A 118,609-nucleotide genomic window follows, 5' to 3' on the forward strand; every position below is an offset into this window, starting at 1 on the left:
ATCTGCAAATGTCTTAAAATCAGATCATGACTACAGATGTGTTTTCCACATTTACTATATCTATCTAGGTCTCACACATGACAGATCTTCATTACATTGGCTGCTCCTTTATTATTAATGAACACTCCAGTTTTATCTCTTGTTGTATAAGAAAGGCTCATGAACTTGCAGAGGTTGCTTTTCTTCTCTGAGATAACCGAGGTCATTACTAGCACACTCGGACTAATGCAGTGCCCTGTATCCTTATTGCCTTTGCTTATGTTTAGCAGTGATGAGATTTCAGTAAAAGCATTATTGCTGCAACAGTAAACTCAGCATAGGAAAACATTATCATTAGTGTTTCTTTTCATTATGAAGTGAAAGAAAGGCTTTAGGGTAAAATATAGCTTTTCCATTAAGCTCCTTTTCCAACTATTCAAAAAAGATGCTGTAAAAAATACAGTGGCTTTTGCTAATTCAGTGACTGTTAATTTACAATCAGATCAAAAGGTAAGATTAGGTGTTTGAACTTTCCTCACTGCCATATTTTAACTAATTCCACCAAACAAAACGTCAGTCTTACTTTAATAAAACCTCATAACATGCTAAAAAGAAAAGTTGAGTAGTGTTCTATTTGGATCCAAAGTTCAATGAGGTCAGTAAAAATACTCTCATTAAGTTTAAAACAGGTTCCAGCTCAGGCATTTGTATGTTAGTAACTAGAAAAACAAGAAAGATGGATGTCTCTTATAAAGCTGGGGGCATTTTACATGAGCTTTTTGCCATTTAGCTTGTTAACATATGGGTATCAATGACTGGGAATACAAAGAAGAGGAATCACAGTATTTCACTGAAGGAACTAATAGCTATTGAAGTTCTTAATTGATTTGATGAGGGGTCTGCAATTTTTAAACTCAGAAAACCTAAACAGATAAAAATCCGGTGGTAATATCTGAATGAATATGGTCTTAAATTCAGAAAAACTGCAAACATTCAGATGCCTTTTATTTAACCTTTAACTGTACAAACCCAAATGTTCTGCTGATTGCTTCTCTCCTTCCATGTTCTCAGCTTTTCCTCTACACCAGAAGTCAAGCATTAATTCCAATAAGGGTTAATAAGCAAAAATTCATAACTGGCTTTTTTTTTTAATTAATGCCAGACAAATTCAATCTTTATTACAGTAAATTTTATAATAGAAGATCTAGCTTTATTTCTAAGCATACTTTAGCTTTGCTTTTTAATTTCTTCAAGAGAGAATTTTGTATTAATATTCAGACAAGTAAAAACTTGATGTGGTCCTTAATTTTATATCACAAAAAATGCCTTTGACTTTAATAAAATCCCACATGCAATTAAGACAATAACCTTGCATTACACACCTTAGACTGTTTGTCACAAAGTTTCATCCTAGTACTGCGTGTTCACAGTAAGCCACTTAACCATGTTGACATGTTAGGTTACAGTCGGGGATTTTTTTTTTGCTCAGGCATGCAAGTACATAATTAATATTTGAAAATTAGTGCAATCTGCAGTCATAAACACAATGTTCTACACCTATATTACAGCAAAAGAAGTTGTCAATGCAGTGTTAATGAATGCCTTCTACTGTGACCAAAATAATTTCTGAAATTATAGAATGTGCATTAATAGGCATCACTGTGATTTACATAAAAAGGCTACAGAAGCCAGCTACAGTGAGCAGAGGCTTGGACTATGATTCAGAGCATCCCTGCAGAGAAGGACTTGGGGGTGTTGGTTGATGAGAAACTGAACATAAGCCAGATTCAGTGTGCACTCTCAGCCCAGAAAGCCAGCCGTATCCTGGGCTGCATCAAAAGGAGCATGACCAGCAGGTCAAAAGAGGTCATCCTGCCCCTCTACTCTGCTCTCGTGAGACCTCACCTGGAGTATTGTGTGCAGTTCTGGTGTCCTCAACATAAAAGGGACATGGAACTGTTGGAACAAGTCCAGAGGAGGGCCACGAGGATGATCAGGGGACTGGAGCACCTCCCGTATGAAGATAGGCTGAGGAAGTTGGGGCTGTTCAGCCTGGAGAAGAGAAGGCTGCGTGGAGACCTCATAGCAGCCTTCCAGTACCTGAAGGGGGCCTATAGGGATGCTGGGGAGGGACTCTTCATCAGGGACTGTAGTGACAGGACAAGGGGTAACAGGTTCAAACTTAAACAGTAAAAGTTCAGGTTAGCTGTAAGGAAGAAGTTCTTTACTGTAAGGGTGGTGAGGCACTGGAATGGGTTGCCCAAGGAAGCTGTGAATGCTGTATCCCTGGCAGTGTTCAAGGCCAGGTTGGACTGTCTTAGGTGACATGATCTTAAGGTCCTTTCCAACCCTAACCATTCTACGATTCTATGATCTACCAGCCTTTGCTATAGACTAATTAACCCACTGCTAGCCACATACTAATAAAAGCACTAACATGGTAGCTAGACTTTCAAATCCGCAGTGCTTCTGCATAATCCCCTCTTGCACTGCCAGCAGTGTGCAAAATAAATACATAAAAAGCTTACCATGATTAACGGTAGCCAGAGGAAAAAAGATGTTAAAGAGTAGAAGGACAGAATCAAAAAGCTTTAGACTTGAGGAAGTTACCTACAGTTTGCAAAGTGAACTTTCTATTTCAATTGTGATTTAAAATTACTGGTAATCAAAAGACCGAGCTGCCAGCGTGCTCTTCTTCAAAGAGGTCCCAGAAAGCATATAAACACTTGCTCAAAAGCCTTCACTCCCTGTCATCAAGAATTCCTTTTCCCGTCACATTCATTTTATACCACTCCTCCATTTTTCAAGCCTCCCACTTTTCCTCTTTTATGGCTGTAAACCCTCAGTGTCCTGACATTTTCTTCCTAGCCATCACCATTTTCTACCGAGAGGTTTCTCATTACCTCTAAGGCTCACTTTTTGCACAGACAGATCCTACGCTGCCCTCCCTTCCACCCCCCCCCCCCCCCCCAAGCCCAGTGCCAGTCATCTGTGCTAAATCCAGACATTCCAGATGCCACAGATACTTGTCCATTACATTATCTCCCTGCAGCCCATCTGCTAAAATCAAATTTGCTGGATTGGGGACTAAACAAATGCTTCCCCTTCCCTGGCCTCTGGTAGCACTAAGCCATCTTAGGGTCAGTAACAGCAGGACTTTGAACTCTGGACTTTTGCTTTTGCCTGAAGATCACCAACTCAACAGATAAAAATTCAATGAGCAAATGAGCTCTCAAATCATAATTAATATGTACATATTAATATTTGTTTAAAAATATTTCCAAAACCTCATCTTTGCACTATAGTAGGATATAAGTTCAATGTTCAAGCCCTAGAACAGAATCAGACCTTCTTAAATAAGTAGCGGCAGTATTTGTCAATGCAGTCAACTTCATAGTCCTCAATAACCACACTACTATTTTGTATACACATGCACTGCATACCATCTGCTGATGCTTATTTTAATTCACCAGGAAAGGCCTGTGTTTAAGTTGGAATTTAAGTGACAGAATCAGAACAAAAGGAAAAGGGCAGCAGAATAAACTGAATAAATTCCAAATATGACTTGTAAAGGCAGACAATATAAAAGCTATAATCTTAGTTTAATCCCCACACTTTTTAAACATAGTAATTACTAGACATCTGCTGGTAACACAGCCTTGCTATTGGATAACCTTAATTACCCTGTAATATTTCCTGACACTCCCCAAAATATGCCCTATGGATAATAATTCATTCACGGTTCAGCCCCATTATTAGCTACTAATTCAAACAATCAAGACAAAGACAACGAACAGATGACCTTGAACAATTACCCACTCACTGAACAGAATTTATTTCATGCTTTTCAAAGACTTTACTGCTTTTCTGGTTTCATAAGGAGCAGTCAAAAATTAACAAAATACAAGCAAGAAAAGAGCTGCAGAATAAAAGGAGATTTGCTGGGGTACCCCAGTTCCCTTACACATCATTTTCTTGCATTAACAACATAATGGCTGCTGCAATAGATTTCATTTTCTAAGATTAAATAGGGACCTAGGCAGACTAGGTGCAAAACCCGATACAATTGTTTTATTATACTGGATTTGTAAGCTTTTTACTTATCTGCAAGAAAAGTCTTGGGAAACTTGGAATAAAAATAATAAAATAATTAAATGCATATAGGTAAAATGAATGGAATTCAAGCAACTGTTGCAGAAGCATATACAGCATCAGTGCTGAAGCAGATGATTGCAAATGTCTGAGGCTTCTCTGTGAGCTGCCCCGGAAATATTTCAAGCCACAGATCATACTTTTCCTCATTTGAGCTGCCATAACTTCATGCCCTTCTTTCTGATTTTATAGATAAAATCAAATGCATACAATGAACCATTATTGCCAAATAAACCTAATCCCTAATATTTTGAATGACTGTCTTATTTTGAGAAATTATTGTTTTTGTGAACATTAAATGGAAAATGGCTTTAAAAATTATAATTACCATAATCAGGTTTTAGACATTATTTCTTCAGCTTAAGATAAGGATATGGTGTGTGAAAAGTTATACTTTTCCCTGTACCTCCATTATTTTTCTCTTTGAGACTCTAGAAGGTCCCTTGCAATCCATCTGAAAGCCAAAACATTCAGGTTCAGATGGAAATAGGACTTGAATTGCTGAACTGGTAAGAAAATAAGGTTAAAGAAAAATCTAGGAAGAAAAGAAAATGTAATTGAAAAGTCTAAGTCAAAATGACATCATCATTTCTGAAGTGATTCTGAAAATGACACTGTCATTGTAGGAGCCTAGTTGAATTTCTTAAACACTTAAAGTGAATGGCAGAAAAAAGATACTAGAAATAAAATAAAAATATAGATGCTACAAAAGTTCCTCTTGTCAAAATCAAAAACATGGTAACTGCTAAAACCGATTTATTTTTTTTAATACACACAATTCATAAGTACTTTAAAGATTTTCAAAATGTAAAGTACCTAAGAATGAACAGCCTTATGAATCTTAGAGCAGCATACCTACTCCCAGTTCCAGCCAATCTGAAAGCCACAGGTAAAAGGACAGCTATAGTTCTCCTTGATCTTAAAAAGGTATGCAGTCTGTAAACATAAAGCACTCCAAGAAAGATGTAGTGGAAAAGGATTTTCTTCTCCAATGAAAAAACACGAGACTCCAATATCTTTAAAGAAAAATATTTGTGTCCACATGGCTTTATAGACTACTTGAGGCTTCTTGTTGAAGCTATGGCCCTGAGCATGTTTTACTTATCAAGAGTGCCTAATAAAACTTCTAAGATGTTTAAGTCCACCTCCCAGAAATGAGGCATAGGTGATGAAATTTCTCTTCAAGTTGCAAGCAGATTTGTTTTCACTGCACATGTGAACATCTTTTTTAAGGGCAGCATTGAAGTGTTAGCACACCTCCTTATAGTGTTTTACTTTTCTACTGTAATAAGAAATTAAACTCCCAATTCAGGATTGGACACTCTAATAAACGATTGTTTTGGAAGCATTTTTAGTAGCAATACACTGGATTATATTTGATTTAGTTTCTCCTGGCCTCTAAATTGATTAATTATATCAACATTACTCCTAAACTTTTCTTTTGGTCATTACACGATTCACATACAAGCATTTAGAATTTTCATAAGGAAGTTCATAATTAATATCTAGAACTTCTCTAGTAATGGACATTTGACATTTCCTTTCTCAGACTAAAAGTAGCCTTTCAGGTCATAATCAAGCATCTAAGAAACAAACCTGTTATCAAGCCTTTGTAAGAACAGTATGCTCTGTTTCAAAAATCACTCATGTAATGGATTGTCAACATAAAATATTTTCATGGGGATAAATCAACAAAATAATCTCTTGGCCATGGGTCAGGAATGGCATTTTCTAATGCATACATATTCAAATTATTATTTTTTTATGGTAAAGTTTGAAGTACACTTCTTATTAATTTCTATACAAACCAAATTAATGCAACTTGCCTGAAGCTCGTGTCCTTGTTCATTCAAGAACTGAAATGTCATGTACAGAAGATAATCTTTTCTTCTAATTAATGTGGTCATGAGACAAATGAAACACAATAGGCAAGTAAGAGCTATGATAATTAAATAAAACCTTGTCCCTCCAGGAACAAAACACTCAAAATAAACTAGATTCATATAGTTGATTTTGAAAGGCCCATCTGTTAAGACTGAAAGTATTTTGCTTAAATTACATCTGGTTACTAATAGGTATTGTGTTCCAATTATTTCAGGGAAGCTTAAAAGTCTCTGTTAGAGTTCAGGTCCAGAACAAACTGCACAACTGGGTTCTTGTGTGTCTAATCTTAGATGCTGGGCCAAGCTCAAAATGAAATTCACATTTCTCTTGACATCTAAGAAGCCTCCTAGCAAGTCAATATCAATCTAGATAATTCCTGTAAACAAATGTTATGCAACCAAACGACACATTAAAGAATACAGAACCTCATTTTTAAACCTTTAATCTTATGATTGCTATAAAATGGCAACACAAAACATCCAAACTTATTTTGAGTGAAAGGTCTTCAAAAAATAGGATTCTAAGAAAAATTACCATTTTGCATCAGTGATTACATCATTACTTAGCATGTTTGACCTAATATCCTGGAGCACATAATGATGAGTGTTGTCACAATTTTTTAGAAAATACCCGTTTATTAAATGAATGTTAGAAACAGGGCAGAAAAGTGACCAGATTCACCATCAGGAATTCTGATTCAAGCATTTATTTAGCCAACTACTTCAACAGGAGTTGGCGTCCCCTCAGACTGGAAAAGGTCAAGCTGGTTACTAACATCTTCATATCAGGACTTAGACCTTCCTCCATGTTATCCAATGTGAGTTTTGGCAATTGATCTACAACCAGTTTTACCTACTGAACCCTTCTGGGGTGGGACAGCACATACTTGTTCAGCAATTATCTGTTCCTCACTAAAGCCTCAAAGAAAACAGCTCCATCCTGCGACCATGGAAATTTTAGTTTTTTAAAATACTCCGTTTCAGTGATCTCTTTCAAGATAAAAACAAGACAACTCCATTTCGTCCAGAAAATCCAGAAAGCGACTCCAGTTGCCTGGCATGCAAGAAACTAACATTTCATGGAATGAACCAGGTACAATAAACACCTGGTATGCAAATTTCTCCATCATAATCATTTGTTCTTACCACCAAACTGTGCTCTTTGTTTCAATCTAGACATAGAGACCTTTTTGAATACAATCCCCATCAAAACTGTGATACTCCCTGAAGTTTTAATGTCAAGTTAATGGAATTTTTCAGTAACACATATTTCTGCTTGGTTTTTCAAATGAGAATACAAAGCCACTTAGAAAATTACAGGTACAGAAAACAGCCTTACTGCAGTGAGAAATTAATCACCATCCGTATAGGCAAAGACAATATTCTAACAAAGTACGCTTTTTAGATGCAAGAGAGATGTCCAGACCCAGGAAATGCTTTGAGAGCAGCACAGTTTCTTTTCATCTCAGCTAGACTTAAGCAATCAAGGCTTCATACCTACTAAGGCCTAATCCACACAACTCAATGAAAGAGCTGAACTTCAATTGCTACCACCTGCTTTTAATTTCTTGTTTGGTTTTTTTCTTTCCCCAGCTCCCCTTCACATGAAAGCTTATTTTTCTTTCTTAGACTCCATGTTTTTTCCTGCTTATGTTTTGGTTCTCCTTCCTGGAGTCATGACTGTCTGCTTTTATATCTAAGGTAGCCAATTCCTAGTTTATACATAAGACTTTGACTACAATATATCTTTTTTAATTGAATAAACAAACCTGTCTGCTTTTTTGCTTCTCACTGCTTCTGATATCCCCTCTGCGGTGCCCAATTCCATCCTCTTTTCTTAATTTCTACTTTTTTATCTTGAAAAATTGATTTCCTATATCATGTACACCATTATTCCTTTTTATCTTTATTATATTTTTCTCCCAACCTTTATTTTCATTCACTGTTTCCAATGTCCAAATTCCGTTTAGATTTCAAGGCTGTTTGGGTTTTTGTGTTTGTTTGGAATTGGTTTTGTTTTGGTTATGTTTGTTTTCGAAAATAATACTTTCAATTCCTTGGCTTCATATTGAAGCAAAATACGATTGGTTTTTTGAAATTAGCAAGTATCATCCCACCCTCTGAATGGCAGACACCAGCTTGAGTCGTTCAATCTTTCCTCTTTGCACTTGAGTGCTAAGATTTCTGAAGCATATTTAGAAGTTGTGTGTTTTTGTTTTGCCACTGATATATTACATCAGTCTGTTTTCTAGTTTTTGTATCTGATGTGAAATTTCCTGTACACTAAGCATTCATAATTTTAACCTATTGAAGTCTGACTTGAACATTTCTTCCTGAAGATTTTTACATTTGCTCACTGCAATATAACCTGTACCACTGCAACGGGCAGAAATTGTCAGTATCAGATTTTTATTTCATATATTTTCTATGTGAAGTAGCAATTATGACCATGCATAAGAAGCCATTGCTGGTATAAGGAGGCAGTTGTTTTAGCAAAACCAATGGTTTTTCCACTGCTTATGTTACCCTCTGAAGCTCAAATAGTGTCTGGCAACTATCCTCAAGGGCAATTGTTTGGCCAACTTAACAGTGGGCCCCCTGCCATCCTAACAGATGGGCACCAAGTGTAAGTAGCCATAAGACCATATAAGTGCATTTAGTGTGAAACTTGGGGCATAATTCTCAGCCTTGATCACCATATGGCTTTTCCATACTGGGTTTGTGATAAATGGGATGTGCAGTACTAACCTAACTTTTAACATGAACAGCATTAAGCAAATAAGAATAGCTCTCACCATGTGACACACAGGGACTGAGTTTAGAATTAGCAGGAGCAGTAGAAGAGTAGGATTATTATGCACCAACATCTTCCCCCACCCTTTTATTTCTGTTGATCCGCTAAGCTTCCCATGAGAATCTCAACTTTTGAAAAAGAAGGGAATCTGCTCCTTCACTTCCTCCATACTCCTTTTCAGGGAAAGAGAACGCAAAATTGTGAAAACCAGTGCCTTCAAGAAAAAACCTTAAATTGATTCACTTAGTCTTGCAGCTGGACTGAATCTACATCGCACGGTAACTTCAATCTTGAATTCTACAGGTCAGTTGTACAAGAGAAGCTCAGGATATCATAGACTCATTTACCACCCACATATTAATGCTTTTACCATGTATACTTATTGGATATGGAATCCCAGTCACATACCTTCAGGAAATGTTTTTTCCGATAACTGCCAAGTCTAATGATCATGTTAAAAAGAAAGCCAGTATAGCCTATGAGTATGTTTGTGCTCACCATCTTTATGCTAAGTAATTCCAAGTTGTGTAGGCCTCAGTGAGTGTGGATTTTTGTTACTGCAGCAAAATTCATTTGGGTTTCTTAGCAGGAAGGATTTAAAACAAACAGCAAATAGTGAAACAGGGAATTAGGTCCAAAAATGTGAATCTTTTAAAATTTATACATTGGCTTTGAGTATTTTTAAGCAGCACTTCTGAGTTTTATTTACTGTCAAAAAAGATGCTGTTTGTGACCTTTGAAGAATGAAAATTATATAATCTCATCAAATCTTGAGAAAAAAGTAGGAACTCGGATGAATGATTCATTCAGATTTAAGAGTTTAAATTATAGGAAATCATATAAAAAAAAATTATCTGGTTTTGTTCTTGCCTTTTCTCTCTATCATACCTTAGGGCAGAATTCATGCTTGATTTACACCAATTTAAAAACATTAAAAAGGAGAAGTCTCACTTCTCCCATCCCCAGTTACATATATCTGCTGGAAAGGGCAATGCTGCCTTTAAGTGAGGCATGACTTGAGTAGTTTCAAGTATTTGCAGAAATATTGTCTTAGATGAAAACAAAAGAAAGAGAGGCTTACTTTGGTATACATTAATATAGGTGGTGCTGGAAAGTTACAGATGTGCAGTTGGAGGTCTAACACAATCTATCACTCTATGTTCACTTCCTGGATCAGAAAGAACACCACCTTTCATGAATATTTGTCTGAATTTACTTGCTTTCCAACTATATTCAAATAGTCAACTCTCTTGGCATGAATACAGAAAGCAAATGTCAAAGTTGCTTATGTGAGCTTTTCTGGAAGAAAAAAAAAAAATAAATCTGGCCCTCCAAGAATGTTGGTTGAAACATTTATCTAATTAGGAAGAGAAAACTGACAGGCAGTATTTCATCTGAATCCTGAAGCAATCATAATAGAGAATCAGAGTCATGCTTTTGGTTGACATATATGAACCCTTTCAGAATTAACTTCCTACTTACCTGAAAAAAAGGAACTAAATTAGTGCCTATTAATGTACTAGTTACTTAGGCTACCAATATTTTTTCTCTTATACGGTTACATATGACTAGAGCTCATTATGTTAATATCCTCTTAAAAAGACTGCATCTTCTCATTTTGTTTTTAACTATTAACATATAAAGCCTGAAGCTGAATCAGGTTATGTTTTGAAAATCTGGGAATTAACTGGGCATAATTAAATAGTATATTTTTGCAGACCTATGCATCAACAAGAGGCTTCAAATGCTTATTTAATAGTTGAACAGGTGGGAGAGACAAACCTAACATACCAATAGAATATGCCCTAGTCAGCATCAGAGTACAATTAATACTGTAATATCTCCTTGGAAATACAAGCACTGGGAGATCAAGTTCACGACAAAGAGAATGTCTTTGTGCTTCAATTCTGGCTGTGTTGAGAAATGGGTCTAAAAGTGCCACCTCTTCCTGTTTATTGTCTTTCAGAAACTTCAAGGTCCAATTCACTCAGTTTATCTGAAAAATATTTTCCTCTGTTGTCAGCCCTTGGAGACTGACCTTAAATATGAGCCAAAGCATGGACTCCTCCTAATGAATGCAGCAACGAACGCAGCACTGAAACCGATAGTTGGAATTACCATTACTCCCCTTTTCTGATATGAATTACTCTATAATCTGTCCATTGTGAAGACTTAAGTATGCCAATTTTGTTACACAGAAAGAACAAAAGAAAAAGAACTTGACTAAGATAAAGCTAGGCTTGACTGAAGTAAAAATAAACACAAGAAATGCTGTAATAGGCATTTATCAGCCTATAAAAGCGCAAATACTGTACTTCCAATAAAACCCAAGTTACAGAAGTTCTCTTTTGGTTACAAAGACAGGTGCTTTTCTTACAACATAACTAACCTGCAGAACTCACTACCTAACAAGTGATTAAGCAAACCAAGAGTTGCATTTTTTTAATGGCTCAGATATTTGTCTCTATAGTAAAATTAAAGAGGGTCTTTACAACAAGAGAACAGTGCTCATCAACCCGCTGTTTCATGCCATCAATCACAAGCTTGGGTGAGGGCAGGGCTCAGCATAAATTTCCCCAGTGGGCAGCTGACGTGCAGAAGTTTCTGATGTTGGCAATTATAAGAGCAGTGAAAGCCACACACTTCTTGGCTACATTTAGAGGGTTTCAGGTTCTTCACATTCTCCACTTAGTTGTTGAGGTGTGCAGCTTCACTGCCAGCACAGGTCATGATACAAAGCAAGCCAGGAGGGACACAGTCCTTCATCTGGACTCTGCTGAGCATCTGCAAACCAGCGCAGTGTACATGCAGCTTTCCAATGCCCATATGGCCTCAGGGGTCCAAAATCAGAATTAAAGTTATGAACCTACTACAAAAGTAAATTATAAAATATTGTGTGCATCTTTAAAGGAAATAGATTCTATTTTGCAGCAGGTATATTCAGAAGATTACCCACATTTTCAGAATTAAGTAGCAACCCAATCTCTAGGAGAAAGCAATACATCTTTGAATGAAATTGCATTGTGTACAAAACTATCAGAAACACACTGACAAACTTGTGGCAATTGTAGAAGTCTCCAGACTGCCTTATTTCTGCTTGTGTTTGCTAATATGGTTTCAATCCCTGTCAGCCAAAACAGCAATGCATTGCAATTTAAGCCTTTAACTGCTGGGATCCCGTCAATGGCCTGCTAACACTGACTGGCTGCTCGTTTGCTTTCCCTCACATCACAGCTGTACCGAAGGGCTCTTGAGAGCTGCTCATCTGACCCTTGACACAGCCGGGAGCTGCAGAGCAGGGGGGCCCGAGGAGGCTGCTCTTGCCTTGCCGATGGCAGTGCTGGGCCTGGGGCTCTCCCTCCCTCTGCTGCCCCCCTTCCTGCACCAGCGGTCCACAGCAGCACAATGTCTCCTATGCATGCCAACATCCAAAAATGCTGCAGGTTGCTGCTACCCCTCACAGGTCTTTTAATACAAAACACAGTGGAACCTTCATCAGGCAGACTAGACTTGTACGGGAAAGAATGAGGGGATTCTAATTTTTGTTTCTTTGTTATGCAGTATTCATCTCAGATCATGGTTTTATGTAGACTACCGAATAACCTGGTGTCCCTAGCCATAGAAAACAGGAATTAAACTTCTTAAAGCCTTTTTGGAAAATTAGTTTCAGAAATAATACTTCCTTATTGCTCACCTTATAATGAATTGGCAACATTTTAAAATGTGTCCAGATTTCTCCCTAACAAGTTTTGGTATAAAGTGTTAAAGACACTAAAATGAGAAAAAAATGCAATAAAGGTTGTTGTTTGTTGGTTGGGTTTTTTTTATGACATTTTTCTTTTTTCCAAAATATTTTATTTTCAAAGGTATTGATCATTTGCTAAAACTTGCAAACTGGACAGTGCAGTGCCCCTTTCAGATTCCACTTTTATAATCCACAGAATCTTTGTGTTCAATCTTTTGTTGGACCCTGAAGTTCTTTGATGCATGCACATTATTTTCTAGTGATTGCCACCACATGAAAAGGGTGTTAATCCTCTGCTAATTAACAACTTGTTGAGGTCGGTGGGGGTCAGCACTTTACATTTTTGGACTTGGTGAATTTTTCGTTCATTGGAAGTTCTTGTTCTCAGCAGTTCAGCTATTCCATCATTTTTTTTCTGGGTGCATTTTGTTCCATGTCAGCGATAGCATCTGCCTGTGCTCTTTGCCCACTAAGAACATACTAAAAGCTTTTGGTTTGACAGGGGATTCAGTTTCTTGTAACATTTGAGTAGCCATAGTACCTATTCCACAATTACTCTGATTACAAAGCCTGTTGCTTCATGCAGTTTAGGTGTTTTGTCTAGTTAGGAAATGGAGTTTCCACTACTTTTGACAGTCATACTACAGATACATTTCACTGCATACAACATTCCTCAATAAAATATAATAGAATACTTCCTCAAAATCATTAACATAAAAGTATAGAAAATGTTGCTATTCATAGAAACAAAAAAATTAAAGGTCATCCCTTTTTATAGAATCAGTGGTATTTATTTACATAAAAATTTATTAACCTGAACATAGTTTAATTAACTTCAGATAATTCTTTCACCATTGCCTTCACTGAGTGCAGTGGCTTACACACAGTTGAAATGCTATTAATCAGATTTCAAGAACAGACATTTCCCTTTCCACCTGTTATCAAGAATGAAAAAAAAAAATAAAAAAAAAAATGGTGGTTTTCTTTACGAAAAAAGATACATGGCAAAAGTGTTCTTATACAAGGAACATCAACGATATCTTCCTTATTTTTTCGTAACATGTCAGTGAACTCTGTTTTCCACCACCACATGACATCATTTCAGAGACTGGTGAAATATAACTATACTGCTCTGTGTATATTCTTAAAGAGATTTTGCAGTTTGAAGCAGTGTAGTTAGCAAGACAGTAGATGTTTTGTTTTGCATTCAGTTCTCTAAAACTGGGAAAGGTACATGTGAAAAGGCATCATAGAAACAGATTAACAAAACTTGATGGGGGCGTGGGAGAGACTATGAATGGATGAAGAGCAAAATAAAAGAGCATCAAAATTGTCTGTATCCATACAGTAATTAAGAAACAGGTCTAACCTATGAATCTTCCACAATTTAATCACGTATTGTATGAAAAAGCACTTCCTTCCCTAAGAAAAGAAATTGATTTTTCTATATTCAGATTAGATTGAAGACCTCTCTCATCCCTTTGGAAAAAGACAAAGAGCACAGGTATTCCCAATCTCTGTCCTCTACAAGCTTCAGTACTTGGCAATTTTATTTTCCTCATGACTCCTTTTAACTCTCCTGCCTTCTTAAATAATCATTCATTATCTTTGCAGTCTCCTTCACCTAACTCCATCCCCCCACCCCCCGCCCTTTAATTGATTACTTTCACCATTATTTGAACACCCATATTTCTAAAATAACCTAACAAGGATGAGGAAATTCTCTTTGGAAGCTTGTTTCTTGGTCTAGCTTAAAATAAGGAGAAACTGCTCAGAAAGAAAAACAAACTACAAAACAAAAACACTAAAACAAAACTCAAGGCAGCCCTGTGGCTTTCACTCACAATGCCTTCAAAAATGCTTAAAAAAAAATACTAAAGCATCATCTAAAACTGAAGTACAGATGCAGCAATATGCCTGCCTAGACACTGTGACTAATTACATGTTATGTAAACGGTATCTCACAGACAGCACTATATAGATGATAGACCATTAAGACAGTTTACAAAGGGAAGTGAGTGATCTTAGCCTTCTGAATCTTGATTAAAGGAAAAAGAAAATTGTATAAATTGCTTGGCTTAAAATGATTTTGTTATCTGAAGCTCTGTAAGATCTTAGCACAACAGAGGTGATTCATGATCCAGAATTTGCCCTTTCTTTTGTTTTTGACAAGCAAAATACCTCCAGGGTGCTGAAGCTCTGTGACTCTTGCTCAGGCATTATGTATGATGGGAAGATGAAGGTTTCCCTGAAGTACCTCTTATGAGTGCACACCTTTGGCTCCTATTACACAAAGCACTGATTATCTCCATAATTATTTTTGAACAGTTATATTGGCTGCTGAGAAGAAGCAACTTTTGAGATTCCATTTATGCAGATGTATGTAAACATAAAAATAGCTGAAGAAAAAACCAAAACACTTGTCTTCCTTTTCAGTATTCTCTTTGCAGAACTTCAGGAATTTCCCCTTTTTATTTATCAGTATCACTTTTCATTCCTTCACCTATTCAACTGTAGTAAGAGATATTCATGCAGATAAACTAATAATTCACTTGAAAGTCAATTCTTTCCTTAGCCTGTTAACAAAGTAAGGAATTTCCGCGTAAATATTAGCATTAAAACAGTGCTATCATTTCAGCATTTTAAAAAGTTACATTACTTGAGGAACTGAAGTATTAGATAAAGTTAAATTAGGCCACAAGAAAATACATTTTTTTAAAAAAGACTATGACCTAAATGGTGAATTGTGACAGCAGCCAAGTAAATAACTTAACAAGAAAAAGCTTTGCAGAATATTGATTTAATGCATCACTTAAGCAACAGAATATCTCAAACCCGCATTATCCATGCTCTATTTCCCTGTACCTTGGACAGTTTATCTATTCACCTCTCTCAAAGGAACAAGCACATATTTCTACATGAATTGTTTGCCTATGATGTACAGTCCTTAACAGTATGATAATCTTTAGTAAAATTCTACTTTTGTGAAGGATACTCCTTTATACCAATTTTAGCATACTGGAATTAAAAAGCTACAGAAATTTAGTCAGGATACCTTATACATTAATTATCATTATCATCTTCACTCCGTTAAAATGTATCACTGCAAAATAAGGATTTTCACTATGTCAAAGGACTATAAATGGCATAGCACAGAGTTTCTAAAAAGGCATTAGAAGAATGCCGAGAATCTGATGCAAAATTACACTGATTTTAAATCATGGCTTGAAATGTTACATTCAGGACAAAGACTGTAAAGGCAGTGCTGTCTCGCAGAAGGAGGGACAAAAAGCAGGAAAAGGTACTTACTGTTTTAATTTTTTTTTTCTTTTTTTTTTCTTAAGAAATTATTAAAGATTTTTTTTCTAACAGCCTGTTTTATTACCCAAAGTAAAATCTCTTTCTGTAAAGAGTTTTTTCATCTGAAATTTGTCATTATCAATATTATGCCCTTTGAAATGCATGAATGACAGCTTGATAGCTAGAGAGGCATCCGATCTGAATTCTCTGGTTTCCTTTCTGTGGCTACGGAGCTGAAGCTACTACTGCCTGACTCCATCGCACCCAGCTGCCACATCAGGTTCTGCACGTAGACAGGACTGTTCTAACATCATACGCTAACATAGCCCTACCAAAGCCCTACATGGATGATGAATATAATGAATGAAGTCCTTTCCTACATGCCTGTCCTGAAGAAGTGTTTAAACCACCTTTTATCCAATGGTTTTGGTTTTCCCTGATTAAGCACTCAATTTTATGTGAAATGGGCTAAGATGAAGTTACTCAGCAGGTGGTACAGGAATTGCACAGTGTAACAGAAACCCAAAGGAAACTATAATTTTCATAGCATTTTGCAAAAGAATAAATGGTCAGAACATTTTCCCCAAAACAGGTTTATGAACTTCTATTTATTCATAACATCTTCAGTAATTTCCATCACTGTTACATAGTCTAAAGATTTCTTACCGGAAATCAGCAAAGAACATGGAGATAAAGTTAGTGCTGATGAAATGAACTGCAGCTGAACTCCTTTTTACCAACTCCCATTTCACCAATAGAAAAACAGGTTTAAGTTTTCAGGTCTCTTCTAACTCTTAAAGGAGGTACACACAAGATCTTACTTATTTCCCTCCCCCTTTCCCTCCAATGCTGTGGTAAAAATCTCCCAAGCTATTTGTATTCTACCCTTCGTGATATCTGCAAAGCAGATTTAAGGAATTACAGAAGTTACCTCCTGGCCAGTTTTATTTATCTTTTACAGCTAAAGGATGCTCCAAGAGTATTGTTGGAGCCTATTTGACCACCCTTAGTGATCTCACCAGCTGAGCAAGGCAGAGAATAAGACTCATCTGTTCACCTCATGTTGATTTGTCATTTGACATCTGTGTCAGAGCAACACCCTCTAAGAGCAGACACTTTGATGCCACTGCAGCTTTATCTCTGTCAGAACTAGAGCTGGGTGGACTATTTACTGTGAATAATTTATTCAGCAGATTTCACCCTTTCTTCAGTTTAAGAGTTCTCTATACGCATCCTAATTAAAAGATACAATTGGCTTAATACTCAAGCACTTCATTCTTGTTCTCTTTGTCCAGAGGTGTCCTGAATAAAGGCAGGGGTGAAATCCCGGAGCCACTTAAGACACTGAAACCCACTTTCCTCCTTGATTTCACTAAGGTCAGGATCTAGGTCAAGGTTCCTCAAGCAAGAAGCTTCCAGTTTATATTGTGATATGTAGGAGGTCCATAATAAAAACAGTGGGAAGATACAAAAGAAATGGAGCAAGGGATGCAGTAATAGGATATTTAGATATCATCATGTTGGCTATACTTAAAAAAAGAAAAAAAAAACCCAAACATAACAAACAAACAAAGAAAAAAAAAACCCCAACCAAAAAACCCAAACAAAATCCAAACCCAACACTATAGAGATTACTTAAATTAGGAGGACATTTAAGAGGGCTCAGGGTAGGATTTTATTCCCATACAAGAATCAGACAAATGTGTGAGAATACTTTGGTGACTGTAATTATTTGAACAAGTGCAATTTGAATTGACTTCCCCCTCTGCCTTCCCACTTTCATTCCTTCTGCCAACAACTTATTTTTTAACTAAGATCAAAACACTCTTGTTAAAGGAATTATGTGGTCTTTAGTGTATAATAAATTCATTAATCAATATAGAATATATAATGGAATATATTATTACAAATTAAAAGTCATTACTGGAGTAGCAGTTCTGTTCAGCTATTCTGTTCAACTAATCTATTTCTGAAAGCATCTCTACCCTGCATGCACCTAGCAAGGATCAGTGCCTGAAGGCAGTATTGAACTATATTCTCTGATATGTCTAGTGTTTTGCTAGCAACTTCAAACTCCTCTGTTCTTCAACATTCAATCACTAAGCTATTTTGCTTAAATTATTAAATCCTTTTAATTTAAATTTTCATAAGCTACTAGAGAAGAAGTGCACATCCTTAAAGTAACAGGTCTGGCTTCCTGCAGGAAAACTATGGTATTAGTAGTGCATTTATGCAGTATTAGCTCCCCTTAAAAAAAGAACAAAATAAATTATTTCCTTAAGTAGTAAAATGTGGAGGGCAGATGCTTAAAAAACCCAACCTTTTGAAACTATCTTGGTTTAGGACCACCCCAAATTGGAACAGAAATTGGACAAACTGGTTACTATCTAACCCCTAAAAGACTGAGATATCTAACAGGAATAATAAATCAAGAAGTGGCAGGTCTCTTTACATCAAAATTATTGAAAAAGAAGAAAAATAATTTCCAATGTATTATATTGGTCCCTGAGCAAAAGCTGACTTTGAAAAAAAGTTGTAATATATTTTAACTTTAATATATACCAAAGAAAATGTTACAAGTGCTAATGATGTGCTTCCTTGCAATGCTTTAATCTCACCAATAACACTAATTCTTTTGCTGACAATACTATAAGAGGTAGGACAATGGAAGGATTGCTCTATTAAATTCTGTTACATATAGTGTAAAATACATTCATCCATTTCCTCAGTGGAAAGAGAGAGATTATTTATCCCAAGGAATTAAATATTAAACAAATAAAAAAAAATCAAAACTAGACTACCCATGGCTTTTGGATCAAAAGACTTCAGCATACAAACCATGAACTGCTAAATACTATCATTCTTCACCAAATACTGAATAACACAAAATATCGATATGTTTCAGATTTTGAATCCAAGAGAATATCTTACAACAGAAGGAAATTAGAATATAAAATGCCTGTTGCAGACTTCTGTAAGGAAGTGGCAGTTTGATAGAAAAAATATAAAATACATATGTTTATTTATTATTACAGTTAAATTGGGAAAGAGCTTACTTGAAAGCAGTAAAAGCTATGTAACCTGTAAGTAGCCTAAAGAAAAAAGTCCTGTTGTGGTCACAAAGCCAGACTGCACCTGCAATGTCAATTGGCTTTGCTGTTACAAAAATTGGCCAGCTGAGTTTCAGGCCTGTGTATTTGAGGGAAATATTTATCTTGAAAGGAGCTAAGGGGAAAAGGTGACCAAAAAAAAAAAAAAAGGATAATAATAGGAGGATTCAACAAAAAAAAAAGTCACAAAGGAAAAATAGCTATATAAATAAATAAATCATTGAAAAGAAATCATTAAACTTCCTGGAATATGCAAATATGATATAAGAATTGTTTAAGTATCTTTCATTTCAATAGTACCTTAATGGTAACAAGGGATTTTATCTATTTTAAAATTCAGGTATGTCGGCTTAAAAGCATGGCTGATAACTAGCTTTACTGGTCAGATATTTATGGACATCATAATTCTATGGCACCCTAAATTTAGCCAAGCTTTCAAATGTTTGCATGACAAATTCATCTGAGCAATATTACAGTTACCAATCCACTATTCATGTAACATTCTGTTTTATCTAGAAATTTTCTCCTCAAATATAATTGTTAACAGATTATTTTAATATTCACTTGTGTAAACTTGTAAAAGTTTTAGAATCAAATAGCTGAAAATCATGTATTTTTCCTGATATTATCACTTGTCTGAATGAGATGCTGATAAGATCTGAATTCCCCACCAACACTCCTGTAACCAACATGAGGTTTGTAAATACAAAACAACTAACAGCTCACAGTATACATGAATTTTAATACATAAAGTTCAATAACCCACTGAATCTGATATGGTTTTTGTAGTAGATATATTACATCCAGATTACCTAAACTATCCACCAAAACTTGGCCCTAAACAGATCATGCAGCTAAAACAGGCATACGTTCTGACTTTCAATAGTAACTGGATATTAGTTTGCTCTCTACCTGCTGAAAATCTTCCCAGTATCTCACATGGTTTCATTCACTTTATCTACTGAAAAAGAAGAGACAGGGGTATAAAAAAGAAGTCTAGGTTGGAAAAAACCTCTACACACAAAACAAGCTCCCAAAAGCCTTATAAAATCAGTTACGATATTGACAGCTTTGCTGGTGATTTTTCTATCTGTAAATGGAAGATACTGCAACCTGGCCAGCTGATTGATGTGCAGTACAGATGACTTATCATTTCAACTAGTTTCACCCCTTTAGGTGCAGTAGCAAACCTTCCTTAACAGCCCTCCTGTACAAGATGCCCTCGAAAACCTCCTTATGTTAGTTTAGGCTTGTTATTCACTAGGGTATAAAACCATTTCCAGGACAAAGGCACACATGCACACACTGCAAGTGATGCATCTTCACAGGCTCTGGTAATTCCTCTCCTTGAAATGGCTTTTGGGTGCCTTTTGTCCACTTGCCTGCCCTCAAAGATTTTCAGTGACTTTGCTTCTTCTCTGCCTTTTCCAGTTTCTCCAGTATTTTCTGGTTTGGGTTTTGACTGATTTCTTCCTTTCTTATGCATTACCAACACTGAGGGATTTTACTAGCAGTGAAGTAAAGATTTAAACTTTAGCAGATACCACCTACTGCTGAATTATAAAAAGCAAAGGTGTATAGAACAGCAAGAATTCTCTGGCAAAGTTGCAAGCAAATCTATACACAGTAAAGTTCAATTACTTTTCACAGAAAGAAAAACAGAAAGGCTCAAAAGTGCTGGGCAACATGAAATCTACATCACACACAATAGAATTGTATTTGATTTTCTGAGGAAACAGTTAAAGTGTTTTCAGAAGAATCCATTTATATAAACACAACACATCAACATGCAAGCTGCGTAAGTGCCTTAATTCTAAGCAGCTTCTGAAATAAATTTATCTTTTTTGATTTTTTGCCTTTCTAAATGGAGCACACATTCCTAAAAAGAAGCCAAGAGGCAAATCTTCTCCTTCCCCCCAAACAGTCATTGAGCTTAGATTTACACAAGAAAAAAATCACTAGTTTTTTTGTAAAGTTGTGTGGGAATGCCCTCTGTATGAGTGAATAAAGGCCATCCTACTTTTGTCCACTCACACCATATGCTTTCTAATAATTCCAAAGAATTAAGAACCATTGTAGTGACTACCATTTATAACTTGCTCCAGTTGTCTCTTTACTATCCTAGAGCTCCTGGACAGGGGACAGCGAAAATTCTTAGGAACAGGACCCCTATTAGGCAGAAGTTAAATGTTTTTACCACTTTGCTACATCAGAGGGAAAAGCCCAAACCCATAAATAGAAGTCTATTCTGTCAACGGATGGAATCACAGAGGACCACATAGCGGTAACAGTACAGTCTCCATTCTAAGCCAACCCTGTTCTCAGAGCAACATCTTGGCTTACATCTTAAAGCACCATCATAACGGCGCTTTAATTTGCAAATTAATGATATTTTCCACACCATAGTAATTTTATGATGCTCCCATTCTTTGTCTCTTACAATCATGAATGCTTCTCTAGTAACCAATAACAGACAAAGCAATAGTTTATTTTTCAAGGAGAGCGAGCATAACTTTTTAATTTCTTTCCAATAGAGATAATATGGACAGTAAGATGTCCATTGAAATATATGAATACATGTGAATATGCACTTCTCTCTCTGCAGACAACAGCCATGCTAAGTATTAGTTTGGAGTCTTAAATGTTACAAAAGAGTTACAAAAGCATCTGCTTGTGTCACCTAAGTCTTTGATTCATGGCTCAAGTAGCGCAGGTAAATAATCATTGTTCTGGATTCCCTAAATTTTCCTGAAATTCACTGATGATTTGTTTGAAGAAAGAGCTAAACAATACTAAATGAATTCAGATGTTTATTCCGTCTGTTTAAATAGCTTTTCAGCATTTTAAAATCAGAAACTGACATTCATGACAAAGATGTATTTGAGACCATGTACTGGTCTTAAAACCAAAGAGTTTACAGCTCTCTAGAGTAAGGTTTCTTTTATTGGTATTTCTTCCCACTTACATTGAATTAAAGAAAACCAAAAAAAAAAAAAAAAGGAACCAAAATTACGAAGACCACCAGCACTGCAAAAAAAAGAAAACGTCTCCCAGGGTTTCCAGTTCTCTCCCCTCAGTGTTCTGGAGTCCAGATGTGGAAAGCCCAGTGGAGCTGAAAACATTTTTGGAGGGTGGAGAGAAAGTTTTGATGCTACTGCTGTAGCCTTATTTTATCCAAACCAGGCAATTACGTTTCTTTATTAAGATTAAAAAGCCAAACACCACCACCACCAAGCACCACCTTTCGTATATTAGTACACGAATTATCCTTAATCTTAATTACAGAAAATAAATGCTCTGCAACTTAGCACTTACAAGCAAAGAGGCCTCGCAAGGCTGCTGCCTTAACTCAGAACATATATTGTCTCTGAAATCCTCTTTGTCCAGTGTGCAAGTATATTTTTAAGATACATATTTTTCCTGCTCCCATATTGAGCAAACATATTGATTTGCTGCAGTGACACCAGGTCACAAGCTACGGAGGAACATTCCTGTATCTTATGCAGCTACACCTGGAATATGGTGTTCAGCTAAGTGATGACAAGGGTGGCCAGTGAGGTGATGATAAAAGTCTATAAATAGCTAAAGAGGGTGAGCTTTAATGAAGAATAAGTATTGTTTTAAGGTGGCCTGAGCAAGCTTGACTGGTAGAAACAAAAAGATGTCCTGACACCCAGCACCAGACACAAGTTGCTGAATAGGACCTTGCACATGGTACAAACGCCAGCAGTGCATTTGGGCTTGGCCTTGCATACACCACAGGCATATAATGAATTTACTATTCCAGAAAGATCATTATGGTAGATTTCCAAGTACAGTTAAGCCCTTCAACTGCTAAATTAGCCCCTAAATTCAACAGTCCACCAACAGGAGCCACATGTTCAGGGTATTTAGCTACACTAGACAAAGCCCTAGAAACAGAGGAGAAGAACTAAACCTGCTCAGAAAGAAGAACAGACACAAACCCTGACAAATCTGTCATACCTCCACTTTCCATGGTTCTGGAAAAACACGCACATGGGACTTGGGAAAGGTCTTTTTAATGAGGGTTAATTGGAGAAGTATGTCACACATGACTGAGTACCGTTTCAAATTACTGCTCACGCTGGCATAACTAAATCAGCAAATGACAGAACACCAAAATAGGGAATAGTCGATCTTTTTCCCTCCTATTTAATCTTTATAGTTTCATTATTCTCAAAATGTCCAAATATCTGACATTACTGACTTTTATTGAATTTATTGCTTCTTTTAAAATAATATGACCACATCAGTATATTTCCCAGCGATCCAATAGTTCTGTTAAATATATTTTCTATTGTCATTCAAATTATTAGTCTATGCTAATTGGAACTGCTGGATTTGTTTGTCTGGCTTGTGTGATGCAAAAGCTCCAGTTATGTGATCCTGTTATAGCCCTTTCTGGGCTTAAAAAAAAAAAGAAGTCTAGAAAGGAGAAAATAGCCCCACTTTAGCCAGCCAGAATAGAGTTATTCCTGTAAAAATCATTGTGCAACCTGTAGCACTGCATTACTTAAAAAGTCAGCTCCCTAGCCCTGAACCGAGTCACTTCAGTTTCTCTGTGCTGCCCAAGTTAACTGCAAGCATTTCCTGACACCCAGAGCGCAGGCAGAAAAAGGAAAAACGTCGACTTGAGAAAAGCACAGCTTCCAATCCCCACCCACCAGCTTCAGTCAAAGGGATGACTTCAGTCTCTTTCTTAACTAATCCTGTCACTGTAAAATCCTACAGTCATTCTTCCACACATAAAGGGAAAACGGACTCACTAGGAGGACTTACACTCTTTCAGCTTGAACTGTTAGCCAATGGTGGAAATGCAAGAATGCTGAAGTTGTGCCTTCGGAGCCAATAGAGTGGATTTGTGTGTCCCACATGACTGTGTTTCCCCTGTCTTTCACATGGGCAGTATTTAGTTCAATTCAGAACTGCAGATAGTATAGCGTGCAGAGCAGCAATGGGATGTCTGAGCACAAGTGGCCGACTTCCAGGCGACTTCAGGAAGCGCATTTGTAATATTTCTCCTGAATTAAACTGGGATTCTGCACTCTTGACATCCTCCGACCCTCCTTGTCTCTGCAGGAGACAGCGACCTGCACAGCACAGCAAAACTGTGAGTACAGAGTCTATTTATTTTTATTTTCACCCAGAAAAGCAAATCTCTTTAAAATTGTGAAAATGCTGTCTGCAACTAAACAGATGGTGACTTTTTCTGATGAGATGAATAAGTAGCTGAAGTGTTATTCAAATTCAGACAGAATTTTTGCATTCTTCAATTAAAAAGAAAAAAAAAAAAAAAAGAAGAAAGAAAAAGAAAGAGTTATTCTCCAGGGCTGTGCCTGCATGCACACTGCATGCCACACTGCTTCCTGACATAGCCAGCACGCTGCTTTGTTCATAAAGAAAAACAAAGACAAAAAGCCCGACACACGTATGTTGTTCACTTTTATTTGTACTCTGTGTCTAATCAGGCCTGATCTGTCCCCAAGGGGAAAAAAATAAAGGCAAACTTTAACTCCGCCAGCAAGGGCAGCCCAGACTTTCCAGACATCTGACAGTTATTATAATTAGCTATGAAAGACAGCAAAGACACTTTGGGGCAAATAGCTCTTACATTTGGAACAATGAAGTCGAGCAAGGTTCCCATCCCACCCCTTCCATGGGGGGAGGGGGAGAGGCGAGCCAACAGAGGGTAGTGTTAGGAAAGGGTTATGGCTGGACTGAAAAAACACAACTAACATAATATCTGGACTCACTCAGCACAAGGAGAGGCTTTTTGATAAGCAACTTTACCTCTTGATAGCAGCTTGCATTCATCCAGATTCCTGGCGGGGTGGGAAAGGGTGTGGGGTTCTTGGCAGCATAACGTCAGAAGGTCGGGGTGGAAGGGGCAGTGGGGGCAGAAAGAAGAGAATATCTATAGCAAGAGACACTGCAATTGCTTCCCAGAGCTTTGCTGGCCAGATCTCCTTAAGCCCAAGTTGCTTTCTGGGCAAGATTTATGAGAGTTCTCAAACAGAAGCAACAGACAAAGCAGAGCCTTTTTTTTTTCCTTCCTTCTCAGGAAAAGAAATTGAACCCAAACGGGTAACTGTGTAATAAGAAGCACTGATTTGCATTTTTGTTCATTTTCTCTGCCCCCACATGTTCATGAGACCTTTAATAAGATATTCCCCCCCCCGACTGCATGCTTCTTCCCACCCCCCCCTCCCCTACTAAAAGTTAGATTCTGAAAACTACGATCAGAAGGGAAAAAGCAAAGACAATAGAAATCTGACTCGGTCCTGGCTGGGCTGGATCTCTAATAAAGCATGAAGTAAGAACAGTTTCTAAGTGAAAGACGAGCAGACTGCTTTAAAAAAATAAAATAAAAAAAAAAAACCAAAAGAAAATAAGTGCAATAAGGAGAAATTGCTGAAAGACTCCAGACGCTACTAATTATGACTTAAATAAATCTTCCTGGACAGATGTTTGCTTGTTCCTACTGCGGGAAAAGGAACGTTAAAAGAATCTTTAAAAAAAAAAATATTTTTTTAAAGAATTTGACATGAATATTTTACTTTTTTTTTTTTAAATACACTGTTTTATTCTTTGTCTGCCCTCCTGTTATCTCCCCCTCCCCCAACCACCGCCCACTGTGAGCTGAGACACCTGAAGGCTAGACACAATGATCAACAGAGCACTGCGCTCGCCTGTCTGGATTCCAGCCAGATTTCTTTTTTTTTTCCCCTCCACAATCAAGGAGCCTGCACGCAATGCATGGCAAGCCCCTCACTCTGCTCTGTGCAGATCAGACAGAAGTCTGAACCGCGTTGCAGAAAGATTAAAGGCAAACACAAGCCTTTCTTCCTTATGTCGGCCAAGCTCGGTTTCAACTTGATTGCGATTTGCAAAAAAATATGAAATAAGAAACTTTGCAAACATAGATATGCACCTTATTGTACAAAACGTGCATGTGTGCGCACACGTTCTAACACAGCGTAAATAGGGGCATCCACTGTTCCCCATTTTATAGTGGTTTACACTCTAGCTGTACAGTCAATGCAGTATTTTATGTCAAGTTCATGCATCACTTACATAATTTGCCATGTAGCTCAAATACTATGAACAGATTTTGTATATGTACAGATTACACTAAAGGCAAATAGATGGTGTACACAGACCTACATCTAAAAGGCAGTCAAACTGAAATATTTAAATATCTTTGGGTTTAGAGAGATTAGCAAGATCTCCTAGACAGTTTTGTGCCAGTTTTAAACAAAACAGTAGTGAAATGCTTCACAAGTAGGTTGTCTTCAAGCTGCAGAAGGGGAGCGTGGCAGGAGACTAGCTAGCTGGCCTCACAAGCCTCCTCCGCCTTCCTGTTGCCACAGCCCAGAGAAATGATGACTGGCCCAGTGCCATCAAGTTGGTCTTGGGAATGCAGTACTCCCCAAAATAGTTGCTCTCCGTTTGGTGTGGCTATGGGTGGGGTTAGAAGAGGCATACAGGGAAAAGGGAGATTCAAAGCATTTATTCTATTTAATTTTTAAACGCATGGTGTGCAGACCTAATTTTCTAAAAGTTCTTTGAAACTGCATTGTCTTTTGGTCCAAAGTATGGCATGATGCACACGGCAATTATTTTCTGCTTTTCACTATGTAGTTTGGGGGGGGGGGGGGGGGGGGGAAGACTCAAAAGGAAAAACATGTTTTAAACACATGCACACGTACACAGCTTTTTATTTAGTCCCAAAAAGGCTTAAACTATATTTTAGTCACATTAACAGGTATCATAATAGAAAGATAGGCTTTTGTTTTGTTTTCATATATAAAATAAAAATATATTGCTTATAAGAAATAATCAAAAAAGGAACCCAGCATAAGAGTCCCATAAATTTAAGTCTTAAAAAAAACTTCCAAATAGCAGCAGAAACATACAAACAAAAGGTTACATGTGGTTGCAACAATATCCACAGGCAAGGTAAATATACTAGAAAAGAGATTTCAGAGAAATGGATAGAATGAATTTTGCTGCTGTCAAATTTGTATTCATGGATTATTTGGGGTTTTTTAAGCAACAGATTTATCACTTTTCTGAAGGAACATTTACATACCTTGTATGAAATATACAAGCAAACTCAGCACAGTGGTCATATGAGAAGTATATACTTGTAAGTTACTTGTATATGCATATACACATGTTCAATAGTATTAACATGCTAAATTTCTGTCTACTTTTGCTGGCATATTATGCTTGAAAAACAAAATTTGTCACTTATGTTTCACAAGTGTTTTTCAAAATAATGCCTGCAGCTACATTTTGAAGTGCTGACTCGCATTTTCTGAAAGGTAATGACAATAACCAATCATATTTTTATCCATTTCCTAATGACTGAAATTCTATGCAAATCAATTCCTCTAAACTTTAGAAGTCATGTACATACTTCCTTTTATTATAAGAGATTTTCAACTGGCAACTGATTTTTTGTTTACCAGTGCAAAAGCAACAACTAATCACATAAAAGCATTAAATCTGAGTATACGAATATAGGGCGCTTGCCTCCATGTTTAGTTCAACATTCTCTCCTTCTTCCAGTAAAGTCTCTTGGGTTTTGTGAATGCTGGGTGTTCAACAGTTTTGGCTTAAATAGATAGGAGATATAAACGCACAGTGTTTTTTGCAAATACGATATTATCCTCCAGCTGCTGTTTTCCAGGCACCCGAGATTTGGAGCTATGTGTTTTAGCTTTTTATACAAACAGTTTAAATGTGAAAAATTCTGACCTGTGTTTTTTTTGCTGACTTATTTAAACTTTCAAATAGTTGATGTTGAAACAAAGCAATCATGAAAGTTTATGCATATTTTTTACTTCATTCCTTGAGAAATTTATGCCTGTTACAGCTCATCTTAGTCTATGGCCTTCAGTTGGTTGTGCAAACTCCATGGTGCTACTTGCAGAAACCTCAAGTTCCAATTTCTGTTTTTAAACTCTCCTCTCCCCTCTTCCCCCATACTTCCTCTGTTGCATCTGCTTGTTTGAGCTTTTCCTAGTCTAAGCAGAAGTGTAACTTTTAGCCATAAGAATAAAGAGCTCAGGATTACTTCCAAAACTTTCAGAGAACTGGTTGTTTCACTTATACCTTTACACAGCAGAAGTAATTTGAGAGCCTACCAGAAACATCCTCAGTCTCAATAAGGTAACAAGGTCAAATAAGCTCATGTAATTACAGATAGGAAGAGAACTGTGCATTGCATTTTTATAGATAAAAAACACAGAGTGTTTTAATGTAAACAGATTTCTCTGCGATATTTTGCCAAACTGCTGCAAAGCTCAAACTACAGTTGAGCCAAAATGACTTTCGGCATGGTACAGTTAGACCAGATGGCCACGTGTTCTTTTCTTATTTAGATGAGACTTTTCCTTTCAATAACATCTTTCTTCCTGACCTGCTTAAAAATTCCAGCGAATGAAATCAGCACAGGATTTTCAATTCTAATTGACCATGTGCAGAGGAAGGGCCAGTAGAGAAATCAGTAGGGCCATTGTAAGGCACACTGCATCAATCTCTCCTTTGTCCTGAATCTTTTCTAGCATGAGCTAAAATAATTAAGATTATTTCATTTATATTATTTGTACAGAAGCAAATCTAGTTGTGTTCAGGCAAAAATCATTGCAAGTTCCTTTTTTACAAATACATGTAACAAGGAATACGTGTGTCTATCACACACCAGATAAACAGGTACACAGCATCATTAATAACCAAGTATTTAAAAAGAAAAACAAAAAAACTAACCAAAACTCAAGAAAAGAGTGAAGAAAAGGATAAGTGGGGGTGCATTAAAGCATGAACTGCTTTGCCTTTTCTAATGAAGTCAGAAAGTATGAAATAAAAAGAGCCTAAATATCAGAATTATTTTTTCCACTGTCCAAAATTCTCACCCTTAAAGTGTCTGTAATCTTCAATCTATTACTTTGCCTGCATAGATTTCACACAGACACACCACCCACACTATGTGGGATGGTGATCATGGTCTCACTTTTTTCTGTGTGATCTACATGCAAAGTACAGATTGTAAATACTGTATATATCACACACAAACATTATCTACAGAAATATGCACACAGATGATATCATCACAGTCTTACCTTACTATTTTATTTGGATTTAATGACATATCTGTGGAGCAAGATAACAATATTGAGATTTAACAAGTAGCATATGCTAAAGATGCACAAGGTCCTATCCACATGTTTACATAGCTCACGGATAAGGTAAGTGGGTAAAATGAATCCTTTAAAGGAAAAGGTGTGAGGGGCAGGGCGGGAATCAATTGAAAGCAATACAGAGCAAGCTGGGTTGGTTTTGGCTTGGTTTGAGTTGTTTGCTTTTTGGTTTTTTTGTCTGGGGAGGGGGGTTGGTTGGTTTTTTTTTTGGGTTTTTTTTTTTTTTTTTTTTTACACAAGGAAATAACATAGTAACAGATTTATTATTCCTGTACTATATTGAACAATTCCAGCTACGATTCACAGTTAAATTTTGGCTGGCTGATGGTTTCAGATTGTCACTAGAAGCCTGAATCAAGAAAGAACCAGACAGATCTACAAAATCATTTCTGAAATATAATTATGGAAATGCTTTCACTAAGGTAGCCTTATTCAGTTGAATCAGGTTTTTATTGAAAACAAAAAAAAAAAAATCAGTTTTTTATTAAAATCCTGATCAGCTTTGAAATGTAAGGTGAAAAACAATCCAGAAGAAAATGCAGTGGGTAGCATAGCCTTATCTGTATGTCAAGCATCCAGTCCAAGTAACATGTGCGTGAAGAAACATGCCTGAGAATATAAAACAAAGCACAGACTTTAGAACTGGCCAGGCAGACATGGTAAAAAGTCTGGTTTCAGCTCTCTAGTAAGATGTTTTGTTGCCTCGGGCAAATCATTTAACTGCCTGACTTCTCATCTACGTCATATTAATACAATTCAAGTTTTGAATTTGTGATTATTATTGTGAGTTCAGCACTGAAATACCACAGCAAAGGGAACTAGAGACACCTCAGATGCTTGAAAAGACTTTAAAATCCCAGACAGAACAATAATATTTTTGTTGCTGTTGTTGCTATTAATTAGGGTTTTTTTTCGTGTGATATTTCTATAACTTGACGAGATACAAAGACTTGCTCAAGAGGTTCATGTAACTCAATTCTAGCTCAATTTCCTCAAGTTTTTCCATGTACTTGAACACTGACTTTTTATTTCCTGATAACATGCAACAAAACAGCAGAACCAGTATAAGTGGAAGATACTACTGTCTGTAATGATGCTCTATATTCAACATTAAGGGCTAAGTCATGCAAGGCCTAACACTAAGAGGCTAACTTCTGTAGAGTAATAGCTTGTTTAACAGACTGTTGATGGTACCAGTGAGACTAATTGCAGACTGGGGTGCTGCACTGCATGACCAGGAATACCAAGCCTGAGCCCTACCTAGACATTTACTGCCTCCAGTATTTGTGCACTAAGGATCTGATCTTATTCACAGCATTGGTCATATTCTCATTTAAAAGCCTGAAGGACACTTCAATGCTCAAAGTTCAGCACATGTGTAAAGCATCATGTTGAAATAGGTTTTTAATTTCTAGAGAATCCTTTGCTACAAGAAGTAAATACATTTGCTGGGTACTGGCCATTTTGCTGGTGGTCATTATATTGCACTCCCAGTTTTACCTTTCTGTTTCTCTTGACAATTCTTCGATTCCCCCCCTTAGACAGACTGAGTTAGAAACACTTGGGCAGCAACTCTAAAAATCACAGGAACAGAGACCAGTGGGCCTGAAATGATGAGATATAACAAAAGATTGAGGCCGCCATTTTGTGACTAAATGAAGTGATTGCATCACACAGATGGACCCAAAAAACTTTTTTTCCCTCAATGAGGAAATATGGGAGGCCACTGTGCAAAAGAAGAAAAAATTTCTCTGCTGAATGTTTCTATTAAACAATGCTCATGCACAGTGAGAAATACATACTCAGGCTCTCAGCTACCCTATGTCAGTGCTGTTCAGGACTCCTGAAAATTAATTAAGGAAAAGGCAGTGTGGCAGATCTGCTGGTAATCTCTGCAGGTTTGAAGAAGTGTTGGGGTAGTGAGATGCAGGAAAAAGGGAAATATCCTCCGTGGAAGTATGGCCTCATAGTGCTGCTCAGAACAAGGAGAGGAAGTCAGCAAAAAGTGCATGGTTACATGCAATTGACGGACTGTATTTCATCAGCCTATTTTTACTGTCAAGGCTCCAGAATATATTAGGACTCTATCCAGTCTCTTTAAGCTATTGGATGTGGATGATGGGATCAGATAAAACGATTAAAATCAGCTTGGTTTTGTGATTTCAGATACTAAGAGTAATAGGTGCAAACCAAACAGTCACATGATAAATGTACAAACACATCTTTGTGTCTTACCTCTGCATTTTTCCAGTTTATAGCAATTGATAAGTTCTGTTTGTTTGGGGTTTTTATTTAGCAAACCTCCAAAATGGCAAGCAAGATTATTTTTTTGCAGCATCTCTTTGGAAACTGGTTTCACTCATCCGAAATAAAAAAGCTCAGAAGATATTGTAAAAAACAAATTTTATGCTGCATCCCATGTGATATTTTACATAAAGTCTCTGGTTAAGCAGCTTTAAAAACCCTCGATGCATTTAAGTTGTTTCCAGAGTTTGATGACTGCCTCTTTTTTAGAAATAAAAATCTGATCATTTCCCATCATGTCTTATCCATGCAATGAATTTGTGTTACTGCTTTCAAGCTTTATTTTTCAGTTGATGTGAAGGTACTTTTCTAAGAGAATAATTTGCATAAAAGAATTTTAAAAGCTGGAGCAGTGTAATGAATGACAACAGCTAAGAAAAGCAGTCCCCAGGGCAGAGAAAGGGTTAAAATTTCAGATCTTTATGTAAGAATTAAAAATGAAAGGAGAGTTAAAAATGGGACAGGGGGGTGGGGTTGGGGGGGGTGGGGTGGGTGGAGAGCTAAGCTGCTGGTGACTTGAGTGTATTTATGGATTACTATGTCTTGAAAAGAAGAAAACCAGAGTTGTAAGATGACACTGCAGGGGTTGTCTGGACTTTTCACAGAGTGTAAAGTCTGTTTAGTCAGTGTCTTAATGCCTAATGCTGACCTTTGCCCTCTTCACTCCTCCCTGCTCCAGGTGCAACATTTTTAGCAAGTGCTTTAGCATTATTGGGAAGTTTGTGCAGGTTTCACATGCTGCAAAGTGCACAGAGCATTTTATACAACGGCATCCACTACACCCACGCAATATCAAGGCTTAGCACATTTTTATTATCCTAAGTACACAATGACTTGCTTTCCCCATTTTCCCTTATTAGTTATTACTCTGTTAAAGTAATAAAATCAAAAGATTCTTCGAAAGGGTATTCGATTGGCATAATCCTATACGACAAGATACAAGATTAAGCTCATGTCACATACTCCCAAGCACCATGAATTATAGCAGCAACGTGTGCCAGCAATGCTATTGATCTCTCAGATTAATTCTCTTTGCTATGGAAATGGGAGACAAAACCAGAACCCATTGCTACAAAACAGCCAAGGAATTTCAGCTCATTTTCCTCCAAACTAAATTTATGGTTTTGTAGTTATTCATTATATTGGGACCGATTTAAATTTTAAAGCAAAACAACAGTTTTACAGACTAATATTAAAAAGAGCTAAACTACACAATGTATAATTTCTATTTTTATAAAAATAGTGTAGTAAAATGTATATTACATATGAGATGCTGTAAATTCTCCAGTTGTCAGAGATGCAGATAATATAAAAGACAGCACATGCATATTTAATATTTATTCATCCATGTCTTATATTTAGGAGATGGTTGCTAAGATTTCTGAGGGCTTGCAATTTGACTGCTGGGGAGAAAGGATACATAGGTACCATCATCTTTGAGACCATTTCAGGTTTCATGTTGTTTCTAAAAAGCTTACATGGACATTCCTTGTTGCCATGGGCAAGGAACCCATTTTCCTATTCATATTATGCTGCGGGACTGATGGCTTCTTCAGATGTGGACCGAGCATTAAAGATCCCTAAGTTTTCCACTGCACGATACAACGTACCAAAATGCACTCTGCACAACCACAGTATAAAACTTGCTGGAAATAGACTGTCCAGTACTGCACTTTTGTGATTTATTCCAGCTCAGTCTACCTTAAAGATATTTAGAAATTATGATTTAGACACTTAAAAGCTTTAAATAGCTGATGTCTCCCACATTCCTTCCTCAGTGAGCTAGGCTGCAAAATGTTCATTAAGCTGAAGGAAAAGAACAGAGGAAAAGGAATGGTTTAAGAGGTGAATAGCAGCAGGAGTAGGCACAGGTCAAAGGATCAAAATATTCTGGGAAATGCCCTGAAACAGTTCTCTTATACTACTTGATTTCATTTATAACATTTGGGCTACAAAAGAATAAAGAAAAAACAAACATATAAACTGTTGTTCATTGCATGATAAACTATTTCTAGAACTGGGTAGCTTTATCTCAGCACAAAGACAGCAGCTGCATTGTGAGCAGGAGCTAAGAACTCAACACCCCTTGTTTAAGAGTAGGGTACGTCAGAAGTCAAAACTTTAAAGCAACCTGAAATGTTAGTATTGTAGTAAGCTAAGCAACTGGATTTGATTTCTAGCCAGACTGTATCCCTTTGCTCCTGACACTGTTTACAAGACATATTTAGTGCAGGTGGTACTCTCCTTAATTTCACTGAAGGTCAAGTGTACTTGTCATAACTATTTTTTGCACAGCTGAGAATTCAACTACTGTAGACTAAAAACAGACATTGTTTTTGTGAAGGAAACACACAGTACTGAAGAGCTGGACTTGAGATAAACAGAATGAATTTTTCACACTGTTGTCTCCTACTATCTCATCAAGATCATAACTTCTGAGCTTGCTGTGTATCTGTAGAAGCAGTCATTTGGGCACTTACACTTACAAAACTTCAGAAACCTTTGCCTGGGTAAAGTGGTTTCATTTGTCTTACTTTAGATGGCTACTATGAATCTTTTTCAGGACTGAAACCTGAGATTATGTTCTTGTAATGTTTGTAAATGACCCATTTGACAATGAATTGCCAGCATAAAATCAACTGAAGTTTGAATTAGTCAAGTTTCTAACTTAAGTAGAGAAAAAATTTAGATAACCAAAAACCTAAATTCATTTATTCTCCTGCTATTTTGGAACATCAAAGTCACACCTTTCAGAGAAGACTCATGTAAAGCTTATTCTCTGTAAATTCTAAACTGATGTTACAATTGTTACACACCATACCAAATCTGCAGAAAAAATAGCATGGTAAAAGTAAAACACTATACTTGTCTTGATTCATTTACCCTTAATAATTAACAGTTCCTGTCTACATGCAGTAAGCACACCTAAAATACAGGAAATTGTCTATGGAACCTCCTTTTTCTGTTAATACATATTTCCCTTTTTTGACTTACAACTATTCCTAATGCCTTCCCTATGCGTTTTACCTGAAGAAAGGAAATTAAAGAAAACTATCTTTGAATTGTGCTTGGTTTAAAGGGTTTTTTCCATGTTAGTTGAAAAAAAGACATTAAAAAATACCCAACCAAATCCAGGTGTCTCCTGTAATACTATACTACTTCGGTCTTGCATAACACAAGTTTTCTTCCAGTAAACGACTCCTAATATATCACAGATATGGAAGAGATGAAATCCTTCCTTCCAGATCTGTGTACTGTCAGAATCTGCACCCAGGTGTGCTCCAAAGCATCAGTTCACCAAATTCTAAAACTAACGACAGATTCCCCTGTGAAATCCATTTGCTGGTGAGCTGCTACTTACCCATTCTCCTCTACCCCCATCCAATCCTTTTCAACCACTCTGCCCTGAATCACTGTATTCCTCTGCAAAGAGTAAGGTGTAAAAATATAAAAATTGGAACTGCCTGCCATAAATATGAACACTTACTCTAGATAGGAAGCCGTGTTTTTCAGTTTTGGGGTTTTTTTTCCTTTTTTTTTTTGTTTCTTTTTGTTTTTTTACTTAAAAGCATAAAGGCAAGTAAAATGAAAACAAAACACTGCCTTTTGTAGCGCAGTTAATTTTCAGAGATAAATATTGCTATTCAACTGACACAATGAAATGTAGATTTGAAGTCCTAATCTTTCTTGTTAGTGGAAACCCCAAATAACCAACTTGCAATCTGATTAGCATCATAGTTTTCCTGCTTGCAAAATGAGAGCCAAGTTTCCTCAAAACATGGAATAGTACGGTGAAGCAAGCATTGTCTCATGAAATTTCACTGAGAGAAAACATGGGGCATCATGATTTCAATTTGTGGGATTCACTGGACGTTTGTTTCTAAACCCAAGCTTTCTCTTTCCTCATTTCATCAGTGACTCATGAACTTTATTTTTTCACTTGAAATTGTCTAAGTTATGGTTACTTTATAGGTAAATCCATATTTCAATTCTGTAACTCATCATTAAGAAAAACAAAAAGGAAAAAACCTCCACTAAACATTATTCTCTGCCAGTTTTGTACTTATACTGGGGGAATAAATTTTACATAACTTCATTTAGAGAATCATTCATCATGATTATTCTACCAGTACCTGTATTCCAGCTGAATTTTTCAGGCTCAGTGGCAAAATGTTGGTAAATTAAGACCTTCTCTATAAAAAAAAAAAAAAAGAATTGAAATCTATTGGTCATGTTAATGAAGGAAATGAAACCTGAGTTACTCAAAAAGCTAATAAAGTTCATGTCCTTTTCAGAGAGGAATTCAGAAGTATTTTTCTGAAAGACTGGTTTAAATTTGTAAAAAACAAATTCCTGAACTTTAAGAAAGAAATAGTTCAAAGGAAAAAATGACTAACACTAAGGTATCAAGTTCATTAATATGCTGCATAACAGTTTAAGTTGGTTCTACAAGGGAGATAGCAACACACCTGTACCCATGCAGGTCATGTTGGAGCAACTAGCACAGGGGATTGCATTTAGAATCATCTTATCAGGCTTCAATGGCCTAGGACTCCAACATGTGTTTCCAGCACACTCCTGGTGGAAGGAGACTGATGCCTTGCATAAGCAGGTTATGAGAATATCAAGGCCACTGAAATTACTTTGCTGAATTCACAAACTATTTGTTGTACTAAGACCTAGCTCTCTACCCTGTTCTAGTCCAGTGCCTCTTTCATTACACAGTACTTACGTCCACTCCTTTTCTTCTCTTCTTTGGGATTCACACAGAACAGACAGCAATAATTTCCTGCTGGATGCTCTTAGGATTCACTGCATGTTTTGGACATTGCAAAGGGACAGCTGACAGTCAAGAAAATTTGAGACTTTTATAGGAGCGGGAGTTGTGGCCTTTGGCTACAAGATCTTAGTAAGCTTCCTACTCCTTTTTTCCTTAGCTCTCTATGACAGGAGGTGGCAAGCATAATGAAGACTAGAATTGTTCATCTCTCTCTGCCAAAGATTTGTCATCCATTATTTTTAAATTTAGAAACTTAACTTGGCTGGCATTTCTTCTAACACACGTGTAAAATAAGTGAGGTTAACATAGCATGAAGGAGAAATGTGGGGGAGACCTACTTCTCAATTGTTCTGTTTGAAAACTCATACTTCAGTTTGTGACAAGCAGCAAGATTCACTAAAAAAGACATTCTGCATTGAAAGATACTGGGCATTCTTCATTATATGAGAACATTTCTGAATGAAGACCTCCTGTATTGTTTTGCATTTCCTTAAGAAGGCCTCAGACTGTACCAGCTGTCTAAACATATTTACAGTCTCTCCAAACTGCTGCAAGCCCACTGGAGTGGAATTTGTGCAAGGGTCAAAGGTAGCATGACTGAAGAGGTTCTTGAAGTTTGTTTTTAAGACACAAGATAGCCATGCATTTTCTGCAAACATAGCTACACATACAGCTGGCTCACTACAGAAACATTTGTTAATCTAATTTAGAGATAAAACCTCTCAGAATTACTACTAACTGCTTGGAATACCTTTTTCTTTTTTTAATTCAATGCTACTTTCTGCAGCTTGCATTTGACTGATTTAGTCAAATTTTTATCTCTCAGTGTACTTGCCCAGTTACATTTACTTACTCATTTAAGTTTTGGGGAAAAGAAAAAAAATATTTTGATCCCATAATAAATGCACATCTGAAACCAGGAAAAGCAGATAAGTACTAAATAAACAATGAAGTATATTTATCACCTGAATCAGTTTCTCAAAGTTTGACAGTTAATATCTTTTCTGAAATTGCTATTTGGACAATCCCTCCCCCATCATCCAGAAAAGACATCTGGCTAGCACTGAATGGAGTTTAGTGTTTGAACATCCCATCTGGTTTCATCATGTTAACACATGATTCCAAGTCATTCAAGAAGTATGAACAATGGATATTGTATTCCATATAGTGCCATGTGGATTTAATCTTTAAAGGATGGTGGCACTGTAAAATTGAACCATTTAGTTAAAAGTCAAAACATTTCACATACTGAAAACTTACTTCTCATAGCCTCAAAAGCTTCTCACATATTATAGAATCATAGAATAGTTAGGGTTGGAAAGGACCTCAAGATCATCTAGTTCCAAACCCCCTGCCATGGACAGGGACACCTCACACTAAACCATCCCACACAAGGCTTCATCCAACCTGGCCTTGAGCACCGCCAGGGATGGAGCACTCACAACCTCCCTGGCAAACCCATTCCAGTGCCTCACCACCCTAACAGGAAAGAATTTACTCCTTATATCCAATCTAAACTTCCCCTGTTTAAGTTTTAACCTGTTACCCCTTGTCCTGTCACTACAGTCACTGACAAAGAGACCCTCCCCAGCATCCCTATAGGCCCCCTTCAGGTACAGGAAAGCTGCTATGAGGTCTCCACACAGCCTTCTCTTCTCCAGGCTGAACAGCCCCAACTTCCTCAGCCCACCTTCATACGGGAGGTGCTCCAGTCCCCTGATCATCCTCGTGGCCCTCCTCTGTACTTGTTCCAGCAGTTCCATTATCCTACCCCAAGAACAACAAGCAGACCATGTCTTCCTCGCACAGTGTCATTTCCATTCTTACTTATCATAGTACCTATCTTGATAAATCTAGAACACATTTCCTAAACATGGCAGTGAAAAGCAACATTAAGATAGACTTTTTAATTATAATACTATTTTCACCCTCAAATTACTTACAGATTGCTTGAAAACATACTCAGAAGTTTGCTATGAAGCAAATGGAAGTTGGGCACCTTTGCATTCCAGTGCTGGCAACTCTGCCTTTCACTGAGATTAACAGAATCTATAGCCACTCTTCAAAATAAATGCTAAGTAAGCATTTTCTTCAGACCATCACTAATCTGTCTTAATGATGCTGAACAAACATTTCATTTCTCTATCCTCTTGAACAAAAAATAACCAAATTTCAGTTATTAACATTTCCTATTCAAACATTTCTTTTAAATGTATATCTTCATAAGGTTTATTGACCAGTTGTGCTGTAACACTGATCTTAACATATATTTTCCATATTTAATGAATGAACCCTAGGAGGAACAAATATTCAATAAAGTAGCTTGTTAAGAAAAGTTAATGATACTGATTTCAGACTGAAAGAGAATCACAGAAACTTCAAATGTAGAGCAGGTATTTTCGAGCTGTCCTTTAAGCCACCTAATAAAATTTGTTTCATTTGAGCACTTGGGAAAGTATGGATTTTACCAGCTAGGGCAAGAAGATGGGAAAATAAAAATAAAAATAGAGGTTCGTATGCTTTTAGTGGAATGGAGCAGGGCAAGCATACTTGAAAATTTATACACATGTGATCATGTCCTTATGCTGAACCTCAGCTCACATTTCATTTTTGGAGTTAAGATTCTAAAAGATTTTATTTCTCAGAAACCACTGAAACTGAATGAGAAAGAGGGACTAGTTTATCCTCAAAATTATGAGGCCAGAATAATATCTGTGCAACAAGACATAATAGGTTTGTCTGATGAAAAAGAGAAAGAATTCTGTAAAGACTGACAAAAAAGATAGAATTAGACCATCCAACTTTTTCTGAACTCAGTTGAACTCTATCCTTTCTTTAGTGTCACCTTAATTACCAGCCAGGTCACAGGGTGAAGCTCGATAAAAATGGGCAAGAAAAGCAAAGTGGATCTCATGACATTAGTATTTTCACAGCAACATCTAAATCTAACATATTTAAGAGGCTACTGATGATGCTTAAAAGCTCACTTTGCATTGTCTGGAAAACTTGTTTACCCACTATGTTGCTTCAGTTGACAAAACCTATCTAGACTATCAGGACTACTGTATTAGGAAACGGTACAAAGGAGGAAGAGATATACGCTAGTTTATGGAAGCAAATGAGTTCTTTGTGGGAGAAACTGGATATGCTCACGGCAAAGCTGGGTTGAAGGTTAGCTGTACCAGTTGAAGATTAGCTGTACCAGTTGAAGATTTTACTTAAACTTATGGAGATCATATAGACTGGTAAATCAGTGGATTATAAGGGTTCGACAGTGCCATGTGTAGCTGATTACAGCAGGGAAAATACTGAACTCCCTAATTTGGAAAGAACTATAAAATGCAAGACTGGAATAGAGATGACCAAAGTTTGCTTTTTTTTAACAACATCCCACTGTTCCTATCATCTCTAGTGATTAAATCAGAGATAAATTAGTGACTATATTTATTCAGTACCACCTTGGATTTAGAGAACTGAGAACTGTCTATTTCATTTGGCAATACTTCTATCAATACTTTTCAAGTAATACTGGTTGAGTACTCAGCAGATTTATGCAAGCTATAGCAGACAGTCTGTGTTATAAGGTCTTGAGAGTCTGTTTGCTTAATTCAAGTACTCTGTCTAGAAAGACATTGCTTTACTCAAAACCTATTCATTCAGTTCCTTCCAGGCACAAAGCCTCCAAAATACACAGTACTTTTCTGCCTGTAATTAACATCAAAAGTATTAGCTACCTCCAGCATCTAGAACACCTGAATTACTACAAGCACTTGTCTTGCACTGAACAAAAAAGGGACTGAAAAAAGGACCTCAGGAAACTTAAGTCCTGAATTGAGTCTGCCTGAATGTACTTTTAAAAGGTCTTAATATTTCTGTAGCCTTAAGACATGAAAAGCATAATTTTGGTTGGGGGAAAAAGAAAAAAAAATTCCTGTCTTCTAGAATTTAGGCAGTTAGTTAAATCTTGCTGGATTCATACAAGCATTTTGCACAGCTTGACTTTTTATAGTGGAAATGCTTGACTTCTCAGACAAGATCTAGAGTTACAGTTGGTTCTACTGATGATCAGTTTCACTTAAGATGTAGCAAGAGAAATTTGAAGAGGTAACAAGAGTTTCCAAAGGAGATATGAATTTGAATGAATTCTGGGCTGGCCTAGGTAGTCAACACAAACTTATTAACAGTCATTTTTAGTTCTTAAATGGAGTATTTACTTTCTAGAACACTGTATTCATTAATCTTGTTCCTAGTTATGATCTTTTAACGTTATAAGAAATAGAAAGCCTTCACAATTCTATTATGCATGAGGGGGGAGCAGTATCTCAGCGGTTTAAGTTTCAGCACTGAGAGAAAAATAAATGGCTTTATTGAATGTATCTGCTCCTGCTGGATGTCAGCATAGAGCTACCACCATTAACTGAAACTAGTGGGTGGTCCTAACGTCAAGTATTGCGACAGCAGCCTGAGTTGTAACCTGGACTTTAATAATTTGTAACTCATGGCCAGCCTTACAGAGGCTTTCAGTGCGTCATGATCCAAATCACTAAATTCAAACTTAAATCTCTTTTCCCTTCATTAATATAACTAAGGTATTTGTGCACTGCAGAAATTTGATATCTCAGTCTCTCCTTCTTGCTAATACAATCTTATTTTCCACATATAAATGGCAAGCTGCCAATTAGGGAAGTACACATGCTGTAATGCAAAGAAAATTAAGTAGATATGTCTGTAGGTATTAAGTACAACTCGGAGTATTGTCTAGTGCAGCTGGATTGAAAAACACTCCAAAAAACCAAATTACAACTCCAATCTTTATATCATAAGCAAAAGTTTTTGTGAGCTTGTTACATTCCTCACTGTATCTTATTTCTTGGTTTTAAGTCTTACTTCTTTTTCCTTCCTCTGATTCAAACACTTGAAAATAAAATTGTGTCAAAGCTATTAAAATAGCACCAAAAATATTACAAGGCATTTTACTGAAGTATAGAACAAAGTACAAAATTGTCTTCATCCATTCCACTGCCTCTGTGGTTGAACCTTTCAGTTGCTTTTAGCCAGATGTAGAACAATTCTGATATAGACAGTGGAATGTCATTAAAATATCTTTTTTTAATAAACAAAGCCTATTAGTATTGATTGAAGCATTTTTAATTAAGCTTTCTTGTCACCTTCTAAGGGAAGGAAAGAGCAAGCTACTGGTGAAGCCAGTAGGAGACCAAGATTATTCTGGGCTCCTGTTCCATATTCAAAATGATATAACATGAGAAACTCCACTTAGTCCCCAGTTGTCAGGCTGTGGGAAGGTATATTAAGATTATTACACTTTATTAATTCCACTATAAAACAAAGTGAACTGAGACTTTTGGACACTACTATACAGTAACAAAAATATAGGCAATTCTATATGATATATCATACACACAGCTGTACACTACCCTCAAAACCTAGCAGTAGTAATCTAGATCAGGATACTGGTCAAAATAGATGAAGTTAACAAAAGTAAAAAAAAAAAAAGCCACCTACCAACACTGTATGTTATCTATCTATATTTACTGTCAAGGTACTGTAAGCATCTTTACCATGTACAAGGTTACCATCTTAGCTGAGCCTGCTGAACTATAAAGATAATAATTTCATTAATCCTCCTCTGTAGTTAGATACTTAGCATAACTGTTTTGTGGGCTCTATAATCTCCACTTGACTGTGCTGCATTCCCTCTTTATGAAATGGTTGGCATCTTCTTGTGCCACATTGCTCAGAATAAGCTGCTTTTCTGTAATTCATACACCATTTCCATACAGGACTGTTGCTGTTTTTCATGTGAAAAGCAACTATAGGAAGTGATAGAAGTGTCAGAAATGGGAAAAAAAAACATGTTTTAACTTAACAGAAAGTGGCATTTCATCTTCTAGCCTTGCAGTGTGCTTGTTAGTAATGTGATGTGTCACGTAGGTTGAAGCAAATTTGTTTGCCTCAAGGATCAAGTGCCACTTCTAACCAAAAATGTAAGAAGATTTCCCTCATGTTTGACTCCTAATTAACAAGCAGTGGAGTCTGAATATCAGACTTTGTCGAGCTGAAAAATATTGATTCACAAAGTTAAACTTCATGTGGGTTTGTATGATTTTTAAAGAAAACTCCTTCAGAAAACATTTAAGGATTAAAAGGGAATTTATAGCCAAAAACAGAAACATTGATGCCAAAATAGCAATTCAGCAACAAATTGACTGCTTTAGACAGATCTCTTTATTCTGCCTAAATATCACCAAAATCTAACACAGAGCTAGTTTTCAACTCTAAAGTTTTGTGGGATGGAAAAAAGGAGTTTTCTGCTTACCTGTGGTCATGAAATATTTATCAGTTTGCCAGTTTAAAAAAAAAAAAGTAATGAATGATATATAGTGATACATTTCTATATCTGAAACACTTCACATAAATTAGCAAACTAGCATTCAACAGTCACATGTATTCAAAATCATGTTACATTATCTCACCCTCATACAAGCATAACAACATGGCCTCCCACTAAGTTTAGTCTTTAATATAATGGGCCAGAAGTACTTCAAAGTTGCTTGGCATAAGTAACAACCTAAGACAGAATTAAATACACAACTTGTGGAGAATTTCTACAAGACATCCTACCTGCAACAGTACCTACCGCATACTTTCCAACTAAAACTTTTTAACTAAAAAGCCTTTAGTCTATTCTGGACAAGTGCAAGTCCTGTGCAAACTTTTTAAATTAGATACCCAGTAAAAACATTTAATAAAGCATAAAAATGTCCTAACAAGTCCCTCTAGGTAGTTAATTTTAACAATGGAACTATGACAATCCCAGATCCAAATCCACTTCAGTTATTTAAAAAGAAAATTGCCATTGTTAAGGGGTATGAACATTTATTTGGGGGAGAACAACTTTTGGACTGACTAGTGCAATTCTAGGGGGGAAGGGTCAGTTCTGTGTTTAAAATATTTTGCTGCCAGAAGATTCTGCCATCACAAAATAGGTGATACCTGGAACAAACAAGGCATGATAAGTATCTCAGCCTCTGCTTGTGACCAGAGCTAAGCAAATGCCTAGTTGATGAAGGGCAATTGATAACCTTTTCCCAGGTCTTTGAAACCTTCACCACAGGATTATATATAACAAGACTTAAGAGATACTACTGTTGTTGAAATCATCTTCAACAATTATCAATATTATGGCAGGCTGCCGTTACAGTACTGTTCTGTTTGGATGTCAGGCATTGCAGGGGACTTCACACAGATAAAATCCCCAGGTTTCACAGGAATCCAGCAGGATAGCCTAGTTATTACCAGATCCACTGCCTTCTATTTTAAATCTTTTAGAAGTGCTAGGTAGATGCCTGACACTGATTTTTATAGAAGGTTCTCTATGCTCTTTAAGGCAGAAGTATCAATATAATAATTTAAAAAAATAATCACTAAAAAGATACATAATTACACATTTAAGAGGAAAAACGCTATTAACAGTCAATCAAAGTAACAAAAGGAACACAGAGCAGGTCTCAGTTCACTAAGTACTACCTGTGTTTGCAGAGAGAAATTTTGTATAGTAACATGCAAAATGCAGAGAGTCATAGCGTTCTGCAATGTCAAAACTCAGTGTCATGAGCTACAATGTTTTTCCTGGATATAGATTTAAAACATTTTTTCTAATTAAAAGAATTAAGATGAACTGTTACCACCTCTTCAGTGAACCAGTGTCACTACAGCAGACTATAGTATCTGCAGCAGCAGTGCTATTTGCCAGGGCATGTGCTGTTTTCCCACCACTGGAACAACTTGTAATGGGGTAACAGAACCAAAGGCCAAATTCTTTCAATCTACCAAAATTCAGTGTACAATATATGCCCCCCATAGGTTTTTGTTCCACTCTCAACAACGACCCTATTTCAGGCAAAGAGCAGATTTAATTTCTGGAAGTAAAACAAAATGAAGAAAAAACTGAAAATTGTTTTATATCTTAACTTTCGGGCATGGAATATTTACATAACAATGTCCATATATGCTATTTTAGTTGGTAAAATCAAGGTAGTATATGCCATACTACTCAAAAGCAAAACTTGCTTCATGCACCAAAATATTTAGCATACTGTGAAAAAAATTCTTTACTAAAAATTCCTTGTTGTATGTTACATTTTCTGTAGTTATGAAACAAATTTGACATATCGGTCCCACTTCCTATGCAAACTTCTGCCAAGAAAGAAGTTTTCTACAGAACTTGCTGTTTGTAAGAATGGAAAATTATAATCCATTCAGAAAAAAACCAAACAAAAAAACCTCACTAAAAAAAACCAAAAAAACCCAGAAACCAAAGAAACCACAAAAAAAAAAAAAAAACAACCCAAAACCTAAAGCCAGACCACAAAAAAGTGGAAGGGGAAAGTATCCCTGACATTTTTTTTGCCTCCCCATATTCTGTACTACAGAAAGAAAAAAATCTCATTTATCTAGTCACATATTTAGGTTACCTGCGAAAAAAAATGTTTCCAGAAAGAAGCAGCCTGAACTAGTTATAAAAACCTTTGAGAACATTCAAGAAAAAAAACAAAATCCAGTTTCATCATCACATAATCACAAAAAGCCTGGGTGTTTAAAGGTTTGAGAACATTACAAGCATTGATTTGATGAGTGAGATTAAACTAGGATGTCAAGAAATAATAACCGTAGCAGGTATCCCCTTACCCTCTACCAAATAAAGATGCAAATCCTTACTACACCTTATTACTTCCTCCAACTGACAGTGGCAGATGTAAGTTTGAGTCTCTGACGGTTGCAATACGTATCACAAAAATTTTTTCTTTTGTTTTTAAACTACTGTTATATGTAAATCAAAAGAAGTTCCTTCCAAAATCAGCACTTGAAGCACTGCAATTTTTCTCTTTGTTGGACACTACTACTGACTATCATGATAAAAGAGCACAGCAAGGACTCCCAGGACATTGATGCTCCTTCTTAACACCTTCAAGGAACCATGACAGAGAGGAAGATTTCAGAGAGCCAAGGGCCTTCTTCATTCCGTATCATCATCCGGCTCTTTCTGCTTAAGTAAATACAGCAGTAAGTGTCAGGCACTTAACTGAAAACAAATTAAAAAACTAAAGAAACCAAACCAAACTCCAAAGCATTTAATGTTGGCTATCTTCTGTTATATATTTCACGAATAAGAAGCCAAAAGTTTAGAACTTATTTTTAATTGAATCTCTAAAAAGAGGACCTTTGAATATTAAATGCCTGAACTCACATATCTTAATGGTAATCCATGTTTTTTATTACCTACTTGTAGCCTGGAACACTTTTTGCTTTGCACTGCTTACTGGCAGCCTGGAGAGCTCCTACACTTAGTAGGGTAAACTTTCCAAGGGCATATTAAAATAACACTTTAGGTAAATTCTCTCAGTCTTAATCCTTTTGCATGAATTAGAATCATAGAATAGCTAGGGTTGTAAAGGACCTCAAGATCATCTAGTTCCAACCCCCCTGCCATGGGCAGGGACACCTCACACTAAACCATCCCACACAAGACTTCATCCAAGCTGGCCTTGAACACTGCCAGGGATGGAGCACTCACAACCCCCCTGGGCAACCCATTCCAGTGCCTCACCACCCTAACAGGAAAGAATTTCCTCCTTATATCCAATCTAAACTTCCCCTGTTTAAGTTTTAACCCGTTACCCCTTGTCCTGTCACTACAGTCACTGACAAAGAGTCCCTCTGCAGCATCCCTATAGGCCCCCTTCAGATACTGGAAGGCTGCTATGAGGTCTCCACGCAGCCTTCTCTTCTCCAGGCTGAACAGCCCCAACTTCCTCAGCCTGTCTTCATACGGGAGGTGCTCCATTCCCCTGATCATCCTCGTGGCCCTCCTCTGGACTTGTTCCAACAGTTCCATGTCCTTTTTATGTTGAGGACACCAGAACTGCACACAATACTCCAGGTGAGGTCTCACAAGAATTCTACATATTCACAGTAATTCACATTATTTTCACCTATACAATCACGATTTCATTCAAAAGGAAGATGAATGGCAATACCTTCTTTAAACTGTGTGCCAAACTTTGATTCTTGGTTAAAAGAAATAAGCAGAGCTTCCCAACTTCTGTGAATTAAAGGGATTTGCAAAAGAATTCCTGCCCTGATGTGAAGTTGTATAGAAATACTTAATTAACAACCTGGAACGTCATTAGAAACTTTAATAGTTGAAGTTGAATGCAAATGCATTTTCCTTCACTTTATCTTAGTTCAGATAAGGAGTCTACCACTGAATTAGAAATAAACTTCTCTTTACCCTTGAGTAAATTAGAAAATAACAAATATTTAAAACTGGTGCTGAAGGAATCCATCAGGTCCAATCACAAACAAAAAAAAAAAAATGCTCAAAGCAATCAAAAGTCATAGAAAAAAAAATTTGCATTAAAAGGGTGTGGTATAACCATAGTACCTACAGTTACTTTGAGCCTGCGACTTCAACTATGTAAAAAAATAAAACCACATAAACAACCTTCATCCTTCCAGAAGAATTCACAAGACACTTGCAATTGCATACAAAATAAACAGAAATCTAGATAATGCCTTGGAAACTGCTTGTTATCCAACGAGTTTCACTCAGAAACTATGTACCTGTAAAGTTTAAGATTCTGTTACCAATAACCTGTGCTCTTAGGACTCTAGGTTTTCATATTAGACTCTTTTAGATTAAACGGGGTCTATATTAGGATCCTCATCTTACATTATACTATTTACTATGCTTGCTAGTCTCTAAAATATGGATTTAATCAACCTAAATGCATTTGTGCACACAGCACCAGTCACATATAATCTGACAATTCAAATAACTAAAATTGTCCACTAATGGATCACTTTTCTTTCTAAAAGAAGCACTCCCTAGTAATGCAAAATGGACGTTGAAAGCTGAATATGAAGATTAGACTTGATATGAAAATTCTCCCTGGATGTGTAATTTAAGATACTCAAGATATTTATTTAAATGTCTTGCATACGGTTTTACTAGAGAAATTTCTTACCTTAGGTCTATTATGTGCAGCATATAAACACCTGATTTTCAAAGGTCCCAAAGAAGTGAAAAAAATCCACACAATTTTTTTCTTAAGATTTGCTGTGTAATGTAACTTTTCTGTGATACAGAAAACGCATCTTCTCCTCAATAAACTTCCTTCAGAAATTGTCTAGTTGTTACAATTCTGAGTTGGGGAAATAACTTGACATACCTTATAGTTACCTCAAAAGTGCACCTTCAACAGTTGTCCTTTAGACTTTTCCTTATTACAATAGTTGTTTGAAGTGACATCTGAGATACTTATTTGTAGTAAGAGAAACCAAGCATTTGTGTCAAGTAGCACCATATTCCATAAGCTGTCTCATTAAGAGCTTTAAGTCTAGCTGAATACTGGTATGTGTGATTCAAGGTGACAGAGCACAGTGCTTAGCAGGGAAAGGAAATACATCTTAAAAAAATAGCAAAAGTCCAATTCTAAACTATGAAAACACAATCTCATGGAGTTGAATGGAAAAAGCCTATGCTTAAAGTTAGGTTTCTGAGCTCAAATCTCTCATTTAATCAGTCAACAACAAAAGAACACCTGCATGCAAGCATTTTAACCTGGCAAAGTATAAATACTGTGTTTTTTCTTTGGATATAATCTGTTGTTTTCACAGTATTAATTACAGTCAGTGAAAAAAAATAGATAAAGTTATGGAATACAGTGTTGGGGTATCATCTTTGATTTTACTCAATTCCCTCCAAAATGCCTTATGGATGGACTATTTAGTATTCACTGCCATGCTCCTCTAATCTTCAAAAATGTACAGAAAAGGAAAAGCATTAGCTCTACAATAAGGCTTATTTTGGCTTATCTTGTCAGTTTTAGTAGACAAGCTGTTGGGCTTTCTGCGGGGTGTGTGTGCGTGTGTGTGTAAGGATAATTCCTGTAGTTAACTGTAAATTAAAAAGCTGAAGTAGGAATTTAGTGTCTAATGTAGCTAAGAATCTGTGAAACAAAGTCACTTTTCTCTTTTCAAGGTCAGCACTAAGGTGACATGCAGTCTGTATCACACAGCTGTATCATAGTCAGCATGCCAGACAATGAACAGTAATTCAACAAGCACAGACTTAAGGTACAGCTCAAACATGGAATTAAACATGCTTGTCCTCCTGACTACTGCACTCAGCCATTGCTGCTCCCAAGGAAAACAACTGCCCCCAGCCACACACAGAAACTTCCTCTTTTTCCTCCTCCTCCAACCTTTCCCCTTGCAGTATAACCTAAAAACCAAAGCAACTCGTAAGTATGGCAGGCAAGACTGAGTTTTTGTCATTGCAATGTGGAGTTGCTGAAATGCCCTTAACAGCTCGGTGAGATAAATAGCACTGCTCTGGTTTTACACTAGTAGTGATGGGGATCTAACTTCCCTTTTGTTGTTTAACTGATTTTAACAAGAGGAGTTGGGAAGGGGGAGGGAAGGGTTTCCATCTACTTTCTGAAAAGCTGTCTTTGGAGGGAAAAATACTATCTTCAACAAGAAGGCAGAAAATTAAAGGCTTTTCCTCAAGTTTCCTTTCATTTCTTATCTTCCTAAAATACATATATACAGTTTGTTCCAGGAAATGTCTGAAATGCCTTCTGGTAGCTTTTAAATAAACATGAAAATCTCCTTTTGAGTTCCAAGAGTTTCCAATAATGATGGGAGGAAAGTTCTTGGAGCATAACAGATGTAAGCAAACGTCAGAATTCACTCTCAGTAATTAAAATGCATTATCGTTACTTTTGGACTTTTAGTCTGCCATCACATAACTGAATTAGACTTGAGCAAAGCTCTAATGCGCTTTCACAGCGATCTTTTCCTGTACACTAAAACCAACAGACCTCAGCTCCATTTCTCAGCTAGGAGCTAATGTTTCTCTGCACGTTACTGTTGCAGTTTCATTTGTCAGTAAAGCCTTATTTACTTGCTTCCGGTTTTTAATAATGGGAAACAGGATCTCCTCAAACTGTAGGAGAGGCTCTTTTAACTTCTGTCTAGACTTCTCAAGACAAAATATTGATGAGCCCTTTAATGTTTGTGCAGAGACACAAACTGAGCAAAAACCCCACATTATGTAAAACAGTTTAAGACTCCTTATCACACATGCACACAAAAAAAAAATTGTTTAAATCACTTGGGCTCACATCTTGTTAGCCACGAAAGTAAGGTTTTCTTTCATAGTTGGATACTTTCTTCATCTGTCACACTGATTAATTAACAGCTCACAGTATGAGCCCTGAGCTTAAATAGCCTACTAAAATGAGGAGGAGAGATCAATGTTAATATTCCATAAAAAGCTGAAGAGGAAAAATGCTTTCTTTAGTATGAAGGGATATGTCTTCTAATAAAAAAAAAAAAAAAACCAACTAACTTCTGTTTGGTTACATTTCACAAGGAGATGAAAGCATACAGCCTGCAAAGGAAGATTGCAGCAGAGGATTAGGACATGAGTTAGAGACTTTAAATGTTTTAAATTAAGCTGCTGGCTGGAAACAAAAAGCACTTGAACAGCAGCAAAGTATTTCCATTGCCATTAAAAAAAGCTAGTTTATCAACACACAATAAACCAGACTATAAACACAGTACCATTCCTGTACAGATATATGGGGAAAAGGCATGCAATTACTTGAAACAGAGAGTTGCTAAAACCTTAAACCTAAACCTGGTTTTAGCCAAAACATTTGTGGCCCATTCTGCCCCCCACCCCACCCCTCCAAACACACCTTTCCCAGACTGTTACAGTCCAGCAAATATTTCAAGAGTTTGACTTTCAACAGCTACGAGCTCTCCCCCTTTTTCAAGCCCCTCCAGTACTGCTGAGTGGACGAAAATTACAGATGCAAGAAAAGCTGACAAATGAGTGCAAGGCCCCTCCTCTCCAATGCCTCGACAGTCAGAGCTCCTGCCAAAACATGCCTGAAAGCTAGCGAGGAGACAAAGACACAAAGATTCCATTTTCTCAGGGAAAATACATTCCATGTAGAAACTACCGGGGAAAAGAACAGCACACTGGCACGTGTTGGTTCAAAAATGGAGCAGGAATGAATGTTTTCAACAAAAAACAAAAAAAAATAATCATATTTGATTATTCAGTAAGCTCAAACACTGTTTAACACAGCTCTTTTTAAACTGCTAAGTGCCACAGGGGGTGGGAGGGGGAAAGTTCCCATAAAGCTGGAAAAAGATTTCCAGTCATGGAGAACCTTTAGGTCAACACTGTCCAAGCAAGGAGTTCACGGCTGTTGCTCTAAATCATCTCCTGATAACACTGTAGTATACACGCAACGAAAACAAAGCAAATCCAGCTTTTTTAGCTCAAATCCATTTCAGTGTGTTTACTATTAAAAGATTCTTCCCCCCAGGGTGTCATTAATACAGTTTCAATGAGTTTAAAACCCTGGCACCTAAGCACTTCCAAGTTTGCAAGCTTTTCATAGCAAGTGTTCTACTTTTGGTTTGTTACGCTATCATGACTGGCATTCATCACTTAGCTGGAGCAGGACTGCGTGTGAGCAGGGAGATCAGCAACAAGATGAACACAGCTCAGCAGAGCAGAAGCAAGACCATAATTTCTCTGGGACTAGTCAGGAAGTTACAAGAAGTGGAACTGATGGTGGGAAGATTTGGAATGATTCAAGTTTCTCACCAACTTAAAAATAAAAAGGATATTGACAACAGCAGCATATGAGATTAAAAGCTATCAATTACTTCAAGTGTGATTACAGTCCATTAAGGCTCAGTGGCTAAAGTAGCTACTGCTAAAAACAACACGAGCTCCCACTTGACTAGGAATTTGGGCAGGAGAGGTGTAACATGGAGGCTTAGTCATAAAACACTCCCAGCTCTGATAATTGCTGCTCATCAACATGTAACATTATTACAAGCTCTTCACTTATAATGACCCTTTTTTCTTCAATGTGAGGCTGCTTCTACATATCTGGTGGCAGACCCACCATCCAAATTCAGTCAAAGTTTTCCAGCCTTTCAGCAGAAATACTAAAAAAGCATAAATAGAACATAAAAAACGTTGCATAGTACAAACACAAAAAAAATGTGATTGACAGGGTTGGGACTAAGGATAAAATACAGCTTCTGAGAGCTCTCTACAACAGGACTTCCAGGGGTTCCCTGCCCTGCAGAGAACACTGCAGGCAGTGAGCCCAGCTGTCTACCATCTCCTCATCCTCCCATCACCCAGCCACACACTGTGGCACCTTCTCTTACCCAGCCAGATGCAGGCTGTGATCATGTAGGCTGGTTATCACCCTGGCCCCACATGCTGCTTCACACTCCTGAAGACTCCTCTGATGATAAGCTTAAGAAAGTGCTGGTGATCCTTTGACTAACTAATAAAACCATTTCAGGAGATCAGCACTGGCCATAATACAGGAATTAAGATAATCAACAATATATGAAAAAAGAAAGACTTCTGAAATACAATCTCCTTATGACATCTGAGGTTAATCTCTTTTTGTACTTCCCCCCCCCCCCCCCCCCCCCCCATTAGATTCCTTCACATCCTTTGGTTGAACCCATTATCTTCCACTTGTTAAGTCTATGCATATTTTCCATGTCTCCATAGCCAGACTGTATCCAAATGCTTTTGGGTTTGTTTTGTATTGTTTGGTTGGTCGGTTTGTTTTGCTTTCTTTTTAAATGCATTCTACCATCCAACTACCACTCAAGCCCCTTCCTCATCTCATGTTCTTGCTGTCACAAAATACTCTCATCTACTCTGAGAAAATGCCACCTCTTCATGCACAGATATATGCATTTGGTCTCCATTCTCAACCAGACCAAGCCACCATCAGGTTTTTGTTTCATTACAACAACAGGATCCTAAATTCTGGCTCACAACAGAGATGTGGATAAAGTCTGCATCTACCGGTTTGATCCTCTGATACTTTCCCCCCTCCTCCCTTCAAATTCTTATGAAATGGAACCCAAAATCATCCTGTACTCCCATCGAAAGTAGAACCACTGCACTGTAGCACAGAGATCAAGTGATTTGATTGACCAATTTTCCAGAAATATTGTAAGTGGAGACTTAATTTTAGGGTCAAACTCTAGAAGGATTACTCATAACAGAGCTGTATTTTAAAAAAGGAGGAAAACAAAATAAAAGGGCTGCAGTTATTGACTAGGTGAGAGACACAGAACAGAAAAAAAAAATCAGGATTTATGAATAAAGTTACAAACATGCTTTCTTTTATAGAGTTGGTAAACTCATTCTTCAGACTGCCATTACAAACAAACCTTCTGAGAAAACTCAAGTCATACCAGACTATAGAAACACTGCAGCAGCTGAAAAATATCATTGCTTGATTTCACATACTTAATGGCCTGTTCCCTCACTCAGCTAACACTTTCTATCTGAATGGTTTTAAAGACTATTTGAATATCAAATAGTAAAATTATTTTAACCTATAAAAAGTACTGAAAATGCAATCCTGCATCTTTGCCTAGTTTGTGTTGTTACAACCTAGCTCATTTTAATGACCGCATGTCCAGGCAATATGTGGCATAGAGTTTGAAAAGGAAGGAGACTTATGGTTTAGTTGGCACTGGTACAGCATAGGTCTTTAGCATAAAATTTATTAGCATTAATGGGCATTATGTAATTAAAGCACTGTACTTTAATTCCCTGAGGGGTGGCAGGGTTGGGTTTTGTTTTTCCACATCCTATAAAATAGGCTAATAAATGCGAGATTTGTCAAAGCTATTAGAAAAATTCCAACTTGCACTTTCCTCCATTAATCATAATGGAGAAGGTGTAGCTAAACCAAGATAGATCCAAAACTCTCAAAATGTCTTCCGTGGAACTACTGAAGTTTGATACTACAGAGCAGTCTTTTTAAGCATATGCTGTGCCATTACAGTATTTTTCAGACCACAAACTCTTAAAAAAGTCATCATTAGACTACTGAAAAGCATAAAATTGAAATTCTTTTTAGATTTAATATATACCATATTTACTTGATACTAGACTTATTTAGATGAGACCAATCTAATACAGTCACCTCAACAAGAAACTGAAATATTTGTTACTTGAGCCCTGGCTTTTTCAACCCTGAATGCCAAGAAATTAGAAGGCTTTGGGAATCCCATGTAACCCACTACACTTCAGGGAGAGGGGGTAATAGTTTATGTAGTTCCTTGGGTACTTTTGAACATTGCAGATTAAGGCTGGAACAGTTTTCAGAGCTGAATTTTGCAGATTTTAATCAGGATTGGTGCATGGTACCAGTAAAGATCAGAATATTACTGAGATCTGTGTTTGAATATTTAAGTGAGGTTATTTTTCTTTAAGACAGAAATTGATTTACAACTATATTGTGGAAGAAGATCAATGCACACAGGTTTAATATTTGAGCTTTCAGAAAAGGATTTTATCAACACTAATCTGCAACACTGAAAAATAAGCTTAGACCTCGTTATCTGGTAATTTTTTGTTTGTTTCATATGTCTGAATAATCTCACAAGAGCAGCAAACCAGAACAGCATGAGACAAGTATTACAGGCCTATGTATTTATAATGTTTAAATTATTGAAAAACATAAGGCTTATTCACAGCATTGTGTCTCAATTTAATATGCTAAATAATCTCATTTCACTCAGAGCTAACTTAAAACAAATTTTACCAAAAGAGAAAAAACAAATCCCGCAAAGAAAAGAATTCATACAAATAGTATTAAACCACTCAGACATTTATAGTGACACTAGCAATTTTTCCTTGGGTAATGTCAAGACCAATTATCGGCTGATCTATTGAGCTTACCCTAAACTATCACACACAATCATTTATTTCTTTGTCTTCCAGACTAATCACCACAGAGCTGCAGACCAGCAAAGGAAGTGAATTGAGGACAATTTGACCAACATCGTCTGTGTCAGCTCCCCAGAGGTTGATGAAACATGTTATCAGGTCTCCAAGGTACATCCCAGAGATTACTTGGTTGTGCCATACAATTAGTAAATGATTAAAACAAGCTGTTTTCTTAATTACATTAAGATACTTGCAACAGTGAGAACTATTATCTTCTACAGAAGAATGAACCTTCCAATATTATGTTGTTTATTAGCACCGCATTAACAATGTGCCACCTCAGCCAAATGGTCAGGCAGCACTGTGGTCTCAGGTACAAGAAAAAGATCATTATGAAACTCCACCTGCCTCATTTGTGCAAATCAAGTAAGTACGTACTTGATACAAATCACTGATTGAACAGGAATACTTGAATGCTAGTTTTCATCTCGGGCTTTGTGTTTTTTGTGCCAAACCCGTAAGCCTTCTTCAGAGGAATGAACAGAACAGTGTAGAGACTGGATTAAACGGATGAGTTTTTAAACGATGAAACTTTGTTTTCTTTTGACAACAAAAGGACCCCAGGTAAATGATGCCTTCTAATATAGCACAAGAAAATCTCAATTATAGCAATCATTATTCTAGGCACTATGTGCCATTTTATATTCCCAGCAGGATGTTTTTCATCTCATCAAGAGTTTCCAAGGCTGTTTAGTGTCTCTGTATATGCAAAATATATTTGAGCCCCACCCTCGCCTCCAAAGATCTGCTAATTAAAAAGCCTAGTCAAGTGGTCAGACAGACTGGAACTTGGGGATTATAGGTAAAAGGGATGAAATGAAGGCTTGGAAACTGTAATTTCTCTTTCTGTGGTAGCAGTAGAAACAGCTGTTATAGACCAGGCAAATTAAAGATGTGGCTGACTAAGCCAGCAGTCTGGAAACAAGACGTTGCAAAACCATAACAGCAAGTCATCTGCACCCCACTTTTAAGAAGCCAGAAGTGCTGGCCTTTTATTTTTCTCTCTCTCTTCCTGTTATTCTTATCTGTCACAAATATGCTCCAGCTGGTATACTTCCAAGCCTTTGCTCACCAGTTTTAATTTCCCACCCCATCTTAGGGAGTTCTTAGTAATTCCTAGGACTGCAAACAAGTGCTCCATAGTAGGAGTCATCAGCAAAGGACATTTCTAAAAGAAGAGCAGGTGAAATAACAGTTGTAGTTCTACTCTTTATTTTTTTTCCATGAGTGTTGCTCATCAAACATGTAAAAACAATCTGTCTAAGAAGGAGCAAAACGGCTCCTGGTAAACCCAGGACACCATACCAAACAAGATTGACCAATCCTTGAAAGTAGTTTCTTCTGTCCTGTAAAATCAGCATCTAGATACAGGACATTTAAAAACCAGACAGACTGCCACCACATTTTTCAGATACACTGAGTGTCCTGTAATTTACTATCTTCAGAATAAAGCTTCTCTTCGGTTTCTAATCTGTTTACCCTGATTCTTCTAAAAATAAGTTAAAAAAAAAAAATCATTGTGCCATGAACTAATGAGGCTGCATATTGTTTTCCATATCAAAAAGTGATGAAGGATCTATGAAGTATTGAAAACAGTTACCTAAAAAAAAAAAAAAAAACCACTCCAAAACAACCCTTTGTTTCCTCAACAGCAGGTATAGACTTCCTACTAGAAGGAGAACCAGCATTAGTAGCCATATTTAAACAGCTTTTAGTCAGTGCTGCAGTCCTACAATTCGTCTCAATTTATATTAACACAAGCCTGTGGGCTATTTTTGATCTCTGTTAAAACATCATTAATGGATATCACCCAGTCTATTTCCCCTACGTTTAGTTGCACTCAGAACAACTCATAATTTCAGATTTGTGGTATATAAATTTTCTTAAGTGTTGCCATTTCAGCCATATTGAAACACTGCATCTGATTTCAGGTCTTTGCTAGCAATTATTCATTAAATACATCTCAAATTTTTGAGATCCATACCATAAATCATTAACAGACAAAGCTAATACAGGCAAAATAAGCGCCCTAGTTTTAATCAGAAATTTATTTCAGATTGCCTGGGGCATTTATCCAATACCTTTACTTGCAACAAATCAATTGCCAGTTTGCATTTTCATACAAGTCTAAGAATGAGAGAGCAACAAAAGAATTCTAAAGGTTAAAACCCATAATCAGTACCGTCTCCCCCACTGCCCCTCTGTCAGAGTGGGTATTTGAGGAGATTCTTTACATTTCCTCCCACACTCTTTCTCTGCTTCATAAGCAGAAGCCAGCTGCTGGTTCTTTCAAGTCTAGCGGTTAGTTGACATTTACCATTAGTTTATGGTTTGCATTCTATCTTAGCAAGGAAAAAAGCTAGAAATCTTCACTCTTTAAAAGTAATTAACTCTTTATATTTCTAATTCTTTCCAAACTGGAGGATCCTGCAGCCAAGGTTTTTTTGGTGGGACATAAGGAAGGGATAAAAAGACACTCACTGTGCTGGTGTACAGCATTAAGACTGACAAATCCTGGCTTTAAGGTTACTATTCTTTCCCCTGGAAAATACCACATTGCAACTCTTGACCAGCAGTGCTAATTTTGTTATTTATTTCCTTTTCAATCTCAGTCTCTGAAAGTGCTGTGCCGAGTGATTACATCTCTGACTTTGCAAACTGGACAGCATTGTTTAGCAACTGCCATAAAAAGAAAAAGGCCCACATACACACCTATGATATAGTGATTTGAAGGAAGAGATGGGAGAAATGAGGTAAAGGTCTAGAAGGTCTAGAAAACACTTTACTTTTCTATCTTGACTTTTACTTTTTTTTTTCCCCTATCAAATCCAGCTCTAACCTATATAAAGTAATATATTAAGTCCTGCAGACAAGCCTTGCCTTACACACTCATGGAAAAAACTGCTCCTATAGTTCAACTCCCCCCTCCAGACACACACAGAGCTATGTTACAGCTCTAACATCCAACTTAGTTTGCAGATAAGCACACTGACACAGGTCTGTAATATATTTTCTTCTAAAATTTACCTTGAAAATAAATTCAATTATGAATTTTACGTATATGATATTTTGATACCAAAGTAAAGAGAGACATGACCACTATTTTAACAATAAAATACAATTTCTAAAACAATTTTCAGATTAATAGACATTTTTAACTCAATGAAGAAAATATTTAGAGATTTTTCTCCTTTAGGGCAAGCTCATACATGAAGTAATCAGGAAAACAAGCGCTCTGACAAAGAAAATTCCTCCCCAAATTAGGAAGTCAAAAAAGCCATGCCTGTAGTTGTTAACAGCCCACTATAGCCCTCAGTAAAACTAAGCTCAGAAGTAGATCAGCTGGTAATACTGTGTTTGTTTAACAGACTTTCACAGAGTAGAAATCCATAGTACATAGCCTTTTATCTGATGATATGTACTAAACAAAGAGCTTTAAAAGAGATAACGTTAACAAGATTGCTATAGATATAGAAAGGGACATAGAATGTACAATTACTGGATGGCTCCAAAGTTTATCTAATGTGTTTAGGAGTCACAGAAGAAAGCCATCCAATAGCTCAGTACACAGCATGCCAGAAAATACCATACTGTGTTTCTGTAGGTCTAGGTCAGGACGTTTGAAGACTTCCATGACTTAATATGATTTTTATCTCCTAAGTCAAGGCTTTCATGAGTGATAATCGTAACGGTAGTTACAGTAGTCATACTGGCTCTCAATGTCTGCAGGAACTCAGCAGTGCAGCTGTTCATTGCACACATGTTAGAGAGTTCTAAACACTGTAAAATCAGGTCAAAATAAAACAAACAAGGGACCAAAATTAAGAATTTCAGACAGGCAACAGAGATAAAATGTAGGAACCACCTTTTCCCCAGGTCAGCAAGCTGAAAGCAGTAAGAGAAAAAGCAGTTTGCAGCAATCCACACACAATAGGTCTTGAGCATTACTTCCTTTTATTGTGTATTGCACTTATGGGGCACTAGATTTTTCTAAACACTATCTAAAGCATAGTTTCAAGTCCAGCCAACAAATATCTGAATGTCACAGCAGCCTTTCAAGAGAAAGTTACAGCTCTGAGTTTTTTGAAAGACAGGATGAAATATTTCAAAGAGATCAAATATACCCCAATGCTATCTCCTCTTGTTTCCTTTAATTAAGGGAGGAACAACTTATCTGGATGGCAGAACACAACTAAAAATTCTCTTTTCCAAAGAATAAACGAGAAAAGCACCAATCATTTAACAAGGTGGAAACCCATCTGGAGGTGGACAGAAATGTGCGTTTCTTTTTGTAAAATAATGATTCAGAAACACCTGAAAACACATTAAGTGATGAACATTAAATATTAATTACTAAAAAATGAGGTGCATCCTATGGAAGCATGATCCAGGCATCACCTTTCTTTCCCCACTGATTGAAGCTTTAAAGCAAACCAAACATACCTGTGTTCAAGTACATACAAAAATAATCTGCAGTATTTTACCATTCATGCTGACCTTATTGAAAGACACCTTCCAAATTTCAGTTAGTGTGTACTTCAAAAGAGCTGCTGTGATAATCAACAGTAAATTTAAGCTAACGTTTTGCATGGTTTTATATCTGAATCTTTCATTCATACATCAGACATTATTTTTCACTCTTCCACAAAGAGTCACTTCAGCTTCATGACCAGGATTTTCCCCTGCTCACACTTTTACTCGTTAGTTTTGTATTTTAAGGCAGTCCTTGCTTTTTTAACATTAGTTTTGGGGGGGGTTCCTAGTTTATTGTAGTAAAAAAAAAATGAAATATTAAGTAAATATACAAGTGCGCAGACAGCAAGATGCTTCTTCGCAAGACTCAGTGGAATAAACGCAAGAGGTTTTCATTGCTTCAAACAGAATTCTTCACCCACAGCTACAGTGCTTTTCTCTCTGTACATGTATATGATGATTTCACATCACTGTTAAAGGAACACTATCATTATAGTTTTCTTTACTAGACAACACGAATGTTGAATCTATGCATTACTGATACAGGCTAAAGAGAAAAAAGATTTTGAATTTTATTTTTTTTTTTCATTCTCTGTTAAAGAGAGGTATGGCTAAATTATTTTCATTTTCTTTTGGGGAGAGGAGACCATAGTAAAGGAATGAGGAGGAGAAGAGCTAGGCAGCATGATCACTTTCCAGATAGATAGCACTCTGATCTGTAAGACTTTCACACAGCGTATCGGAAACCCAGGTTTCCAGGCCCCTCTCCAACAACAACAGAGCTCTGACATTCCAGAAGCACACCAAAAACACCAGGCTGTCAACCATTCCAGGGCAGCAAGGGGTCTTTTTGCTTCTCTTCACATAAAAGGCCTTCCCAGAAAAAAGTCCAGCAAAAAATATTTCTTCAAAACATCTTATGTTTTCCCCACAGGGGTAAAAAAAATGATTAAATTTTCAACCAAAAAAGCTACAGTTTTCTATACATCTGCAATTGCATGGAAAAACTATCAGAAAAAAAAATTACAAAGTTCTAGGAATACCTTTAATCATATTACAAGGTTAATGCATTAATTTGTTAAATTAACACAGTTGGACTTTTAGATCAAACAGGAGAGAGAAGATTGTGATCCAACAAAAGCATATTATAAAAGCCCTGCTGTTCAAAACGGGCCAAGTATTTTCCTATGCTTCAACTCTAACAAAGGGGGTTTTCCTTCAAACAGTTATTAGGTGGTTTACCTTTGATTTTGTTACCTTTTTTCCCCCTTTTTAACGGTAACATTTCATACTGTGTTATTAAATACATTTTGTTCTTTTTCCTGTGAACAGCAATTTTCTTAGGACAGTTTATTGGTATCAGTAATAGTTGTGGTAGGATTTCTTTCTCTCAAGTTTGTTTTTTACAGAAGACCACAAACCTCAGAAGATCACTGTGTGGAAGTAACACACTGGGCCAACCTATCATGTCAATAGTATACAAAGAACAGCCCAGTTTGATATTTTTTCTACTCTGAAAGAGTCTCATGTCAGGTAGCGGAAGCTAACTCACTCATCTCTTTACTGATGAATGGTTATCTTTCTTCTTCAGCATCTTCCTTTTTAAAAGCAATTTACATGTAAAGATTCTGAAGAGATACCTGCTGCTGCCTAAGGGCCACATTAGATGCAGTCATTCCATCAAAATGTGGGCAAAGGGGCACTTGTTACGAGGTCCCCAGACCTGTCCTTTTTCACATACCCAAGTAAACTCAACTATAATTGATGCAGTATGCAGAAAACTGAAAAGGGCTAGTTGAGTTTAAAACCCATACAGTTGCAGCTTCATTTAGGAAATGCTTCCAGGCATGCTTGAGCATTTAGTAATAAACCTAGACAACAAAGCTAAGCGAGCGTTCAAACCTACATGCCCTACTCCTAAACCCATGTTAGCCCCTCCAGTCTTTCTCCAACCAAGCAGGATTCCAGGAATCCACGAACTGTCATCTTCATATTTTTATCCTGAAGGCAGAGCTTGATTTGTAATCTTGATTACAAATTCCTATTGCAATAATACATCAGCATCATCACCTGGAATTAAGATCAAGGCCCTGTTTTGCTACACCTTGTGAAAATACACAAACAAAAAACTCAATCAAGCAAAATCCCCTCAAAACAAACAAAACACCTTTTTTAGGCTAAACAGATAAGGAAATTAGAAACAGCCACACAGTTTGGGGACAGAACAAAAATTCATAGACTTTCCTCTTCTTCCACGGATATCAGTTATAGCTAGTAGTCAAGAAGGATTCTTCCCTTGATTAACTGCTCACTAGGGCACTGAGAATTATTTACGTGATTTGTAGTTATGATTTAAAACAAGACAATCCACAATCAGGATATCTGTGGCATTTAATGGAACAAATACATGTGAAAGGAATTCAGGATCAGCCCCTACCCAGTCATGAATATGTTCAAGAAATTTTAGTTCATGCAATTTCAACCAGGGTAGAAGACACCCTAAAATACCCCCAGAACTGTACGCAATGGTTACTACTCAATTACCTGTCTATTCTGTGTGAAATATGTGCACACCATCCTAGCATCTCCGAATGCCCTTAACTATATCGTCAGTTAATACTTGAGCTTTTTGGTTTCTTTTCCACTGATTACATTAAAAGTTCTCTGAGTACAGAAAAGGAGCAGATGCAACATTACTTTTAAGACTCTAATTCCTTCTTTGATTCAGTCTTTGAGGTAGTATCAGCAATCATATTGCAGTTAAGAGATCAGTACCCAGTCCATCACCATGAAGTATATATTTTCTGATACTGAAGGCAGAAGTTAAGCTGATAAAAACCAAAAATAACCAAAAAAAAAAAAACCCAGAATACTGCTTCCATGCTATTCAAGCTAATAGTTTCAAAGCTGTTAATAACATCAACAAGCATATGACCATTTCTGAAATATTCAAAATAAACTTAATTTCAAAGTTCCTTCCATTCTGAAAAATCGTGCAGTAGGCATGCCCTGTCCCTTGAGCATTACAAAGAACATTAAGGTCAAGTGAGTCAAATATGCTGCAAACTTTTCTAGCATTTCTCCTAATTTTCCTACCAGAACATGTTGCAACTGAAGGTTACGGATTTAGTATTAAAACAGACTATTTTTTCAAAGTTTGTGACCCATCACAGTTATTAGCAATTTGGTTTGTGAGCACCTGTTACAACACCACTAAGCTCTTCTATAGACTCTAACTAGTCTTAGAAATACTTCCACTAACTTGAAGGATACTCTAGCATAGGTGATGAAGCACTACATAAACTCTAACTTTCTGTGGGTTTCAAAAACCAGGGGGAAGAATTCTAACCTTCCAGGCTAAGCTTTTGTGAAAAGGGTACTAAGAAAGAAGTCATTATTTTTCACAAGTCATAAGTAAACCTGTAAATATTTTACAAGTAGATAGTGCCCTTCAGTGCTGCTTTCAGCAACTTACATAAATTCTACATTTATAATAGAAGCGTATCTCAACATTTTAATCTTACATGGAAAGACATGATGGAAATTAAAGAAACAAAAGTTTACCCCAAATTCATACTTGTAGATTGCACATCTGTGTAAATAGTACACAGCAAGCCATGAGCTACTTGCACAGACACACAGGTCTGTAAAACACTGGATTTGGGAGGTTTAGAATGAAGTCAGAGGCCTCTTGGTATTTGAACTACTGTGTTGGGTTTTCTTTCTTCAACAGCGTGCACACCATAGGTTGGTTTAATCACTGTGACCAGCCATAGCAAGAAATTCAGTCACGCTAAGCCAAACAATAATGATTCCATTCAGGCAGCAAGGGAAAAAAAAAAAAAAACCCAACACAGAAGGAACCTGAAAAACAAGAATTCTCATTTCTGTTTGCATGATTCCTGTTGCAACATCAAGCAGAAAGACATACAAAAGTGAGGTATTAGTACGTTGGCAGGGCAGTGAAAAGAGTAACTAGCAATAAGTATTGGAAGAGGAAATGAACTGAAGACTTTTTTTCAATACTTGGACCTCAAGACTCAGAATTTTGATACATAAGACACTTCCAAATAACAGTAAGAAAGAAAGTTTTCTCTACAAAAAAAAAAAAAAAAAAAGCTAGAAGTGGTGCAGTTCCTTGACATACTTGAAGGTTATATCTGTTACATTTGCTGTTAGAAGCTGAGAAAACTTAAACTTATGAAATTTGTAACTTGCAGGCACTATTTCTGGTTTAAGTCTTGGACCATCTGACAATAAGCTTAATTTAGAGCTACTAAACACTTCTGCCCACTCTATCCCCTTCCAAAACTAAAAACCATTGACTGTAGTAGCTGTGCATAGTGGTTTAAGTCAACTCTTATCCCTTTCTGGATATTGGTGAAGAAAAGCAACCGACAACTGCTTTCGTTTGGCCAATGCATCTTTTTGCATTTTGTTTACAGTCTTCTTCCAAGAGGTAGCTAGCACATGACAGAAACCAGGTAAAGACTTTTCAATTAATGACTTTTGCTGAGATACTGCTTAATTAATGCAGTAGCTCTATTTTTCTTTGCTTCTCTTTACCTTCAGTAGAAAGTAGATCCATGTCATTTTTTAGCAGACAAATAGGTATGATTTGTTTTAAAGTGAGAAAAAGAACATACATACATGCAGCAGTCACCATACTTAGTCCTTAGGGCTTATTCAATAAAGACAACTTTTTTGAAGCCCCCTAATTATCCCTTTTGCAACCATTACTATTGTAGCTAACTTTGTAAGCACTCCATGAATTTTTTAATGAGTCCAGCAACTTAGCTAAAATTCAAAACAGCTAGCATTTATGTGGTATAGCACCAGACATATATAGAATGAACCAGTGGAAATAAAAAAATGCCCAAGTGCAATTTACGAACAGTACATTCCTCTGTTTGCATTCTATCAGTATAAAGAAATAATGCAACTATTATGACAGTCTCCTGCTAGAAATGGAAATGCACTTTAAACAAGTTTAATTTACATGGCATTTTTTTCTCCTCTTTTGAAATGCATGCTTAAAGAAAGCTTTACAATTAACATATTGTGCACATTTTGCAAGGTCTTCAAAAATCAGGAACTGTTTCTGGAAAGACTCACTCCAATTTGGCAAACAATTACAGCATACATTACACTAAGGTGCATTAAAAGTTTGGCTTCAGCGAGGGCATGGAAACATGTGCTTACCCACAGCTAAGCTCAATAAGCAAAATAAATTAAGTTGTAATTTAAAATGGGGTTAAAAGAGAAAAAAGTAGAAAAAGGGAAGGAACAACAGATCTAAAACACAGAGAATGTTACAGCAATCAAATGGAAACAAATGAGATATTATAATGCAGTCACAGGACTATGTGTAACTCTGTTACAGCTAAACACCAATAGCTTCTGGTGAAATTAGTTCTGTGGGCTACTTTAGTAAAAGTATAAAGAAGCATATTCAAAAGCCAACAAGCACAAAGAAAACATAGTCATGACTATTCACAATAGTGAATTCTGTACCGAATGTGTGAACAGGACATGAGTTAGGCAAAATACAAGCTGCCTCCCTTTGCCTGGGATCTTTGTAGTGACACAAGCTAAGCAATCTAAACAGAAAATGTCTGTCTGTGCTAGGAGGAGGGGAAGAAATAAACCACCACAAAAACAAAAACTGCTTTCCTCATGGAAGAATGGTAACTTTGGACAACATTTGGCACCACAAGTTCAAAGGGCTATTTCATCTGCATTGTAAGTACAGACCCAGAGATTTTAAAGTATTCCTGTCTCTGTGCTATTGCTTTTTGTGCCATTAATGGCATTTAAATTATAGACCTGATGCAGCCACGTAGTCAAAACACCCCATCCCCCGATGAGACACTATCATAATGTCAGTGTGTCTGTTTAACTGTTGTTTCATATACTGTACTTCTCATCAATCACCCTTTTTCTCTGCCAAAGAATAGATACAAGAGACAAGTCTATCTTTAGACTTCACTGAAATTTCTTAGTCAGCTGCCATACACTTCATTCATTACATAGCCAAGACTCCTATTTAGACCAGCAAAATTTTTTGAGGAACAAGTAGTACAGAGCCAGATGATCATTAAGAATTTAAAATAAAAACATAGGACACAGTTAGGGAGTCAGATAGAAATCAAGTGCTTTACAACAAACTAATATCTAAACTAGATCACGCAGGATTTCTTTGTTTCTTTGGGTTTTGTTTTGTGGGGGTTTTTTTTTGTCTTTTGTTTGGGGCTTTGGTTATTTTTTGAAATAATTTTTTCTTTCCACTTTCAGTAAAATATATCCAGATGTCCTGTAACACTGTTTTCCAGAAGCAGATATATATTGACCTGCATAATAAGTAGTTATTCACAATAACAAATATCGATTAAACAACAATTTTTACATTGACAGCATCTGGAAAAAAATAATTCCAATTTGTAAACAATTGTGTGACAAAGTCTGAGGCATTCCTTTTTCCAAATTATTCTCACAATGATATTAATCTGGTCGTATGAAGTCACTAACAGAGCTAGGTACTCAATTCAGACTTTTGGTCTCCATTTATAAACTTTTCTCCATCTCAAAAGACCATAAAAAGCTGTTTCAAAATTACAGAACTTTTTTTAGAGGATGGTCTGCTCCTGTAAGTTCTTCTGTTGCTTACAGCTCTCAAACAGCCATATCCACTTAGATGAAAGTATTTATCTAATGATGAATTTTCAGGATTCCATAATTACCTATTTTCTGCAATGCAAATTACATGCAGTTAATCAGTTTGAATACTCAAACCCTCAAGTTACTGTTTCAAAGTGCTCACACTAAGAAAAAAACTAACATTATTAAACTACAGTCAGCCCGTTTTATTGGGTATTTTATTTGTGATGCCATATGCAAAATGTGAGTGGTTTTTTTTTTTTTTTGCTTATTCAAGGCATAATCTCAACTCAGAAGAGCTAAATATCAGGAATCCAGGAAGTTTTTCAAGCGTATTTAAACTTGCCAGGGCAAATCAATATAAGTAACAGTTCAAGTAACCTTTTAAAATTGTTTCCACCACACAAAGGGCAGCTCAGGTGGAGGAGGGAGGGACATGAGCCTATAATTTTCTTTTGAAATGCTAAAATAATTTTACTATTTACCTAAAGGAAACCAGTATCTTTTAAGAGTGACCTAGCTTCATCTCTTTTATTTCCCACCCTCCAGTGTAATGTCTTTTATTTCCCTCGTGCACTCCATATTATGCCGTCCAAATCTACAGTGATTTGGCATTAGATAGCAGAGTATGTAAGCCAAACAAAACTTTCCCCAGCTATTCACCCACCCCTTCTCACAGGCAAACTACTGCAACAAATACTCACTACAGCACAGGCACTGGAAAAAGTCATGCACACATATGAAGTTCAAAAATACTGGGTGGTTTTGTGTGCTTGCTTGTTTCCAAGTGCCCATAGTCAAAAAGATACAATTATTCTTCCTGACCTTTAGAACAGAAAGGTCTGAGCATCCTTTGGATAGACAAGTTTTTCCTCAAACAGCTGATAAAACCACATAGAAGCAGATTTAGTCTTGAGCTGTCTGAAATATTTTTATCAACAGAAGTGCCTCTGAAGCAGTTCTGTCAAGACACATCAATATATACTCAAAATGACTGAAATCAGAGATACTCCTGCATTAAGTGAGGTCAGAAGAGAACTCAGCACCTCACCTAGCCCAATGTCCTACTCAAACCAGAGCAAAACCTGGCATTACCCTGTGCTAGGTGTCTTGTCCCATCAGTTTTTATATATCAACAAGAATGGAGAAACCAGCTTCTGCTGATATGTCAGTGAAAATCTGAGGCAAAACCTTAAACATTTATTAACCCTACATACAGGTTTACATCATCAGCCAATGACTAAAGTGGAAGAACATCTAAGTATTAACTATAGCCTTTAACTGTTCTTTATGAATTATCATCTCCTTTGTAAAGGGAAAAAGCTGCAATATGTCACATACTACCCCCATGGTAACTCTTGGTAAATGCCCTCAATTTAGTTTAGACCAGTACGTAAGGGTGTATTAAATGACTTACCAACTATCACTGAATCTAGCCATGGATGACCATTTGAAGATACTTTCAGGTATTGCATCGTTTTAATCTAGCCACATTCATTAATGCCTTAGTAATATTTATCTCTTTTAAATTGTCATCCACTAGAACTGCCTCAAAGGTTCTTCAGAAGTTCATGCAGCCAGCCTGGACTGGATTCATTCCAAGTACTGATGGCTTGTTCTGACAATTAGATCTGAAAAATCCTACTGGAACTGAAGTACTTCACCTTACCTAAATTCAACTCTAAACACCAGCATACAAATACCCATTTGCCTTGATTGAGAGCAAAGTACCTGCCCCTGGAATAACTCAATATTTATAAGCGAATATGACAACACCCTTACCCCCAAAATAGTTATTAAAAGAGACTAGATTTGAGGAATTAAGAACTTGTGATCTTCCACACAGAGTTTGCCTCCTTTAGTTGGTTCAATAAAGATTTTGATCTCTGGCCTTTAAGGGTAAAAATACTAAAGTATTCTTTTCAGACACCTGCTTGAATAGATGTGGGTTTATGTGAAAGCTTTAATTCATGCTTGAACACTACCTGGCTGTAATTTGTGTTTCAGGTATAAGGGTAAAGAGCTTACTGGGGAAATACTAGAATACATTCCCTTTTATTCAAACCTGCTTATATTTAGTCACATTCAGTGACCAAATTTTTAATTTCCTGATAAAAATCCTTTGTGCTCATTTGTTTTAAGTATTTCAGACCCGTTTGTCTGTTTTCCCTAAATTAATCCCTCACCTTGTTCCATTTTTCGAATTGTGTGCAGGGGTAGCACAACCACCTATAATACCCAATTTGTATATTAAAAAATCCAGCCATATATTTCTTTACATAATCAAGTAGCAAACACCAGTATTCAGAGACAAGAGATGTGATGGGACTGAAGGGAACAATAACATAGAAGCTATGTGTCCATGCTGGGCTTTTCACTGCTTATCATCACCCATGTAAAGGACTATAAAGAAACTTGTAGCAGGGATACTGTACATATGTAACTTTTTAATATTATTGTAAATTTAATTATATGAAAATAAAAGAAAAGGTAAAATTTAAGCTACCACAGTAGAGAGCAGAAAGTTTTCATATCAGTTTAATTATTACTTCTATAATCAAATATCTGCCATAGACACTCTCTGGAGTTAACATGAATTAACTTAACCTGTGACCTATTTTGCTGAGCTCATCCAGACACCTCTTTTCAAGATGCAAAATTTTTAATGAAATTAATTACACATTTTTAATCATGTGCCTGGCAGATAGAGCGGTTTGGTTTTTTTTCATTATTATTTGAAAGAAATATTGAGGGCCATACTTCGGGAGCAGAGAAATCAAAACCAACCCCAAACAACTTCCAAAACCAATAACATTTATGCCTGCATAGTGGTCCTGAGAAAAATCCCTCTATTGCTTGGCCTAGGACAAGCTTTCTAATTCCCTCCCCCCCAGACATCAGAAAACCAGGAAACAATGTGAATACAGTATGATGAAAAAGACAAATCTAAACAGAATTACACCTCAAGTGAATATCCACGTCAAGTTTAACAAGAAATTATGTAAGTAGCTCACTACGTTATCTTCAGCTTATAATTACCAATTTGTCAGAAGTCAAAGACACGTAACCCCTTACAATGCAATCTACATTGCCACAGATCACAACAGAAGAATAGCTCCCGAGGTTATTATTTCCTTTTTTAACTTCTTGCAGTGTACTTCTGCAACATATTTTTGTGTTCTCTATCATTAAAGTTCAGCTGGAAGCACGCTTCTGTTGACAACTAGTATTCCCCCATAAACTATTCTTCCCCGTGAAGTGAAGATGTAGGACAGTACTGCAAGCGGCAGAACAAGAAGCAGGGAAGGTGAAAGGAAGAAACACACAGTAACACTACCAGACTTATATGAGGCAGCATCCATCTTAGTCATAACAGCTCTTCAACTGCACTTCATCGTAAGCTATTGCACACCACACCTCTTACAAGAATAGGCATGTTTTCCATGCTTCTGCATTTGTTTTACATACACAACATTTGTTCTCCTTCATTTTCTCAAATTAACCACTGAAAAATCAAATGCAAGAGAAGATAAATACTATAGTACACTTTTACAATTAATTTTCCCAAGTATCCCCAAAGGCAATTAGAGAGAGCTAGATTATTTTCAGTTACTTTATCTTCTGAATATTAAGCAAAAAACAATATCAACAAGAAGTTTCTAAAGCAGCCTAACAAGATACTTAAGCAGGTGAACATGGATAAGGAAGTTCAAAACACAGTTAACTACTTCCAAAGTCAATTATAAGTAAAATCTCTTCTTAAAACGTTCCCTCTGAAAAGGAATACACACACACACTCTTTAAGACAGACTCTAGCTGGCATACTCAGAGCAGAAAAAACTGCTTCGCACATTTTGAAGTTTGACTTTGTAGATAAGCAAGGCTTAAAACTCCCATACAGTGAAGGTCAATCATAACCTTCATTTTGATAATGTTATCAAACCCTTTTTTTTTTTTTTTAACACAGAAAAGAAACTGCCTTGAAGGTAACACATTGCTCGCATTAATAATTCTCCACATTAACATTTTAAAACAAGAAATCTCTCAGAGCTGTTTCCCATCATTTTAACCATATAAAAGAACTTGTAACATACAAGACTTCTGTTTCTGTCTGGCCCATTCGACCACTTGCTGGCAAAGAAATAAATAAACTCTACAATTTAATACATAATGAATATTATTTTTTTTTGTCTTCTCAGGTTTACTTTCAGTGTGGCTTAACTAAAAGTAAATTTTTTTAGAATGCAAATTATTCTCAGACCCTGAAATTCATATGCTAACATTTTCAGTTATCAAAGTCACATGCACAAATACTGGGTTCATACACTAGATTTCCAGAATTAGCAGCCGAAGATAAATCTTTTGATAATGGAAACAGACTTTGTGGCTCTGGCTTACCTGCTAAACCTCTTCCTGGAGAGTTATCAAGCTGGAGAAGACATATCCTGTGTACAGACTTCCTGGCTGTGCTGTGTTACACATCACTCAGGATTTGTCACTTCAGTAGAAGGAGCAATATCATTAGGCCTAGAAAGAAAGCAGAGCATCCAGCAAATGATATATCAACCTTTTAGTTAAAAATAAGAGGAGTCAACTAAAACCCACAATCATGACATATATTTCCTTATGAGGCGGAGGGCAGAAAATAAGAAGCCCTAAAGGCAGATTAAGGCAACCAAAAGACAAAAGTCACAGAAATAATAAATGTTGAAGTTATCTTCCAAGGGTCTATACCAAAAACATCCAAAGATTTATAGCTAAGGCAGCTATGTGATATCTTTTTATATATAGATTGCTTAAAAAACTATGGATGTAAAAGGACTCTCAGAAGTTCACAGGTTGAAAAGAATGCTCCGCAATCAGGTGGGGGAATGGCTAGAGTCACAGGCCTGGAACAGCATCCTTGAAACTTTGGATTTAATGTCGCTGCCAGTACAACAATGTGACCAAGAACTGTCTCTTGGCAGTGAAAATACTCCTATCTGACAAGGTCACACTCATTTTTGTTGCCTCCCTCTCATATGTAGTAGCTTACCACCCAAGGTATGGAAGACCAGGATTTAAATTCCAACTTTACCAATGGGATTTGGAATACAACCCTCCCCCCTATTTGTGACCAGATATCCTAATTGAGAGATGTTCTTAAACGTCTCCTCGATAAACTTTCACAATTTGCAAAGAACAATTAAATATTCAAATGGAAATAGAGAATATGCTCAGCCACAGCTTGTTAATTGAAATACCAACTTCCCTTGTCTTTAGGATTTGCTCCAATGGCTGCTCATAGAAGCAGAAAGCACAGGGGAAGAAAACCACATGCTTCTTCAGCCTGTTGTGCAAGACATGCTGAAATAAGGCCAGCTTGGCCTTTGGCAAGCATTTGGTTGCTAGGGGCTTTGGGCACTTCCACAGTGAGATAAGCACTGAATAAAATCTTTTGAAGACTCGCATTTTTGATGTAGTTACTATGTGATACTTAAGCACCTAAGTCAGCTGTGCAACACATTTAAGCGAAACAATGCAGCTTGATCTCATTTACACTAGGCTATTTTTGTAATGATTGGTTTAAATGAGTACTAAAAATTATTTGCATATTGAAAGGGCGATTGTAAAATTTGTTCTATTCTTCCTTATACAATCAAATGGCTCTTGATATTTCTGGGAAGGTCTTTGGGTTCTATAAAAACTGGAAATGCCATGAAGATGCATTTCAATTCTGAAAGGCTTGTTTGCGCATTAGCTTCAGCATTATTTTTTTGAAGTTTAGTTTTAACATTATACCATTTTAATTTTCAGTGTCCCAATTCTGTACGGGAATCATGTGGGTAATGAAAGCTGGAGGTAGCTAAACTGCTTTATAGGTATTCCCCTGGCTGACCTTCTGTGCATGTCCAAGGCAGTTTAATATTGATGTTTAGACTGATTGGCAGCAAAGCACTTTATTTAAAATAGAAGTATTTCTAAATCGACTAAACTGAAGTCTTGGCAAGTGAAGAACTCAATGACAAATACACAGTAGCTGTGCATCAAAGCATTCCATGTAATATAAGACACCAAAAAGAAACAAAATAAGGCCTTGCTACCACTTGAGACTAGAGACCAGTTTAACTCCTTAACCATGCAGGATAGCAAGACATTTGTTACATAACAGCAGCTTCAGATGGTGTTTCTAATTCCTGCCATCTTTTCTCTGGAGAACAGAAGATTAGACTTCTACAGACTCCGAGAGACAGGGAGTGGAGCCAGCAGCAATATTTAGCGCAGAATGACTGATTTCTGGCACCATCTAACTTCTCTGCATCAGGAATCTGGCAGCCTGGTAGATGCTTTACAAAGACACTGATTGAATAGTTGATACTAGTGCTACAGAAAGCACAAGAATGAGAACGAGTAAGTCCTAAGCAGCAACACTACATTATTCACTCCCCCCATACCTTTTTATTTCATTCGTTTTCCTTTAAAAATATAAAAATAAATAAATAAATAAAAATTAGCGATAAAAAAAAAAAAAACAACCTGAGCCAAATGCCAAAGTCAAGAGAATGCAGAACTTGTTCATCGTTCAGCTTCTGACTATGCACCTCTGACAGATAGCTATAATAAATATCAAACATGTCAGGCACAAAGAAGCCTGCAGAAAGACTGTTAATTTTTGAGACACTGTATAATCTGTGAAGTACAGATTTTTTTTTTAACAATAAAACTATCCTTGTTTCCACTCAGAGCTGTAGAACTCCAATGAGTCAGTGTGATTAGAAAAATAGTGAATTTATGCTCATTCATTACACTTAAGGAATTTTGAACTATTGAAACTCCAGTTCATCAACTACCTTCCAGCGCGCTACAGGGAAAACTGCTGACAGTTTGAGAACAGCAGCCATGTTTTGCTGCTGAATGCCAAAATGGAATCAATGAGATGTATGAACTTTGAATGCTCATGCGCTGTGAAGTTTTCAAGAACCATATTTACTCATCAGCATAAAAACATGTTTACAGACTTGCAACTTGGGAAAGCAAAAAGGAAGACAAATAAGGCTGATTTATGTCCTTAGTACAGAAGTAAAATATAGAGAAAAGAGGAAAAAGGTTAAAAAAACCACCATCTTTGGACTATATGAGGCAAGCAAGCATACTCTTTCCAATTTGGAATGTTTTTTCTTTTTCAGTTTGCACAGTTAAACTAAGTATTTGTCTGAAATCACCTGGAACATGCCTCAGGAGCTAATCCCTTCACATTTGATTTACTTAGCATAGGCCCAATCAAAGCAAGGATTCTTATATGTGTGACCAACCCAACCCACTTTCTCATTTACTTAATCTTTTCAATTCCATGTGTGTGCAGATACTGAAATAGTTAACTACACTTACACACAACTAATACATAGGACTTTCCTAATGGAAAGAATGAAACATAGTTATATGCTTTTTCCGAAAAAGTGATCCTTAAAGTGACATTTCTCTGCCCCTCCCTCAGTGTCTTGGCTTGATGTATTCAGTCTGTGTAGACCCATTTTCTCAGTAAGGAGGTCTAGGTTTATTTTACTTTTGATTCGTTCATGAGCTGCCCTTGCATTTTGTGTTTTCATCCAATAACTGAAGTGTACATACAAAGCAGACATTGTTGCCTATTTGTTTTAATTGTATTGCAGAGGTGTTTTGTTTGTTTGTTTTTAAAGAAGAGTATTACATTCTTTTCACTCCAGGTATTTATGTTTCTTTAGACTACATATTTTCCACTTCTTTTGATTGTACAAGACTATGAAGGACTATGTATTTTCCATGGCAAAGAGGCAGCTGATACCTGAATATTAGCAAGTCAGTATTTAGTGCAACATGAATTTAAGTGTCCAAGTAAGAAGGAATTTCAAGATTTAGATCTGAGTAAGAACTCAGATGATCACAATCTGAACTGCAGGCAGAAGTCCAAAATGAAGTTTGAAGCTACTCTCAAGAGTTAACACCTGTTATCTGAAGACACATTAAGCTCATTGGACAGTTACAGACCAAAATGGAAGAGCAAGTAAAACAAAATTAGGTATCAAGGGCAAACCAGAGAACATGTTCAAAAAAAGGGAATGGAAAGTTGAGATATCTGTCAACAGCCTATAACTTGGATATCTGTTAATAGTTTTATGTTCAGTTATGTTATTCAACTGTAATTACTACAAAGTGTGAGTGTCTACATAGTTTGGATAAGCCACAGATACTAAAATTATCTTAGGCTACTGCATAGTCTTCAAAGATACACTGCATTGAATTTAGCACATTTCTATGATACTCTTGCACTCAGATTGCACTTTTCAGAGATGGACAAAAACCACAGGAATTTTTAGCAGAAATGCCACTGATTGTCAAGGGAGAGGATCTTTCAAAATTCCTTGGTCCACTTGAAGATCCCCACATGCAGTTTCAGGGTAACATACTGGTTTAAAAAACCTGGTATGTAGTTTCCTAGAAAATAGTAAAGCACTTGCATTAAGTCCTTCTCACTTTCTGTTTCCTGATGAGCTCTTATGCACAGCTAATCTTGAAGCAGAGTGACTTGCACATGTGTAAACACACACATGCCCTTGTCTATTTACCTTTGCTACTATTTTTTTAGTGGCAGCATGCCCAATCTGAAGTTGCTTGCCCTATAGCTCAATAATCTTTGTTTTAAGATGTTATGGCACTGCTCATGTCCTCTTTCTAGAGCGCAGCTCTGCTGTTCTCTTCCGCATGAAATGAGATTTCCTGGCATACACATATACAAACCTTCCCCTCTCCCCTCCTCCCCCCCACCCCGCTCCCCCCAAAAAAGTCAAATGTGACTTTTCTATCTCTTGTATTCTCATATACCAATAAAAATACTAAATATAGAAAAGAAAAGGGCGGGGGGGACGGGGGGACGGGACAGACGGGACACAGACAGATAACCCACATCCACCAAGTACTGGGTTTATGTAAATATTTTCAGAAGATACTTATATTATGCAGATAATCCAGTATAATGATAAACAGCTGAATGATTCTGATCCTAACCTTAAGGTACCCAAAAATAGGTGCTTGAATGTAAGCACTGGAAAGAAGGCAAAGAACAAAATAGAGGGGAAAAAGTGTTAAAAGTATTATAGGACTGGGGTAGTGCTACCCTTATTTTTTTATATTCAGGAGGAGTTTGTCATGACTACAGTAGCCCACTCCCTTTTTGCACTGAATAATCCCCAGCATTTCTGTATTAGCACATCTCAGATACACATATCGAAGACTTAACTTTCTAATGCTGCAAGTGTGGGCAGAGAAAAGGCAGGGCAGAGCAAGAAATACCCATAAGCTTTCTCTCCCTTTTGCTCTCATGTTACTGAACATTACTCCTTTTTGTCCAGATACTTGAAGGACTCACTGCTTCTGCAATAGAGAAGACTGAAAGGCGACAACTGATTTATAGATGCATGATGTTACTTTATAATTTGAAAGCATATTTTATATGTATATTTTTCCAATAGCAGGGGTGAAATTGCAGTTCCAGACAAAGAAGTGACCGGGATTTGTCACTCTTATTGCCTTATTAAATGGATTTCATATATTAGGAAAGAATCTGGATCTCAAACAATTGGTTTTCAATTTCCTTCCAGTTTTTGCCCTAGGAAAGGTGGGGCAAAATTCTAAGTATTTTAGTTCTCCTTTATTCTCATTCCTCACTTCATTGTGTCTTACATTTTATTAGCAGTGCTGTGAACAGCATATGACAGTAATAATGAGCTCTTACACAAGACACTCAGACTAGACCCTCATATGCTAATTAAGCATGATCCACATTTCACAACAAGAAAAATAAGTTCCAGAGACATGAACGGACTGGTTAAATCCTTTCTTTGGTTGTATTATGCTATTCCTTCCTTCCAATTCATGAATTTATTTCTTCCTCAGTCTCATTCTGTCTCCCACAGCCTTAAGGGACAGCATTTGGAACCTTAAAACATGGGACCAGCAAGATTAGAACATATTCGTCTCAAGTCCAAGTGCAGTGCCCTATTCAGACAACTATGCTGCCTGCTAGTTACCAGGTTGAATTGAAAACAAAAGTTATATTAAAAGACAGCAGGATCATTATTTCTCCCTTCTGCCTACCTCCTCAAGTGCCTGAGGTTATTTTCCACAACACAAATGAAAGCCCTTGTTGGAAGTGTTTTTGTACTAAACAGCAGTGGTTAATTTCTTGCAACTAATTAGTTATTCAAGTGAAAGTATAATGATCCTCCAACATGATTGAAAGTGCTTCAACAGAGTTTCCTGCTAACAGCATACTTCTAGAAAAGATGCAATAAATCAGCAGGGTTGTAGAAATCTTTAAACAAAGCAAGTCTACAACAGGAACCCATTAAAGATACAGCCATGTAATATTTATGTACCTAGCTGACTTGTGCTTTTAACCTAGCACTTTCAGCTATAGCTTTTTAGCACCTCGGTCATATTCACTAAGAATGAAATTCGCCCTATCTGCTAAAAGCCATGTCTCCACATTAGTGTTCAGAGCAGAGTTACCACAGGACTTTAGCAATGGAACCTTCCCATCAAATGGGATTTCATCCAGATTTTTCTAAAGAAAGGTACAAGCAGAACACCTTTAAGCAGAACAGAAATTGTAACGAGAGCCTCAAACTGCCTGCTTACCTTGAGCAAGAAAAATCTGTAGGTACCCTAAAGAAAGGGTTTCTAAATCTAAGAAGGCACCAATGCAGAAACAAAACTTCCCAGAATAGCCAGACACTCATGACTGTTCACATCACGATTTGTTGATTACGAGTGGCTACTGAGATGGTAATAGCAGATCTCTAGAGACTCATAGAGAAGGTACAGAATACATAAAATGCCATCCACTTACTCCAAAAATCTGAATTCATTACAGGTTGAGTATTTAAATACATTAGGTACTACTGCAGAAAGGCAAGACCCAGTGGTGTCTTCTTTATTTTGTTTGAGCCTTTTGGATGTTACAGATATACAAATCTGATTCCTTTAAATCTCCAAATCAAAGACATTTCTCTATCTTCCATCACATTTAATTACATCTGCATGTGTTTATATGTATTTTTAAAACACACATAAACATACATGAAGCAAAGGGAATGGTTTAATAATCACCACTTCTGCTCTATATGCTCTCCCTCATCCCATTCATTCATTTACTTTATTGCCAATGTCTCAGTCAGTCTTCCCACAGCTTTGGGACACACGATATGGAATCATAAACCAAATTCAGTAGAGGTCCCAAACATTACTTCGTGGCCTACTCTTCCTTACTGCAGCAGATTGACGCACAAAGGCAATCCCCGCTGCTGTAGGGCTGGAAAAGGGAAACTTCAGAGACAGCTGTAGGAACTACATTTTCCAGGAGCCCTGGAGGAAACAAGAGGGTTATAAGTTAACAAGAGAAAAGGACTGAAGGACAGAGAGGAGGCCAAACATCACACCCCCTTCCCAATAAAACCACCTTTGCTCTCACTATAGGTTTTTGGGCCAATGACCACTTTCAACTGACAGTTTCTGCTGGAAAAATAAATTAGGAGTCCAGCTTAATTTTGTCAATAGAAAGTTTAAAGTGGTCACTGGAGCACAAAGAGCTTTTCAAAGGGAAGCTGAGCTCAACGGGACAAGGAAGAGGATGTTGAGAGCAGCACAAAAATACAGGCAGATTAAAAACATTAAGGGTGCACCAGTTTTGAAGAATAATATAAGGCTTTTGTAACAGTTCCTACAATCTTGTGTCTATCTATTGCAGGCTATTTATCTTTAGATTAATATAAATTACTTTAAAGTACCTTTGTCTGGGCAGAAAATAAGTAGTTCATGTTGGTCTTTATAAAGACAAAACCCAACAACAGAAATTAGTAAAAGAACTAGACATTTCTCGCCGAATACACAGGATTATGCTTCGCATTTTTGCTGTAAAACATTGGATCCAGCACAAGCAGTTGTACTGCAATGGGGTTTGCTATGCTAAATACTTAAACTGTGTGCCCAGTCCTTCAAAGTCTGAGCTTATTCTCTCTTCAGAGCTTTGTAGGGTTGAGTCAATAGTGTATTTGTTTTGAATGGCTGTTCCTAGATAACAGTAATAAAAATGAATAACTTGTTTACATCATTTAACATGTCTAAAAGCTTAGCTCCGGACACTAAAGAAAAAAACCCAAGCAAGCAGAAAACTGCAATTCTTTAGAACGGTCTCTGCTATTGAAATTAAGTTACAACAGCAAAAAGAATATTTTGCCAACACTGAACCAAAACCAGTCTTAGTTTTAGCTGGAGCAATGACTGGCATAAAGAGATTTCAAGGAATTTCCTCTTCTCCCTGAAGATATCCATAAGCTTTTCTACTACCCCAGACTGCATGTTGCAGTGATTGCAACACGGGTTCTAAGCAGTAGCCTTTATTTATCAGAGCACATAGAACATGTGATGGAGAGTCAAAGCAAATCGGAAAATTACAATCTTATGAAAACTTCTTCCCTCATTTGAGTAGTACCTTCAGATCTAATAAATATTAGGCCAGCCGTTTAGGAAGTACCCCTACACTAGTTTTTCAACTTGCATTAATACATCTTAAGATTTCACCAATATTTATACACAGACACCCATGGACTGTTCAATGTTCTAAAACTGCATTTATGGTTCAACTTCTGTAAAGTATGGTGATATTTTTAGGAACAAAGAGGAGGCATACTCTCTCATCTGTTTTAAATTACACATGAAAAATACCATGTATGTTAGCAACAAGTAGATTGGCATGCAGACATTTCACAAAGGAAAAATACAAGAATGCCAAAAAATAATTACAGCAAAGGAAATAATGCAAACTGGCAATGATTTACCATCCTTGTATTTTCAGAATCACAGTTCTAACTGAATGCTGCCTACCTTCATTTAGTATCTGTTACTGTATAATAAGCACAGTATTTGAAAAAACACATATCTTCATATTTACATGCTACCTAGAAAGCTCCTGATAATCTGTAAGCAGACAGAACTCAAAAAGGTGCCTCTTTCCCAGTGAGGACGTGATTTCCCCTCTAAGGGCCTGGGGCAGTGTGCCTCAAATGCTAATAGCTTGAGTTGTGTGCAATAGCCCTATATTGTTTATATAGCACTTCACATGTTCAAAGCACTATGAGATATCAGCCATCACTACACTTTTATGAGGCTGTAAGTATTACCCACTAAACATTAGAGTTCAAATGACTTGCTCTTGATCAAAAGAAACTTTGTGCAGCAGGACCATAATTATTTGAATTTGGCAATTCTTGCAGTACATTCCTATGGTGACTCAGAAAGAAGAGGGGGGTGGGATATTGAAGCCAGTTGCTACTGCACTGTGCTCCCGCAGTCATATGCGGACACACAGAGTATCCTGAAAGTATCTTGTACTCCAGCAGCACCTTTTCTGGCAACTTCCAAAAATAATTTTAGGAAATCAAAAGCACAAATTAATACATTAAAAGGCCCCAAACATGTTTTTCTGAATACATGTATTTCATATGATCGCTGTGAAGAACATATAAGACAACATACAAGCATACACATTGTACTGACACACTCCAGAAATCCTAAAACAGGGGTCTCTATTCATGCTGAAGCAGTTTGGGCTTTTTTTTTTTTTTTTGAACTAAAAGGATTAGTAGAAAAGGTACAAGCAGTCAGCCCATTTTCTGCAGGTGAAAAGCTGCAGTTCGTTTTCTAACACTTGACTACAGGAGGATCCAATAACGTAGAAATACAGAATAGTTTTAATCCCCGTTTTCATAGATACTTTCACTCTATGAAAACTCAGTTATGCCAACATTTATAAATCTAACCTCATAATATCAAGTCTCTATTCCCATAGAACACGTACAAAGACAAAGAAATGTTGACAACCAATGAATCCAGTCTTAAATACATAAATGCTTAACAAACACAAAACAGGAAACATGCTGAAGATGTTTTTTATAGCTGAGAACACTGAATGTGATACAAACACTGATATCGAAGACAGAATAAGAGTTTTTATCCTCTGCCTTTCCATCCAGCACCCATCTTATCATACAGTATTGTCTTTCCCACATCTTACATTGACTTGTATGCAAGCCTTTGTTTCCATGTGTACTGTTTTCTGAGCATAGCTTTACTTACTGGGCTTTAGAATCTTGCCTGTGGGATCACATGAGAAATAGATCATAACACTAAAACAAATGTAGACTGCTACACACAATCCAGATTTGTCAAGTAAGTAAAAGATGCCCATTCAAGGCTATCAAAGGAAGAGGGAAAGTAAGGAATACCCTTCAAAGGTAGTAATAAGTACAGTGAATTACTAACAGAACCTCTTGTGTTTTAGCAGATTTGATGATGTTGCTCTTAATATTTACACCACTCTGTCACACAACTTCCACTTTATATTTTTTGGGTACAGGCCACACAGAACTCCATACCAGAGTGCGTTTGCAATTTCTACTGGTTTGACTTAGACTGACTGAAAAGTTAAGTTACTGAAATGTTTGCTAAAACATTAATGTTTAAGCATAATGTCAGTAGGTGAGCGTTACTTCATGGATATTAATGTAAAAAGCACTTACCATACTCCATCTAGTGATCTAAAGAACAGATGTTTGCATATGATTTATGGACACTGAAATATGTGCATATCTTCCATAAATAGTAACGTGTTCCAGTTACAAGGAGTGTAGAATTGTTACCCAAAAGGCTGAGAAACTGCAGGCAGTATTAGAATTTATTCACCAATTTCTTGGCTTTAAATAAAAAACAAAGCTTACAGGTCCAGTGCTGCAATGCTGTATGTTTGAAAAGCTCTTACAGTTTAAAACAGGACTAACAACATGCAGTAATAAAATGCAGAGTCAAGCTCAATAGGTCAGATATAAAAGTTAGTTTAGAACACATGAATGAAACTATGATTTTTTAAGTAAGAGTAACAATTGATATCAATTGAAGTACAAAAGCCTAAAGCAGTAAGCAAAAAGCCAGTATTACCTTGGATATTTTTACACTAAATTTGGTTTCGGAAGTGCCTTTAAAATCAATATGTAGCAAAATACTAATCAAGCAAAATTCTAATGGGCAAAGCATAGTTTTGAACTCTGCAATTAAATTATTTCTGGAAGTGCAATCAAATATTTGATTGAACTAATATCATTGCTTCTCACATTTGTTCTGTTCCTAAATTAGCTTGGCTAATCAGCATCCCACCTCATAGCCTGTGTTATAAACATGTAATATTATCTGATGGGTTTAATTGCAAGAGCACAGTAAAATTTTGGACAGCAGACTTACTAAAAAACTTAATCAAAAGCTACAAACACACAAACTAGCGTACTTGGAGATGTACTGGTTTCTGGGTCAGCAGAACTCTGATAGGACTCAATGAACTGCAGATTGCTGTGCCATGGCTGTGTCAAACAAGTTTTGATTTACTTTAAAAACAGTCCTGTGTTCATTATTTCACCTAAAAACCTGTTCTATGGTGTGCCAACATATTCCACCCCCTCATGCCACCCCCCTGCCTTATTTCATGAGCAAGAACTAGGATGATTCTGTATAACTTTAGATTTCTTAATGCCATAGTGTACAAAAAAGCAGTCTTGTAGAACTCAGAATTTAAAAAAGGCAATCACAGTTTTTCCTCCTGCCTCAGGCTGGCATGCACTGTTGCTTCAAGATGTTATGCAGCTGCTACTTTTCTTCAGAGATGGCCATACTCCAGTAAATGGTGAAATTCTCCCTAAAACATAATTTTTCCAGCAGAGGTTTAGAGTGATGTTTCCATAGGATGAAGTTAACATGAAAACACTGTGATTGTCTAGTTGGATTTCTTAAAAAACGTTGTCCTTAGAATTACTGCATTAGTAATTAGGAGCCAATGTTATACTCCAGTGCACTGTAGAAATAACTGCAGTTAGTGTTTGTAGAATACAGTAGTCTTGGATTACAGTAAAGGTTACTTGATTCTGTTCTTGCCATTTTTAAGACCACAAAAAAATTAGCACATCTCATTGTCAGAAAAAATGACTTCCTCTTGATAGCTGCACAGGAATTTTTACTTCCAGCATATAAGTCAAAGTCATCCAAGAATAAATTGAATCCCTAATAACTACAGTCAGCTAAATTTAATTCCTTTTGGTGGAAGCACAGCAGTGTCAATACTTACTGAGATTTAGTATTACTGCTAATTTATTGCAGGTGAAATGTCAATACAACATGGAAATTTGTCACTTGAGAAAGGTTTAATAAAAAAGATGAACACAACACAACAAAATAGAAAAGGTGATAAGAACCCATAACTGATCATTCTACTTTTTTTTCCAGATGAGCAGCCAGGTGCCAGCTGGTGTAAAGGCAGATGCCACTGACGTCAATGGAGCAGTGCCAGTTTACACTAGCTGAGAATCTGATCCCAAGTGTTTTAGAACCATTTTTAGATGCTGACACTGAAATTCATTTTTGCAACACAATTAAAAATACATCAATGCACTGCATTTCTTCCTGTCCCCAAGTGTATAACTGGAAGCCTGTTGACAGACTGTGGGAGAGGGCAAGTAGGAGATGGAAGTAGCCAACAACTGCATCCGTGAGATAACTTTGCAATACAAGTATTAATACTATTATTTCTGTTGGCTGTTATACAAATGAATATTTGCCTTTAAAAAGCCTTACCTCTACCACCCAGAAACAACTCAATATCAAAAGAACAAAAGATGCTGAAAGCTACATGGACTATTGATATTTATGTATAACCATATAAACACATTAATATACTGTTTTAATCAGTGTGCAAACTGAATAGAATATTTTAATGCATCATGAGGGAAACTATCTAAAGTCATAAGTAAATCCCCAAGCCTGAAATCTGTGTATTCACCTAAATATTTGTTCCTAAGCTATCTCACAGCTTTATAAACAGTGATATTGTTAAAAGTACTAAAACAGCTGTTTGAAGTAGCCTGTGAGCCAGGCCTGTCTGATACCTATCATTTATATTTCATCAAGCACTTATGTGGCACAGGGAGAAGCAATGAAGAGAGGAAGAGGTAGGGTGATAAGCAAGGCACAGCACCCCTTCATAGTTCCAGGAACCACTCTTGGATTATTGTTTTACACAAGGCAGCCATTAAACATGTGTACTGTATGACAGTTGTCAGTATTAACCAGAACAATGAAGGAGAACATTGGACTTATGATTCAAGATATCAAGGTCAAAATGGAAAAGCTAACCAATTAAAGATGCAGCTTATACAGCATTGAATTAATTGTCTGTGCAGCACAACACCCGTATCTTCAATTCAGGTCAGGCCATCAGAAGGAGGAAGAGGAGTGAAGACTGAAGATGAGATGCTCTACTTCACACAGTTGCCCTCTGGAAGGACTGGCAAAGGCAGTCACTTAAATTAAGTACAGGTCATCAGACAAGATATCTAATCTATTCCAAAGACAGGCAGCTCCAGCAATCCAAATCCCTATGGCCTTTACAGCGACACAATGAACTACTTCCTCATGTACCTCTGTCAATTCACGTTAGGTTCCAATTTTTTTAAAGCAATATTTCATGCACACCATGACCCTATTGCTCATAGCAAGGAAAGTGCTTTGGTTTATTTATGACCTACTAACCTTAAATAAAAAAAAACAACCCATACATCCAATCTGAATGTTCACTTAGGCCTGCAGATCTGAAATGAAATTTAAAATAAAGCTGGCATTTGTAACAGCTAGCTAAATCCAGTAAGAGATTAAAAAAATATATATGAAAACCAGATGAGAGAAGATGAAAGCATTTTTACCCTACATAACCTGCACACATCAGGAATCAGGCTGAAGGCTGGAGCTCAGAAATACTTTTTGTGTTTTTGTACTTACAAATTCCATCCTGTTTCAAGAGGCTAGGTAACTGAGGAAATACTGAGGTTTTTCCATCATAGAGAAGTGGGGAGGGAATAGTAACAACCTGTGAAAGCTATTCCCTGAGATGCAATCCAGCCTGCCTCAAGTTCTGCATCACTACTCCCCTTCCCCTACTCCCCATCCGAATTGCCAGGTATCAGCCAGGCAAAACCCTATACTGAAATACAAAGTGACAGGTAAAAGCAAGGTAGAAGAACACAGGAATGAGTACTGAACAAAATGGCATACAAAAAAGAAAGTTTACAGTAGGGCAAATGTTAAATAGGAGTGACCCTAAACCATGAAGTCTATTCATTTGTTTGAAACAAGGTGAACAGTTGCACAAAAGACTGCTGAGTTGGAGAGCCTTATTCTCTCATCACTCTTGCTGGTGTAAGACACCCCTTTCTTAACATCCATGGAATTAAATTGTGAAAAAGCCAGTAAAAGTAAATGGAGAGTAAAACTAAATAAATAATTGAAATAAATCAAACTTCAGAGATGCTGCTGTATCAGAGAAAAGTTAAAAAACAAATCCAAACAAACTAATCCTAACCAAAAAAACAAACTCATACCACCACAATCACAAAGGGTTTGGTTTGAATTCGGGTGTAGTCATGAACAAAGTGGCCTTTATAAACAAAAATATCTAATCTACCATAAAGGAGATTATCAGTTGATTCCTCTCTTGTCTAGTTTTACAACAGGATATATTAATGATTCTGTCCTTTAGAGGTAGTTCACAGAAAATTCAGTTAAGTGTTGTAATAAAAACCTCTACAAGCAAAGCAATTAGCTGAAAGAAAGAGCTAGGACAGTCCTCATCATGGTGTGTTTACAAAACAGCACACTTCTAACTTGCAATCTCTTGGTGCTAGGTTTGGGTTTTTTTTCCAAGTACAAAACAAAATAATAAAATACCTGACATTTATAAAGATTTTGAAAATAACCAGAAATGGAAGAGAGTACAAGACATCTTTTACCAAAGGTAAACTAACAATTCACATAAACCAATGCATTAGTTGCATAATTTCAGTGCAGAAAGCTAAGAGTGGACCTAGCAAAAAACAGAAGTCTGCCCAGCTGAGCTGCGAGACCACCTTCTGCAGAACTCTGCTCCCAAACGTAAATGAGGTAAAGTTCCCATTACCATGTTTTGCCTTTTAGTTGAGCTTCCAAAACGCTTCCCCTATAATGGGAAAACTGCAACACTATGTATTACTTCTTTACTTTAAGAATTAGAACAATGGAGTTTGAAAACTCAGAAAACTGGAAAAAATTGTTGTACAATTGTGGAAACATTTTGGGATAAGCACTTGTCTGTGCAGTGATTAAGTTCTGGATATATATACAGCATGCTGCCACCTACAAAATGTGTGTAAAGAAAATTAAAGCTATCAAGCCTTGATGTTCATTTGCCTTTTTCCCTCCTGAAAACTCTCATAAGAAGTTCTTCAGGTATAAATTCGTAAGGAAAAAGGGCCTTCTGTCCAAGACATTCATTGAGAAATTATAACTTCTTAAAAGGAAAATGTAGTTTTTATCAATCTTAAGCAAGTTTAAACCCGATTGAACATGTCAGCAGAAGAAATTTTACTCAGTTGCTAATCTATAATTGGCAACACTAATTCATAAAACTCTTAGCCAGCCCTGTTTATGTACAGGATCTTGTGTTTCGGTTTGCTATGAAGTTCAGCTTCATGCAACGACAGCATTAATCCACTTGTGCCCGAATCCTAACATACATTGTTGAAAACTGAATAAGTGATGAAGTATGTTTTCTTTTCATAGCAAGAAGTTTGGAAAACTGTCAGCTCCTTTCACAGAGGCTCAAACAGGATGGACAGAGAAGGTTGCTGGTGTCGGTAAGAGAAAAATGAGTGAAGTTGCATCATCTGATTAACTAAAATCATTGTGTGAATTTCGATTTCCCCCCACCCTCCTTTCAGACATTTGAGGATGCTGTCAAGTCAATGGAGTTCTGTTGTAGTGGTTGCTTCAGTGAACATTCAACGCTGTCGGTGAGTTTGGAATTAAAGTGAAAACCATCGACCGTTGATTGTACCCTCCAGCTAACCATCCTCCTCCTTACTTCATGCTTTCAGGCCTTAACATCGAAGATAGCAACCTAACCACCACATGATGTTTCTCCCCTACTCTGCCAAGCTTTACAAAAAAGGTCACAATCAACATTCATTGCTGTCGGTGGGTTTAACTATGTGGACAAGCTCACTGAACAATGAATGCAACTGTGGCCCCACATTTTGCAGTTGCCGATGAGAGGAACATCAGCTCTGAAAGCAGTAGTGAGAACCAAATACTCATAGGCTACATTTTCCTGGTTAAAAAAAAAAAAAAAATGGTAGTTGGGATATCCACCTTTTGCTTGCTTGTTTGTTTGTTTTTAAATTTAACTTAGCTGACTAGAAAGGAAAACCTGTTTTTTTCTGGAATATTGTCCTCAATATTTAAACCATAAAAACTGTTATTCACTATGTACATGGAAATAAATAACAATACAGGGAGCTTTGTGTGTATCTACTCCTGACATCCCTGAGCACAAGAGGATATAATATTTAAATGTTTTAACTAAGCATTGTGGAATAGTTCAGAAGTTCCTTCTATGCTTGTCAGGACAAATACAAATGAGAGCCTGACTTCAAAGATGCATATAGAATGTTACATGAAATGAAGTATTAATTTTATGTGAAACTGATTTTCAGCACTTAAAAAAGGCAAGTGTAATAATATTTGCTGTCTAATAGCGTTTAAGGATCTGAAAGATGACAGAAATGTATATCCAGAAATAATAATGAAAGAGTAGTTAAAATGTAAAATCACTGTAAACTTTTGATACCTATGTCACACTCAGTATTGCTAATAGTAATAAGAAAATAAAAGTGTAAATAAAGCTCGAAATCTGTCCTTATTTCCTTACAACACTTTGTTACCCTGGTCAGACACACAGAAGGACCAGTCTACTTTCTTACATCACACAGTTATGCAAGGTAAGTTCAGTCTTTAGACTTGATTCAGTTCAAATATTGCAAAGCAAGAATTGTTTTCAAAAGTCAGGTAATCGTACATCATTCATATTGTCATAATGTGGGGTCCATTAACAATATTTAAGTCTGATGATTTACAAAGCTTACTCAGCACATCAGTTAAGCAGTTGTCTTGTGTACTGTATTTGCTTGATTTATCCATGTGTCACAATATAGCAACTGAACAGGATACAGGAACTTTGTGTCAGACTACTTAAGTTATTAAAGTATACTGCAGTCATGAAAGAGATCAGTCCTCAATCATATGAGAGACTGATGTTTATAGGAATAAAAAGAATAATCAGTTCCTCAAAAACAAAATCACACTAACAAATTATCTCCTGGAATTATTTAGGCATTATTTAAAATTGATATTTGGGAAGCTTATATTTTGTTGTTGTAATATTTACTAGAGAAGAACCCACAAGGTCTATTGCTCACTGAATATTATTATGATCAGAGGCAGTGAAGTATTAAAAGGAAGGGTTGCTATGGATGTATATATACACATAGTGTCTCAGCCACACTGTTCAGAGGTAAGCCAGTAAGTTTACCCTTTCCTCAAAAATGTGAATTTGAATTACTACCAATTTATGTATTGCAGATGAAGATCATATTAAAAGCAGGACTTAAAGGTATATACTCTATCTAGAAGGAAAAACTTTCAAATTAAGCTGCTCTTGCAACAGTCTCTGTCAAGTTTTCTTATTGGAACCTAAAAATCAGGTCTTGTTTCTGCCATATATTTATAATTGTATATGTATTTTTAACAAAGAAAATCTTATGAAAATAGAAGATTCTGGAATTTGGCAGCACTGGAAAGAGCAAGTGTCCTATAGCATGACTCGTTTCTCTCTATATGTTTTCTATGCTGACAATGTCTGAACAATTATCATCGGGAGGGACAGATTCCAGTGCAGGAAAAAGAAAGTTACACCCTTTTCTAAAACAGTCTTTTTCCCCAAAATACATGGTTTTCTCTAATTTCTCTCAATTTTCATATTGATAATCAAACAGTAACAACACCAACCGTACTAGAACAGGGTGCAGAAACCTTAGCCAGCATTGACCTGGGCACAGATAATTAGTTGACACCCATTTGAAATATAAAACAGATATTTTCACCTGGACTGCAATTTTTTACTGGCTTCTGAAGAACAGACTCCACAACAGTGATCTCTTCTAGTGATGCCTAGGGTGAGTTTTACCAATAATTTTCATGACATTGTTTTCATATAGAGATAGAAAAATGTCTTAATGTATGGATATATAATTTCATATAATACTAAAAGCCAACTTCTACAGACTAGTAATTTACAGAATGTTCACTGCAAAACAATACCATTATTCCAAACCCCACCAGAGATGCTGGTTCACACACATCTTTGCTTATGCTGTAAAGCCAAAGAACAATCCCAATTTGGTAATGATAGCTGTAAAATACTGTAGAAAGGTTTCACAGTAATTTTCATGTGTTTTTGTTAATACAATACATATGTACCCAGTGCAATGCCCACAGGCCTTAGGGACATTCTAGAAAATTGCTCCTCAGTGTCACTGTAAATGATGCACTCACGGCAGTATTTTTAGGTCAAGCCTATCAAAGTTGCAGTAAATGCAACGGACCTTGACATAATAGGAGCACTAGCTTTGCAGCAGCAGGGGAAAAGAAATATACTTTCTATACACAGTAGATCAGTTGCTGCTCCCCTTTGCATACAGTACTGTGCTTGAAGACAGCAGATGTAGTACTAAGGCCTTGCTATCGGGTTTGGAGTTACTGGGGTTTTATTTATCTCTAAATGTTCTTTTCTTGCTCTTGCCTGACTTCTGGCGTAAGATGGGTCAAAACATCCAACTCAGTTTCTATATCAAGTCTATAACTCCTGCTTAGCAAGTACAGAAAGACACTTGATTACACCTCTAAAACTACAAGTTAAAGAATTCCTGGGATAGAAATAGTCTGCTATTCAGGACCATGGTAGAATGAACACACTAGATTCACTTTCTGGCGCAGCCTAACACCACCACACTAACATTTCTTGCTTTACAGATGGTGAAGTGACATACAGCAAGTTAAAGAGTCAAATATAGTAGTAGTCTATAATTGAACTGGAGACAGTTTCTAGATGATCTTGAACTATAATCATGTGTCTTCTGGGAAAAAGAAAGGATCCTATAATCTTGACTTTTTCCTAATGCGAACATCATGTTTCTCTTGCTGACCACCCCCTTTTTCTTTTCTTTCGACGTATACATTTGTTACTTGAAAGAATTATGATGAAAATGAATTTTTATTTTAAGCACTGGCATGCTGACACCCACTCCAGATTATTTTTTATATCTTGCCCTTTATTTAGGTTTGTGCAACCTTTCCTTAGCATCTCCTGACTTTTACTAGTCTTCCTATACATCTTCCTTAAGTGCAAGTGCCAGAAACACAGACCACATTCCGAACTGCCCAGCCAAGGCTAGCTGAACTAGTCTGATGTCTCCTTTTTTACAAGCAATCACTGGTCCTTTTCAGATAAAAAAGCATTTACAATGGTACCACACAGTTAATATGCTTAAATTTATCTAACATTATTCCACAGATACATAAACCTCCAGAAGTTCTTTCCTAGTTTGCAGCAGATTATTTCATCCCCTTGAAATGAAGCATTTGTAATTTTTTGAACTAAGATTTGTTTTTCAAAATACAGCTCCTCCTTTCCCCAAAAAATATTCACTAGGGTTTTGAAACATAGAAACCGTGGCAGCATGTAGTAGAAGGAATGGGTTTTGAATATCTTCAGGGTGCATAGCCATAAGAGAACCATTAACACATTTGCAATTTGTCACTATTGGGAGATATTGCAGATATTGCCATACAATTTAAGAAAAACAGTTTCTGGAATGCAACTACAAAATTTAACTCCTGTTCAATAAGAAATATATTAGATTTACTATTGCTATTGTAAGCATAATGTTTAACTACCCCCTCCTGATATCTGCATCCAAAGTGTATTTATAAGCTCAGTATTTTACCTTTACCTTCATAAAAAAACCCTGTTCAGATACCAGGTGAGGCAAAGAGGCAAGACAGCTGCAAAATGTTCATCTGGCCATTAAAATAGCTCAATTTGAGTACAAAGTGAAACTTCCACTACAATACATACTAGTTATCTAACCTAAAATATCACCCAATAGGTAATGGCCAGTTAATAACCATGTTATTAAGCTTTTTAGCTAGTGAGAGCTGAGCCCAGGTGGCTTCCCTCAAAAGTCACCACCACCATCTGATGTGTGGAACATTCTTAATTATCATAAAGTACACCCCATGCTAATTGTTGTGTTTGTCTCAAAATAACAAGCCATGATAAGCCTAGAGTTCATGACAATAGATTTACAATTAAATGTCATTCAATTAATTGTTAGTATCAATGTGCTTCTGGGTATCACACTGATAGACATGATGAAACTACTCCATCCACTGTACCACAGTGGGAGGCCACAAACTGCTAGATGAATACAAAAACTAAAAGAACTTTCAGACAGACATTCAGGATATAACTTTAGAAGACAACAGGAAAAAAATAAAACCACTACTTTGAAGACAGCAGCCAGGTGTGGCCTACAAAACATCTTCAAGTCTCTGCAGTCTCTACAGGAAGATCTCTGTATGTCCCCAAAACAACTGTGATAGGACAATTCCAGAAGTTCACGTGGATCATGATCTGCAAACTAACAAGTTCAGATTCTCTGCTGGTTTTAATCAACATACTTCTGTTGATTTCAGTGGAATTATGGCAATTTGTACAAGCTGAGGATTTGGCAAGTCAATACAAGAAAAATGTGAAAGAAGTATGGTCCCACACATCCTACACTAAATAAAAATGCAGTCAGAAGTAGATGTCATTCTTGAGAGGGCAGAGAAAGAAACAAAAGAACATGTACTTGAAAAACACATGTTCTCACTTACAGAGCTCATTTCTGCCCACAGATAAACTGTGGGTGGCCCTGGACACACAACACTTGGACACCTAGCTACTCCATTTGTGCAGATTACTGCTTTGCAGGTACAAATAAGGAACTTTGGAACACAACAGGCAGGAGAGTATTTTGGGGCAGAAGCATCACACCCACATTATGATAATCTGGCCTTTGCCACCACATGACAGTCTCTGCTTCATGAAGCTTTAGGTATGTGGGTGGAAAGAGCTCACAGCATATTTTTGTCTCACCATGGCTCCCACAGCACAAGTGCACATACTTGAAGCAACGGTAGCTTGTTTTCTCTCTCTCCCTTCACATTGTGCACTTCACATCATTTCCAATTGACACAGAGCTAGTAAAACTTTGCCAGTCATTGACTGCATTTGAGGAAAAGAAGAAGTTCAAGGAAAACATTATCACATAATTTAAAATAGCTTCTGTCACAATATCCAGGAGCATCTTCATTTGCTGTGCCTATTGGCACCCATCTCTGGCCTAGAACTATGTACTGACTTCAGATTTATACCAGCCTTTACAAAAGATGACTTATGTTCTGCAAAATTTTAGACATTGGCAGGTATATGTACCAATGCTTGTAACTGCTGACTGGAAGTGCCTTCTGGAACCATATGACATGCATCCAAAGATAAGATAACCAAACCACAGGTCTGTTTCAAAGCAAATACCACAAACTGACTGTTCGAGTCAAAGACCAAACACACGAAAAATCAATATCTTTGTGGATGCAGACAGGCCTCTAAGACACTGCATACTTCAAGAAAAAAAAGAAAATAAGCTTTCCTTCCTCCTTATAGAGACAGTTATTGTGTGGGAACACGACTTCTGCTTTAAACCTTGCACTGAGATTTTGGGGTATGACTGTACCGATTGCTAGTCAAGAGCAGTGCTCAGGAGTAAACTACATCAGAGACATCCATACCTGAATAGATTATTTTTTTTGCTAGAACTTAGGTGCATACCCTTCCAGCCGGTATTGACCAGCCAATGTCTAGTGCTAGTGGTTCCTCTACTTAGATGAGGTACCTCAGCTATATTTTCCTGAATGAGAAACCTTCCTGCCTTATTTGTTTTCTGAAGATGCTATGAGATTAGCTCAGGATAGCCATTACAAAATTATTTGCCAGGAGGATATACCAGCTTCTGCTGAATTGAAACTGAAAAGCAATTCAATAAGGTGCCTACACAAAAATACACCATGCTTTAAGGACTCCTTTTAGTCATTACTATTAAACCAGGCTTTTCTTTTGCCACCTTTCTAACCACAAATTAATTGATGCAGGTCACACCTACAAAGAAATCCCAGATCAACAATATTAGTAGCTTGCTGTGCTTGAGATGACAGGATACTGGTGTCACTATCCTCCTCACAACAGGAAAAACAACAGTTATAACAGGCCCCCAAACTCCCTGAGCAATTAAGTTGGTATCTCTGCATTGCACAGACAAGAATGGTATGTTCCTGAGCTGACTGCAGTTTATATACCTTTATCATCATCAAAAACTGTAACAGTCAGTGTTAAACTGAACACAGAGCCTGCATAGTTACAGGCACAAAATACTGCAATATGTGCTAAAGCTCTATGTTCACTTTAAGACTGTTGGCTGCTACTTTTTATCATCTCTTCTTAAAATAAGGTTGCTCACTAACTGCTTTCCAAGCTTTCACATATGTACAATTTGCATCAGCTACAAGTGTAAATTTGCAAGCAATTGGAACACAGGCACTTGCACAGCCTGATGGAATCTGCATAGAAGGTAAAGCTGTCACCAGATGGCATTTTTAAGTTTTGTGCAGCCAGATATTCAGATGCAGCGTCTGAATTTTGGATGCTTCATTTTTATACTCCCAAAACACAACACTTGCTCCTAGAAATAACTCCTGTGATATTTTGTGGATAAACCTTTAACAGTTCATTTTGCATGACTACATGCCTAAACTGTAGGAGCCCTAAATTAGTACTTGGGCAGAGACCACTCAAAAATTCAGTCCGTAATGGCAGTAAATAAAGTTTTTATGAGTATAATTTTGAGCCAGCCCTAACAGTAGCAAAAATAAGTAGGTTGCATGTTCCTTTCCTACAGGGAAATGTTGCCAAAAATATATAACTGTCACTTTTCATCTTCAGAATAATGTTAGCTACTGGAAAAAAAAAAAAGATTCACAATGAGCAATTATGTCTTCATCTTCCATGTCATTTTACATCATTTCACTATCAGCCATCCTCAAAAGCTTAGAGGCAACATTCTAGGTCAGTGACTTCTGCAGACAGTTTATTTGCTGTTTGGTAATTAAATTAGATACACTTTAAATACCAGATTCTGAAGCAGACAGGCACTTACTAACACGCAACCAAATGTACCACTGGCACTGTTGACATTGCATGATGAAAATTATACATGTTAGCAATCATTAACTATCACTAAGGATTATAAATTTAAGGATTATGATATTAAGAATAACTGGATCAGAAAATCACTGCAGAGAAAAAAATCTTTAAAATGTAGCTAAAAGCCAGACTGAAGGACTGACCTACTTTTCATCACCAAGTTTTATTTATGCATGTATAGAATTTTCTTATGATTATCAAAATAGCTTCTATCATAAAAGCTCTTAACTATTAATAAAACTAAATAGAGAATGAAATACTGCAGTGGGTGTTCAGCTTTTAATAAGGTTTTAGCTTGCATCTCATGCAAATAACCCCTAGTTCTGTCTCAGATAAAACTTTAAGCAGCAAAAGAGACAAATTTTCACTTTATATAGAAATTTTTGCAGATAAATTAACTCTTAAGATAAAACTTAAAATTGGAAATTTAAAAACTCATATCAAACATGGCTCAGAGGCTTCTAGTGTGTAAAAAGTATAAAGGTTTATTATTTAAGCCTTGCATTTGGAAATGAACATTAAAGAAGTCAGAAAAAGATCTGATAGGTCCTATAAAATATGCTTTATTTGCTACAGAATTTCTCATAACTCTTCAAGGGGCAAATAGGAAAAAACCCTAAACAACAACTAAAAAACAACCCACAAAATTAAGCAACTTAGAGATTAACTATAAAAAAAAAGAAACCACACATTTGTCCTTCATTTTGTGTGTTTAATGAGTGATTTTAATGGATGAAGGCATGCAAATGATAACACAGCACCAAAAGAACACAGGTTCAAGCTGGAGTCTGCTAAAGTCATGCAAGCAGTTCCACAGCAAAGGCTACTGGGGTTCCACTGTTTTGTGTGCTTTCTTTGGCCTTTAATTTCAAGATAGACACAAGCTATAGAGGCAGAATGTACAATCGCAGATTATTGAAATATCCTGCCCACCTAGCTGTGTCTGCAGACCATTGTAAGGACATTGAAGCCAGCCCCACAAACTAAAGATGACACAATATAATCATAGCATTGCTATAGTTACTTCTAAAGCACTGAGCTGGAAAATTAGTCTTAATGTTTGCAGGTATTGCTTTGGCTCAGACACATGGAAAAACTGGCTTCAAGAATGAGGGAAACTCAACCCACCACATATATTTCTGACTATTATAAAATATGAGACAGAACAAGGGGTTTCTGTGTCCCTTCCTGTGCCACGGGTAGAGGTTTGCAGCGGTGTCACACAGCTGCCAGCAGGTGTTGCAATGGGCAGCCATGTAAAGCGCCTATTCACTGAACTCTGTCACTCCAGTTATGCGCTCTTTATGGCAAGGAAAACAGAAAACAAAGAGGCTGTTATGCTTTAACTTCAAACCCTTCCTACCCCCAGGCTTCAGTTCTGCACCTCAGGCAGTGCAGCGCAGAAGACAAGCAGCATGGTCTCAGGTGAAGATATTTTTCTGCTCCAATAACCTACTCTCTGCAGTGCTTACAAAAGAGATTAGATTTTAAAAAAAGGCTTGGTATAGGCACAGTGATAGCAGAAGGTCACTGGACAGTTGATTTTTCATTTGACTGAAAAAAAAAAACCAACCCAACCTTTTATTCTTAAGCTTTCCAAGTTCACAGGAAGGTTTTTACTGAAAGGTCATAGAGGAATTGTGAGTTTATCCATAAGTGCACAAGAATCAATGCACAAGTAGTCAGGAGATCTTGATCTTCCAAGTTTACAGTTCATTTTGGAGTTACCATTCTCCAGTTGCACCAATTTCCTCTTCATGATGGGTAAAGCTTTTATGAGATCCCTGAAGCCTGTGTGCAATATTTATTCTGTTAGTCTAATTAAAGGTATTACGATGTACATAGCTACTGGATCTGTCCCCAGCGGCACTTCACATCGTAAATAACAGATGTGAAATGTATTCCTATCGGGACAAACGCTAGTATCAATTTTTCTTATGCTATCTCTTTAACTGTTATATCATTTAACAATTCTTTCAGATTTTTCTTTTCAGGGAAAAATTACCATTAAGATAATATTAGCTCATTATTCTTCCACTGTAGCTAATAGACAACTTTCAGTGATGTTTTTAGGATCAACATTTTTGGAAGTTGCACATCCAAGAGTTTATGAAGTAACTTGGATGATGCTTTATTACTGCTGAGTACAGTAGATATGCTTTCCAACAATTTCTTCAATTTCCCCAACATACTTGCAGTCACAGCTCCCCTTTACCCAATTTGTTTCTAATCTACAAAACTAGTGAAGATGCTCATGCTCAAAACCAGGTTCTCAGTGAAGCTGTTGAATAGTCCTGAAATTGGGACAGAACTTATATACCATCATTCAATAACTTTTCCTTTTTAAAAGAAGTAACTACTACCTTTAACCCTCCTAATACAAGTCCTGGTATCCCACTGTCATGTAAATTAATTTGACAGTTTGCTCCTTATGTATCGATGGTGATTCTCATTCTCCCCACATTTAAAGAGTTTTAAAACAGTTGGACAATTTATTCCAATATTAATTCAAGGAATTTAACTTCAGCCAGCAGACAGACAATTCTATGACTCCTCCTAACCTGTTCCCAATTCTTAATGACAGGAAAGATTGTTTGGATTTTTTTTCCCTACCCATTCACTGTCCTCCACAAAGATCTTTCCTTGGAAGCACATTTTTCAGGGGAAAAAAAAATAAAATGGGAAAGAAACTAGAAAGTTTTACAGATGATTGACGCTGTAAGCACAGGACACTTGGCAGTAAAAGAGAAAAATTACTTGAGCAGAAGTATACCAGAACTGAAGAATAACTTGTAGACAAAAATACATAACCCAGTTTCTCACTACAGACCAGTAGTGAAATGAAACAAGTGCTGTTTATTATGGTGCAAACTTGAAGGAAGGCACCACTGCTGGTCTTTAGGTAGCCTTGCTTTGGTGCAGCACAGATGTGACTGAGTGATTTGGGTACTGTGGACATCACTGAGACAGCTGGGTGACAGAGGGGATTAAGTCAGGAGGGAATGTTAGGAGGAGGCACATGATCAGGATGAAGGAAGTGTAGTACTGGCAAATAAAAGAGCACTTCATAGACAGATTCTAAGGAAGAAAAGTTTTTGGAAACATTGCGTGAAATGAAATCTTTAAAAAGCCATGAGAGAATACAGAAGCATCAGATGGTATCTCAGTATAGATTAAAATATAATTCAGAGACATTTCGCAGGTATGGCAAAAACAAGTCACCACTTATCAGGAAAAGGAGCATAGAAAGACATGCAACAAAAAGTATGCAGCTTTGGACCCTTCTTGCTCACCTCTATATTTGACAGCATTCCTCTGCAGTCATTAATCCCTTTGATAGTTTAAAAACAATGACATTGGCAGCCAGCTGGGCTTACCTCTGGATGGTTAGTTCTAAAAATGTAGATATCCACCTTCTTTAGATCACCTCATTTTCTAAGTTAACAATCTGGCTGAGCTGCCTTGCTGTGACTCTACAAGCCAGACACTGGAATGGAGTCCACTGTAAAGGTAGATTTATACTGGAATATAGACTGGTAATATCTAGCATGTTAGTGGCATTATTCCCATATAGCTAATGAGGTCTGTCCCCTGCTCCCAGCGTAAGATATCATTTGGTAAGATAACACACAGAATCTTTGCTAGCTCACTTTCAAAATAAGCTTTCCTATTTCTAGTATCACAATAGGAACAGAGAGTTAGAAGGATCAAAAATATGATTAAAGTTTGCTTGTATAACTACCAGATTTTGCCTCTTTGTGAGCATTTTTCAGATTGAAGATTTTAGCTATTTTGAAGGAAAATACTGTCTCAGAAATGCATTGTGAATTCTGGCAAATAAACATTAGTCCTTTTGTAGCCAGGCCAAGGATAAAATCCTTAAACATTTCATTACTCTATTAATTGATATGTTTTGTTTCTGGGTGGATTTTTTGGACATCCTATTTCTGCCAGTGTGCTCAGACAGCTATGCTGATTCAGTGTCTTCCAGTGGAGTTGTCTGCACTGCCACATCAAAACAAGCCATCAACATTTTTCTTTCCCAATTTGATTAGTCAAGATTTTCTCATTCCTTTTAAGAAATGACTATCTTTTTGGACCGTGTCTGTAGAAATCAATGTTCATAAGTTAGACTTATCTTACAGCAAATCTTTGTGATCTTTTCATATGCACGAGAGGATTGGACTCATCCAGACAGTATACCTTGTGAAACCCCACTGGCTTTAGACAAGCTGCAGCAGTACCTGGCTAAATTATTTCATCCTCTTGAAATAATATTTTCAAGTTGCTCTGTCCTAGGACATCAGGAGCCAGACTGCTGCTGCTTTCAACATCAGAACTTAGCAAGAACATAGAAACACATGAACAACAGTGGCATTTGTGATATTCTTGCAAGTGACAAAAACTGTTTACCAGGAGTTAGTTCTTTTCATCTCATTTTCCTTTTCTGTGAGCCAACATTTTTTCCCCCCAGACTGTTAAGAGTTCATAAAAAAAAAAAAAAAGTCTTCTGGCTTCCAGCAAACTTATGTTCTACTTTCATCTAGAAAGGCAGAAATGTGTTGAGCCAAAACCACGGTATTCACTGCTCTTTGAAACAATCTGTGTAGCTCTTTCACATCCTGATTTGCAGAGTCCTCTACAAAATTCTGTGCAGTAACCGCAGCACTAACTTTTCCAACTGTCCATACACATCCTCCAAGTAAACAGAATAATATATAGCATCAGTCTGTGGAGTCCTTTATGATCTATAAATAGCTCCAACTAGCACGTGTGAATATTGCCTTTATCATCTACCCAAGTGAGATGCCAAAATTAGAATTACAATGGGTTTTTCTACTGATCTGAAAGATTTAACATCTCTTTTCCTATCAAAAACTCTATTTGAAATACAAAAATTAATGCTTCCAAATCTAGTATTACTGTACACAATATAACAAAGGCATTAATTTAGTATCTCAATAAATTTTTAAAAAGAACATTGAGCCAAAAAACCTCAATTCCCACCAATAAGACGTCAGGGAAAACTAACATAAGGTTGTACGACAGGTTCACTTTTTGTACCTTTTGATATGAACAGATTCTCACATTCAATACAACTCAAGATTAGAAATTATTTTTCTTTCAGATGACAGTCTTCAGGAACATATAATAGCAATTAAACAGGACTTTAGTATAACAATTGGACTTCCGGCCCCCCCTTCCCCCTTCCCCTCCCTCCCCCCCATAAAAAAATGAATTAACCATAAGACACATTTGCTCAGAAGAACAAGCATTTTGTGATCTCCAGTCTAACGGCATGATCAATGTGAATCAAAACAGGAAAAATCAGAACTCAAAGTAATTTGTCTGACTATTTTCAAGCAAAAACACTGAACATTTCTCATCTAAAAGAATAACCTCTCTTTTAATAAAGATTAAATAAATACAATTCCTATGTTAAAACAATTTCAAACCATATATTTGGGTTCACCTAAAACACTGATGCGAAAGCTAACCCCCACCTTTTCCCATCTGGTTTGATTTGTCTTGAAACCATTTCCCCCTCTCCCTTTCAAACGCATTAATTCAGTTACTGAACTGAAAAAGTCCAGCTTTATTTAACATCTGTGCTTTGGTGCACGTATAACTGGAAGACTGCAAAGCTTTTTGCTAAGCACTATTATATTGCAAGGAACATCTTTATATTTGTTAAGATTTTACTAGATGTTGTCAGAGATCATTCACCAAATTGGCTACAGGATCTGGGCCAATTTTCTCCGGACATCACTAAAGAAATTTTGGTAGTGGAAAAACTGTCATGTCAGAGAACCTGCTGCACAGTGAATCTGGACAAAGTTAAGTCACTTGCTCCGTTTACACTACTTCCACACCAGCAGGCTTTACTAGAGTGAAGGAAGGAACCCTTGTTGCCACCATAACTGTTCTAAATTCTCAGCCCTTTTTCACCCAAACAGAAATGCACTACCACCAAAAGCACAAGAACCAACACCCACATTTAAAAGCAGAACTATTCTTTGACAAATTAAATATTGTAAGGCAAAAGCTGGTTCATTGCATCTAAAGGCTATGATTGAGGAAAGGGAAGTAGATGTATTTTATAAACATTGTGTATAAGCACAGAAACAGGAGTAAAAAAAAAAAAAAAAAAGATTGTTTCAATGCAGACTTCCTGCAACATTTCAACTTTCCCTTATACTGAGGTATTACGAGAATCTATGCATTTTTTGGTGTACACTTGAAAATAGCATATAGACAAAATAGAGTCCTAGAAAAATGGGCAGGAAAGACAATAAAAACCAAAATGTGAAGATATAACGCTAAATTATGTCACTCAATGACACCCCCCCCCCCCCCCATTACCACTCTTTCCCTTTGCATTCCAAAAATAACCGGGCATATTGAGAAGCATGTCTCTCCTTCCTGTATGAATAATCTTTATTCAAACTCTGAGGAGCCTGTTCAAACTACACAACACCTCTTAATTATTCTATGGATCTTTGAGGTTGAGGGGAGGTAGCATGGCACTAGGTGGTATATAGAAGCATTTTTATTCACTTGCAGCTTGTTCAAAATTAATTTGGTTGCTATGTTTCCTAGTTTTTAAGAAGCTATAAAAAGTAGTGTCTCTGTGAGAGTGAGCTAAGCTTGTATCATTCACAGGAAGCAGCATGGAAACATGCCTCAAAGCTATTTGTGGGCAACCAGGGTTCTGCTGTGTTAGATAAAGAATGAAAGCAAATGGTGTGATAATGAAAGGTGGCAAATTGAGAAATATTTTGCAGGGTAATTGTAACTACTAAGGTGGTCTGCGAGACATAACTCGCTGTTAGTTTGTTCAGTTACTTTTGGGGCTGGGATTTGTAATGTTTCAGAAGTAAAAAGTGAATACAAATCTAAGTAATACTACAGAAAGCAAATTTATGTAAACAGAATCCGTTATTTTAGCTCCAAGCATCCAGTCTTTGGTATTTCTTTTCCACCCAGATAATTGCTCAGATACTTGAGAACTGGCAAGATGACCTGCTTGCTTTCCATTATAAAGGCAAAAATACCCTATTCAGTCTCATTTCAGAACTGTTACCCTTACTCTAGAAATAGAAACTGAAATGGGATCAGTAATACTTCTTTCATCACTGCTTCTGGAAAATGTCTTTTTTTTTCCTGATGTGTAACATCCAATTCAATATTCCATCTGAATGCTTTTGATGTGGAAATGCCAAAATGATAGTGCATATGAGCACAGAACAGCTATGTCTGCACAGCAGAAGACAGAAGAAAGCACGAACTGGCATCAGAAACCTGGAGCGGAATTTAAATCTTGGTTAATGTAACATGTAGCTCGCTGGAGGGTTTGTTTTGGGCTTTTTTTGGTGGTGTTCTTGTTAGGTGTTTATTTGGGGGGGGGGGGGGCTCTTTTATTTTTTAATCTTATATTATCACCGAACATGGCTTCAAAAGAAAATGCTTCAAAATAAATAAATCAAAAGCACTTGTAATTCCTTACTGCATCCTGAAAATAACATGTTCAAAAATTAACAGAAGTCAGACACTAGAATATTGCCCAGAGCTTGGGTTGCAATGCAGAATTTATCATGCATACTTGTTGCATATTACCTCACTACAGTAGGTGTAAACTTCACTTAAAGCTGTAAACTTGTTCTCCAAACTTACACAGAATAAGATTTTTAATCTTGGAACACTCATGCTATTCATTGCTGAGATTTAAGAGATGCCCCAGGTATAAGTGAGTGTGACTGTACTGGTTTCGGCAGAGCCAGCTACATCAGCTGAAAGTTTGCCCTTAGTGACTAAGCAAGCCAGCACCTAAACACTATGGGCATTCAGGGACCTTAAGGACATGAGTTTGCAGTTTAGGCCACCTCCTTCAACTTACAAGAAAAAAAAAGTCTTATTCAGGAACCACAGCAGGTAGTGACCTTAGGAAACAGTAACTGAAAGAACCTGGTACAGGATGCAACTAACTGGCTTCCCTTTTGCTGCATCTGTCACAGCCCATACACGAAACAGAAAAGGGTTGTGCAGATCCACTTCTGGAAGATGTCCCTTTCAGTCCATCAGTAATAGCACCAGTGCTTTAACACATATGGGGCTTGCTAGCCATTCAGTCAGCTCACAAGCCACAAGAGGTGATAAAGCTGGCAGCTTGTGTTCTAGAGAAAGTCTCAAAGCTTTTTAACAGGAAGCCACACAACCACATAACATGGATATTATTACAAACTCTAAACCTGTAACAGACACACTGAAGCAAGAGCACATCAAATTCAGAATGTTAATTTTGGAAACGGAATTTGTGCTGTACACTTAAGCCTGTATTTTAACATGTCATTGGAGGAAAAAAGATATTCCTGAATAGCTTTCCCCTAGAGAAGTGGCTGGAAAATGCACACCATAAGAAAAGTTGCACCAAGAAAACACAGGAAAGTTTCAGTGTCAGCTACAGCAATTTTAATGCTGCTCAAGATTCAAGAAAAAAGCTTAATTTTTAAGTTGAATTAATCATGTTAGATTCAACAGAGTATGAAAATTAAAGTCTGAAGTCTCAAAATCATAGTTAATGCTACATAAGGCTTCTTCTTGAAGAATAAATTACTACTCTTTGATAAGTCTAAGAGTTTCCCAGCCACAGAAATTGACCCTATTAAAACACACATATAATATTGATCATTCAGCTTTCAAGTATTATCTAAATACATGGTGCATTGAAGTAGTTGAGTGGGGAGCCAGCTCTTTATTGAATTGCCCACCAGAGTTCAAATGGATATAATTTAAAGTGAATCAAATAATGAATTAGTTGAAGTCAAAGTACTGCAGATTATTATCAATGCCAGATTTTAGATAATGCAACATTCTAATAAACCTTTAGTCAAGAGCTTAAAAGTTCCTCATCACTCATCAGGCATGCAGAGTTAGGTGCTAATTAAGAAAGCCCCCACTTACACAACAAGAGCTATTGCAACTTAAAAAAAAAAAAGTTCTCTAAAAAGAAAGAATTCTCACTTGGTATCTTTAAGCAGCTGTTAAAGACAGGGTCCCATTTCTAAATCTGTATCTCAACAGCCCTCAGAAACAGGGATTGGTACTTCATATCATGTACTAGAAAACTTCACCCCTTAAAGCAATCTTTCACACATTGCTTCTATGCTTATCTATAAATATGATGGACAATCAGCTCCCACAGTGGTGCCTTGCTGTCTGTCTAGAACTACTCTTCTATTGTAAAGTTTTCAGACAGTGCTTTTGCCCATTAATAAACAAAGCAGTTAAGCTTGCCTCTTTTCAATAGTTTGATCTGAGAATATCTAAGATGTACACAAACTCATATATCTTTATGAACAAATATTTGGAACAGAGACAAACTGTATTGAAGATCTGAATTTCAAGATACAAATAAGCAATTAACTTTTTGATGGCCTTTCTTTATATCCATAATACAAAGTACACCATTAATAAACAAACATACACCTTAAATTCCCAGTCAGCTTTATGCCAAAGCTGTCTTTATGAATATAATATCTCCCTCAAAAGCCACTTTCGCTTAATGAAAAGAGCTGTGCTACATCTGCACCTATATTACCAGAATGCTCATGTATAAATTAAAGGCTACTGCAAATGCATATTCACAAGGATGCACATATTCACAAGGAGACCTTGCGATAAAATGTTTAATTTCGTATCAGTTTGGCCATCTCCCCTATGAGGGCATAGCTGTGGATCTCTTAAATTCTCTTGAGCTTGTTCATCCATGTTCTAAATCCAATATCTGTTTTAAATTGCTCTGACTCTAACCCACTAGGAGTTAAGAAAGCTCTTAGGAAGAGGCTTTTCAAGTTTTAACCGCTGGAGCTTTTACTATTGCACCAGGAACATGGTGGCATGTTAAGTGGTCACAAGGTCAGATATAGGCATTCCCATTTGAGTCAGAAGCTGGGACCAGCTACAGGAAAATATTGATAGGCAAAGTCTCCGGATTCAAGCAGGGCAGACACTGAATGCAGCTTTCCACTTCTTGCAGATGCATTTAGGAGAGGCACCACCTGTTTCCCCAGATGTTTACATGATCCTTTAGAAGACAACTAATCAACCAGCTAATCAACCCTGATTGTGTTATGAGAATTTTACAGTTAATGGCTACTCTATATGGAAAACAACCCCCAGACTTATTGCATTTTATCTATGCACAGTAGTCCCATGAATTTGTAAAAATTATCATTGCATCTATGCTTAACAGAAATTATAATGATGAGAAGGCAAACTGAAGTAAAACTGTTGAAACTTTCTCAGGGAAGCTATGCTTTATATAACTATTGGGCAGCTTGGCCTTCTTTCCAAAGGGGTTTCTTAATACCAAGAAAGGCAGCTCTCTGCTCACTTTACAGGGACAACAGTTGCATATTATACACCATTCTAGTCATGCAGTCTGAATTCAGTGACATCATTCAGGTTTGTTTCTGCTATTAAAGGCAAGCTCATATGTAGTCTGATATAGCCTGTGGCCTGATCTAGTGAAGTGAAAACTGTGACACTTTGTAAAATAAGCAGAAATACCTTAAAAAGATACCAAAAAAAACCCCACCAAAACCCAAAACCCATCAGCTAAACAAATCTTTAATGCATATACTTAGGTTTAGTACAAGTACTACCATTAAAGTGTCACTTAGGCCCCAGTTTGAGACTACTCTGTAGCTTAGGAATCTATACAAGTATTTCCACCCTGTATAATGAAGTTGACAGCCTAGATACATAAACAGCAGATGACATATGGGTACTTGCAGTTCATACACATTTGCTAATCATCCAAACTGATCTAAAACTATTGCTTTCTTTCATAGCAAAGAACAATATGAAATAATTAATTGGTATTTGATTTAGGCTACTTTTGTGTGTGCTGATACATTGCTTCAAAATCCCGGCTGATTTTTGCGACCATTCTTTACCATAATAGCTTGTAACACTGAGACAAACTGAATGCATACCAATTTGTCCACACAGATTTTTGTAGTTTATGTTCATACCTAGTTTCTAGATGAAGGGAAGCTTAAAATAGTTACCAAAGAAGCATAGCCTTTACTGTCCCAAAAGCAAGTTTTCACAAATACAGGAATACTCAAGTCATATATTTGATTTTTTTAATCCCTGTTTCCTCTTTTTTCAGAGCCCTTTTCTGTCCCTCTTCAGGTGCTGAGTTATTTTTTTTCCCCTTTAATTTCTGCTAAAGAGAAAAATTCAATTGGCTTTGTGTTTGAATCAGACTTTTAAAGTTATCACTGCCAAACTGGGCTCAACATCAAATAAAAGTAGATCCCCATTTACAGAAATTTTTTTGAAGTTCTATGTTAAAGAGACACAGCCTGTTTGTCTTGCATATCATAGGTAATAAGGCTTTTTCTGCAATGTCCATTTTATATACAGCCTGTTATTTGTTCCCATAGCATACATACAATGTTTGATGACCAAAAAATTAAGTTATCGCACTATTTTCACAAATCAAATTTCACTGATTATTTCTGTTAACGTATTGTTTTTATTTCTCTAATTTTTATAACAACCATTTTATGACTGAATTATTCTATCAACAAAACCTGATCTTCCTGGAAAAGTAAGTAGATTTTGCCCCATACACTAAGTGAACATCACCTTATTTAAGATCTTCATTATTTGCAAGACTAGGTTCTTAAACTTGACTTGATGTCTATCTTCATCTTGGGGTATAAAAACACCCGACTCCACAAAATAGAATTAGCCATCTCCAACACACCTCCCCCCAACTTAATCCAAGCAACTACCAATAAACAATTTAAGGCACAGCTGTGATAGGATGTGAATGCAAACTATGCATTTACTTCACATTTCTTTACCTATGCTACAGAGATAAGCAATAAAAATCTAGAAATCCAAATAGAGCTTCTGGTCTTACAGATAATAAAAGGAAAGAAAGGGAAAGCTTTCTAGTACCAAGACAGACATACTGTATATGCAATTGGACTGTTAACATTACAGAAGGAAAACCAAGCCACTGAAGAATTCTCTGCTTTAAAAAGCAGAGAAAACAACCAGAAAAACAAATCCCTGTGAGACAGCCACTGATACCAAGAGCCCATACAAGAGAGAGCTGCACCATTCAGAATTCTCTCATGAATGTCTGCTAGGAATGACCCTGCAATTAGAGCACTGCTTCAGCAAAGCCTTTCCTTAGTTTCCCTATACATACCATTTAAATCCCCAAGCCTCCTCTCTGCATCACAGCACAGCCACAGAGTCCTCAAACCAAAAGAGTGGCTGAATGCAAGAAAGCCCAGGAACAGAGCAGAGACTGCATTTACACAGGGAAGTTCCCACAAGCACACACAACTGCTGCAAAGGCAACTTTACCATAAACACAATGCAAGGGCCTTTAAAATTGCAGGCTCTGAGTCACCTTGAGGCAAGAAGGAAACATTCCCTTCCCTCTGCTCCCACCACCCACACCACATTCCAACAGCAGATCCAGACTGTAAGGGACGGATGTTAACAGAAGCAACCTACCTGCACATGCACCAGCACTTCCCAAAGCTACTGCTGGAACTCTTTCCCCAGAAGCTTACTACTGACTAGAGACTGCCCAATATGGCACTGAGGGGAAGGTTCTGGGCCTGGGGGAGGGTAGGTTCAGGTGCTGCCCATCAGGGCCCAGGTGTTGCCCTTGATGATGATGGGCAGCACTATCATGGTTGCCAGCAAGTGGGGGCCTGTGTCAGGCCTTTGTTCCCTACTGTGGTTGCAAAAGGGAGATAGACGGCCTGGGCACTTGGGAGGTTGTGGTGGGGAAATACAGAGCACAGAATTAGGCCATTTGCCTGAAGGGTCTAAACATGAATTGTCTACAGGGACCAGCTGTGCTACCAGGTTCCTAAATGTGCAACCCACTGGGAATGCCCAGGACAGGCTTTGGAAGAAGCTGCTTGCTCCGCCAGCCTTTGAGATGTATCTGTGCACATTACCTAACTGGGGACGTGTCACCAAAGGGATGGCAGCAGGGCTCTGCCTGGGCGGGCTCGCTTATTCTTCAGAGACTGTGTAAAACAGATACCGGGAATGTTTCTGCCCTTGATGGACCACAAGGGTTTGGATTTCTTTTTAAGGCAATTACAAAGCCTAATGCCTTTTGTACTAAATTGTTTAAATGCTCTATCGCTGCCTGTGTCCCTCCCGCAGCTTTTGCTGGTTTTACCACCCTTCAGCTAGCTGTTACGTACCGGTCAGCTAAGGCAAAGCTAACGAGTAGGCTTTTTCACAAGGGGACTTCACTTCGGATGATAAACAGCAAAAGAAGAAATTGCGCAGAAATCTATGGGTATAGCGAGCTGTTAAAAGTTTTCAGAGCACTTTTTGATTCACGCAGACGAAGAATTCCACCTTCTGAAGCCATGCCTACGGGGCTGGGGTGTTTTGTATGGTGTGATCAATCTTTTAAGTTGCACCAATTCTTAATTAAGTACGTAAAGAGTCTGCACTGCCTGGCAGCTCTGTCCTGCTGTGACTTTAAAAAGTACCAATTCACAATTTTGTGAGCACTGCAAAGAATTCAGAATGTTTCTGCTTCTAATAGTCAGCATCTGCCTAGAAAACATATCAATCATATGATCACAAACAGCTGTTGCATTAGGCTTTTAATCAGCCATGATTTCCAAAAGAGAAAAAGAATGTTGGAAGGGATGATGGAAAGTTACTGCAGAGAATGTACTACTTGAGAACTCCAAAATCCAGTTTTAGGGAGACAGTACTTTACTAAGTAAAAACTCTTCATGGATAACATATTATATTACGGACAGTATATCTATCAGATAAAATAAAATACTCTGACACAACGCATGCACAAGGATAGTGTAAATGGTGCTCTGGGCAGTTATTTTGTCATTAAGTATAAAAGATACATATCCCTAGTTTGCACAGATTGAAAAGGATAAAGTTGCTGCCCAACAGTCTACTTTCTCTTTAAGTTTCATAAATCCCATTAATGAAGGGTTATGAAGCCTTATAGGATGTGCAATGTATCCCTTTCCTTAGAAAATAACGTCCAAAAATGGGCAACTTCTCCCCTCTGTAACGTTAGTGTAAATCTGCATTAGCTGTGCTGGGTTCAGGAGACATTACAGGGTAGCTCCTGACTCATTTTTGACAGAACATGCCAATTTGAAATAGTAATATGACTACTCCATGTTATCCATCTGCCATAAAACCACAAGATTGCATAAAAGAAAGGCTACTTCTAGAATTGCTTTGTTTTTTAAAAAGTCACGAACTCCTGACATTCAAGTATTATAAATAGCTTCATAAAGTACTAGAAGGGATATATCATAAAATCCCTTTAAAATACTTTTGAGTACAGAGCCAAACTGAGCACCATTTTAAACTTTTCATAATAAATATTGCATATAATGAGTCAACAGGTAAAATATGCATCCCTGATACCTGTCATGATGTTTGTCATCAAAAGTTTTACCTTTTCTCCTCAACCCTTACTTAAAACTCAGAGAGAACTTCCAGGTGAAAAAAAAAGATTACAAAAAGTAAAACAAAAAGAAAATCAAAGATGAAATAAAAGAATGTTTTACTAACAAGATACCTAAAAGTTAGTAAAGTTGACAAAAATTCTTGAAAGTCACTTTTAATTCCTGCTTCTGTTCTGCAAAGCAGCCCCAGTGAAGTAAAAGCACAATATTCTCAGGCATTGATCAATCACATTCTGGAAATAAAATCCTATCATCTCTTTGGTTCCATTACAGTTAGAAAGTGATCTATGAATGAAAAATAATGAAGCACTCAGAAAAATAATGGGAGATTGTGGGTGTATTTTCCAGGTGCAATTAGCATTATTCTAAAGTGCATCAAAAGAAAAGCAAATACAGGAAGATGGGAATTGCCATATCACAACTAGATCCTAGATCCACTGTTACAGACAAAAGCTTAACAGCATAAGCAAAAAAAATTCTGCACTAGGAAAGCATGAGATGATCTTTCTACTTTCTCAAATCCCAGTTCTTTTTTTTAAATCAAATCACTTGATTTGAACTCCATCATGTCTGGAAGTCATTTATGCTTTCCCTGCTAACAGGCATTGCTTTGCACATGTATCCCAACTGACCTCCGCTTTTGCTCACAGTTCCCTGTTCCTCCTGACACTAAAGTCTCCATATACAGCAAGAAATCGGGAATGCTTTTTTAGCTGTTAGTACTCGCTAATAGTCATCTTGGAAATTTGTTACACCTGGGTTGCCAACACTATGAAACACATGTCTCTGACAGCCTCTTAATTTAGGTGTGCTCTCAAGAAAAGCATGTTCCAACAGCTCCACAGTTCCTGCCTGCCCACATTAACGATATGAATCAGCACTCCTGTTAACATGTCTCCCCATTAGTGTTGCTTCTCATAAAAGTGTTTGGGTTTTTCTTCTTTTTTTTTTTTTTAACACAGAATGTGTGCAGCCCATTTTTTTTGCGCAGAAAGACATTATCTACTTTCTGAGCTACCTAAATCTTGCCCTGGATTTCTCCAGAGACTGCTGGCTGAGATGTTCAGTCTTGGAGTTTTATTCCATTAACTGCATTGAAACAGACATGTAAATTTAATGGATAGCTCTGAAAGTCATAATTACTATTCTGTACTCACTCTGTCAAACTGGTGCAGCATCTCGTACTCGTGGTACTTTCTAGTAGCAGCTGTGTGGCACGTACAGCTATACAGAATTCTCACCTATGAAACATAGACTATGTTGTAAGGCGAAGATATAACTGTACAATGTGAAAGATATGGGCAGGGATTAGCTTACCAGTGCAACATCTCTTTAATGATCCCATCAGTTATAGGTATGTGTATATAGAACAATTCCACTTACATTTACATCCTGCTTCCTCTTTGATTCCCATAAAGCAAGGCCGCTTAGCACTTTCTAAAATGCTTGTTTGTTCCCCATTACTGGAGGTAACTTCACAGTCTTTCAATGTAGGGTTTTTTTTATCTCTCAATAACTTAACACAATTTCAAAGTATTATATTCCCCACTTTCCAACAGCTTGTGTGTCTTTTTCTATGGAGTAACTTGCCCACAATCACAGAAGAGGAAGGAGCTAAGCCTGCATCAGTGTTCCCTGGTGGGTATACATCTCCCCAAGTTAGTCTTCTTTCCTCGAAGCTGGGATTACAGTGCCTGGCAATAACAGCTCTGATCCAAGAGAACCCCATTAGATGGAAGTCTCACATTACCTGGAAAGTCTTAACATCAGATTATGTTCCCAAAGTCCTCTTTCCTGGAAGCTAATGCATGTGAGTTTATATGCTTAACTATTACTTAGCTGTTCAGACTTCAGAAATAAAATACAGACATACTGTTTGAGAAACATTTTTTTAAAGGATTCTACCAATGTAAAATGTAATTATTATAGATGAGTGTACAAATCAATCTTAGAGATCTCCACTTTGATACCTCGATACACATCTATGTGTTTCTATCTCTGTTTCCATTCTTAATATTTGTACATGCATATGAGAGAAGTTACTTTATTACAACTTCACCTTTTTTGATGAATTCATAAAGGCTTTTCAAGCAAGCATACTCAGAATTCTCTTGAAGCGGTATCAAAGAGGAAAAGCATGCGGGCAAAACTATTTGTTTCAGATACAGCCTTGTGCACTTTTCTTTGAGACATACTGTTTATTAACAGTATGATCTGGCACCCATTTAAATCAGTATAATTTTAGCACTGACACCACTTCCGTATTGCTCCAAATAAGTTCACCCAGGTACTGGGCTCTGAAGGTGCTCTCTCTTTGCAATCTGCCCAGGCAAAGCTGCCCTGCCTTTCAGCCAAGCTAATTGATTCTAATGAGACTGCTGGAATAACATTGCTACGCTGCATCTGATTCATAGCTCCAAGATCACTGGTTCAGTATTAGCTGAGGAGCTCCTTAGCTGCCACTCAGATACTGGATTTCAGTGAACATTCATTGTGCATAGACTCTCAATAACATTCAAGCTTTTGACAGTTTTGCCCTAGTTGTATGGGAGATAAAAAGAAACTGCAAACCAATGTGTCAGTCGTCACTTCCAGTTTCCTTTGAAACAGTTGATTTCAGGAACAGACAGGAGGCCATGAAAGATTTGGCAACTAATACCATGTTCTCCTCATCCAAGGCAAAAAAAGTTAAATAAGTCTCCCCTTTATTTTTGCAGAAAAAAACAGTATCAGAAAAAAACAGTACAAAAGTATGCTTTTGTAATATGTTCTTTTTTTTTTTTGTTTTGTTTTGTTTTGTTTTCCTTTGTTTTTGTTTTGGGGGTAGAAGTTGGTGAAATTCAGTTCTCATAAAACTGAGAGATTAATCCTGGCCAGAGCAAGGTTTGGTGCAAGTGGACCCTGTGTAAACTTCCACACATGTCTCTGTCAATGCACCTCAATCAGGAGAGGCAGTGAAACATGGCTGCTGTCCCAGTACTGGACCTCTTCTGATGGGGAGAGTGCCAGATCTGCTAAAAAGCTCAGTGGTTTTCTTGATTACAAATAGGTTTCAAGCCCACCAGAACGTCACATTTAATTACACTTCCCTGTTGCTTAACTATGACACTGTAACAAGTACTTGTGTGTCCTCCAACTATGCTCATGTAATTGGCCCTACCCAAAATAAACCATGAAGTAACAGAAGTTGTATCTGTGAGGATGGTTTGAGGATATTTTTTTTTATGGCATGCCAAATTTTAATCTAGTGGACTCAACAGAATCCACATCTAAGAGCAAATTCATGTTGCCTCTTGCTTTGATCTTTTACAAGCACAAGAAAAAATCCCAAGAAACAACTGATGCACAGGAAGAGAGCAGTGAAAAAGAAACAGTCATAAGACTGAAAAACAGTATAACCAGGTCAATAGGAATTTCCCACTTGCTGTTCAAATTGCATGCCTGTTTGCCAAGGAATCAAGGCTAACCACATACAGTTTCCCCAATACATACTGCTGGCAAGGATCTTATCACTGAACCAAATTATCAGCAAAGCATATTCTTAGTTTGCCATTGGCTGAGGACCAATTTACCAGTGGGCTCCAGGTAAAACGTAAAATAGATAACAGGTAACAGCTTATTATTTGTACTTTTTTTTTTTCCTTAAAGAAGCAGAATGTGAAAGTTGATAGAACCCACCGAAAAACATACCCTGTGCTGTTCTCCACTTACAGGGCAGCAGAATCCAAGACTGAATTGTTTCAAGGCACAGTAGTGTGCCAAATGCACATTTTTATGTAGATGACCTCTGTTTTCCCCTTGGTTTGAGGGAGAAAATAAAGAGCTTATTACAGGAGGGAAACTTTCTGCCTACAAGCAGTGTTTGTGAGTGTCAGTATCTCTGGTACTGAAGGGCAAAGAAAAAAAACATTGAATGTAATCTATTCATACTTGCTTCTCTTATTTAGGCCTCAGCTTACTGCACAGCAAAATCATTGGAAATAATCCCACTAATTTCAGCTGATATAAGACAGAGTCCTGGCTCAGAAGAATGATGTGATCATATTGACATCACTAGACACTTTTAAACAACATTGCAAAAGCAGTTTGTCCATTGGAATTGCTTTTCCCATGATCATAATGTGCTTTGTGGAGAAAAAACCCACACTGGGAAAACTCAGGGAAGGCTATATAACTCAGGGAATTGCTTACACATTATCCTACTGGGTCAAAACTTTTGTTTTTCAAGAGAATATGAAATGCATTGGGCTTAAAAAGCTCTTGGCTTATATAACAGTTGCCAAAGGGCAGTCTATTCATTAGCCAAGACATAAAAGTAAAAAGGCTGCTCCAAGGCCTTGAGGCAGCACAGTTTCTTGAGCTGTGCTTCATAACAGATGCCCTCCAAAGTCTGATTAACGTCATCGAAAATGCTCTTTAACAGAGGACTAAGATGACACACTTACTGTCACAGCATCCCCTCTTTGGACAGAAAAAGACATCCTCAGTTTCCAGAGCTCTCCTTTCTACTGCTGAACTCTGACACACTGGGCTCATTCTCTACCTCAAAGTAATCACAGCAGGAAAATTTGCTCTTTTCTTCTTTAATATAACCTTCTGTTTTCCTTAGTCCTTGATAAACAATGGATGCTCAGATATTTGTTATGTACTTCTGGCCCTGCATAGTTCAGCCCTCTGTGAGAAAGCTGACTTCATCTTTTGAGGATCAGGGGCAGCCTTATGTAATTGTGTGCTTCAGTTTTACATGAGAACGTGTAGGGAGCCAGTACCAGGAAGCAAAGGGAGTGAATGTGTTCCTTCCTATCATGATTTTATTAATTTGCCATCGAAATGATTAGTGCACACTGCACTAATTTTCCCTTAAATGCTGCTATAAAAATATATAATTAGCTAAAAGAAATCTTCCTCATTAAATATAGTGTGCCCTTTTCCAATTTAGAAGTCCAGCAGAACAGCTGGGCACCTGCATTTATCTGTTGCATACAGCCCAATTCTCTGCCGGGGAGGCATACCCAGTTTTAGCTTCTGGGCTGGTTTGCTCATGTTGCCTTCTAACAGCCCTTTATAAGCTATCTCTGCCTGTGAACCACTTCAGAGGAGCCATCAGCACACAGTTGTAGCTGTTCAGAGCAGTTACCATCACAGGGTCACTCGTTTGTGTTTGTGATGTCTCAGCCAAGAGCGTCAGGTTGCAGGGGAAAGTACTGGCTAGGATGTCTGCTGAAGATCAAGCCCTTGCCAAGGAAACCTGAATAAACCTTATAAAAATATTCTCTTCTTCCTATTTAACTTAGATTTTTGAAGTTAAAACTATTTAATTTATCAGAGTTGATTTACTGAAGTATTTACCTTGGATGCTGTTGCACTTGATGGTTTTGAGCAAAGAAATGACTGTTGGATGAAAAAAATTGCAGTGCCAGGAATTAAATTAAACAAACTCTTGATTTATTTATATTTTTAGCTACAAGCAAAAGCTTGAAGTGAAGTAATAGAGTGCTAGATGCAATTTTAAAATATATGCAATGCAGAAAGGAATAAAAGCAAGAGAAAATTCCACAAATACAAGGGAAAACATACCCACCTGCTCCATCCTAACACTTTGGAGGAGGAAAGAGAGAAGAAATTGAAACGGCTGTGGAATAGCATTTGTTCAATTATTCTTGAGCATTTCTTTATAAAACGAGCATACGAGTGTGGGGCCATTTCAGTTCAAGCTGCTTTACTCCTTCTCCAAGAGTGCCTCCTCCTCGAAGCATCCTGTCATGCACCACTGCTGGCTTCATGCCTGCTGTTTTGGCTTCGTGAAGCTCCTCACTACAAAGAGCAGCCTACAGGAAGCCTATGGAGCGCATTCACCAAAGAAGACACTTGCAAGTACACAAAACCTAGTCAATTGGCCATGATATTCTTGAAATCAATCTACATTTATTTTGTCTAGTTGCATGTATAACAAGCAGTTCAATTTGCAGAGCGCTGCTATTGCTCTAACACAGAATCAGCCTTTTCCCATATGAATAGGACTGAGACCACCATTTTACACAAATCATCCGTTCATAATCACACCTGTTACCTATGCATTAGACTAAAACAGTGGCCCAGGCTTCCAGATCCTTAAAACTCAAAATAGCCAAGACAAAAAAATTACTGTAACCAAAATGTAAGCACCTATTTGTACTGTAGCCTGTCATGAGTTGTGATGTTGTCTGGATACATACTGGATACATACATCGGTTGGAACAAGGAACCTTTTCTTCCTTCTTTGGGTGTGGATGAGAAAAAAGGAGTAACTGGCATCCTAACTCATTTGTTAAAAACAAAAAGAGACAGACAGGTCTCTCAGAAAACAATCGCAATTAACACAGCACTTTATATAGCTTTGTCCTGCAACAAGAAACCACAAAATTATATGTAGTGGTTGTTAATACATTTCTGTGCAGCAGTACACAGTTCATGACTTCAAGAAGTACTGAATTAGGTATTCAAAATTAGCAAGCTTGCAACTGTGACTCTTACAAAACACTGTCAGAAAGCTGTTTCTACAAGATGGAAATGTTGAGAACAAGATATCTGGTTTGTGGATATTTCTTTTCTATGTTGTTTGTGATGAACTTTCAAAATAAAACCTCAGCTGACCAGATGATAGGGGAATACAGCTAGGATGCAGAAGATGCAGATGTAGCTTGCAAAGTAGAAATGGGCCTTGAATGAAACTATGCATGCCATCCAATCTGTAAGCCAATGGACTCATCTAACTTGCTTTTCTCTCAGCTTTATATATTTAACTCTAAATTCTGCACAGACCACCATAAACTAATACTTCTTATCAATGAAGTTTCCAGTTTTAGCCTATATATTCAGGTGACACTCAGCCTGTGGCATTGATTTTACCGGGGTCAATGGTTTTCCTATCATCTAAACATATATGATCTAAAATATTAACAGTCTTCAGAAATAATAAAACCCATGGAATGCTGCACTATGATACAACAGCTGAGTTGATGAGATGCCATGCTGACATCGCCTAACTTACCAACCTGGTATGAGGTTTTCATGATTCAGGCCACCGCTCAGTAACTGAAGCAAGAGCTACAAAAAGAAAAGTGAGACTTTGACTAATTGGACTGTGGAGATGTGAGTAGGGCAACCCACAAAGCAGGGGAAGCTGCGAGCCTTTTCTACCCTGCATGGCCACAGAAAGAGTCTTTCTATTGGGACTGGAGTGGGACAAGGCATTATTTGATAGTGGAAATGCCTTGCTCTTTTGGGGAGGAGACATAACTCTTCATGGAATAATTTATTAATGCCATTTAAGAAATTGAATTCCTGTTCCATGAGAATTTTATTAATGTTAAATCAATACATGAAGTCAGAATTTCATTTTGTTGCTGAATAGAAACTATATTAAGAAAGCAGTATAGAAAAAGGAAACAGTTAATGGTACTGAACTGCTCTAGTCTTGAAGTGGTTTCAATGACATAATGATATATCAAAAATAATATATTTAAATATTTCAGAAAAGACCAGGAGTAAAAGAAAGTACAGTGCTAACCTTAGAACAGGATACTGTTAGTCTCAATTTGACATATTAACATTAGTAAAATAGGATGAAAACGATTCATTATTTCTTTCTTTAACAAAAAAAAAAAAAAAACAAACTGACACTTGAAAAAATATTCACCAAATAAAAATATTCACCAAAATAAATATTCACCAAATGTAGACATTTGGCAGAAACTCTGCCTTTCAGTGGTAACTTTCTACTATCTATTATCCGTTTTTTACCACTTTTCTCTGTTGAAAAACATGCACATTGACTTCTATTGCAACACGAGGAGAGCTGACAAATAATTTTTTAGCAGCCACTGATGCCAGCACAGATTAACTTTGTGACAACAGCTTTCTGCATGCATGCAGACTCCTCTATCTCATCTGTAGCTTTTCTTTGCAAATTCAGTTTTGAAAATCACTCATATAAAGCCCATCAGCCACCCAGTCCAATATTGTCTCAGTGCTGCACTGCCCCACTAAAATGTTAGCACAGGCCACCACATCATCCCTCTTTCTTCTATTCTAATATTTTTTTAAGCTGAGCAGCTGCCAAGTCAACAACTCATTGATTTCTGTTGGGGAATGTAACCTCACACGTAAGGCTATGAATTATACACATGCACACTCACCCTCTCTCACTCTGAGCTAGTGTTTGGTTTTGGACAGACACAATCTCTGCAGTGCTGTATAAACAAGTATCACCTTCGTTACCTCGAATGGCTCCCTGTTACTGAAATGGAGAGAGCTGAACACATTGCGGGAGTGGCGTGGAGAGCAAAAGGCATTTGTAGAGTTTCAGCACAGCCTGGCGGGTAAGCTCTGAAAGTACATCAGGTCCACTACAAGGAATCTCTCAGTATTGCTGGGTCTCTGCTAACTGCAAGGCAAAGTCAGGCTATCATGGAGTTTCGTCTCCAAACCCGAAAATTTGATACTGAGTGCTAAAATTGGTCCAAAGTAAACTTCTTTTTCATTTTCCCTCTGTATGTTAGACAGTCAGGACTACATTAGTACTGCCAGCCACAGAAGTGTGCAGCTGTGGGATTCAAGAGACAGCCCAGCTGTAAACAGTTATATGCCTGTTCCTCTGAATAAGTAATAAGGACATATTCTGTTAATTTAAAAAATTCAGTAACATTTTGCATTGCCGATTCTGAAAATCATGAGTTGAAGGATACAACTACTTAATAAACCCCTGCTTTTCACTAAAGTAAAACGAGACTAATGTTTTACGATAACCTGTAATAAGTATCCTTCATAAGTAGTCATTTTTGTCACTAGAAAGGAGATCTTTCAGTATAAACTTGCTTAGTACTTTTGTAGTCATCATCTTTCTTCTATTTGCATTGAGAGATTGACTTGTAAAGCTTCTGTATAAAACTTTATTTCTATGTTGCCATACCTTAAAACTTATTTGATATTGTTCTTCTTCCAAAACCTCATTTTTTTTTCTGAAGTAGAGGTGATGCATATCGGAGTGTGCTGTAAGTGTAACTGAAACTTTCCTTTTCCTCTGTTTCTGTTTTCCCTAGTCTAAAACACAGCACACTGGTTCTTGGCAAACAGTTGCTTTATGGATGGAAAAATAGCTGTGGTACAGCGGTGTAAACCCCTCGGGGAATTTCTGATACTCTTTTAGAGGCCATCTGGAGAGTGTACAACATGAAAAAAATGGGCCTTTACAAAAGCAAGATGCCTTGTCAAAGAGGTAAGTATTGCTACCGGAGAGTTTTTCTGAGGCATGCAAAATAAAGGATATAATTTCCAACTTAATGAGACACCTGTCTTTACTCACTATTCTTTCTTACTTCCTTTGTCATCTTACACAAACAAACAGCCAGTGATGTTCACATTTACTTCCCTTTGCAGCTCCTTCCTACCTTCAATACTCACTCCCTGGCTCTGTTTGTGCCTCTCATGCGAGATCTAACTTAAGTTTCCTGTTTTGAAGCAAAGCTCGAACCCCACTGCTTGCTCCACTGCTGCAGCAAATATCCCCCCGCAGCTAATGTCCTAATGAGAGCAGGGAGAGGTGGAGCAGGAGCTCATCGCTGCCGGGTGCTGAGGGCTCTGACAGTATCTCCTGGCTCAGAAGTGGAGAGGGGTGAGTTCACAGACACTGGCTGCATGTATGGGTGGGGAAAGGAGCAGGCACAAATGCAGCAGTGGAAGCTGGGGTGTGGGAAAACAGTGGTGCTTTAGTTGTCTCCTTGAATGGCACCCCCGACCATCATGGCTCAGTGCACTGGCCGTTTTGTGACATTTATCTCAAGAATCACAACATTGCTAATACTCATAAGGTACAATCTCTGCAAAATATTTTAATATATTTACCTTGTTACAGAACACAAGAAACACAAAAATCTAAACAAAAGCCAACACAGAGCTCTTTCCCCACTGCTGTTACCTGACCAAGCAGAAGCCTGTTGGTCCTTCCTCTCCCCTGTCTTCACACACTGGACTCCACTAACACAGCTCTGTCACTTTTCCATAGCCATTTTTCTATCAACCTCTACCCAGCAAACTGCGGGTGAAATCCACCCTCTCTGGTCACATAAGCCCTTGATTACAGAATCACAGAATCACAGAATCCCAAGGGTTGGAAGGGACCTCAAAAGATCATCTAGTCCAACCCCCCTGCAAGAGCAGGGTAACCTACAGTACATCACACAGGAACTTGTCCAGGCGGGCCTTGAATATCTCCAGTGTAGGAGACTCCACAACCCCCCTGGGCAACCTGTTCCAGTGCTCTGTCACTCTTACAGTAAAGAAGTTCTTCCTGATGTTAACGTGGAACTTCCTATGCTCTAGTTTACACCCATTGCCCCTTGTCCTATCACTGGATATCACTGAAAAAAGCCTACCAAAGTCCTCTCCAGCTGATTTGTTACGTTGTTATTTTTATCCTGGACTTCGGATTATAGAGCACTTTGGAATAACACCTACCTCTGAGCTGGAAGCAGCAGTTAGCAGTCTTTGTGCAGGTTAGCTCTACTTGAGAAAATAAACATTCTGCATCTTACTTTTCATGTTTGTTTCTCAGCTTTCAGGTTATGCCAAGTCTCCAGCCTGCCACAATGTTGTTCTTGCCTTAACAGAGCCAGAGCAGTTTCCTAGCAGAGCTTGTTAGCTTGGGCTTCATGCCTCACCTGTAATATGCTTCACTGCGTTCCTGGGAGACATCAAATTAAGCCTGCAAGTGAATATAAGCCAAATGACCTCGGAACATCCAGCGTAATGACCTTCTCCTACAAGCTCTGTGTCACCACCTTGCGGATTTTTGAAATTCAAATGGCAAAAAAGAAGGAGAAAACCCATCCTTGATACATACATAGGGTTGTATATACATAGGAACACAGAAAGTTCCTAGAAGCACTCAGAACTTCTAAGCTGTGTTAAGACTGGCTGCATCAATTGTCACACTGGGATTTAATGAGATTTAATTGCACAAAGTGTTACTTAATTTGAAAATAATTGAATGCCAATAACTCAGTTTATCCCCTCATGACTATAAGGAACTTTACTCCAGGAGTGGTTTACACTAAGCACGCAAGGGAAGTTTTAATGTAAGGCTCTGTTTCTCTGATTAGGCTAATAATGAAGACAAGTGCAAGGCAAAGTTTAACACAGTTCAGGGTTTTTCTTTCAAAACACATGCACAAATCAAGTGTTAATATGGCACACATCACAAAATAAAATAAAAAAGCAGTTAAAAGAACATTAAAATCATTCTAGGAAACAATTCAAGCAAAACAAAATCCTCCTGAAGTTTTACAGCTTAGGTGCTGCAGGAGCTAAAACTCTGCAGAAACATTTTTCAAGGAATTGAAATATATGAGTGCCCTCAGGTTTAACACAGAATGAAAATTTGGGCCTAATTTTTGATTTGGGAAACACCTGCTGTTACTCCTAAAA

The 118,609-nt window shown here is 37.2% G+C and overlaps 1 long non-coding RNA gene across 1 annotated transcript; it reads left to right on the forward strand.

Annotated features, from left to right (window-relative positions):
• The first annotated feature begins 23,842 nt into the window (after positions 1-23,842).
• LOC136012265 (uncharacterized) lies at positions 23,843-86,125 on the forward strand. Its single transcript, XR_010611648.1, has 6 exons — positions 23,843-24,094; positions 54,161-54,274; positions 81,635-84,340; positions 84,998-85,071; positions 85,156-85,227; positions 85,312-86,125. It is a non-coding gene; the product is annotated as an uncharacterized LOC136012265 (long non-coding RNA).
• The last annotated feature ends 32,484 nt before the right edge of the window (positions 86,126-118,609 follow it).

Source organism: Lathamus discolor, chromosome 3 (genome assembly GCF_037157495.1).
Source record: "Lathamus discolor isolate bLatDis1 chromosome 3, bLatDis1.hap1, whole genome shotgun sequence".
NCBI classification, from domain to species: domain Eukaryota; kingdom Metazoa; phylum Chordata; class Aves; order Psittaciformes; family Psittacidae; genus Lathamus; species Lathamus discolor.